At 44.2% G+C, this 144,179-nt stretch overlaps 1 pseudogene; it reads right to left on the bottom strand.

Annotated features, from left to right (window-relative positions):
* Window positions 1-23,229: 23,229 nt before the first annotated feature.
* Window positions 23,230-23,347, bottom strand: LOC134896934 (5S ribosomal RNA; annotated as a pseudogene).
* Between the last annotated feature and the right edge of the window lie 120,832 nt (window positions 23,348-144,179).

Raw genomic sequence — 144,179 nt, 5'->3', positions numbered from 1 at the left:
GGGGCAGTGCGCGCCGCAGGCGCGCTTAAAATATATAGGGGCGTGGCTTCCTGGGGAAGGGGTGTGGCCACAAAATAATACCAATCCATACTACTGTGCACAGTAGTCTCCATTATTCAAATTACGCTGCACAGTACCGCTACTACACCAGGTAGAGCCCCTTTTATACATTACAGCAGACAGTCCCCCTTTTACACATTACAGCAGACAGTCCCCCTTTTTACACATTACGGCAGACAGTGTGCCCTCTTTACACATAACGGCAGACAGCGTGCCCTTTTTACACATTATGGCAGACAGCGTCCCCTTTTTACACATTACGGCAGACAGCGTCCCCTTTTTACACATTACGGCAGACAGCGTCCCCCTTTTAAACATTACGGCAGACAGCGTCACCCTTTTTACACATTACGGCAGACAGCGTACCCCTTTTTACACATTACGGTAGACAGCGTCCCCTTTTTACACATTACGGCAGGCACACTCCTCCTTTTTACACATAACGGCAGCCTGTCCCCCTTTTTACACATTGCAGCAGGCACAGTCCCCCTTTTTACACATAACGGCAGCCAGTCCCTCTTTTTACACATTGCGGCAGGCACAGTCCCCCTTTTTACACATAGCGGCAGCCAGTCCCCCTTTTTACACATTGCGGCAGACAGCGCCCCCCTTTTTACACATAACGGTAGCCAGTCCCCCTTTTTACACATTGCGGCAGGCACAGTCCCCCTTTTTACACATTGCGGCAGGCACAGTCCCCCTTTTTACACATAACGGCAGCCAGTCCCCCTTTTTACACTTTGCGGCAGGCACAGTCCCCCTTTTTATACATAACGGCAGACAAGATAGAGAGAGAGAGAGAGAGAGGGAGGGAGAGATACTTACCATCTCTCCCGCTGGCAGTCAGGCTCCTCGTGCTGGCAGCTCCGGAGGCAGGGGAGGAGGAGGAGGGAGGGGGACTGGAGCCGCAGCAGCGCTATTTCATTGGTAGTAAGCGCCGCTGCAGCTGTCCCCTCTCCTTCCGTATTGGCTGCCCAGTGCTGCTGTGGATGCTGGGATGAAGGAACCGCATCCCAGCATCCACAGCGGCGCCGGGCAGCTTATACGGAAGGAGAGGGGACAGCTGCAGCGGCGCTTACTACCAATGAAATAGTGCTGCTGCGGCTCCAGTCCCCCTCTCTCCTCCTCCTTCTCCGTAGCCCGGCGCTGCTCTCTCCTCCACAGCGCGGTGGCGGCGCACGGCACACACAACAGAGGCGGCATGTAATGAGTCAATTTGACTCATTACATGCTGCTGGCCATTGCGCCCTCAGGGCAACTGTGCTGTGTGCCAGGCACACCTGGCACACAGGTAGTTACGGCCCTGATACACAGGGTAACAGAGGGACATATACACAGGGTGACAGCAGCACGTATATACAGGGAGACAGAGGGACATACACAGGGGGACAGAGGGACATACACAGGGGGACAGAGGGACATAGACGGGTGACAGTGGCACGTATTCACTGGGTGACAGCAGCACATATACACAGGGACACAGAGGGACATACACATGGTGACAGAGGGGACATACACATGGTGACAAACACAGGGTGACAGCGGCACGTATACAGAGGGACATACACGGGGACAGAAGGACATATACACACGGTGACAAATACAGGGTGACGGCAGCACGTATATACAGGGAGATAGAGGGACATACACGGGGACAGAAGGACATATACACAGGTTGAGAAACACAGGGTGACGGCAGCACGTATATACAGGGAGACAGAGGGACATACACGGAAACAGAGGGACATATACACAGGGTGACGGCAGCAAGCATATACAGGGAGACAGAGGGACATTCACGGGGACAGAGGGACATATGCACAGGGTGACAGTGACCCCTCATACAGAAACTCCCTGCCCTCTCCTTCCACAGCACATCTCACCTAGCAGAATAGATTACAGTAAAGGTGCATACACACGGAGCGATATAACTGAGCGATTTTGACTATATAGTCAAAATCGCTCAGAAAGTTAGTGCAGATCGCTCCGTGTGTATACAGGCAGCGATAGCGATGCGCGTCCCCGCTAGGTCGCTATCGCTGGGAAAAATAGTCAGTGCAGGCAAGTCAATTTTGGCTATGTCGCTGCTAAAGTTAGTCAAAATCGCTATACTTTAAGAGGCCAGCGATTTTTCCCAGCGATAGCGATTTTGCAGGCGGCGGTGGTGCGGGCGGCGGCGGGTTGTGGCGGCGGTGCGGGCGGCGGCGGGTTGCGGTGGCGGTGTGGGCGACGGCGGGTTGCGGCGGCGGTGCGGGCGGCGTCGGGTTGCGGTGTGGGCGGCAGTGGGTTGCGGTGGTGGTGTGGGCGGCGGCGGTGCGGGCGGCGGCGGGTTGCGGCAGCGGTGCGGGCGGGGGAAATTTACCTTTATCTTTATCTTGCAGAGTTTGGCAGCGGAGCGGTACCAGTTTCAAAAATGGCGCCACAGCGTAATTTTTGAAATTCAAGATGGCCGCCGCGAGCCAATCACGGCTCGCCGCGTCATCGCCCCGCCCCCTCCCGCTGACTTATAAAAGTCAGCGCGAGGCATCGGCTTTCAGTCCGACGGCGGAGGAGGAGCGGAGAAGAGCTCCTGAATCCTGAAGACGCCGTGGAAGTCCTGGATGGGCGGCGGCTATGCAAAAGAGCTTAGCAGCCGCCGCCCACCAGGTGAAGACGCCGGAAGCCCTGGGAAGGCGGCGGCCATGCAAAAGAGCTTAAATTAAACACCCAACAGCAATCACCCCTCACCCGGCCAGCACACAGCACCTGTATATCCACCACAGCAGGCAGCTCAGCAAGCTTAAGTTGATTTTAAGTTTCAACAAAACATTTTTCACAAAAGTAAAGCTTACTGGCTAGCTGTGCATCCGCTCCTCAGGCTCTGCTCCCTGTGGTGTTGGCAGGGTTAAAGCGGCTCCGTGGTTGGCAGGCTGTAGTGAAGGGACCAGAGCCGGCCCTAACCAATATGATGCCCTATGCAAGATTTTGGCTGGTGCCTCCTAGCACCACCGCTGGTACCGCCTCTGACCTTGTACCTCTTTCCCAGCACCATCATCCCTCACCCATAGCAGTCCTTATTTTGGTATTTGTACCCCCTATATTTTAAATAGGAACAGTTTGCACATTTGGTGCACAGCCCAAAAAGGGGGGTGTTTTTGCTGGCAAGGGGCATGGCCACACAGTAGTAACCCCAATTCCAATTATGCCACATACTACTGCAACTTTATTCACATTTGATCATGCGATAGTGTCCATAATTCATATTACATCCCACAGTAGTATCACTTTACCTTATAAACATTACTCCTCACAGTAGAGCCCCTTATTCACATTACACCACACCCTATTGCTCTTTATTCACATTAGACGACACAGTAGTGCCCTTTCTATATGCAATGCCACATAGTAGAGCACCTTATACACATAATGCCACAAATTAGTAATGCATTTATACACAATTCCACACAGTAATGCCCCTTACACATATGAGACACATTATTAATGTCCTTATAAACATAATGCGCCTTACACATTATGACAACCTTTATTAATGCCCTTTTACACATAATGTCCCTTACACGTATGCCACACATTATTAATGCCCTTATACACATAATGACACACATAGTGCCCCTTAACACATATGTTGCAGATTATTAATGCCTTTTTATATTACACACACAATGCTCCTTACACATATTCCGAACACTACTGCACAACCAACCCACTCACATGCACACAGCACTCACACTGCCACGAACACTGTGACCTCTGCCTCTGCTTGGATACAGATGTGTCCTCATAAATCTTGCCTCAATGCTAACGTCGGGCACCTTTTTTTAATGAAAATTCATCTTATTTACATTGCAATGTGGCTAGGATACACAAACAGCTTCTGCTGATTAAATTGATATGCAGCGTGCCTATCTTCTGTGTGTGACTGCGGCTGTATCTGCATATGAAATGCTACACACAGAATATAGGCATGCCACATATCATTTTAATCAGCAGAAGCTGCTGATGCCCCTAGGCATATCAAATGCCCTAGGCAACTGCCTAGTTTGCCTATGCCTATGGCCGGCTTTGGTAGGGACTGTTTGGTAGGAGGAGGAGTTGCTGCGGCTGGGCAAGCGCAGCAGCCCTCCTCCAGTGGCCATTTTTATTGCTGCCCGCTGCCCTCACTGCCCTGCTTCCCGCTCCAGCTGCTGCTGTATAAGCACAACACATCCCGGCCACACAGCGGGCGCCTGCGGCCACTGCTGTGTAACATGTCCCTGACTCCCTGCTGTATGAGCTGCCCGATCGGAGCTGAGCTCTGATCGCTGTGGCGATAAGCAGCAGATACAGAGGGAGGGGTGGACGTTACCTGGTGTGCGCCGACCTCCTGGATGCACCGTGTGCCGCATTGTCATGCTGCGGATTCGTGGACAGTGTCACACAGCAGTGGCCGGCGCCCGCTGTGTGGTCAGAACGTGTTGTGCTTATACAGTAGCTACTGTATACAAACACGTTTAGAGTAGAAAGTAGCAGAGCCACCGTTCAAGTTATTTGCCCCGGCCGCATCCCTTTGCTCAGTGGGATGCGCCGGCACTGACCGCTGCTATCACTTTACACAGCGGGGAATGCTGCCGCTAGTGGTGGCAGCTGCAGGCTCAGCGGGCAATCGCGCTCCCGGGTGGATGGCGCCTCTCTCATGTTTGGGGGGAGCGAACTGCCCCCTTGCCCCCCCCCCCCCCCATTCCGACGCCCCTGTCCATAAGGACTCCCTTACCACTTCTCAATCAGTCAGGGAGCCCACATAACTGCCAATGGGGACACTGACCCAATTTTATTATTTAAGTCAGATGAATCAAATAAAAGCAAGAGGCTTTAACCACTTGAGTTGAAATATAATAAAAAAGGTTAAACCTTGAACTGGGGGAATTCACGTTTCAATTAATGTACTTGGTTAGCCCATGACAATGCCTGCTGGAAATGAAATCACACAGACGGGTTGAGTACACAGTACATACAAACAGTGGCACCCTGGAGACACCTCTATTTCTAAATAAATAATCAGGACTCTGTCAACAGTATGTGCACAGGTCACTGGCTTCATAAATAACTGAGGAGAGTTTTATTTACTCACATTCTCAGGTGTGTTATAACAAAGCAAAGTCTTTTCTGTATATCATCATTAGCTGATTAATTTGTTGTCATAGACACATGGCAAGTGCAGACTCCCAGATTAACCCTTTCCACAGATTGCATGCTGTATGAACAGACATTTTGTTTTTACAGTATTCATTTCTTTACTGAATCTGTCATCAGACTCTACAATGGTTTATTTCTTTGCCTGTTATATAGTGGCTTGCCTGCATAATATATTATTTACTCACACTAATAGCCTTGCTGGTAAGATAAGAGTGGCTGTGAGCATGCTATGGGGCTGATTCTGTCACATGCTGCTGCAACCGAGTGTTAGTGTCTTTTGCCACAGACATATCTGCGACTTTATGCTAATGCTAGTAATAGCCCTCCCCCTGGATACAGGCTTGTGTGAGTGCACAAAGGCTGTGATGCCCACTTTGCGCATGTCATGGAGCATCAAGACTTGCACCAGCCCTGTGCTATTTGCAGAATCTCTTTTAAGGATTGGCCTCCAGTACATGAGATTAAGGGGGGTATTCAATTGTAGTCAGAACTCGGCAGTTTACGACTTCTTTAGGTCGGAAACTGTTCCGACCTATTCAGTCCCCTTGCCGTTTTTCCGACAAGTCAGCAATTCCGACTTGTCGCAAAACACGTGGATCGGAGGAATAGCCACGGAATCCGACAGGTTTTAGCCCCATTTCCGACAGGGTCAATCCAACTTTTGAAAAAAGGATTTGGCCGCTCATTGAATACTGAGATGTCGGATCCTTTCCATTGGAAAGGATCCAACATAAATTGAATATACCCCTAAGTGTCAGAGTTCACAACCTCTCCTGTGACACACCCATGACACTCCCATAATACACCCATCAGACGGAATATCTATTTGCGTCTGTTTAGTCTCCACCTAATACTGTACATACATACCAGACTCAGAGCAGCTCAATTGGTCCTGTGACTCTGTACGCAGACACCATGGTATGCATGCGCCATGTGACTTTTTAGCGATTTAGACACATGAGCAATGCTAATTTAAGTGACCATCTGCATTGCTTGTGACCATACTTGCCTACCTGACCCTCTCCATGAGGGAGAAAATGCTCTGTTCCTGGACTTTCCTGGTAATGTATGATTGCCATCACCTGTGGTGAGCTAGTTAATTGATAAGAAAGGTGTTTCACCACTAGTGATGGCAATCATACATTACCAGGAAAGTCCAGGAACAGAGCATTTTCTCCCTCATGGAGAGGGTCAGGTAGGCAAGTATGCTTGTGACCCTGTATACTCTCTTGTGGACTTGCTTCCTCTACACTTATACAGAGCACAATCCCCTCTAAGGGCTCCATTTACCAATGGTATTAATTGCCTCTGCTGAGTTGTCGACAGTCTGTATATATATATATATATATATATATATATATATTTTGTGGCAGTCCAGTCCGGATGCCACCCCACGTGTTTGCAGGACAGGGCACAACCTGGGTTTAGGACTGGACCAAGTGGAAGCCCCAGGGAGGTGTTGGGACACAGCAGGTTGTCTCTTTAATGTTGTGTCAAAGATTATCTAGCAGTTGGAAATTATAGTATTGCATACCTCCCAACGGTATCCGTTCACATGGTCGACCATGTTATGGTCGACAGTCATTAGGTCGACCACTATTGGTCGACATTGACATGGTCGACATGAACACATGGTCGACACATGAAAATGGTCGACACATGAAAGGTCGACACATGAAAAGGTAGACATGAGTTTTTTAACTTTTTTTTCTTTTGGGGAACTTTTCCATACTTTACGGTCCATGTGGACTACGATTGGAACGGTAATCTGTGCCGAGCGAAGTGGTAGCGGAGCGAAGGCACCATGCCCGAAGCATGGCGAGTGAAGCGAGCCATGCGAGGGGACGCGGTGCACTAATTGGGGTTCCCTGTCACTCTACGAAGAAAACGACACAAAAAACCCCATAAAAAACACATGTCGACCTTTTCATGTGTCGACCTTTCATGTGTCGACCATTTTCACGTGTCGACCATGTGTCCATGTCGACCATGTCAATGTCGACCAATAGTGGTCGACCTTTCATACCGGAACCCCTCCCAACATGACCTTCTCCAGAAGGGACAGAATTCTCTGCTCCTGGACTTCCCACTTAATTTATGATTGCCAGCACCTGTGGTGAAACACCTTTCTTATCCATTAACCTGTTCAAAACAGGTGCCAGTAATCAGAAATCAGTAATCAGAAATGAAGAGAAAGTCCCTGAGAAGAGCATTCAGTCCCTCCTGGAGAGGGTCATGTTGGGAGGTATGGTATTGTACTGCTGTTGATACACAGAAATACCCTGCAGTTTCATACATAAGATCCCATCCATGTAGGTCCTGTGCCACACTTTTATAAAGCTTGTTAGGGCAAGGACTCAGAGCTCCTGATGCCAACAAGTGGCTAGGCCAGTGGTTCCCAAACTTTTTTGAATCACGGGCCCTAGAATATCAGAATTTTTTTCACGGCACCCCTAGGCCAAAAATTTCTTATTGAGAAATTTAGAAAGAAATATTACATTAAGTAGATCGCGTTTATATGTCATCCTTAGGGTCAGTTGTGTGGTGAGGGACAAGATTTGCTTCTGTTTGACCAGATATTTTATGACTGCCAGCCACCAGCACTGGTTTTGCCTATTATATTGACCATGAATAATTTGAATTGGTCCTGGACCACCAATCCAGGGCACCCCTGCAAGTGTCCCGAGGAACCCCAGGGAGCCACGGCACACAGTTTGGGAACCACTGGGCTAGGCGATAGTGGGACAGAGGGCGTTAGAGACAGAGAGCCTGAGATTGTGTACATGCTGTTTGTGAACTGGTGCCTAATTAAGGTACCCATTGGAAAAGTCTGTTTACTATGCTGTGGAAGTAAACAGTATGCATTTCTTTCATACAACTGTGTCAGCGTCTTGTAGGTGGAAGGTCGCTTGTTACAAATTGGCACCCGAACAGGGACCCTCTGCTGGATGCACCAAGCGCAGCAGAAACCCAGTGGCTGCAGGAGCCGCCGGAGCCCTGATCAGGTTAGTAACCAGCCAGGGTGTGTGTGTCAATTAGTTATAAGAAAAAAAAAGTTGTTTGTTTTTTGTGTGTGTGTTTTTTTTGTTGTTGTTGTTGTTGAATTGTGGTTTGGTGGCATATGTTAAGGGACGCGAGATTCATATATCGTGCATCCGTCCCGTCTACCATGGAGGAGTTGTTAAGGGCCCTAACTAATGTGGCTGCGGGGCAACAATCCCAGATGCAGCTTCTCCAAACACAAGTACAGGCTCAGCAGGAAACCCTGCGCCTGATTCGTGATAAAGTGGGTCTCCTGCGACAGCATCACCAGGAGCCTAGGCCGTTACAAAAGATGTGTCCCTCAGACGATGTGGAAGCCTATCTGGGGACCTTTGAGCATGCAGCCGCATGCCTGGGATGGCTAGAGGATTGGTGAATAAGCTGGCCCCATATTTGATGGGGGATCCCCTGAAAGCGTACCATGACCTCCCAGCGGACCAGGCATCCACTTATTCCCAGCTTAAAGCTGCCATACTGGGTCGCATTGGCGTAACCAAGGCCTGCAAAGCCCAGCGGTTCCAGGACTGGCGTTGGACCTCGACAGCGAATTCTGTTTCTTTTCTTCACATAATCATTTGGAAAACACAAATATATATGATTGATCAGTTCAGTGGTTTCTAATAGTGCGGTTTCATTCATTTTTTTAATGATTAGCAATATTGCATTTTAAGTGTTATATTTAACAATAAATTATCATTGTATTATTTATGCGCTCTCTTTTATTGTTGATAAATTTCAGACAATATTCGTTTTGAATTCTCGAATACAGCTGGCTGAACTTCTAAAAATGGCGAGGTCTTGGCTTCAGCCGGAAAGGAATACGGCTACCCAAGTGGTGGAGACCGTAGCCATAGACCACTGTGTGCAGGTCTTAGACAGAGGCATGCAGAGGTGGGTTCTCCAGGCTTACCCTCAAAATATGGAGGACCTAGCTGCCACAATGGAGAGATATGCCGTGCTGGGGAAAATGGATAAGCCCTTAGACCGAGAGACTCGACCAGTCCCAAGACCCCGAACCCATCAACCTCCGGAAATGTTGGCCCAGACCAATCCAGTCATCTGCTATGAGTGTGAGGAACAGGGCCACATCTAAAAGGACTGTACCAAACAACCTGAACCTATGGAGTGCGGAGTGGAGAAATCAGGGCAAGCAGCCTACAGCTGTGTCGGAAGCAAGGGTTTGTCTGTGCCCTCCCAGTTCCAGGTGACCTTCCAGATCGCAGCACGGCCAATCCAGGCGCTTGTCGATACCGGGAGTGAGTTGTCAATTATCTCTGCGGGGTCGGTCCCTGAGGGCGCTGACCAGGTCTTACCTGTGATTGAAGTGCTCTGCATCCATGGCGCCACTCGCAAGTACCCTAGCGTGCAGTTTCCAGTGCAACATCGGGGGCGGACAATCCAGCTGGTAGCAGCCGTCGCCCCGTGCTCGCCCTATCCTTTGATCCTGGGGCGAGATTTCCCTGGCCTATCGGAACTGCTGGCATTTCAACTCGAGGAGCTGCCTTCCTCTCCCAGCTCCGTGGCTCGAAGGTCGAGTAAGTCTTCAGGAACCAAGTGTCTGTGTGGAGTCAGTACGTCTATGCCAGAAGAGCTGACCGATCTGGAGGAGGCGAGTGAAGAAAGGACATTAAGAACTGTTATGTCACTTCAGGATTTTGGACAAGACCAGCAGGAAGACCCGAACATCACAGAATGCTTTCCAGAACATTTGTACTTATAATGGGAAAATGCATTCGCCCTTACCCAGGGCGGGCAGCCCTTATTTCATAGTAGAGAAGGATTTGCTATATCGGGTTGTTGAGGAACGGGGTAAGAAAGTTGAGCAGCTTATAGTACCACAGGTCCATCAGCCTCTGGTCCTGGAAGCTGCCCATTCACAGTTGTGGGGAGGACATTTGGGGGAGGAGAAAACTCTGCAGAGGATACAGCAGCGTTTTTTCTGGCCGGTAATCTGAGCGTCGGTAACAAAGTACTGCCAGGAGTGTCCCATCTGCCAGCGTACCGCACCAAAGCCCCAGTACAGAGCTCCCCTCATCCCTCTTCCGGTAATTTCCATTCCCTTTAAAAGGATTGGAATGGGTATTGTGGGGCCAGTAGAAAAGTGCGCAAGGGGACATCAGTATATCTTAGTCCTCCTTGATTATGCCACATGATACCCTGAAGCCATCCCTCTAAGAACTATGAAGACAGCAACCATTGCTAAAGAACTATTGCTGATCTTCTCCCGCCTGGGCATACCCAAGGAGGTCCTCACTGACCAGGGGACCCCTTTTATTTCCCGGCTGATGAGCGACTTATATCAGCTGCTGGGGGTTTAGAAGATTTGAACCTCAGTGTATCATACCTAGACGGATGGCTAGGTGGAGCGTTTTAACTGCACACTCAAGCAGATGTTCAGGAGGGCAGTCGCCCAGGACAAAAGGGATTGGGACCAGCTCTTACCTTTTCTGATGTTCGCCATCCGAGAGGTTCCCCAGTCCTCTACAGGCTTCAGCCCCTTTGAGCTGTTGTACAGCAGACAGCCCCGGGGAATCCTGGACCTCCTAAAGGAGGGATGGGAGCAACAGACGTCCCCGGAGCCAAATGTAGTACAGTTCATCCACCAGCTCTACGGGCGGTTCCAGCAGATAGCTCTTTTGGTCAGGGACCATATGACTCCAGCCCAGTCTAGACAGAAACGTCGTTATGATGTCCCAGCTGAGAAACAAAGTTTTAACCATGGAGACAAGGTCTTGGTCCTGGTACCCACAGTGGAGGGCAAGCTTTATGCCCATTGGCAAGGGCCATATACAGTGCTCGAGGCTGTGGGACCAGTGACTTATCGTGTGAGACAACCAGGTAAGTGAAAGCTTACACAGTTTTACCATATAAATCTGCTTAAGCCTTGGAAGGAAAGCTCCAAGACAGCAACTGCAAGAGTGGCCAAGATCTCAGCATGTGCAGTCCCAATTGACAGATTTCTCAACGAGGTCAAGACGCGTCAAGCTCAAGACATGGTCAGGAGAAATTTAGATGCCATTTCTGGGATTTAAGGGAGGTCTAAGATCATTGAGCACGATATTGTTACTCCTCCGGGGGTAATGGTCAATCTGCGGCCATACCAGATACCTGAGGCAAAGAGGGATGCAGTATGCTAAGAAGTGGAGGACATGTTACACCTGGGGGTAATTGAAGAGTCCAGCAGCAGGTGGAATAACCCCATAGTGCTAGTTCCCAAGCCATCCGGAGCACTGCGGTTCTGCAACGACTTCCGCAGGTTAAACCAAGTATCTAAATTTGATGCCTATCCCATGCCTCGCGTTGATGAGATGATCGAGCAACTGGCCCAAAGCCAATACTTGACCACTCTTGACCTTACTAAAGGCTATTGTCAGATTCCCCTCACCAAGGCTGCCAAGGCGAAAACGGCTTTTTCCACCCCAGATGGCCTGTTTCAGTATCGAGTCTTGCCATTTGGTCTTCACGGGCCCCGGTCATGTTCCAGCAGGCTATGAATAAGCTCCTCCAGCCCCACCGAAAGTACGCAGCCGCATACCTAGATGACATTGTTATCTTCAGCGATGACTGGGAGTCTCATCTGGCCAAAGTGGAAGCCCTATTAAAGACTTTCACGGCTTCACGGCCAACCCAGAGAAGTGTGCAATAGGTATGTCAGAGGCTAAGTACTTGGGGTACGTGGTGGGCCAGGGCCAAATCAAACCTCATGTCAACAAAGTGGAGGTGGTTGCTTTCCTGCCCAAGGCCTGAGAGGAAAACCCAACTCATGGCCTTTTTAGGCCTGGTGGGATATTACCGCAAGTTTAAACCAAACTTTGCCAGCAGAGCAGCCCCGCTCACTAATTGCTTGAAAAAGCAAAGTCCAGACAAGCTTGTGTGGACGTTCTAGGTACATGAGGCCTGGAAGGACTTAAAAAGTGCCCTGTGTAAAGTACCAGTGTTGATAGCCCCGGACTTCGGTAAAAGGTTCATCCTGCAGATGGATTCTTCAGGAACAGGCCTTGGTGCAGTGTTGTCTCAGGAGGTAGGTGGGGAAGAGAAACCAGTCCTCCTACCTCAGCAAGAAATTATTGCCTAGAGAACAGCGATATGCCACGGTAGAGGAGGAATGTTTGGCAGTAGAGACTCTGAGGTACTATCTTCTGGGACGGGAGTTCACCTTAATCACGATCATACTCCGCTCCAATGGATGTGCCTAAATAAGGAGACTAAAGCCTGGGTAACACAATGGTTCCTTACCCTCCAGCCGTACCACTTCAAGGTCCAGCACAGAGCAGGAGGATTACAGGGCAACCGGATGCCCTTTCAAGGAAGTTCCTCTCCTCAAAAGATGCAGAGCTCTGTGGGGTGAAGCTAAAGGGGGGGAGGAGGACTCGGAGAGAGACCGACCTGAAAAGAAGTTCACCTGTTCAGATTGGCGAGCAGGTATGTGTGCCAAAGAAGGACTTGGCTTCACCCATAGGCTCGAATCTTAGGGGGAGTATATGTGGCAGTACAGTCTGGATGCCACCCCGGGTGTTTGCAGGACAGGGCACAACAGTTCGGGTGCCCTGGGCTAAGGCAACCTGGGTTTAGGACTGGACCAATAGGAAGCCCCAGGGAGGTGTTGGGACACAGCAGGTTGTCTCCTTAATGTTGTGTCAAAGATTATCTGGCAGTTGGAAATTATAGTATTGTATTGCTGTTGATACACAGAAATACCCTGCAATTTTATACATGAGATCCCATCCATGCAGGTCTGGTCCAGGTATTGGAGCAAGCGCTCCCAGCAATCAGGCACACCTGTGCCACACTTTTATAAAGCTCATTAGGGCAAGGGCTCAGAGATCCTGATGCCAACAAGTGGCAAGGCGATAGAGGGCGGGCCAGTGGGTTAGAGACAGGGAGCCTGAGATAGTGTACATGATGTTTGTGAACTGGTGCCTAATTAAGGTACCCATTGAATTTGCCGTGGAAAAGTCTGTTTACTATGCTGTGGAAGTAAACGGTCTGTATTTCTTTCATACAACTGTGTCAGCGTCTTGTCTGGTAGAAGGTCACTTGTTACAATATATATATATATATATATATTACCAATCAACAATAACCTAATCTCGCGCTGTATTCAATTCGGCAGCACCTCGTGAGAAAATCTCCCTGCTAGTGGGAGATGGACAAAGGTTATAGATACAGTATTCAGAGGGCGCACTACAATATTAACTCCAGATATTGGAAACCAGCATGAACCGAATAACAATGTTTTTTTAATCAAGCATTAAAACATTCAATTAAAATCAAACAGATGTACAATATTTCATATGCACATTGTTCATTTGTACAAATACAGCACTTCATAAATATTTTCATAAAACCCAACGCATTTCGTCCAATAAGGACTTCATCAGGGGTATAGTTCGCAGCTGGTCGTGGAGGAAAAAGGAGAGGAAGAGCAAAAGAACAAAAGAAGGAGAATATCAATTGATATCGCATAACACATTTCAATTTAACATTCTTTTTTCTTCAATAATAAAAAATTACAAATGTTCATTCAGTTACTGATCCAGGGTAAATAACTTATACATTCATAAAATCATCAGACATTGAGAAAAAAGTGAAATATTCTCAACGATCGAAATAATATGGTAGTAACTACTTACTATGAATATGGTTTCAGGTAAGTCCCCTATAACCATATAATATTCTCACTGTCGATTATGGTATTTTCACTGTTAGTTATGGTATCGTGTGGAAGATGGTTCTAGAAAGGATAAAGTCTATCAGATTTATCCTAATTAAAGTTCAACCTGATGACTATAAGGAGACATTGCTCACTCTCATTAAATTAGAAGAATCTCACACATCAAAGGATCTTCAATATAGGATATAGTGGAAGTATCTATGGGGAAAAAAATTGTCTCAAATAGAGATCTATTAACTTTAAAACTACACCATCTCTAGTTCTTATACTCACATCTAGACTCTGGGAGTACCAGTAACAGATTATAAACTGTCTTCAAAGATTTAGGGAAGGCCAGATAAAATCTAAATAGATTGGATAGAATTGGATAAGTGTATGTTCTAACCTTTAGATTAAGGTTCTATCAGGGGATATATGGATAACTTACTTTTAAAACCAAAATCAATAATACCGGACAAGAATCCAGAAGAATCAGGAGTGTCCAACTATAAATTAAATAGGTTTACATTAATTAAAGGGATGGTAAATCAAACAGGGAAAAAATAGGATAATTCTAAGAAATTACTTACAGTGCAGAGTTCTGGACCTGTATGGCTACCTTCTCTCCTTAATGTCAAGTGAACTGGTATGTGAGGGCCTGATCTATTTATACCTCTAGAGGTATTACCTCACTTCCTTTAATTCACTGATTGGTCAATGTGATATACAGAATAAAAGGCTATTACCACCCGATAAATAAATAATCTACTAATGTAGATGCAAAAGTAAGATTCATGAATGAAAAGAATCCTATAGGGAATGAAACAAATACTTTATTTAGCAAAAAATGTACCACGAACTTGGTACTACAAGTCAAGGGCCACTTAATTGGAAACTTTTTCCAATTTCCAAGTTCGTGGTGTATGTAATCATGTGCCCGTGTTGTACTTACTATATTGGGAAGACCAAGTGCCAATTCAAAACTCGTATGGCACAACACAGACAGGCAATACGTAATGCCTTGAGTTCAGGGGTGGCGGAACAACCGGTTGCCAGACATTTCTTAGAGCAAAAGCATAACATGGCAATGCTGAGGCACAGGGTTATTGACCATGTCCCTGAGTCTATTAGAGGGGGCGATAGGGGGAGAAAACTGTTACAACTTGAGTCTCAGTAGATTTTTAAATTACAGACGCTTCGTCCTAAAGGACTCAATGATACTCTGGGTCTGATACATTTTTTATGAGTAGGCGATAGTTTTGGATTATATGGGCCACCAGCTCATGATAGGGATATGTTGTTGAGATGGAACCCCCATATGAAGTATGGTGACACGGGGGTCTTGTGCCTGGGTATCTGGAAGATGGCCATGTCATTATTATAGAGTGAAGTTGAATTAGGTTGTTTATTTTTAAACCATTTAGTATTTCAAAAAATCACTTTGACGAATTGTGTATATCCTCTTTGGATATAATCTACTCTTTAGATATAATCTATCTCACTGTACACGTGAGCTGTATTTAGCACATAAAGTTGGAATAGTGCACAATAGTGCAAAGTGTTGCCATGGTCCCCAGTCCGGGCCCCGTTGCGTCACTACCGCCCCGCTGCCGGAAGCCGGAAGTGCCAGACCGGAGCTGCAGGCAACGTGCCAAGGGAGGACGCCGGTGGTGGGAGGCCCTAGGGGTAAGTTGCGTGTATTTAAGTTTCACTTGTCACATTGTTTAAACTGTTCTGAGGAAGGGGAGCACGTCCCCGAAATGTCAACTTTTTTGCCAATACAAAGATCACCTATTTATCAGACTCTGAGTGCCGCCTCATTTGTTTCACATTGGTATTCTGGGGCAGCCCCCCCCACCCCCCGGGTGAAAGGCACCGGAGCAAGATACCTGTTGCTGTTATAGGAGTGCCGGAGTTTGTATGAAAAGTATATATACACTGCTCAAAACAATAAAGGGAACACTAAAATAACACATCCTAGATCTGAATGAATGAAATATTTTTTTAAATACTTTATCCTTTACATATTTGAATGTGCTGACAACAAAATCACACAAAAATGATCAATGGAAATCAAATTTATTAACCTATGGAGGTCTGGATTTGGAGTCACACTCAAAATGAAAGTGGAAAAACACACTACAGGCTGATCCAACTTTGATGTAATGTCCTTAAAACAAGTCAAAATGAGGCTCAGTAGTGTGTGTGGCCTCCACGTGCCTGTATGAGCTCTCTACAACGCCTGGGCAGGCTCCTGATGAGGTGGCGGATGGTGTCCTAAGGGATCTCCTCCCAGACCTGGACTAAAGCATCCGCCAACTCCTGGACAGTCTGTGGTGCAATGTGGCGTTGGTGGATGGAGCGAGACATGATGTCCCAGATGTGCTCAATTGGATTCAGGTCTGGGGAACGGGCGGGCCAGTCCATAGCATCAATGCCTTCGTCTTGCAGGAACTGCTGACACACTCCAGCCACATGAGGTCTAGCATTGTCTTGCTTTAGGAGGAACCCAGGGCCAACCGCAGCAGCATATGGTCTCACAAGGGGTCTGAGGATCTCATCTCGGTACCTAATGGCAGTCAGGCTACCTCTGGCGAGCACATGGAGGGCTGTGCGGCCCCTCCAAAGAAATGCCACCCCACACCATTACTGACCCACTGCCAAACCGGTCATGCTGGAGGATGCTGCAGGCAGCAGATCGTTCTCCTAGGCTCTGTCACGTCTGTCACATGTGCTCAGTAAGAACCTGCTTTCATCTGTGAAGAGCACAGGGCGCCAGTGGCGAATTTGCCAATCTTGGTGTTCTCTGGCAAATACGAAACGTCCTGCACAGTGTTGGGCTGTAAGCACAACCCCCACCTGTGGATGTCGGGCCCTCATATCACCCTCATGGAGTCTGTTTCTGATCGTTTGTGTAGACACATGCACATTTGTGGCTTGCTGGAGGTCATTTTGCAGGGCTCTGGCAGTGCTCCTCCTGTTCTTCCTTGCACAAAGGCGGAGGTAGCGGTCCTGCTGCTGGGTTGTTGCCCTCCTACGGCCTCCTCCACGTCTCCTGATGTACTGGCCTGTCTCCTGGTAGCACCTCCATGCTCTGGACACTACGCTGACAGACACAGCAAACCTTCTTGCCACAGCTCGCATTGATGTGCCATCCTGGATGAGCTGCACTACCTGAGCCACTTGTGTGGGTTGTAGACTCCGTCTCATGCTACCACTAGAGTGAAAGCACCGCCAGCTTTCAAAAGTGACCAAAACATCAGCCAGAAAGCATAGGAGCTGAGAAGTGGTCTGTGGTCACCACCTGCAGAACATCTCCTTTATTGGGGGTGTCTTGATAATTGCCTATAATTTCCACCTGTTGTCTATTCCATTTGCACAACAGCATTTGAAATTGATTGTCAATCAGTGTTGCTTCCTAAGTGAACAGTTTGATTTCACAGAAGTGTGATTGACTTGGAGTTACATTGTGTTGTTTAAGTGTTCCCTTTATTTTTTTGAGCAGTGTATATATATATATATAGATATATATAGATATATATTACTGAGAGAGAGAGAGAGAGAGAGAGAGAGAGAGAGAAAGAGAGAGCGCTCCGGTCATGTTGTTTTCTGAGGATTTTCCATTTCTCTGGCAACCCAGGGCTCAAAAATTAGGAGAGAGCTTAAAGCAAGAAGATCAGTTAAAGAATTGGGGCTTGTCACTTTCCTACCTCTCATACAGACCTCAGCTGCAATTTAAGAATGTTGTGATGCACAAGTCTCTTCCATTGCGCCATTCATATATTGTCCGTCTGTCATTATTAAAGGAAATGTATTATATGCAAGTGTGAACCCCTCAAAAGTCTGTAACCAGGCCTGGCACGATGCAGCCTAGGCTAGTTTTATTGAAATGGGGAAAATGAGCAGCCTGCAGATAAACAAGGTGTCTCACACCAAAAATAACCAGCACCCCTAGGCTGTAGCACCTCTCAGCCAATCACAAGCTGCTTCCCACATTAGGTTCCCACATTGTTTGCTAGTGAACCTACTGATAAATGCATGACCATTTGTTGGTATTGAATATTATTGTATTTATTTATTTCCATTGCACTAGGCAATGTATGAGGCAGCTCAAGTTGACTAACAATGGAAAAAACATGTACATTTTATTTGGTAGAAAACAGTTTTTGAAACAATACTTTGGTAAAGTACATTAAACGATGCATCGCCTCATAGCACCATGGCACATGACATGACACATCATGTCATAATGCACTCTCATGGCCCATAATACTAACAGCCTCATGATGCTGCTATATAGTGCCTTAATGCGGCCATGGTCTCATGAGTCATAATACTGTACATACAGTATGCCTTCTCCCTTGGTCCACAATGATGCTCCATCTGCTTTTTTATTCTCCAGTACCACTGTTGAAGCTAAGTACTGTCATTAATAGCATTTGGCTGGGGGTCACTATGAGGAGCATCCAATATTAACACAACCTATAACTGGATTTTATTTCTATTCCTGGGAAGCAGACTATGCTGATATACATAGTCCATGTTTTGTGAATTCATTCTGTGCATGCTTAGGAAATTAGCACATTCAAATGCCTACATATGAATATGCTGAATTGTAGGCAATTTGGACGTATAGACCGTTATGACCAAAAAGGTTGAACTGGTGTGGAAGGAGGCAAAGTTTAGTGAGGGCGTATTCATGCAAATGCGGGTCAACGAATGTCAGGAGGTATATCATGTTCCTTACAGAAATAAAATGGTAACTTAGGAACTTACTGTGGAATGGTATGTCGGATTGCCTCTGGCATCTGCAAACGAAAACCTCTTGTAAATTTAAGCTGGAAAAAAAATAATACATATACAGTATATATATATATATATATATATATATACATACATACATTTCCTTTTTCTGCAGTTTGTTTTGCATTGTACCTGGAATATGAGCACATTTTTTTCAGCTGGAGTCTAGTTGATTCCATTAGATACAGTACAATGTGTAGACCCAACGTGTCAGGAATCTGCACTGTCTTCAGCCTCAGAAAAAGGCACTGAACTGAACCCTAATAGAAGAAAAGAGTCTTTTTTACGTTAGATTTCTGTTACATTCGTCACAGTCACCTGTTTTCTTAAGAGGAGAAATCATGCAGACATTTCAGTATGGAGGGTCTCTGTTGCGTACTGGAATTTATAAGTCCAAGGTGCTCCAGAGGGCCAATGTATGTTTTGTTTCAAAACCACCATAGCACCACAAGCGTCTGTCCAGCTGTTATGTGGGAATATTTGTCATAATGTATCTTCAATTTTCTATTGCATCTAAGAGCTTAAAGCTACAAAATACATTTTTTATGTACATTTTTTCTATCGTTTTTGCTATCTTGAGTCATATAGTATTGTTTCAAAACATTTATTTAATGAAAAATATATTTTTAAATTCTTCTCAGTTCAGGTGACTTTTTACTAGAGATGATCGGGCTTAGTTCTTAGAGAACCGAGCTCACCCAAACTTTTGAGATCTGAATAGATACGAGTTGGGACTCGGATCTACCCACCTGTCTTGGATCCCAAAATGAGGCAAAATGTCATCTTCCCACTGTGGGATCTCGCAGGTTTTGGATTTGGGCGCCAGATTTCAAAGTTCCATTGAAATCAATGGGCAGACAGCTGATTGGCTGAGAGAGGCATTCTCACGGCTTTTAGGCAATAAGCTTCCTGCATTCTTGTCCTGTGGCAGCCACAGTCCACTCACAAGCCAGCATTGGAGGCACTGAGAGAGCACTGTGTACACTGCAGCGCTCGGATCATCATCCTAATAGACACCACTGGGGGCATTTTACACAGGGGGCTGTCTGCACTATTGGTATATTCAATCCACACTGTATCCAACCTGCACTGTATCAGACCCACACTGTAATCAACCCACATTGTATCCCACCTGCATAGTATCAGGCCCACACTGCATCCGAACTGCACAGTATCTGGCCAACATTGTATCCGACCTGCACTGTATCCAACCTGTACTGTATCCGACTCGCACTATAACCTGCACTGTATCGGACCCACACTGTATCTGACCCGCACTGTATCTGTCCTGCACTGTATCTTACCCGCACTGAATGCGACCTGCACTATATCTCACCCACGCTGTATCTGACCTACACTGTATCTGACCCACACTCTAACCTGCATTATATCCAACCTGCACTGTATCCACCCACACTGTATCCGACCTGCACTCTATCCAACTCACAATGTATCCAACCTGCACTGTAACTCGCACTATATCTGACCTGCACTGTATCCGACCTGCACTGTATGCGACTTGACCTGTATCCGACCCACACTGTAGCCAACCCACATTGTATCCGACCTGCATTGTAACCAGCACTATATCTGATATGTATTGTATCTGACCTGCACTGTATCTGATCTGAACCGTATCAGGCACGCGCTGTAACCCGCACTGTATCTGACCTGCACTGTATCCAACCCACACTGTATCCGACCAGCACTGTATACAACCTGCACTGTATTCACCCTGCAATATTGTGAACTGTGAGGTGATAAACAGATTGGGTGTGGCTCAGCACCAGTCCGTATGCTGAAAAATCTAAATATGATGACTAGATTTATAAGAAAGAAAACCAGCATTCGAGGGATAGTATGACTAGCTATCCATATTTACACTGCTGGTGGTGCACCAAAAAGTCAATATATAACTTGACGTGCAAACAAAGAAAAGAGAGAGGACTTTCTTGTTTGGCGCACTCTTCAAAACGATGTCGTAGTAAACTCGTATGAGTCTGTGATGTTGTAAGAATATAAAATTTACCTTTTATTCAGTTCATTAAAATATATTGTCCCCTAAGAAAAATGATTAAGATATACTGATAAATATCAGAATATATTTTAGCGCGGCAGGGGTAGCGGGAATATATGTACTATGATAAAAGTCCTGCATTGGACTTATTAAAGCGCACCTGTGTTCGTAGGATATCACCAAGGTCCAGTGCTCAAGCATGCAGTGATTGCAGTGGCAGATTTACCACTAGGCAACCAAAGCGGTTGCTTAAGGCCCAGCGGGTATCAGGGGGCCCACCAACAGGGCAGAATCATGCTTTACTGTGAGCTCCTCCAACAATGCCCTAGCGCTTGGTCGACTGAATACTCTTGGCAGTGATTAGACATCTGCCACAGCGGCGGAACTACTAGCGATGCATTGCACCAAGGCCCGCCGCAGTGAAGGGGCCTACAGCCACTGGCATTACAATTAGTCACTCTACTTCATCGTATGCCGCAGTCAGCGCTGCGTCCGCTGCCAGTCAGAGTCCTGGCCGGAGGGGGAGGAGGGGCCGCTCTTCCCTCTCCGCAGCTGCTACCTCTCTTCTTGCTGGTGCGCACTGACTGAATCCTGAGAGGAGAGGGAAGACGGATGGGAGCTGAGATGCACTGGAGCAGCCTGAGAAGAGCAGTATATCATTAGGGAGCCAGCCATTCCAACTGCCATGAAAAGTATTTGTTGGGGGATGTAGATCTATATATGTGTATATATGTGTATGCACTGTGTATGTGTATGTGTGTTTGCACTGTGTGTGTAGATTTATAGATGTGTATATGCACTGTGTATATATATATATATATATATATATATGGTGAGCAAGTATCTTAATAAATAAACCCAGGGCGCAACAGGATGAAACAATATTTAAATGTCTATCATGTAAGGGTAAGCATATACTGGGGAGGAGGATGTGTTAAAACAGTTTGTTATAGATAATTATCCTGACCATTTTTTTGTAGTAATATTCAATTGATTGTTTTTTTGCGGCCAGTGTTCAAGGAATAAAAAAGGTGTAATCCAATAACAATATAATGATATGAATGAAAAATGCCTCTGATGACGCACGGCCCTCTGTTAGCAGAGGGAAACACGTTGGACCGCCCCTTAACCCACCTTCTGTCTCCAACCTGGCAGCCCTGGATCTCCTGTCAAGAACGCCGGCTCTGAAGTACTGGGATACTGACCACACAGGCACCCATGTATAAACATCTCACAGCCGGGAGAGAGACACCACACCACCACAATTATATCAGGTCGAAGAAAAGGTACCTGTTCATCACCACATATCAGCAAGACTCCGAGGATCTTCGCCGGGCTGGGGAAAGCATAGGGCTGCGCGACGGCATACCCTGATCGGAAAGTGGGGTGGGGAGACAAAAAATGTAGTGCTATGGATTATTGAAGTTAAGGGGGCCCCAAATCGGTATCTTGCTTAGGGCCCCATGAGGTCTAAATCTGCCTCTGAGTGATTGTGCTAAACTAATTTGCCAAATGCGTGTCTGGGATAATTATGCCCAGTGATGCCCAGTGTTGTAGCGATACTCAGATACACATTATTCCTGATTGGGTAGACGCCGAGATCCTAGTAAGGAGAATATTTATTACTTCATGTTTAGTGACTCTGAAGCACCTACACACAGATTGAATAAAACAGTGCGTACCATGCTAGAGTATCACGCATCAGTAAGTCGTGGCTCTGATCATTGTCACTGTGGTAGAGGGAATACCTATTGCCTCTCAAAAACAAATCTGGATCACCTATACAAAGATTGTACAATGCATGCAATGCAAGAGTATCAAACATCAGTAGGGTATGGGTCATTAGGTCGACCGTTATTGGTCAACATGCATTAGGTCAACATGGTCATTAGGTTGACATTGAAAAAATGTCAACATGAGTTTTTTAAACTTTTTTGGTGTTGTTTTCTTCGGAAAGTGACGGGGAACCCCAATTAGTGCACCGTGTTTGCTCGCCATGCTTCGGGCAGGTTACTATACCCAATTGTAGTCCACGTGGAGCGTAAAGTATGAAAAAGTAAATTAAAAAAAAAAACACAAGAGAAAAACGTCGACTGTTTTTCATGTCGACATACTACATGTCGGCCTAGTGACCATGTCGACCGATTGCATGTCGACCAATAGTGGTCGAGCTAATGACTGTCGACCTAAGTGTGGTAGACCTAATGACTGTATACCCATCAGTAGGTCATGGTTCTGATCATTGTCACTGTGGTAAAAAGAATACCTGTTACCTCTCAACAACGGGTCTGGATCACCTGTACACTGATTGAACAGATAATGCGTATAATGCAGGAGTATCAAATATCAATGGGTCATAGTTCTAATCATAGTCAGTGGGTGGAAAAGAGGTGATTCAGATACTGTTTACCAAAAAAAAAGGTGCAGAGAGAATAAAGATGAATCTGCTGTGAATGTTAGACCAGAGTGTCCCCAATGCTCGGACCTACTACACCGGGTATTTCCAGGTGGTCTCCCGCCTAATACTGACATGGCCCAATACTGTATAGCTTCCAATATCGGATGAGATTGGGCATATGCAGTATGGTATGACAGTAGGTAATAGGAGTCCCTGTTTGAATTTCTCCAGAATCATTGATGAGAGATTAACATGGTCAGTTGACCCAGATGCAAAGAGTGAAAAGTGGGATCTGCCTGTTGGTGTTAAACAGTAAATCTGAACCTACCAGTTGGAAAAATGCCGTAGGTAAGAGGGTTCACTGGATCACCAATGAGAGTCCCAGAATAACAAGAAAAGAAGTTGTGGTAAACGACCCTCAAATACATAACATTGATAGCAGAAGAAATATTGAGTATATCGGCTGTACCAGAACTATGTTATACTAGGGTAACAAGGATATAGACCAAAAAGGCATATGTATTGGTTAACGCCCACAGGTATATATGTGATTTCAATATGACTGATCAACAAAATAGTGCATACCATTCCCAGATGTATACATATTTGATCAAATCAAAGTATCCAACATTGTTCCTATAGGGTGAGATTGCATTAAGACATACAACAATTATCCAACACAGATCCTACTGTATATGGGAAAATTGTCTGGGAGTATGTATGGCTTGGCAGGATATATTTGGCAATACCTACAGTATGCTAGCAAAGAAGGAATGCTACCATGCCAAAAGAACAATAGTTGCCATATGGGACAAATCACTTGTGTAGAAGCTGTTAGAGAATCTATGTTAGCCTGCAAACTGTTGCCATACAAGGAATGCACATTGTTTTCTATAAACAGAACAAAAATAAATCTATAAATGAATACCCTGTGATCAGGTGCCTAAGCTGACATATAGCAAGGTTTTGACAATGACAATGATCAGAACCATGACTTACTGATGCGTGATTCTCTAGCATGGTACGCACAGTTTTATTCAATCTGTGTACAGGTGCTTCAGAGTCACTAAACGTGAGGTAATAAATATTCTCCTTACTAGGAACTCGGCGTCTACCCAATCAGGAATAATGTGTATCTGAGTATCGCTATACGCCCAACACTGGGCATCACTGGGCATAATTATCCCAGACACACATTTGGCAAATTATTTTAGCACAATCACTGCATGCTTGAGCACTGGACCTTGGTGATATCCTACAAACACAGGTGCGCTTTAATAAGTCCAATTTAGAACTGTCAGGTGGTCAGTATTGACTGGAAATTACTGGCAACTAATGTTATTGAGGTAATAATACTCTAGGAACAAAAAAAAGGCTCACATTATGTGATTTTACTATTTTTTATCATTAAAATAAATAAATTAAATAAATAAATAAATACATAACCCTACAGAACCCCAAAATATATGAGGGCATTTTTGGCAAACTAAAACCATAACATGTAGTTAATATAGAACCAGAACCAAAAATAATGTTGGACTGGGGCATGAAGGGCCCACAGGGGGAATGTAGTGGCTAGGGCCCATGCTTAGGGGTGATGCCAGCCACCACAGAGGCTTGGCTAACAATTAGAGAGTGCATGGTCAGGGCCCTTGATAAGTATTTATAGTAAGTATTGCTAATGCTTGCATAATAATGTACCAGACTCAGTGCCGTAACTAGACATTTTAGCGCTGTGTGCATGAATCAGCATTGGCGTGCCCCTCCCCCCCATACACATTCCACAGTAGCGGATCTTACCACGGGCAAGCAGGACTTTTGCCCGGGGCGCCGCCTTCCGGAGGGCACCGCACCATGGCAAGATCCGCCACTGTGCAGTGTGCCCCCCCGCTGTGCCCCCCCCACCGCTGTGAGAAGGGAACCAGACGCTACGCGTCTAGTTTCCCTTCATGGAGAGGACCATGCTAGGGGTCATAATTGACCTCTAGTGCCTATGCTGTGCTATGGGAGAGACGTCATGACTGACGTCTCTCCCATAGATCCGAGAAGAAGAGCGGCGCTGGCGGAGGTCTGCAGGTCTGGAATCAGGAGCGGGGATAGTAAGTATACTTTGTTTGCTTTTTTATTTCCTTTCAGCGGCACTACAAATGGGGGCGTGACTGACCACGCCCCATATTAAGCCACGCCCCTATCTTTTGCCCAGGGCGCCACAAGGGCAAGAACCGGCCCTGACATTCCATATAAAAAATAGGGCCAATACGCGCCATAGGGGCACGGCTTCAGGGGAAGGGGCATGGCCACAGAGCTCCCTTTTACACATTTTGGCAGACAGTCCCCCTTTTTACACATTACGGCAGACAGCATCCCCTTTTTTACACATTACGGCAGACAGCGTCCCCCTTTTACACATTACGGCAGACAGTCCCCCTTTTTACACATTACGGCAGACAGCGTCCCCTTTTTACACATTACAGCAGCTAGTCCCCCTTTTTACACATTACGGCAGCTAGTCCCCCTTTTTACACATTACGGCAGACAGCGTCCCCTTTTTACACATTACGGCAGACTGAGTCCCCTTTTTACACCTTAGAGCAGACAGCGTCCCCTTTTTACACATTACGGCAGACAGTCCACCTTTTTACACATTACAGCAGACAGCGTCCCCTTTTTACACATTATGGCAGACAGCATCCCCTTTTTACACATTACGGCAGACAGCGTCCCCTTTTTACACATTATGGCAGACAGTCCCCCTTTTTACACATTACAGCAGATGGTCCTACTTTTTACACATTACGGCAGACATTGGGGACCTCTCCCCTGTACTCTCATCAATCCCCATCAAATCAAGGACATATGGAGGGTTGAAAGCAGATACAGCCCTTGGGGAATACTCATGTGCCATATTCAGTTCTTTCATTGCATAATCGATGCTAAATAGCAGATCGGCAAAAGCAGAAACTGGGCACACTCTGTTACCCCTCTTCCTTCTAAACTTTATACTATCTACATCAATAATTATAAGGAATCTATTGCAGGGCTATTTTTCTATATCAGAACTCCCTGTCAGGTGTTATTTATACAACTAGTGGAACCAGCAACAATTGTTGCGACTTAATAACAATACATCATATAGAGCAGTGTTTCCCAACCACGGTCCTCAAGGCACACTAACAGTCCTGGTTTTAAGGATAACCATACCTGATCACAGGTGATTTAATTAGTACCTCAGTTATTTTGATTGAACCATTTGTGCTCAAACATGGTTATCACTAAAACCTGCACTGTTGGTGTGCCTTGAGGACCGTGGTTGGGAAACACTGATATAGAGATTTCATTCAGGACTTTAGAAAGCTGCACCTTGTTACTTTGTTGAATAAATGAAGACATTTCACAAGATACAATGTAATTTATTGATACAGGGATACTTTACAATAGAAAATACAAACAGCTCTATCCTCCAATTATTTTGGATTTAAACACAACATGTTTAAAAGGACACTTTAATAAGGTAGAATTAAACCTTGAGCATTTATACAGGAGAGAATTCATAACATAAGGTCAAATTGTGGTGCCTTATTTATGTTATATGTTGTTATGTTTATGTGAGTCATTTGGAAGTCATAATTAAAAGTTAAGTTTTAAATTTATCAATGAGTGCCCCAACACAGAGAGTTGTCTTTCCTTCTTCTTTTTGTTTTCATGAGTCCCCTGTTACACATTATGGCAAACAGCGTCCCCTTTTTTACACAGTACGGCAGACAGAGGCCCCTTTTTTACACATTACAGCAGACAGCGTCCCCTTTTTTACACATTGCGGCAGCCAGCATCCTCTTTTTTACACATTACGGCAGCCAGTGTCCCTTTTTTACACAGTACGGCAGCCAGCGTCCCCTTTTTTACACATTATGGCAGCCAGTCCCCCTTTTTACACATTACGGCAGACAGCGTCCCCCTTTTACACATTACGGCAGCCAGCGTCCCCTTTTTACACATTACGGCAGCTAGTCCCCGTTTTTACACATTACGGCAGCTAGTCCCCCTTTTTTACACATTACGGCAGCCAGTCCCCCTTTTTACACATTACGGCAGACAGCGTCCCCCTTTTACACATTACAGCAACTAGTCCCCCTTTTTACACATTACGGCAGCTAGTCCCCCTTTTTACACATTATGGCAGACAGCATCCCCCTTTTTACACATTACAGCAGACAGCATCCCCCTTTTTACACATTACGACAGACAGCGTCCCCCTTTTACACATTACAGCAGACAGTCCCCCTTTTTACACATTACGGCAGACAGCGTCCCCTTTTTTACACAGTACGGCAGACAGAGTCCCCTTTTTTACACATTACAGAAGACAGCGTCCCCTTTTTTACACATTACAGCAGACAGCATCCCCTTTTTTACACATTACGGCAGCCAGTCCCCCTTTTTACACATTACGGCAGACAGCGTCCCCCTTTTACACATTACGGCAGACAGCATCCCCTTTTTACACATTACGGCAGCTAGTCCACCTTTTTACACATTACGGCAGCTAGTCCCCCTTTTTACACATTACGGCAGCTAGTCCCCCTTTTTACACATTACGGCAGACAGCGTCCCCTTTTTACACATTACGGCAGACTGCGTCCCCTTTTTACACATTAGACAGCAGTCCCCGTTTTTACATATTACAGCAACAGGGCCCCATTTTTTTACACATTAGGCACAGTGAGAGAGAGAGAGAGAGAGAGAGAGAGTGTGTGGTGTGGTATGTGTATGTGTGTGTGTGTGTGTGTGTGTGTGTGTGTGTGTGTAGTGTGGTTGGGTGTGTGTGTCACCTGTGCGACGATCCATCTTCCACAACTTCCAGGCAGTAAGTTTTCTTTACCGGACCTGCAGCAGCCTACATTAGCGCTCCCTCTCCAATACACAGGCGCCGGGACTCACAGGCCGCAGGCGGCATATGGGGGCGAAGTGCGATACGGGGGTGAGGTGCCGGGACTAACAGGCCGCAGGTGGGATACGGGGGTGAGCAGCGCCACTCCCCGTCCCTTACATGCTCACAGGTGCTGGGACTCACAGGCCGGATACGGGGGATGAATGAGGTGCGCTACCCAGGTGCCGCGACTCACAGGCCGGATACGGGGGATGACTGAGGTGCGCTACCCCTGTACCCCTGTGAGCCAGTACGACCCTGCATGCATGCACCCTCTAATGCAGGCCTGGCCAACCTGTGGCTCTCCAGCTGTTGTGAAACTACAAGTCCCAGCATGATCTGCCACAGTTTTGCTATTAGGGAATGCTAAACTGTGGCAGAGCATACTGGGTTGTGTAGTTTCATAATAGCTTCGAGAGACACAGGTTGGCCAGGCCTGCTTCAATGGTTAGCAAAACCTCTGTTTTGGCTGGCCACACCCCCTCTGGAGAGTGGCTACAAAAAAAAATAGGGGTGGGGCATTATTTTAAAAAAATACTTTCATTGTCATCTGTCGTAAAATACTTAAACTCAAAACAAATGTGTTAATGTGCTTTTTTACACTATGTATTTTATGCCTGAGCTTTTGACGCAATTGCATGGAGCCTTTTAATAGGCAGAGAAAACCATACCTGAGGGAAAAAATAAGAATTTACTTACCGATAATTCTATTTCTCGGAGTCCGTAGTGGATGCTGGGGTTCCTGAAAGGACCATGGGGGATAGCGGCTCCGCAGGAGACAGGGCACAAAAAGTAAAGCTTTAGGATCAGGTGGTGTGCACTGGCTCCTCCCCCTATGACCCTCCTCCAAGCCAGTTAGGTACTGTGCCCGGACGAGCGTACACAATAAGGGAGGAATTTTGAATCCCGGGTAAGACTCATACCAGCCACACCAATCACACCGTACAACTTGTGATCTAAACCCAGTTAACAGTATGATAACAGCGGAGCCTCTGAAAAGATGGCTCACAACAATAATAACCCGATTTTTGTAACTATGTACAAGTATTGCAGATAATCCGCACTTGGGATGGGCGCCCAGCATCCACTACGGACTCCGAGAAATAGAATTATCGGTAAGTAAATTCTTATTTTCTCTATCGTCCTAGTGGATGCTGGGGTTCCTGAAAGGACCATGGGGATTATACCAAAGCTCCCAAACGGGCGGGAGAGTGCGGATGACTCTGCAGCACCGAATGAGAGAACTCCAGGTCCTCTTTTGCCAGGATATCAAATTTGTAGAATTTTACAAACGTGTTCTCCCCTGACCACGTAGCTGCTCGGCAGAGTTGTAATGCCGAGACCTCTCGGGCAGCCGCCCAAGATGAGCCCACCTTCCTTGTGGAATGGGCCTTAACCGATTTAGACTGTGGCAGGCCTGCCTCAGAATGTGCAAGTTGAATTGTGTTACAAATCCAACGAGCAATCGCCTGCTTAGAAGCAGGCGCACCCAACTTGTTGGGTGCATACAGTATAAACAGCGAGTCAGATTTTCTGACTCCAGCTGTCCTGGAACATATTTTCAGGGCCCTGACAACTCCTAGCAACTTGGAGTCCTCCAAGTCCCTAGTAGGTGCAAGGCACCACAATAAGCTGGTTCAGGTGAAACACTGACACCACCTTAGGGAGAGAACTGGGGACGAGTCCGCAGCTCTGCCCTGTCCGAATGGACAAACAGATATGGGCTTTTTTGAGAAAAAACCACCAATTTGACACTCGCCTGGTCCAGGCCAGGGCCAAGAGCATGGTCACTTTTTATGTGAGATGCTTCAAATCCACATATTTGACTGGTTTTAAACCAATGTGATTTGAGGAATCCCAGAACTACGTTGAGATCCCACAGTGCCACTGGAGGCACAAAAAAGGGGTTTGTATATGCAATACTCCCTTGACAAACTTCTGGACTTCAGGAACTGAAGCCAATTTTTTCTGGAAGAAAATTTACAGGGCCGAATTTGAACCTTAATGGACCCCAATTTGAGGCCCATAGACACTCCTGTTTGCAGGAAATGCAGGAAACGACCGAGTTGAAATTTCTTTGTGGGGCCTTCCTGGCCTCACACCACGCAACATATTTTCGCCACACGTGGTGATAATGTTGTGCGGTCACCTCCTTTCTGGCTTTGACCAGGGTAGGAATGACCTCTTCCGGAATGCCTTTTTTCCTTTAGGATCCGGCTTTCCATCGCCATGCCGACAAACGCAGCTGCGGTAAGTCTTGGAACAGACATGGTACTTGCTGAAGCAAGTCCCTTCTTAGCGGCAGAGGCCATAAGACCTCTGTAAGCATCTCTTGAAGTTCCGGGTACCAAGTCCTTCTTGGCCAATCCGGAGCCATGAGTATAGTTCTTACTCCTCTACGTCTTATAATTCTCAGCACCTTAGGTATGAGAAGCAGAGGAGGGAACACATACACCGACTGGTACACCCACGGTGTTACCAGAACGTCCACATCTATTGCCTGAGGGTCTCTTGACCTGGCGCAATACCTGTCCCGTTTTTTGTTCAGACGGGACGCCATCATGTCCACCTTTGGTATTTCCCAACGGTTTACAATCATGTGGAAAAAACTTCTCAATGAAGTTTCCACTCTCCCGGGTGGAGGTCGTGCTGAGGAAGTCTGCTTCCCAGTTTCCATTCCCGGGATGAAAAACTGCTGACAGTGTTATCACATGATTTTCCGCCCAGCGAAAAGTCCTTGCAGTTTCTGCCATTGCCCTCCTGCTTCTTGTGTCGCCCTGTCTGTTTACGTGGGCGACTGCCGTGATGTTTTTCCCACTGGATCAATACCGGCTGACCTTGAAGCAGAGGTCTTGCTAAGCTTAGAGCATTATAAATTTACCCTTAGCTCCAGTATATTTATGTGGAGAAAAGTCTCCATACTTGATCACACTCCCTGGAAATTTTTTCCTTGTGTGACTGCTCCCCAGCCTCTCAGGCTGGGCTCCGTGGTTACCAGCATCCAATCCTGAATGCCGAATCTGCTGCCCTCTAGAAGATGAGCACTCTATAACCACCACAGGAGAGACACCCTTGTCCTTGGATATTGGGTTATCCGCTGATGCATCTGAAGATGCGATCCGGACCATTTGTCCAGCAGATCCCACTGAAAAGTTCTTACGTGAAATCTGCCGAATGGAATTGCTTCGTAGGAAGCCACCATTTTTACCAGGACCCTTGTGCAATGATGCACTGTTTTTAGGAGGTTCCTGACTTGCTCGGATAACTCCCTGGCTTTCTCTTCCGGGAGAAACACCTTTTTCTGGACTGTGTCCAGAATCATCCCTAGGCACAGCAGACGTGTCGTCGGGATCAGCTGCGATTTTGGAATATTTAGAATCCACCCGTGCTGATTGTAGCAGTATCCGAGATAGTGCTACTCCGACCTCCAACTGTTCCCTGGACTATGCCCCTATCAGGAGATCGTCCAAGTAAGGGATAATTAAGACGCCTTTTCTTCGAAGAAGAATCATCAATTCGGCCATTACCTTGGTAAAGACCCCAGGGTGCCGTGGACAATCCAAACGGCAGCGTCTGAAACTGATAGTGACAGTTCTGCACCACGAACCTGAGGTACCCTTAGTGAGAAGGGCAAATTTGGGACATAGAGGTAAGCATCCCTGATGTCCCGGGACACTATATAGTCCCCTTATTCCTGGTTCGTTATCACTGCTCTGAGTGACTTCATCTTAATTTGAACCTTTGTAAGTGTTCAAAAAAATTTTTTAGAATAAGTCTCACCTAGCCTTCTGGCTTCAGTACCACAATATAATGTGGAATAATACCCCTTTTCTGTAGTAGGAGGGGTAATTTAATTATCACCTGCTGGGAATACAGCTTGTGAATTTTTTCCCATACTACCTCCTTGTCGGAGGGAGACTTGGTAAAGCAGACTTCAGGAGCCTGCGAAGGGGAAACGTCTCGACATTCCCATCTGTACCCCCGGGATACTACTTGTAGGATCCAGGGGTCCTGTACGGTCTCAGCGCCATGCTGAGAACTTGTCAGGCGCGGTGGAACGCTTCTGTTCCTGGGAATGGGCTGCCTGCTGCAGTCTTCTTCCCTTTCCTCTATCCCTGGGCAGATATGATCTTATAGGGACGAGAGGACTGAGGCTGAAAAGACGGTGTCTTTTTCTGCAGAGATGTGACTTAGGGTAAAAAACGGTGGATTTTCCAGCAGTTGCCGTGACCACCAGGTCCGATGGACCGACCCCAAACAAGTCCTCTTCCTGTATACGGCCATACTGTGCCGTTTGGAATCTGCATCACCTGACCACTGTCGTGTCCATAACATCTTCTGGCAGTTATGGACATCGCGTTTATTCATGATGCCAGAGTGCAAATATCCCTCTGTGCATCTCGCATATATAGACATGCTCTATAGTCAATAAAATACTGTCCCTGTCAAGGGTATCAATATTTTTAGTCAGGGAATCCGACCAAGCCACCCTAGCTCTGCACATCCAGGCTGAGGCGATCGCTGGCCGCAGTATAACACCAGTATGTGTGTATATACTTTTTATTATATTTTCCAGCCTTGTCAGCTGGTCCTTGAGGACGGCCCTATCTATAGACGGTACCGCCACTTGTTTTGATAAGCGTGTGAGCGCCTTATCCACCTTAAAGGGTGTTTCCCAACGCGCCCTAACTTCTGGCGGGAAAGGGTATACCGCCCATAATTTTCTATCGGGGGGAACCCACGCATCATCACACACTTTATTTAATTTATCTGATTCAGGAAAAACTATGGTAGTTTTTTCACATCCCACATAATACCCTCTTTTGTGGTACTTGTAGTATCAGAAATACGTAACACCTCCTTCATTGCCTTTAACGTGTGGCCCTAATAAGGAATACGTTTGTTTATTCACCGTCGACACTGGATTCAGTGTCCCTGTCTGTGTCTGTGTCGACCGACTAAAGTAAACGGGCGTTTTAAAACCCTTGACGGTGTTTTTGAGACGTCTGGACCGTACTAATTGTTTGTCGGCCGTCTCATGTCGTCAACCGACCTTGCAGCGTGTTGACATTATCACGTAATTTCCTAAATAAGCCATCCATTCCGGTGTCGACTCCCTAGAGAGTGACATCACCATTACAGGCAATTGCTCCGCCTCCTCACCAACATCGTCCTCCTACCTGTCGACACACACGTACCGACACACAGCACACACACAGGGAATGCTCTGATAGAGGACAGGACCCACTAGCCCTTTGGAGAGACAGAGGGAGAGTTTGCCAGCACACACCAAAAACGCTATAATTATATAGGGACAACCTTATATAAGTGTTTTCCCTTATAGCATCTTAATATATATATAAGCATATCGCCAAATTAGTGCCCCCCCTCTCTGTTTTAACCCTGTTTCTGTAGTGCAGTGCAGGGGAGAGCCTGGGAGCCTTCCCTCCAGCCTTTCTGTGAGGGAAAATGGCGCTGTGTGCTGAGGAGATAGGCCCCGCCCCTTTTTCGGCGGCCTCGTCTCCCGCTCTTAACGGATTCTGGCAGGGGTTAAATATCTCCATATAGCCTCCGGAGGCTATATGTGAGGTATTTTTAGCCAAAATAGGTATTCATTTGCCTCCCAGGGCGCCCCCCTCCCAGCGCCCTGCACCCTCAGTGACTGCCGTGTGAAGTGTGCTGAGAGGAAAATGGCGCACAGCTGCAGTGCTGTGCGCTACCTTTAGAAGACTGAGGAGTCTTCTGCCGCCGATTCTGGACCTCTTCTTACTTCAGCATCTGCAAGGGGGCCGGCGGCAAGGCTCCGGTGACCATCCAGGCTGTACCTGTGATCGTCCCTCTGGAGCTGATGTCCAGTAGCCAAGAAGCCAATCCATCCTGCACGCAGGTGAGTTCACTTCTTCTCCCCTAAGTCCCTCGTTGCAGTGATCCTGTTGCCAGCAGGACTCACTGTAAAATAAAAAACCTAAGCTAAACTTTCCTAAGCAGCTCTTTAGGAGAGCCACCTAGATTGCACCCTTCTCGGCCGGGCACAAAAATCTAACTGGCTTGGAGGAGGGTCATAGGGGGAGGAGCCAGTGCACACCACCTGATCCTAAAGCTTTACTTTTTGTGCCCTGTCTCCTGCGGAGCCGCTATCCCCCATGGTCCTTTCAGGAACCCCAGCATCCACTAGGACGATAGAGAAAAATGTGTAAACTTTAATAAGTTATGCAAAATAAAAGCTAGCTTCACTGGCTACCTAAGTATGACAATTTATAATTTAGGTACTCAAAAATATATGGATACCACAGAGAGAAACAGAGGATTCTACCTACCAGGTTGTATAACAGTCATCTTCATCTTTCCTTTACCCCGTGCCGCTGATTTAATAAAGCTATAACTGTCAGCACGCATTATACACAATCTATATAACCTCTGTGTTTACTAATATGATTGTAAGATCCCAGAGAACATTACAGTATAATAGCATTTCATATCACTTCTTCAGCAGTAATATCAAGGGACAGGATAATGAGCAAGCCATTTAGTCCCAAGAACACAACGCTTGTGAATAAGAAATGTGCATTTTGTCGGCGTTAAAATGTGCCTGTACGCATCAGAGGTTGTTAGTGAAATTGCAAAGAGGAAATATGTGCTGAAATATTTATTCAATGACGGGCAATTGAGGCAAATGGGACACAGAGATGAAGCGTTAAAAATAAACGGTAAATGCTGGGCGCAGTTCATTCACCCGCCCTTTCTGTAACGGAAAGAAGAAAAAGGTGGATTGAAATTGGTTTGTTGATGAGACTATGTCATTGTGAGAAAGTGGCTTGGAATTTCCATCCTAGCAACACATTATGTGTGATCAACTTGGTTCTGGGACCATTAAGTCCATTTCTTTAGCTTCATATTTCCTAAGAGGAATGCGGTAGGCTCTAAAGGGGTGTTTCTATAAAAATAGAAGCACAAAATAGGGTTAAATTGTCTTTTATTTTTGAAAATTAATTATATATTCCATTATAAAAACATGGACTTACTAAAAACCTGGAAGCTGCAGTGAGGCAGGGACTGAAGGGAGTAAGTACTTAGAATATTAAGATGGCTGCCCCACCCATAGGCAAATGCAATTGTGTGTGTGTGTGTGTGTGTGTGTGTGTGTGTGTGTGTGTGTGTGTGTGTGTGTGTGTGTGTGTGTGTGTAACTATTGCCTGGAAATCTCCCTTCTCCACAATCTACATCAGGGGTGGGGAACCTTCGGTCCTCCAGCTGTTGTTGAACTACACATACCAGCATGCCTTGCTACAATTTTGCTATTTGGCCATGCTAATACTGTTGCAGGGCATGCTGGGATGTGTAGTTTAACAACAGCTGGAGGGCCGAAGGTTCCCCATCCCTGGTCTACATGCAGTATAAAGGGAGGAGTGGAGCTCCTGCACATGCCCAGTAGCAGCAGATTATCCTATTAAATGTGCTGTGTTTCTGTGGATCTGAGTGCTCAATCATTGCACTAGATAAAGAATCTGGTAAGTGGCTTACCATGATCATTGGGCCTGCATATATAGGAAGTATGGTACTACATAAAATACACTTTGTTTGGGGAAGACTATGGGGTATATTCAATTGAAGTCGAAAGCTGCCGTCTGTCGAAAAGACGTCAGTTTTCGACTTTTTAAGGTCGAATCGTGATTCGACCTATTCAATCAAACCCCAATTTTTTTGACAAAACGGACTGGGGCAAATCTACAGGTGGCACAGCTACTGGGGGTACAACTACAGGGGGCACAACTGCTGGGGCAAATCTACTGGGGGCATAGCTACAGGGGGTAAATCTACAGGGGGTACAACTACTGGGGACACAGGTACAGGGGGCACAACTACTGGGGGCATAACTACAGGTGGCATAACTGTGACCACGCCCCCTATGAAGTCACGCCCCTCTTTTTGCCACGTGACTTCGCCGCGCACTGTTTTTCCAATGGATCAATGGAAACTTTCGCTCTGGTGTAGAACTGGCCCTGATGGGTTGCCTCCTAATGCAGGAAACTATGGCCCATATTATCAAACTTTGGAGAGTGATAAATTTTGATAAAGTACCAGCCAATCAGCTCATAACTGTCATTTTTTTCTTTTTAAACACAGCCTGTAACATGGCAGTTATGAGCCTATTAGCTGGTACTTTATCAATGTGCAATTTCTCCAAGCCTTGATAAATCTGGGCCTAGGTGTCTTCACTTGCAACACATTCTATTAATGGAACTTTTACATAATTATAAGCTATATTTCATCTGGAATATTTCTTTGTTTATATTTTTAAGGCAAAATTCCAAAACAAGGCAAAACAAGGTTTTGGATTCTATATAAGAGTGGTGACTCTGCAAAATTTCTCACTGCTCCCACTCCTGTGCTGGCTGCTGGGTTGTGCTGTCTTCATTGCATTGTGTACATACACTCCAGTCAATGGCTGCTGCTGTGTTGTGCTGTGTCCACTGTCCATCTACTACAATCAGTGGCTGCTGGGCTGTGCTGTCTCCATTCTGCTGTGTCCACTGTCCATCCACTCCAGTCAGTGGCTACTGCTGTGTTGTGTCCATCCACTCCAAATATAAGTGGGGTGTGTCATCTGCAAAAAAGGTTTAAAAAGTTATTAAAAGTTTAAAAAAAAATAAAAATATTGGGGTGGGGGAGGGGGGGGGGGGGCTGCTGTACAAATTGTTGTGTGTGCTGTACCCCAATGCGTTTCTTTGCATACATATAAGAGCGGTGATATCTGTCATTTGTGAAAAAAAGTGGTAAAAAAATATATATTGCTCTATTGTTTGTACTACTTTTTCTGTGTGTTGTACCCCACTGTGTTTGTTCCCATACATTTTAAGCGCTGTGATACCGTCATTTGCAAAAAAAAGTAGTAAAAAAAAATATATATATATATATATATATATATATATATATATATATATTGTTCTGTTATGTGTACTACTACCCAGAGCTGGCCCTAACTAATATGATGCCCTAGGCAAGATTTTGGCTGGTGCCCCCTAGAACCACCGCTGGTTCTGCTTCTGACCTTGCACCTCTTTCCCAGCACAATCACCCCTCACCCATAGCAGTCCTTATTTTGGTGTTTGTACCCCCTATATTTTAAATAGGAACAGTTCACACATTTGGCGCACAACCCAAAAAGGGGTGTGTTTTTGCTGGCAAGGGGCATGGCCACACAATAGTAACCCCAAATCCAATTATGCCATACAGTACTGCAACTTTATTCACATTTGATCATGCGATAGTGACCATAATTCATATTACATCCCACAGTAGTATCACTTTACCTTATAAACGTTACTCCTCACAGTAGAGCCCCTTATTCACATTACATCACACTGAATTGCTCCTTATTCACATTACACCACACCCTTTTGCTCTTTATTCACATTAGATGACACAGTAGTTCCCTTTCTATATGCAACACCACATAGTAGAGCACCTTATACACAATGCCACACATTAGTAATGCATTTATACACCTAATTACACACAGTGATGCCCCTTACACATATGAGACACATTATTAATGTCCTTATAAACATAATGCGCCTTACACATTATGACAACCTTTATTAATGCCCTTTTACACATAATGTCCCTTACACATATACCGCATATTATTAATGCCCTTATACACATAATGACACACATAGTGCCGCCTACACATTTGCTGCACATTATTAGTGCCCCTATACACATAATGACACACATACAGTAGTACCCTGTTACACATATGCCGCACATTATTAATGCCCTTATACACATAATGACACACATAGTGCCCCTTACACATATGTTGCACATTATTAATGCATTTTTACATGACACACATAATGCTCCTTATACATATTCCGAACACTACTGCACAACCAACCCACTCACATGCACACAGCACTCACACTGCCACTAACACTGTGACCTCTGCCTCTGCCTGGATACAGATGTGTCCTCATAAATCTGGCCTCAATGCTAACGCCGGGCATACCTTTTTTTTTATGAAAATGCATCTTATTTGCATTGCTATGTGGCTAGGATGCACAAGCAGCTTCTGCTGATTAAAATGATATGCAGCATGCCTATATACTGTGTGAGACTGTGGCTGTATCCGCATATGAAATGCTACACACAGAATATAGGCATGCCACATATCATTTTATTCAGCAGAAGCTGCTGATGCCCCATGGCATATAAAATGCCCTAGGCAATTGCCTAGTTTGCCTATGCCTATGGCCGGCTCTGCTACTACCTCTGTTTATTTTACCCACTAAGTTTTTTCGTATACATATAAGCATTGTGATACCATGCAGTGTGAGCTCTTTTCTATGAAAAAAGTAGTAAAACAAAAATATATTCTATTTGACTATGGGGTCATTCCGACCTGATCGCACGCTAGCTATTTTTTGCAGCGCTGCCATCAGGTCAAAACTCAGCACAACTGCGCATGCATATGCACCTCAATGCTCAGGCGCATCGTACGGATACAAAGCGGATCGGTGCTGGGCTATAGATTTAACAAAGAATCCATTCACACAGCCGATCGCAAGAAGATTGACAGGAAGAAGGCATTTATAGGTGTCAACTGATCATTTTCAGGGAGTGGTTGACCTACTCAGAAACTGCACAAACTGTTTTTGTACCGCTTGGCTGCACAAGTGTTCACACACTTGCAAAGTGAAAATACACTCCCCCATAGACTATCTGATAGCAGCGCTGCAAAATATAGCTAGCGAGCGATCAACTCAGAATGACCCCCCATGTCTGTGTGCTGTACAACACCGTGTTTGTTAATGTACATATAAAATCACTGTTACTCCATGCAATGTGAGCAGAGCTGTGAATTAAAAAAAGGCATAAAAATATATTTTGTTCTATTATTTGTACTACTACTGTGTGTTCGTCGAAATGGATACCGATCAGTTGAGAGGAGAGCAGGAGTAGCTGCAAATTACTAGTGCCTATGCTGCTGCCAGTCATGATAGTACAACATCTACTAATGGTGGTCCATGGGGCAAAGTGTTCAGAAAAGGGCACATGAAATCGAAATCATTCACAATGTAAAAAAAGGGGTGGATGTGTCACATTTAAAAGCACAAATACGTGTTAAAAAAAAGAACACTAAGGCAAAAACTGTGTGGAAAGTCAAGGGGTGTCCATGTTAGCTATGGATGAGTCTGACATTTCTTACACTGTCCTTGTAGAGAAGCCTCTGGCCCTCATTCCGAGTTGTTCACTCGCTGCTATTTTTAGCAGAATTGCTAATAGGCTAAAATCCGGCAGTTCTGCGCATGCGTATGCACAGCAGGGCGCACGCGCTAAGTATTTTTACACAAAACTATGCTATTTTACTCACGGGCGAACAAAGCTTTTCAATCGCTCTGCTGATCGTAGTGTGATTGACAGGAAGTGGGTGTTTCTGGGCGGAAACTGGCCGTTTTCAGGGAGTGTGCTAAAAAAATGCAGGCGTGCCAGGTAAAAACGCAGGAGTGGCTGGAGAAACGGAGGAGTGGCTGGCCGGACGCTGGGCGTGTTTGTGATGTCAAACCAGGAACTAAACGGACTGAGGTGATCACAATCTAGGAGTAGGTCTGGAGCTACTCAGAAACTGCAAGGAAATACTTAATAGCAGAATTGCTAATCTTTCGTTAGCAATTCTGCTATGCTAAGATACACTCCCAGAGGGCGGCGGCTTTGCATTTGTATTTCTGCTAAAAGTAGCTAGCGAGCGAACAACTCGGAATGAGGACCCCTATCATTTCTGCACCATCTGCACATGTGGGGAGCCATACAAGTAAAGATGGTGATGAGGACATAATAGAAATTGAGGATGTTTGTGTGAAAGTGGAACAGGATGAGGGGAATAACTGTGTACTACTACTATCTGACACTAATGAGGAGGATGAGGATGTTGATAATGCTGCTTGTGTGAATCAGCCACCAGTGACTGCAGTTCTTGCCGAGATAAAAAGAAAGTGATTATGATGCCTGGACATAAGACCAAAAAGACACTTCTTGAGTGTGGGATTCTTATTACCCAAATCCTGACATTGTTTGTGAAGGCATCTGCTCCATTTGTGAGGCCAAAGCTAGTAGAGGTAGGGACATTAGCCCAATGTCGTAACTAGACATTTTAGCGTAGTGTGCGAGAAACAGCATCTGCACCCCCCCCCCATATATAAAATAGGGCCAGTGCGCGCCAAACATATAGTGGCGTGGCTTCATGGGGAAGGGGTGTGGCCACAGGGCTCCCTTGTACACATTACAGCAGGCAGAGATCCCTTTTACACATTATGGCAAGTAGAGTCTCCCTTTTTACACATTAGGCAAGTAGAGTCTCCCTTTTTACACATTAGGCAGGCACAGTCTCCCTTTTTACACATTAGGCAGACAGAGTCCCATTTTTTACACATTAGACAGAGTCCCCCTTTTACACATTAGACACAGTCCCCCTTTTTACACATGAGGCAGGCACAGTCTCCCTATTTACACATGAGGTAGGCACAGACCCCCTTTTTAGACATTAGGCACAGTCCCCATTTTTACACATTAGGCAGGCACAGTCCCCTTTTTACACATTAGACAGAGTCCGCCTTTTTACACATTAGACAGGCACACACAGTCCCCCTTTTTACACATTAGGCACAGTCCCCCTTTTTACACATGATGCAGGCACAGTCCCCCTATTTACACATGATGCAGGCACATTCCCTCTTTTTAGACATTAGGCACAGTCCCCATTTTTACACATTAGGCAGGCACAGTCCCCCTTTTTACACATTAGGCAGAGTCCCCTTTTTACACATTAGACAGAGTCTCCCTTTTTACACATTAGGCAGAGAGAGTCCCCTTTTTTACACATTAGACAGTGTCCCCCTTTTTACACATTAGACAGGCACACAGTCACCCTTTTTACACATTAGGCACAGTCCCCCTTTTTACACATGAGACAGGCACAGTCCTCCATTTTACACATGAGGCAGGCACAGTCCCCCATTTTACACATTAGGCACAGTCCCCCTTTTTACACATTAGGCAGGCACAGTCTCCCTTTTTACATATTAGGCAGGCACAGTCCCACTTTTTACACATTAGGCAGAGTTCCCCTTTTTACACATTAGGAAGACACAGTCCCTTTTTTACACATTAGACAGACAGAGTCCCCCTTTTTACACATTAGACAGGTACACAGTCCCCATATTTACACATTAGGCAAAGTCCCCCTTTTTACATGTTAGGCACAGTCCCCCTTTTTACACATTAGGCGGACAGAGTCCCTTTTTTATACATTAGACAGAGTCCCCCTTTTTACACATTATGCACAGTCCCCCTTTTTACACATGAGGCAGGCACAGTCCCCCTTTTTACACATGAGGCAGGCACAGTCCCCCTTTTTACACATTAGGCACAGTCCCCCTTTTTACACATGAGGCAGGCAAAGTCTCTCTTTTTACACATCAGACAGGCAGAGTCTGAAAGAGACAGAGAGAGAGAGAGAAAAAGTATTGTACTTACAAAGCCCCTCTCCAGGCACTGTAAGACTGGAGGCGCCGGGCAGGAGGGGGAAGAGTGCATGGAAAGCACACATTTCCTTTCCGCCTGCTGCTGTGAGTGGGTGGGGCTATGGAAAGGAAACCACCTGACTGTGATGCGGCTGAAGAGGGAGAGCAGGGAGGGGGCGGGGAGCTGTAGCGCTGCCTGGTTAGTTGTTCTGACTTCCGAGGCTCACAGAGGGCAGCGCTGCAGATGCAGCTAGCGGCGTTGGTCATTGTCCTGTGGGTTTTGCTGGCGGTCCTGCACCCACAGTGCTTTTGCGCTGTGTGCCAGGCACCGCTGGCCCAAAGGTAATTCCGGCCCTGCGTTAGCCATCTAGGCATCTTCTCCATGTTACATTATTTGCAGTGAGTTCATGACATTTATTGTACAAGATTATAGTGTAATTAACACTCTCGTCATCAACCTCCTCATTAGTGGTCAGAGGTAGTCCTTCCAAAAAATTGGTTTGTGGGGGCCCAAACAAACCAAACACTTCAGCCACAAAAGTAGCAGTCCCTGTCGCTGAAGAGTTTGGTTTGTTAAACTGTGCTTGTCCTTCATAAAAGTGTGTGGGAGGGCCCAAGGACAATTCCATTTTGCACCCCTTTTCTCTTCATAATTAGCTGTATTTGGTGGCATTGGGGATGATCTTTGCAATACTAGTTTGGAACACATTTTGAAACAATATACATGCCTTATGTTTGTGCCGCTGCTTTGTTGCTTAGTTTAGCCAGCCAGCCTTTAGCCAATATTGGTGAAGAAAATTGTAAGCTGTGAGGTTGTCAAAATGGAGTGGAAATGACTGGAAAGTAATGTTATTGAGGATAATAATTAGTGATGAGCGGGTTCGGTTCCTCGGAAATCGAACCCCCCCGAACTTCACCCATTTTACACGGGTCCAAGGCATACTCGGATTCTCCCTTATGGCTCGGTTAACCCGAGCGCGCCCGAACGTCATCATCCCGCTGTCGGATTCTCGCGAGATTCGGATTCTATATAAGCAGCCGCGCGTCGCCGCCATTTTCACTTGTGCATTGGAAATGTTAGGCAGAGGACGTGGCTGGCGTCCTCTCCGTTTATTAATGTTGATGCAAATATTTGTGCTTATTGCTTAATTGTGGGGACTGGGGAGCAGCTGTATTATATAGGAGGAGTACAGTGCAGAGTTTTGCTGATCAGTGACCACCAGTTTTATCCGTTCTCTGTCTGAAAAACGCTCCATATCTGTGCTCAGTGTGCTGCATATATCTGTGCTCACACTGCTTTATTGTGGGGACTGGGGACCAGCAGTATTATATAGGAGGAGTACAGTGCAGAGTTTTGCTGACCAGTGACCACCAGTATTATACGTTGTCTGCCTGAAAAACGCTCCATATCTGTGCTCAGTGTGCTGCATATATTTGTGCTCACACTACTTTATTATGGGGACTGGGGACCAGCAGTATTATATAGGAGGAGTACAGTGCAGAGTTTTGCTGACCAGTGACCACCAGTATTATACGTTGTCTGCCTGAAAAACGCTCCATATCTGTGCTCAGTGTGCTGCATATATCTGTGCTCACACTGCTTTATTGTGGGGACTGGGGACCAGCAGTATTATATAGGAGGAGTACAGTGCAGAGTTTTGCTGACCAGTGACCACCAGTATATATAGCAGTACGGTACGGAAGGCCACTGCTCTACCTACCTCTGTGTCGTCAAGTATACTATTTATCTAGATTCTATACCTGTGGTGCATTTTAGTTTTGCAGTTTGCTGACAGTGACCACCAGTATATATAGCAGTACGGTACGGAAGGCCACTGCTCTACCTATCTCTGTGTCGTCAAGTATACTATCCATCTAGATTCTATACCTGTGGTGCATTTTAGTTTTGCAGTTTGCTGACAGTGACCACCAGTATATATAGCAGTACGGTACGGAAGGCCACTGCTCTACCTACCTCTGTGTCGTCAAGTATACTATCCATCTAGATTCTATACCTGTGGTGCATTTTAGTTTTGCAGTTTGCTGACAGTGACCACCAGTATATATAGCAGTACGGTACGGAAGGCCACTGCTCTACCTACCTCTGTGTCGTCAAGTATACTATCCATCTAGATTCTATACCTGTGGTGCATTTTAGTTTTGCAGTTTGCTGACAGTGACCACCAGTATATATAGCAGTACGGTACGGAAGGCCACTGCTCTACCTACCTCTGTGTCGTCAAGTATACTATCCATCTAGATTCTATACCTGTGGTGCATTTTAGTTTTGCAGTTTGCTGACAGTGACCACCAGTATATATAGCAGTACGGTACGGAAGGCCACTGCTCTACCTACCTCTGTGTCGTCAAGTATACTAACCATCTAGATTCTACACCTGTGGTGCATTTTAGTTTTGCAGTTTGCTGACAGTGACCACCAGTATATATAGCAGTACGGTACGGAAGGCCACTGCTCTACCTACCTCTGTGTTGTCAAGTATACTATCCATCCATACCTGTGGTGCATTTCAGTTGTGCGCAGTATATATAGTAGTAGGCCATTGCTATTGATACTGGCATATAATTCCACACATTAAAAAATGGAGAACAAAAATGTGGAGGTTAAAATAGGGAAAGATCAAGATCCACTTCCACCTCGTGCTGAAGCTGCTGCCACTAGTCATGGCAGAGACGATGAAATGCCATCAACGTCGTCTGCCAAGGCCGATGCCCAATGTCATAGTAGAGAGCATGTAAAATCCAAAAAACAAAAGTTCAGTAAAATGACCCAAAAATCAAAATTGAAAGCGTCTGATGAGAAGCGTAAACTTGCCAATATGCCATTTACGGCACGGAGTGGCAAGGAACGGCTGAGGCCCTGGCCTATTTTCATGGCTAGTGATTCAGATTCACATGAGGATGGAAGCACTCATCCTCTCGCTAGAAAACTGCAGTGCCACTCCTAGATGGGCCAGGTGTTTGTGTCGGCCACTTGTGTCGCTTAGCTTAGTCACACAGCGACCTTGGTGCGCCTCTTTTTTTCTTTGCATCATGTGCTGTTTGGGGACTATTTTTTTGAAGTGCCATCCTGCCTGACACTGCAGTGCCACTCCTAGATGGGCCAGGTGTTTGTGTCGGCCACTTGGGTCGCTTAGCTTAGTCACACAGCTACCTCATTGCGCCTCTTTTTTTCTTTGCATCATGTGCTGTTTGGGGACTATTTTTTTGAAGTGCCATCCTGTCTGACACTGCAGTGCCACTCCTAGATGGGCCAGGTGTTTGTGTCGGCCACTTGTGTCGCTTAGCTTAGTCACACAGCGACCTTGGTGCGCCTCTTTTTTTCTTTGCATCATGTGCTGTTTGGGGACTATTATTTTGAAGTGCCATCCTGCCTGACACTGCAGTGCCACTCCTAGATGGGCCAGATGTTTGTGTCGGCCACTTGTGTCGCTTAGCTTAGCCATCCAGCGACCTCGGTGCAAATTTTAGGACTAAAAATAATATTGTGAGGTGTGAGGTGTTCAGAATAGACTGAAAATGAGTGTAAATTATGGTTATTGAGGTTAATAATACTATGGGATCAAAATGACCCCCAAATTCTATGATTTAAGCTGTTTTTGAGGGTTTTTTGTAAAAAAAAAACACCCGAATCCAAAACACACCCGAATCCGACAAAAAAATTTCAGGGAGGTTTTGCCAAAACGCGTACGAATCCAAAACACAGCCGCGGAACCGAATCCAAAACCAAAACACAAAACCCGAAAAATTTCCGGTGCACATCACTAATAATAATACTGTAGGAACCAAAAAAGGGCCAAATTACTGTATGTGATTTTAGCAGTTTTATCAATTTTTGAAAAAAATACAGATCCAAAAACCAAAACACGCAAGGGCGGTTTTGGAAAACCCAAAACCAAAAGACAAATTTAATACAGAGCCAAAACCACAACATGGGGGTCGGTGCACATACTGTATCTACTTTGGACACATTTAAGATGTAATGAATTCGTTTTTACAATGATTTCCCTTCTGGAAGATCCCAGAGTGGATGTAAAAATGCAGTGGCATCACAAGGAGGATGTGGACCACATTGGGTGACACTGTCCAAGGTGGTGACACCAAAATACTCTCATAGAGGTCACCACTGTGGTAAACCTTGAAGACAAACTGAAACATTTGCCCAGCCACCAACAGTTTGCATAAACCACCATAAGTAAAGGGTTAGGACTCAACAGAGTGTAGTTGCCCCCATAGCCGTTGTGGGACATAATGGAGAAGTTCTACCAGTTGTCCACCATGTGCCTCACAATTTGCTCACACACCTACCTAACCATTAGCTGAGTGAGACAGGAGAGGGTCCGGAAAAAGCAGGAACCATCTCCTGTGATGGGACAGTGGTGTGAGGCATCTCCCCTTTAACATACAATAACTCAATTGCTATGTTCAAAAAATTTAAAATCCAAATCAAGTGAAGTATCCAAAAAGAAAAAACCTAAGTATTAAGTCCCTAACAGTGGTGGCTAGAGAGGTGGGTGGGGCTGCACCACAGTCCAATATTCAAATAAGGGAGTCACATCAACTGCCACCGCAAATACTGTCAAACATCTGTTTGGCAGTTGGTGTGGCTTCCCTATTTGAATATTGGACTGCGCTGTAGCCCCACCACGCAAGCCACCATAGGAAACATTTTACCCCTATTAGCCCTCGTAGGAGTTGAATTTCAAAAACACCCAGCTTAGTGGTTACTTGCGTCATGGAAGAAATATACTCCCCAAATTTCATGTTTATAGGTCCAGGTGTTTGGGCTGGGCATTGATCAATCAGCCAGGACACTTGTTTATATGTGTGTGTGTGTGTGTGTGTGTGTGTGTGTGTGTGTGTGTGTGTGAATGTCTGATGTCTAAGGAATATGAAACGCATGACTGTACTGTGGTGGGCATCATTACATGTGCTTGCTCTGGGTGCCAGAGCTCTGTGCTGTAAGTTTTTGTTACTAAAATGCACTTTTAAGCTATATATTTGAAATTGCATAACTAATAACATTGTATAATTCTCTGAATACGTGGCATACAGTATACAGGGCAGGTGGAGGAGCCTAAGGGCATGTAAGGTGCATTTGGAGGGGTCAGAAATTTACTATATTTTATCCGGTACACTGAAAGCAAACAGTTTCCTACCTGTGCACTAGGATGTTAGGCAATCAGTAACTGTGAGGAATACCACTTGGGTGTGCTACCCACCCCAGGCTTTGGAGGGAAGGTAGTGTGGTTGCTTGTGCCACCCGAATTCTTAAAATATCTACGGAGCCACGAAAAAGCAGGGGACATGAATGTACAGGGGTTTGTTTACATATAGTAGAGGACAGAATAAAAGAGGGACAAGGTGGCCATACACCTAAAGATTTATTGTTCAATCTGGCTGGTTGAAACGAAAATCTGGTATAGTATGAGCGCAAATGACAAATGAGCATTTGCTCCGAAATGTCGCAAAACTAACAGAACCAGTCGTTCAGACAAATTGGTTAAATCAAATGGATTTAACTAATTTGTCTGATTGATAATTTTTGCCTGTTTTCCAGTGTTTTGGAGCAAATGATCAATTGTCAGATTTTCATTCCAACCACTCAGATTGGAAAATAAGGGGTCTATTCATGAAACAGTGAGAAGAGAGGAGAAGTGAGCCAATGGAGAAGTATCCCATGGCAACCAATCAGCACTGAAGTAACATTTATAATTTGTATACTATAAAATTATACAGAGCAGCTGATTGGTTGCCATGGGCAACATCTCTACTGGCTCACTTCTCGACTCTTTTCACTGCTTCATGAATAGACCCCTAAATCTTTGGGTGTATGGCCAGTCTTACTCTATCCAGTAATCAATAAAAAAAAGTACTGCCGGCCCCTTCAAAATTTTGAAATGGGGCCCACAAAGTTCTAGCTATGCCCCTGCCCCTCATATTATCAGGCTCATAGATAGCACATACTCTCTGCATACTAAAGCATGGGTCCAAGTACAATGGTAGTGCTGTGACAGGCCACTTAACTTATTCCCTGGATAACTAGGTCCATCCATGGACCTTACAATGCCTTTTGTGAATCAGAGGTGGCTCTCCACTGCATGGTCTCCTCTCACATTATTACTTCAAAGCCCACCTTGTCTCTCTGGTTTGGGACTCTGTGGCTATTATATATGGGCAGGGAATGGGGAGCTGAGATATGTATATTTTTCAGAGACGTGCGGTGAGGTGAGGCAGGTGAGGTAAAGCCTTTCCTGTCATAAAATGTCTATCATAGACTGTTCTTCATTCATGCGCATACACCAACATCCATAAAGAAATAACTGACACCGACACCAGGATATGTTTGCCAATAAAATTGTCAGCTTTATTAACCAAATGGTATGGTGGCAAGGAGGGACGGCCTATTTAAATGTCCCTATTTATTCTACCCTTTTAACTGTGGCTGATAACAACACAAGAGGAGGCAAGGGCCCAACTTCAGCCCGGCCTCCATCGCATAACAAATGGGGGTTATTAAGGGCCCAATTTCAGCCCAGCCCCCATACATCCCAAGGGGAGGCTCTTAAGGGGCCCAATTTCAGCCCAGCCCCCCACTCATCACAAGGGGCCACCATGGGCCATTTGCCACCCCTTGTGTTCTTTCTCCTTATCGGGAATACCGTGGCCAACTCTCCACTCAAGGTATTCCCCAACTTCCACCCAAAGGTGCTCAGGTGTGTACAAACTCCACCGGAGACCGAAGCCCACCTGGTCCGATGGAACTCCGGCCCCGTAATGTATCAAACTCCACCACCTTCACATCTCCTGAGCACCTATAAAACTCTTTAAATTACAGCCACAATTTAAGGCCGTCCCAACCCGCCACAGTTTCAACGAAACCCCGCCACCATACCTCTACCTTACAAACTAACCTTAACTACTCCTAAAACCCTTCAAACTATCAATAAAACTCCTGAGAAAAAATTGCTAACCACAAATCACCCATAAAAATTTCAATACCCCTCAAATTCAGATGGACACCATCGGCCATATAAAGATGAGGAGCAGAAACTGAAATTGAGGGATGTGGGACCACAAACCCCCAATTTTCGCTAACAGCTCTGCCAACCACAGAATTGATCCGGCGCCGGATCAACTCAATGGCAGCGGGTCTGTCTGCACCCCTCCACACTAAACGAGGGATTATCTCCGACCAACCTACACTCAAAAAGCACAACCTGTTCTGTAGACTAACTACATCCCTAACTATGGTTTTCCGAAGATCTAAACCAGACCTCCTGGTCAGATCATTTCCAGCAACATGGAACACCACCCTCAGGGGGTATCCCGACCTCTCCACTTGCTGCCAAAAAAGCGGGATGACTTGTTCCCACCGAAGTCCCCTCACTCCAATCCATCTGACCAGATTAGCTTCCGGGGACTGAAGGCACTCAACACCAGACCTTTCACCATAATAAATGTATGAGTGCCCCATGATCCAAATCGGACACTCGTCCAATCGCAAATCTGAAAAATACAAAAGCATTCACAGAACTTTATGAACAAAAAACCCCTAACACCAAAATCTTGCAACAACATTACCCCGAAAAAACATCCCTTTAAAATCTTGCTAAAATGGTTTCTTATTTATTTATTAAATATTTTAATTTGGCCTCTAATGTGAGAATTTTGAAGAGAATTACTCTTTTTTAACAAAGGGAGTTAAATAAGGGGGGGGAATCAGACTTGACGAGAGGCGAAAAACACACCTGACAGGCGGGTGTGAACCCCTAGGCTTAAGGCACCTGACAGGATAAAAAATTCCTCAAGACCCCCAAATATGGCGAGTGGCTGAAACCCCAAGTCTGATTTTTTTTTTTTTTTTTTAAAACAGGTCAAAACCTGATATATTTCTGAAATACATCAGACTTCCACCTTCCCAAGGCTCTAATTTGCCCGCTCGAACAGCCTTCCGCAGCTGCTGCTGTCGCCGCACCTATCCGAAACGAATGGGTACCATATCTCGATACCGGCAAACCCATCGTGCAAATACAACGTTCCATCACCCATCTAAATTGAAATTGAGTCACCGGCGTACCATCCAAATGCTGCAACCATGGACCTGGCATATCAGAACTTGTTTTCACATAACTCCTTGCCAAGGACACAGGACAAATCTCTTTGTCATCCACACATCTCAAAACGACCCAACATCCTTTGCCCAATTGGTCCGTTTTGGAACGTTGTACTTTGCACCATAAGCCTCCCTCTTCCAATGACACGTGTTCACGAAGCATAGGTGACATTGCTGATTTCGAAGCCGCCACCAGTTCACTGACTCTAAAGGCCCCAAAAAAGGCCATCACGAAACACAAAGTAAATAAAAGTGCTTCGTAATCAGATGCACAGACATCCTGCAACACGACCGCCATGCGCCGCAATATTGAAATGGTTATTGGTCTACGTGCATCTTGTACAGGGGGCATAACTCGAGCCCAACCTTTCAGAATCTTTGCTAGAAAGAAAGATTTAGTAAAATCATGCCGGCCATCAAGTCTCAAGAAATAAGAAAGAGCAGACAGTAAACGTGTTACGCACCCTCTTGATCTGCCTGCCCTAAAACATTCCCACACATAATCCAATAACATTGCGTAATCGGACTTACCTTGCTCCTGATGCAGACGCACATATCTTTCCCACTCTCCCATGGCATTTCTGTACCCTCGAAGAGTGGAGGGAGCCAGGGCTCGCAGAGCTAAGCCCTCCAATCCGGGCGTATAACCTGCCAGGCATAAGACGGGCAAGGGTCACCAGATACATTCGCATCCGGAGCTAGCACCCTAAACCTGCGCCACTCGAAACGCGATAGCGCATCTGCCACCCCGTTTTCGATGCCCGGGACATGCTTAGCGCGAAAACTTATATTTGATTGGAGGCAGCGTAATACTATCTGACCCAACAATCGCAGTGCTGGAAGGCCGGAGGCTCTCTGACTGTTGACCGACTGAACCACCCCCAAGTTATCACACCAAAAAACTACTGACAAGTTGGCTAACAACTCATGCCATAACTCCAGAGCCACCATTATAGGGAATAATTCTAATAATAACAAGTTACTAGTGAGACCCTCTTCCACCCAAGATTTTGGCCATGGGGAAGAACACCACCTACCCTCCAAAAATGCTCCAAACCCCATGGAACCTGCTGCATCTGTGAATAATTGCAACTCAACATTGGAAATAGGTATGGACTGCCAGATGAGAACACCATTAAAGGCGGCCAGGAACTCTTCCCAGATGTGTAGATCCCTGCGAATTTCATTGGATAATCTTATGAAATGTCTGGGTTTTTTAACACCCGCTGTGGCTCTCTCCAACTTCCTGCTAAAAACTTTACCCATGGGTATAATTCGACAAGCAAAATTGAGAGACCCCAATAATGATTGGGCCTGTTTGAGCGTCAACTTGCCGTTTGCCAAAACCACCATTATCTCTCCCCTTAATTTTTCTATTTTTTCCTTGGGTAAACGACAGCATCCTTCTATGGTATCAATCTCTATTCCCAAGAATGTCAACACCGCTGTGGGACCTACCGTCTTCTCCTCAGCCACTGGAACCCCAAATTCTTTCAATAATGTCAACGCCTTTGATAAAATATTCCCACAACTGTCGGATCCAGCAGGACCCATGAACAAAAAATCATCTAAGTAATGAACAATTCCAAACTGACCTGTACTTTTTGAAATGCACCAATGCAGAAAACTGCTGAATTTTTCAAAATATGAACAAGATATAGAGCAACCCATTGGAAGACACCTATCCACATAAAAACCGTCATCAAGACGAAAACCTAAATAACGAAAAAATTCCGGATCAATGGGCAACAGCCGAAAGGCCGACTCTATATCAATTTTACTCATAAGAGCCCCTCTACCGAATGATCTCACCTTGACTAAAGCGTCCTCAAAGGACTGATACACTACCATGGACAAACTTTCAGGAATCGCATCATTCACCGAAGACCCTTTTGGAAATGATAAATGCTGAATTAACCTGAATTTTCCTGGAGTCTTTTTTGGAACAACCCCAACTGGGGACAAAATTAAATCAGGCAATGGAGGGCAACTAAAAGGACCTACCATCCTGCCCAAAGCAACTTCCTTATCAACTTTTTCCTTTAACATAACTGGGAACTCCTGAGCCGAACGTAAATTGCAAACCCGACCACATTTAACTTGGCCTTTAATAGGCAACGGAAAACCTTTTGAGAAACCTAACCTTATAAACTCAGCATCGTCTTTATTTGGATAGTGATCCAACCAAAACAATAATTTGTTCAACTTAACTGGAGTAGGTGCCCTACTTAGACACCGCCGCAGCTGGGATTCGTTGCTGCTGTTTGTGCCAACTACCTCTCCCACTGGCTGTTTGCTGGCAGTTTTTAATGGGATGGGTTCCTTCACAGCGGATACAAACATGCCGAAAACGACACTTGAACCCTAGGGTACATTGACTATTATTGAAGGCATAGCATTTGCCTGCCCGATTCTTACCCACCAACCATCTATTACTGGAGTTACCTCGTTTATCCCCTAGACCCTCTATACCACTCTTAAGAGGCTGGGTAACATCTACAAAGATCTCCACATCTTTTTTACCAAAATCCATAATATCCTTCCCATTTTGTTTTCTACGAAACTCCTCATCATAGGCCCTCCATGCTGTTACGCGCCCGGATCTGGCCAACTCATGTAGCAAATACATATATTTAAATAAGAATTTACTTACCGATAATTCTATTTCTCGCAGTCCGTAGTGGATGCTGGGGACTCCGTCAGGACCATGGGGAATTGCGGGCTCCGCAGGAGACAGGGCACATCTAAAAAGCTTTTTAGGTCACATGGTGTGTACTGGCTCCTCCCCCTATGACCCTCCTCCAAGCCTCAGTTAGGTACTGTGCCCGGACGAGCGTACACAATAAGGAAGGATCTTGAATCCCGGGTAAGACTCATACCAGCCACACCAATCACACCGTACAACTTGTGATCTGAACCCAGTTAACAGTATGATAACAAAACGAAGTAGCCTCTGAAAAAATGGCTCACAACAATAGTAATAACCCGATTTTTGTAACAATAACTATGTACAAGCATTGCAGACAATCCGCACTTGGGATGGGCGCCCAGCATCCACTACGGACTACGAGAAATAGAATTATCGGTAAGTAAATTCTTATTTTCTCTAACGTCCTAGTGGATGCTGGGGACTCCGTCAGGACCATGGGGATTATACCAAAGCTCCCAAACGGGCGGGAGAGTGCGGATGACTCTGCAGCACCGAATGAGAGAATTCCAGGTCCTCTTTAGCCAGAGTATCAAATTTGTAAAATTTTACAAACGTGTTCTCCCCTGACCACGTAGCTGCTCGGCAAAGTTATAATGCCGAGACTCCTCGGGCAGCCGCCCAGGATGAGGCCACCTTCCTTGTGGAATGGGCATCTACATATTTCGGCTGTGGCAGGCCTGCCACAGAATGTGCAAGCTGAATTGTACTACAAATCTAGCGTGCAATAGACTGCTTAGAAGCAGGAGCACCCAGCTTGTTGGGTGCATACAATATAAACAGCAAGTCAGACTTTCTGACTCCAGCCGTCCTAACTATATATATATATATATATATATATATATATTTTTAGGGCCCTGACAACGTCTAGTAACTTGGAGTCCTCCAAGTCCCCAGTAGCCGCAGGCACCACAATAGGTTGTTTCAGGTGACAACGCTGACACCCCTTTAGGAAGAAACTGGAGACGAGTCCCAGTTCTGCCCTGTTCAAATGGAAAATTCTAATATGGGCTTTTGTAAAACAAAACCGCCCATTCTTTTTGACAATCGCCTGGCCGAGGCCAGGACTAACAACATGGTCACTTTCCATGTGAGATATTGGTCAACAGCATGGTCACTTTCCATGTGAGATATTTCAAATCCACAGATTTGAGCGGTTCAAACCAATATGATTTTAAGGAATCCCAACACTATGTTGAGATCTCACGGTGCCCCTGGAGGCACAAAAGAACTGTATATGGAATACACCCTTTACAATCTGGACTTCAGGAACTGAAGTCAATTTTTTCTGGAAGAAAATCTACAGGGCCGAAATTTAAATCTTAATGAACCCCAATTTGAGGCTCAAAACACTCCTGTTTTCAGGAAGTGCAGAATCGACCTAGTTGAATTTCCTTCGTGGAGCCTTCCTGGCCTTACCCACGCAACATATTTTCACCACATGTGGTGATGACGTTGTGCGGTCACCTCCTTCCTGGCTTTGACCAAGGTAGGTACGACCTCTTATGGAATGCCTTTTTCCCTTCAGAATCCGGTATTCAACCGCCATGCCGTCAAACGCAGCCGCGGTAATTCTTGGAAAAGACATGGTACTTGCTGAAGCAAGTCCCTTCTTAGCTCCCCAGGCCCTTAGTCCTCTGTGAGCATCTCTTGAAGCTCCGGGTACCAAGTCCCTCTTGGCCCATCCGGAGCCACTAGTATAGTTCATACTCCTCTATGTCTTATAATTCTCAATACCTTGGTTATGAGAAACAGAGGAGGGAACCCATACACTGACTGGTACACCCACGGTGTTACCAGAACATCCACAGCTATCGCCTGAAGGTCTCATGACCTGGCGGAATACCTGTCCCGTTTTTCGGGCGGGACGCTATCATGTCCACCTTTGGTCTTTGCCAACGGTCCACAATCATGCTGAAAAACTTCCCTATGAAGTTTCCACTCTCCCGGGTGGAGGTCATGCCTGCTGAGGAAGTCTGCTTCCCAGTCGTCCACTCCCGGAAAGAACACTGCTGACAGTGCTATCACATGATTTTCCGCCTAGCGAAAAATCCTTGCAGTTTTGTCACTGCCCTCCTGCTTCTTGTGCCGCCCTTTCTGTTTACGTGGGCGACTGCCGTGATGTTATCCCACTGGATCAATACCGGCTGACCTTGAAGCAGAGGTCTTGCTAAGTTTAGAGCCTTATAAATTTGCTCTAAGCTTATTTATGCAGAGAGAATTCTCCAGACTTAATCACACTTCCCTGGAAATTTTTTCCCTGTGTGACTGTTCTCCAGCCTCTCAGGCTGGCCTCCGTGGTCACCGGCATCCAATCCTGAATGCCAAATCTGCGGCCCTCTAGAAGATGAGCACTCTGTAATCACCACAGGAGAGACACCCTTGTCCTTGGATATAGGGTTATCCGCTGATGCATCTGAGGATGCGATCCGGACCATTTGTCCAGCAGATCCCACCGAAGAGTTCTTGCGGGAAATCTGCCGAATGGAATTGCTTCGTAATAAGCCACCATTTTTACCAGGACTCTTGTGCAATGATGCACTGACACTTTTCATGGTTTTAGGAGGATCCCGATTAGCTCGGATAACTCCCTGGCTTTCTCCACTGGGAGAAACACGTTTTTCTGGACTGTGTCCAGAATCATCCCTATGAACAGTAGACGTGTCATCGGAAAAAGCTGCGATTTTGGAATATTTAGAATCCACTCGTGCTGACGTAGAACTACTTAAGATAGTGCTACTCCGACCTCCAACTGTTCTCTGGACCTTGCCCTTATCAGGAAAGCGTCCATGTTTCCTTTTAAGAAAAATCATCATTCCGGCCATTACCTTGGTAAAGACCCGGGGCGCCGTGGACAACCCAAACGGCAGCGTCTGAACTGATAGTGACAGTTCTGTACCAGGAACCTGAAGTACCCTTGGTGAGAAGGGCAAATTTGGACCTGTAGGTAAGCGTCCCTGATATCCAGTGACACCATATCGTCCCCTTCTTCCTGGTTCGCTATCACTGCTCTGAGTGACTCCATCTTGATTTGAACGCTTGTATGTAAGTGTTCAAATATTTCAGATCTCACCGAGCCGGTTGGCTTCAGTACCACAATATAGTGTGGAATACTACCCCCTTCCATGTTGTAAGAGGGGTACTTTGATTATCACCTGCTGGGAATACAGCCTGTGAATTGTGTGAGGGGGAGATGTCTCGAATTTCCAATGTACACCTGGGATACTACATGTAGGATCCCGGAGTTCCCTTGCGAGTGAGCCCCCTGCGTACTGAAACTCTTGAGATGACCCCCTACCGCACCTGAGTCCGCTTGTACGGCCCCAGCGTTATGCTGCGGACTTGGCAGAAGCTGTGAGGGGCTTCTGTTCCTGGGAATGGGCTGCTTGCTGCAGTCTTCTTCCCTTTCCTCTACCCCTGGGCAGATATGACTGGCCTTTGCCCGCCTGCCCCTATGGGGACGAAAGGACTGAGACTGAAAAGACTGTGTCCTTTTTTGCCGATATGTGATTCGGGGTAACAAAAGTGGATTTTTCAGCTGTTGCCATGGCCACCAGGTCCGATGGACCGCCCCTTTATACGGCAATACTTCCACATGCCGTCTGGAATCTGCCTCACCTGACCACTGTCGTGTCTTCGTCTGGCAGATATGTAAATCACATTTACTCTTGATGCCAGAATGCAAATATCCCTCTGCGCATCACGCATATATAGAAATGCATCCTTAAAATGCTCTATAGTCAATAAAATCTTGTCCCTGTCAAGGGTATCAAAATTTTCAGTCAGGAAATCCGACCAAGCCCCCTCAGCGCTGCACATCCAGGCTGAGGCGATTGCTGGTCGTAGTATAACACCAGTATGTGTGTATATACTGTCATGATATTTTTCAGCTTCCTATCAGCTGGCTTCTTGAGGGCGGCCGTATCTAGAGACGGTAACGCCATGTTTTTATAAGCGTGTGAGCGCCTTATCCACCCTAAGGTGTGTTTCCCAACTCGCCCTTACTTCTGGCGGGAAAGGGTATACCGCCCATAACTTTCTATCGGAGGAACCCCACGTATCATCACACACTTCATTTAATTTATCTGATTCAGGCAAAACTACAAGTAGTTTATTCACACCCTACAAAATACCCTTATTTGTGGTACTTGTAGTATCAGAAATATGTAACAGCTCCTTCATTGCCCTTAATATGTAACTCGTGGCCCTAAAGGAAAATTACGTATGTTTCTTCACCGTCGACACTGGGGTCAGTGTCCATGTCTGTGTCTGTCGACCGACTGAGGTAAATGGGCGTTTTTACAAGCCCCTGACGGTGTCTGAGACGCCTGGACCGGTACTAATTTGTCCGCCGGCCATCTCATGTCGTCAACCGTCTTGCAGCGTGTTGACATTATCACGTAATTCCATAAGGAGACCATCCATTCCGGTGTCGACTCCCTAGAGAGTGACATCAACATTACAGGCAATTTGCTCCGCCTCCTCACCAACATTTTCCTCATACATGTCGACACACACGTACCGACATACAGCACACACACAGGGAATGCTCTGATAGAGGACAGGACCCACTAGCCCTTTGGGGAGACAGAGGGAGAGTTTGCCAGCACACACCAAAAGCGCTATAATGTATATAACAACCCTAGAAGGTGTTGTTTCTATATATGCGCTCTTAATATATCATTATATCGCCAATTTATGCCCCCCTTCTCTTTTAACCCTGTTTCTGTAGTGCAGTGCAGGGGAGAGTGGGAGCCTTCCTCACCAGCGGAGCTGATCAGGAAAATGGCGCTGAGTGCTGAGGAGAATAAGCTCCGCCCCCTTTTCGGCGGGCTTTTCCTCACGGTTTTTTAATAACTGGCCTGGGTTAAAATACATACATATAGCCTTAATGGCTATATGTGATGTATTTATTTGCCAAATAGGTATTTATATTGCTGCCCAGGGCGCCCCCAGCAGCGCCCTGCACCCTCCGTGACCGTGTCAGTGAGCCGTGTGACAACAATGGCGCACAGCTGCAGTGCTGTGCGCTACCTCTCTGAAGACTGTGAAGTCTTCTGCCGCCTGTTTCCGGACCTCCGTTCCGCCGTCTTTCTTCAGCGTCTGTAAGGGGGATCGGCGGCGCGGCTCCGGGACGAACCCCAGGCTGACCTGTGTTCCGACTCCCTCTGGAGCTCAGTGTCCAGTAGCCTAAGACTTCAATCCTCCTGCACGCAGGTGAGTTGCCAGTCTCTCCCCTAAGTCCCTCGTTGCAGTGATCCTGTCGCCAGCAGGAATCACTGATTAGAAACCTAAAAAAAAACTTTACTAAATAGCTCCTTAAGAGAGCCATCCAGTTTGCACCCTTCTCGGACGGGCACAAAAACCTAACTGAGGCTTGGAGGAGGGTCATAGGGGGAGGAGCCAGTACACACCATGTGACCTAAAAAGCTTTTTAGATGTGCCCTGTCTCCTGCGGAGCCCGCTATTCCCCATGGTCCTGACGGAGTCCCCAGCATCCACTAGGACGTTAGAGAAATAATGTTCATGTGCTCCTGAGGCCTGGATTCCAAATAACAGGCTGCAAAAATCAACATGCCCTTCTGCCAGTTAGAGTAAGACTTATAAGCCTCCTCACCCATACCTGATTTCTTTTTAGCCGCTTCTAATGCTTTTCTGCCCTTGCTAGTTAAAGCAAATATATTAACAAATTTCCCTTGTCTAATACGCTCCCTAATTCTAGGTCGTACACCTCTCAACACTGCAGTATTAGCGCATTGCAAAGAATCCTCAGGACCCTCCTCCGAGGACATGCTGGAGCTACTATGTCTGCGCCTTCTTTTATGTTTTGCACTGCAACCCCTGCATCTGCTATCACATGAACCTGCGGACTCAGAGGAAGAAGTAGATGAGTCCCTGTGATCTCTGCGCCTATGCTTACGCTTTTTTGACGCTTTTTTACCACATACTTTATCAGTAACTACGCCCCTGTTATCTGTCTCCACCACTGTATCATTCTGGCGCGCTGCCGTATGCACAACCGACTCACCGTAAGGACCCCTCTCGTCCAGGGTAGACTCCACCACCGCCGCTGATTCCCCAGAATCATCCTGCACTTCAGGGACTGCCAAGGACTCCTCTGTAGAAATGCAAGGAGAAACATCTACCAAAAACTCATTAACCCTCCTGTTGCCCCTCTTACTTCCACCCGATCTATCCTGTAAAACAGCCGCCCCTGATTCACTAACACAATCCCTCTGCAAACCAGCAGTATTCTCCTCCCTCAAAAAATTCCTTCCAATGTTATTGGCATTCAGCACCGGGACCAGCGCTGATATAACCGAGGTGCATATAGACGCTACCTCAGACGAGTTGAATCCAGCGCCATTACTTCCAAAACGTACCGCATCAGCATAAGACCTCCCCGGTACTGTGCCCCTCATAACACTTATCTCCGGTGCTCCTTTTTTACCCCTAATATTACACGTGGCGGGCCTACCTTGCTGTCTTCCAGCATTTCTAATACCCGATGTGCTCTCGCCCTGGCCCGCTACAACCGTGTCACCGCTATTATATAACGTACTAACCGGACCCGTTGAGATATCATTGTTAGGTGCCCCCTCTCCTTGCACCAATTCTTGTAACCGTGTACCTCTCCCATTGCGCTCACCTCTAGTAAGAACCAAACTGCGTCGACCACCTCTGGCAGCCACGGCCCCCCGCGGGCCCACGGGGCGACCGCGGCGTACCTCAGGCACATGCACTCCTGAGGTAACTCCCCGAGATGTTACCATTCTCCTCAACCTCCCGTTCGGCGACTCCGCCATAGCCCCAACACTTCGCGACATGTTGTTCACTGAAACTGGTTCTTTAGAACAATTTCTGAAATAATTATTCACCACAGCAGCTCGTGTCACAGACGCGCTACTGACCCGGCCTCTGCGTGACGCCACTTCACCCGCCAAAAGCCTCTCAGGCGGTCGAGCCCGACCCCTGGTGGCGGCATTACCAACATTATTCCTGGCCTGAGTACTTGTCTGTAAAGACCGCTGTCGCCCCCTCCCTGTCACTAATACAGCAGCATCCCTTTCCCCGCTGTCAATAAAACGAACAGGGGGACGCACAGCACGACTGGGCCTAGGCATGTTAATAGATAGAAAAGATAGATAAGAGAAAGTCCAAGAATAAAAGGAGGATGAAAAGCTTAAAGATTAGTAAAGATAGAAAGGAAATGAGAAGAAAAACACCACAAAATCACAAATAATACACAATTCAGTACAAAACAAATGCAGAGCACTTCACTGTTCAATTTTCACTGAGGAAAAAGGAGGGAGAACCTAATCAGTCCTCTCCTTATAAGGCCTAAGCCCCTCCCATCACCAGACTCCTCAGTCACCTCATAGGCCCATCGTTACCATGGATACTACCTCTTCTCCAGCTGCTTCATTCAGCCTGCTATTCAGAATTTTATGTCACTACAGCCATATAAAATGTCCTCCGTTCTCTTACTAATGTTTGCACCAGTGTTTTCACTATATAAAGTATCTAAAACATACTGTACAAAGAATATGTTAGAAATATCTTCTTTGCATTATTCTAATCATTTTTATAGTCAAAACTCTGAAGTAAAAAGTCTATGGCTGGTGAGGCAGTGCCTCCCCTTCCTATATTTTCTGCACATCTCTGAACAAAACTCACCAAATTTCAAGGAGTTTATACTGCTGCACCTGTGTATAATGCCCACATTTGGCTTATATATTGGGCTAGATGCGTCATCGCTTGGAAAGTGATAAAATGGAGAGAGAAAAAGCAGCAGCCAATCAGTTCCTAATTACCATGTCACAGGCTGTGTTTGAAAAATGTCAGTTAGGACCTGATTGGCTGGTACTTTTTCACTCTCCATTTTATCACTTTCCAAGTGATGATGCATCTAGCCCATTGTGTTTGAATCTGGCTCTGGTACTAGTCAGTGCCTCCTGAGCCACTTACCTCACCGCATGTCCCTTCATTTAATGGATAAAGGGAAACTTATGAACTTTAGTGTCACTATAGTATTTAGGCAATAAAAACAAATATGTCACTTTAGTAATAATTTCAGAAACCAGACTTCTGTCCACTCCTTACACACCTTTTAAACATCTTGTTGCTGTCCACAGCACTCAGTGGCAAACGCAGGATTTGCATGGGGGGGTTTCCAGAACTGGGTGGAGCCAATCACGGGGGTGGGGACTGAGGTGACCCAGTATATGCTGGGTCCGTAAAACTAGTGTGTCTGTGTGTGTGTGTGTGTGTGTGTGTGTGTGTGTATATATATATATATATATATATATATACATATCTACACATATATAGGGTTCACTATGGTATGCCGGCAGACAGGCTCCCAGCGACCAGCATACCGGCGCCGGGAGCCCGACCGCCGGCTTACCGACAGTGTGGCGAGCGCAAATGAGCCCCTTGCGGCCTCGCTGCGCTCGCCACGCTACGGGCACGGTGGCGCGCTATGCGCACCACGCTATTTTATTCTCCCTCCAGGGGGGTCGTGGCCCCCCATGAGGGAGAACAATTGTCGGTATGCCGGCTGTCGGGATCCCTGCGCCGGTATACTGTGCGCCGGGATCCCGTCAGTTGGCATACTGAAGACCACTCCATATATATACCGTGTGTGTATGTATATATATATATATATACACACACACACATATATATACACATATACATAGCATATTAAACATGCATATATATATATATATATATACACACATACAGTACACGTATATATACACATGTATATATATCATATGTGTGTGTGTGTGTTTATATGTATGTATGTATGTATAGACATGTGTATATATGTATGCACATGGATATATATGTACTATAATTAAAATAAAGTAAACTTTTATTGCACTTACAAGTGCCACCAGGAAGACAGCAGGCTGCAGAGGACGCTAGACAGCCATTAGTAATACTCATGCAGCTAAAAAAAAAAAAAAAAAATATTTTTAGTGGAGGGGGTTTCTGGGTGCTCGGAAACCCCCCTGGGTGCGCCACTGGCACTCATAGCTTCCTGGTTCCCACATCTAGAATATGCTACAGTCCTATAAACAATCCATTTTAGCATTCCTTAAAATGGGAATCAGACCTTGGTCTCCAATGTCAAACAACTTAAAAACTCTGGAAACCAACTACAAACTACTAACTCATTAAAAATCAAAGGTGTAGACCAGTGTTCCCCAACCATGGTCCTCATGGCACCTTAACAGTCCAAGGGGGTAATTCCAAGATGATCGCAGCAGGAAATTTTTTAGCAGTTGGGCAAAACCATGTGCACTGCAGGGGGGGCAGATATAACATGTGCAGAGAGAGTTAGATTTGGGTGTGGTGTGTTCAATCTGCAATCTAATTTGCAGTGTAAAAATAAAGCAGCCAGTATTTACCCTGCACAGAAACAAAATAACCCACCCAAATCTAACTCTCTATGCACATGTTATATCTGCCTCCCCTGCAGTGCACATGGTTTTGTCCAACTACTAAAAAATGTCCTGCTGCAATCAACTTGGAATTACCCCCAAGTTTTAAAGATAACCAAACTTGAACAGAAGTGACTAATAGGCCCTACACACTGGCCGATTTTTGGAAAGATATGAACGATCTCGTTCATAAATGAACGAGAACTCGTTCATATCTTTCAGTGTGGAGGCTCCAGCGATGAACGATGCGCATCTGCTGGAGACCCAGCACACCGACCTTTATTACTCACATATGCTATCTCTTTACCTTGAATCATTTGTTTATGTTCATTTTCATTTATTTTTTTCATATATATTATGTATTGCTTTTATCTTGTGCAACATTAAGCTTCAAAGTTCATTTAACTACCTATCCGCATGCAATCTGTATTTGAATGTTTTATGATATTCGTCTAATCTTGTTCTCATATTTATTCTTCTCTTGAAAGAAATGCCCAACACAACTGCAACACATACACGCTGGCTCTTCTTCCCGCTATTTTGGTTGGAATTCCCCAAACGTCCACATTCTGGTTCTTCTCTGTACTGTATATATTTGTATAGCATCTCGGTCCTTTAATAAAAAAACTCAATGACATGTTTGCTACGTTGGATAATATTTAAATGACTATTTCCACATATACTGTATATTCTATTGTAGAACAAACAATTTTTACTGATTAGTTTCATATCTGTATCAGTCTTTTGTGGACTCTAAACACAATGATAGATGACCAGATGAAAAACGATTGTGCAGACTGATAGTATCTATGAGTCTGCCCTTAGCTTTAGACATTGGGTCCGATTCAGACCTGATCGCTGCTGTGCGTTTTCTCACAGCAGGAGATCAGCAATAGACTGCGCATGCGTGTGCACCGCAATGCGCACGCGTGTCGGTAAACAACAACAGGCATCACGGTCAGTGACAGGCTGGTGTGAAAAATGCAATTGCACAGCCATTCGCATGCTTATTGACAGGAAGAGGCCATTTGTGGGTGGTAACTGACCGTTTTCTGGGAGTGTCAGGGCAAACGCAGGCGTTCCCAAGCATTTTCAGGGAGGGTATCTGACGTCAGCTCCGGCCCCGATCAGCCTGTTCTCATCGCACTGTAGAAGTAAGTCCTGGGCTGCGCACACACTGCACACAGTAGAAAAATCATTCAATGGTGACCGAGGTGCTTACAGATTTGCAGCTGACCGTTGACTGAGGGATTTTTAGCAGCTCGGTGTAAACATGCGATCGCACACTTGCACGGGCAAATATACACTCCCCTTGGGCGGCGACTATCTGATCGCAGGATAACAATTTTAGCAGCCAAGCGATCAGGTCTGAATTACCCCCATAGTCCACTGTGCTGAAATTGGTGACATACTGTAGCAGAAATCTGTTAACAAATTTTCTCAAAATGATCCATTAAAAAGGACAATATTAAAAGTTCATAAAACCTACATTTATGCAGTTAACTTTTAGCTGAGTCCTTGTCCAAATATATCTGGAGCAGGAAGGCAGCTTTAAAATAAAAAACAAAAACCACTAAACCGTATAAACCAAATAGATGTCCCAAAAAAAAAAAAGATTTATTAGAGGTAATTAGGAGTTGCGTCTTTCCTGTACTGGCAGACGCAGCATCATATAAGTGCAGGTTTGGCCCCTGGGCCAACTGAAAGGCTGAATATGACTGGCTGATTCCAGACAAGGATGACATAAATTAAACTCTATTTCATGGTCTTCTGCAAGAAGATCTTATGTCACATGCAACACGGCTGCCAAAAGAAACACAGTACATAGGTTTAGCAGACTTCAAGGGTCCGTCACTGACTGGTTTCTGCATCCAAGTGCTTGTTTAATTTGCAGTAAAGCTTGCATGGATAAGGGTACTACTTGCTCACAAATGTTTTCCTGTCTAGTAATAGCCCAAGTGCATAATGATACCACCATAAAAGGCTGAAAGAACAGGGTGATGAAAATGTAAGAATTCCCAGGCTAGTGAGCTCGTTGCCAAACTTGCTGTAACTTGCATGATCAAATTGCAAACAGGAAGACTTTTAAACAGCCCATAGACCTCAGTGTCTCCTCCAGTTATGCAGCTTTCACTAATTCTTCCTGGCATATCTTGGCAAGATTGGTTGCCGCAACCAGGAAATGGTGTGATAATTACTGAGATCCGTAGATGTAAAGTGCACTGTGTTTTACTGTGTCAGTAGAGTATGGCATAATTCAGAAATAAAATAATTGCTGAAATAAAATGAAGCAACACAATTATGTAGAGCTAATACTTCAGGAAGCATGAGTAAGTACTGCAATTCTCTGCTCATTAGGTACTGTGTCGCAATAGTCATCCTTGAGCTGCTCCTCAGTTGTGTAAAGAGAGGTTTGAGGCTTTTAGTCAGAGACGGGCACAGCTAGGCATGGGGCCTCGAGTCCAGCACTGATTGCTATGTTTATTTTTCCAGCTATGAAGCATCAAAGTAGAACTGATAATTGCGTGGATGTTCTTGCACTGAAATGTACAGTATTTGCACTAATAAAGTCTACAGTATTTGAAAAAGCACAGTAGCACATTGTTGACTCTGCCCTGGAGTACAGTTTGGGAGTGGCATGACCACTATGGGGCCCCGCCCTAGCCATGTCTTCCGTTGATACATTTGCAATGGAGTATCAACAGGAGACGTGTCTTTCATGTAAAGCCTGTACCTGGATATCTTCCATATGGATAACTTTTAAATGGCTTGTTAGATCTATCGAAGGTCATAAAATCATAAAACTTAATCTAACAATACGAATATGCTCCAACCATCTAGTAAAGTGTATCTTAGCATAGATGCAGGAACACCTACAGTATGCTGCCGCTGCATTAGTTTACAGACCTGTTAATCTGATATGATCCCAAATTGTGGGATCAGACTTTGGGTTTGTGTTACGCAGTCACCTACTGTACTGTAGATTTAACTTTAGGAATGTTGCACTTGCTAAGTTTAATATTAGCAATCTCCAACCATCATTTTGATATTGATCTTTACTGCAGAACCTTTGTTAAAAGCTATATGCAGCACAAGTCATGTTCTCTGTTTAAAGACTAGGAAGGAATCAATCCAAGTTGTACTGTGCTGTGATAGTCACTGTGCACTGAGTACATACAGATTATTGTGTCAGAATTAGTTATAGCACAATGCTGTCATTATTAATATCCATTTTAAACATTGCATGACCTGGTAATGTAACTTTTTCTTGTAACATCATCCACTGTCTAGAGCTAGCTACAATACACAGAATGTCAGTGTGTGTGTGTGTGTGTGTGTGTGTGTGTGTGTGTGTGTGTGTGTGTGTGTGTGTGTGTGTGTGTGTGTGTGTGATGGGTACATGAGTTGACTAAATGAGAATATTAAAAATACTGCACCTCATTAGTCTTAACCCCCATTTATTTGAATATAAATCTATTAAATATGGAATGGAGAATGGTTTTTCAATGATGGTTACATACCATCGTTAATCAGGCATAATGGTGAAAAACAGAAACAATTCAGTCCAATCCTAAAATGTCCATCCCTATAAGAGTGTTATATATGTTTACTTGACCAGAGTGCTGAGAGGGAGTGGAGCAGGCCTGACTAGTGGCCTTGGAGTTCAAGGGAGATTTAACCATCCTAACCAGCCAAAGCTGCCAACATTTGCGTGGATCTCTACATGGCACCATAATTAAATGCTGCATGACGTGTCTAAGCTATGGTGGCAGCACCCCTACCCGAGGCCACTCAATGTCTGAGCAACTCTGATAGTCAACTCTGTAATTCGACTGTAGTCGCCCAAATAATGCTTTGGAGTTTTACTGTATTCACCAGAATATAGTCTCTGAATTGTAATTGTAATGCAGTCACCAGATGTGAGCTCTGCATTTGTACTGCGGCCTGCAGAACAGTGTGCTGCACTGTTATGCAATCAGAACAATTGGCCGGCTTTTTAGTCTGCTGTCAGTGGCTGATTTTACCTAGCCACTCTTCTACCTTCCTGACTGCCCTACCTGGCACAAAGGACCACAGTACATGCCTAAGTTCATATTATATAACATTACAATGCCCTCATGTTCTGTCATGCCACGTTAGTGCCACAGTTCATATTATGCAAATTTACAGTGGCCTATTACATTATAACATGCACTCCAGCCCCCCCACTGCATGGAACCAGTCCAATTCAGCATTCCATGGTCTGGCCTGTTCCAGTTTTTACCCAATACACTAATACAGTGGTAGCCAACCCTGGTCCTCGAGAGCTACCAACAGTTAATGTTTTCCAGGTCTCCTCACAGAAGTAATTAGCTCCATCTGTGGATCTTTTAAAATGTGTCAGTGAGTAATGACTGCACCTGTGCACCTGCTTGGTGAGCTGGAAAACTTGAACTGTTGGTAGCTCTCAAGGACCAGGGTTGGCTACCACTGCCCTAGTAGGATGTCTCTACTGCAGGGGTTGCCAACCCTGTCCTTGAGAGCTACTAACAGTTCACTTTTTCCAGATCATTTAGCTGGGGCACAGGTGTAGTCATTACTAACTGTCACATTTCAAACATGTGGTGCATTCATTCCTAACTGAAACATTCTACAGATCCACAGGTGGCCTGTAAAACATGAACTGTTTTTACTGTAGCTCTCGAGGACCAGGGATGACCACTCCTGCTCTACTGCATAGAATAATTTTGCTGTTCAAAATGATCAGAATCATCATATTATCAGAATCATCGTTATCACATACAGTGGTGCTTGAAAGTTTGTGTACCCTTCAGAATTTTCTATATTTCTGCTGAAATTTGACCTAAAACTACCTCAGATTTTCACACAAGTCCTAAACGTAGATAAAGAGAACCAAATCAAACAAATGAGACAATAAAATTAGGCGTGCTCATTTTTTATTGAGGAAAATGATCCAAAATCACATATCTGTTGGCAAGTGTGTGTGAACTTTTGATTTCAGTATCTGGTATAACCCCCTTGTGTAGCAATAACTGCATGTAAACATTTCCGGTAATTGTTGACTAGTCTTGAACATCGGCTTGGAGGAATTTTATCCCATCCCACCGTACAAAACAGCTTCAACTCTGTTATGTTGGTGGGTTTCCTCCCATGAACTGCTCGTATCAGCTCCTTCCACAACATATCAATTGGATTAATATCAGGACATTGACTTGACCATTCCAAAACTTTACATTTATTCTTCTTTAACCATTTTTTGGTCGAATGACTTGTGTGCTTTGGGTTGTTGTCTTGCTGCAAAACCCACGTTCTCCTGAGATGCAGCTCATAGACAGATGTCCTGATATTTTCCTTTAGAATATTCTGGTATAATTCAGAATTCATTGTCCCATCAATGATAGCAAGTCGTCCCGGGCAAGATGCAGCAAAACAGGCCCAAACCATGATACCACCACCATGGTGTTTCACAGATGAGGAGGGATGTAACGATGTCCGAGTTTGGCCAGCATCCTGCATGGCCACCGAACTTGGGCGGCATAACATCCCACCACTGGTATGATGTTTTTAAGCTCAAAGCAGTGTTCTTCTTTCTCCAAACAAAATGATTCTCATGTAAACCAAAAAGCTCTATTTTGGTCTCACCTGTCCACAAAACATTGTTCCAATAGTCTTCTGGCTTGTCCAGGTAATATTTAGCAAACTGTAGATGGGCAGCAATGTTCTTTTTGGAGAGCAGTGGCTTTCTCCTTGCAATCCTGCAATGCACACCATTGAAGTTCAGTGTCCTCCTAATGGTGGACTCATAAGCATTAGAATTAGCTAATGTGAGGAAGGCCTTCAGTTGCTTAGAGTTTACCTTGGGGTTCTTTGTGACCTTGCAAACTATTAGACACCTTGCTCTTGGCTTGATCTTTGTTGGTTGATCATGCCTGGGGAGGGTAATAATGGTTTGGAATTTCCTCCATTTGTACACAATCTGTCTGACTGTTGTTTGGTGGAGTTCAAACTCTTTAGAGATGGTTTTGTAACCTTTGCCACTTTAGAAAGCATTAGTTGTCAGAAAACTGTGGCAAATATACATCTGCCAATGCCTTAATACATTTCCTCCTTTCTCATCAGAAACTTTATTTCAGTATCTATAGGATGGAATTAGAGCAATGACACATTTGGATACGCATATGAGCACACTGTATCACACAGTATAACAGCACAAAAGTGTGAAATGAAAACCTGATACCTAATGTACACAATAAAATATATTTTAAAGTATTCCTATTATGAATATATGATATATATGTTCTACATAGCAACAAGCATTGGAAAGCATACAGCTTGCTAAAATGAAGAATCTTGCTGGTTACTTTCATCTGTCTGTTTAATATTGCAATGTAAACATATACATTTATAATGACATATACATTCATTATTGAACTGCAATCCGTTGAAATTTCATGCTCCACTTAACAGCATGCAATGTGTAATGACTTCAGAGTTGAACATATTTGTTATACATGCGCTCAGACCCATATTAAAGGATTGGAGAATTTCATACATACATACACAGTGCACAAATGTACGAGACTTGCAAAGAAACTGATTCTCAAACATAGGGGCAGATGTATTAACTTGGAGACGGCATAAGGAAGTGATAAACCAGTGATATGTGCAAGGTGATACAGGCACCAGCCAATCAGCTCCAATATGTAAATTAACAGTTAGGATCTGATTGGCTGCTGTCTTTATCACCTTACACATATCACTGGTTTATCACTTCCTTATGCCTTCTCCAGGTTAATACATCTGCCCCATAACTTGAAATGGACAGAGAAAATAGACTGTGGCATTTGGGGGGTCTATGTACTAACAACTTTATTCAGTATGTGTCGCATCTGAAATGCAATCACATACTGCCAGTCTGCATGCCAGGGCCCGCACCGTGCGTGTACAGTGTACAGGCAGTGAGATCCGATCGCACCTCACTAATGCGAATGCCTCTGCAGTAGGGGGTGGCAATGCGGCGTTGCGCGCACGCTGAAGGGGGGTGTGTGTTTTGAGAACAGGGTCAGGTCCGGGCCGCAAAACATTGCCGCGCTGCTCCTGCCTTTGCTGCAAGGGGGCTACCCTTGTTTTGCGGCAACAGCAATACGACCGCAATTGAATTGTGATCGCATCGCTGGCGTCCATTAGCATGCTGGACAGCATGACCTGGGTGGCCCTCAGCATACGATTGCAAGCAGATGCAGTTTTGCTATTTAGCAAAACTGCAACTGAAGCTGAATAGGGTCCTAAGCCTTGGAGAGAGAGAAAGTACCAACCAACCATCTCCTGTAATTTTTCAAACACATAGACAGACCCAGTGCCCGCCAAGTGATGTCATCCATTTATTTCCCGCTGGACGCAGCGGAGACTAAACAATCTGAAGCCGCAGACAGCCTTTAAGGCTGAGGAATCCCGCGACACACAAGGTAGGGACAGACAGGGTGAGAGCTCGTACTGGCATTCAGCGGAAACCATACACAAAAACGCTCATAAAAAGAGCTGTAAACATATTTATTGTTTTATACATATTTAAGAAAAAAACTTTTTTTTACAGGTGCCACAATAATAAATAGCGCTCATTTTTTCCTCACAGTTATTTTGCACATTTGAGCTGCTACTGACAGAAGCACAGAATACATTTTATTTGTAAGATTGTCTAATTTATTGTTTCTGCCGCTAACATTGATACCATTTTTTTTAAAAACACAACAGTAATAGAAACCCCGACTGAAGATGAGAGATTTTGCAGTCAGTTTTTAAAATTTTAAATTTAGAGAAACTATACACTCAAGAAGTTAAACAATGGTGGGAGATCACCACCATGAAAAAATATCTAGAAAATGGAATGATCCCAAAGGGATTAAGGATTTATAAGACTGCAACATTTCTTCCAACTCAAACAAATTTTTACGAGAAATGGAATAACATCCTAGATAAATGTTCAAATGAATTGATGATGTTAATAATCGAAGACAGGCAAATTACTCCTGAACAAACTAACGAGAATATTCATGTATATGAAAAAAGATTTGAGTCTCTGTTCTCAATGGAGGATTTTAGAAATGTAATGAGAATGACGAATGAGAAGATAGGGAAACTAGAGGAAGACATCATCTTTTAAAAACAAAGAAAATTCAGAAGAGATAAAGAGGAACTAAATATATATCAACAAAATAGAAACATGAAGAGAACTACACAGAACATCAGACCATCTCAGTCATACGAGCCAAGATAGAAGAAATCACAGAGACATCAAGAAACAGTACAAGTAAAACACACACCTATCAAAAACCGAAAGAAAAAAGACAACCATTAATTTATAAAATACTTTTACATGCAAGGCTATTAACCAAACTGCACCAACATACATCTCTTCACTCATCTCAAAATATCTCCCTACCCGACCTCTCCGCTCTGCACAAGATCTGAGTCTCTCATCCACACGCATTACTTGTTCACACTTAAAATTACAGGACTTTATCAGGGCTTCATTAACTCTGTGGAATGCCCTCCCACGCACAATAAGACTCGCTTCTAGTCTCCAAACCTTTAAATGTTCCCTGAAAACTCACCTCTTCAGACAGGCATACCAAATTCCAGACCCACCCACATAACCTTCAATGCTTCCCTATCCAATTACATCCTCTCTGTATAGTACACATAACATCACATATCTTGTCTTTCTCTACTGTCACACCCTCCTGACACTTGGCCAACATTGCGGGGTGATCATATCATACAACCCATTAAGAACCTAGCAATCTGGTGGACCATTATGCAATAGGTAGCATCTATCCTTGTGTATCAATGCCTATTTCCCTATAGATTGTAAGCGTGCGAGCAGGGCCTTCCTACCTCTATGTCTGTCTGTTTTTACCCAGTTTTGTTCTATTACTGTTGTTCTAATTGTAAAGCGCAACAGAATATGCTGCGCTATATAAGAAACTGTTAATAAATAAATAAATCAAGATGAACCCATCCAAAACAATTTAAGAAGACAATAAATATAAACTTATTTTACAAACTATACAAGAAAAAAAACTCTGAAAAAACGGCACATTATAGAAAACATTCCACAAAAAGACATTATTGTGAAGAAACAGAAGATTCATCAGAAGATGAGGATGATTTTTTTAGAGGCAAGCCATGGAGTCAGAAAATCCCCAGATGCTCCAACATCATTAAAAAAGAAATCAGAAATAGAAAGAAGTTCAGAAGAAGAGGTACTGTACACGAGGAGTAGCCAGGAACAAGGAGAAAGATGTACAAATAATTACGAAAAAACCAACAGTATTCAATTTAAGCAAAGAAACAATAACAGAACAGCAATTAAAGCTACTATAGAAAGGTCTCAAATTTGCTCCTCAATCAAAGATAAATAAGTTTGACCTTTACGTTGATGTTCAAAAATGTATACGCAAATTATGCATTAAGAAACACTTTGCAAAACAAAAAGACAACATCAATACGAACGCTCAACAAAATCACTTTACCCATGCCAACTTTAAACCGACATCCACTTTCAATCCAATATACTGCAAAGGCCCACATATTGACACATTCAAGATATGAATGGGAAAAGAAATTGAGGAAATACCAGATAAACAGAAAGTCAAACAGAATTTGTAAAAAATAGAAAGAGATGCACTAAAAGAACTGAAAGACAAAAAAAAAAATTGTTATAAAGCCGGAGGATAAAGGAAGAGGCGTTGTCATGATGGGACGTCAACAATATGAGAATGAAGCAAATCGCTTACTATCAGACTCAGTTACATACGAGTCCTGTCTCAAGATCCAAGATCCAGTGGATAAGACCCTTATCCACTCACTGGTCATCTCCAGACTGGACTACTGTAATCTCCTCCTGACTGGCATCCCTAACAGATACACCTCTCCACTCCAATCTATCCTCAATGTTGCTGCCCGGATCATCTTCCTCACCAAACGCACTACATCCACCTCACCTCTCTTACTAGCCCTTCGCTGGCTCCCCTTCCCCTTCAGAATCCATTTCAAGCTTCTCACACTCACTTACAATGCCCTCACTCACTTCTCTCCTAGTTACATCTCTGAACTTATCTCCCTTTACACTCCCGCCAGTCCTCTTCGCTCTGCTAATGCACACTGCCTCGCCTTCCTTCTGATTACCTCCTCCCACTCCTACCGCCAAGATTTTGCACGTGCTGCTCCCTTTTTCTGGAATTCTCTACCTCTCCCCATCAGACTCTCCACCTCTCTACAAAACTTCAAGCGGGCTCTCAAGACACACTTCTTCACCAAACCCAGCCGTCTCTCATCCTAATCCTTCTGTGGCCCACCCTCACTTTCTACCCCATCTGTGTCACCCCTGTCTGTGTGCCCCTCCCCTTTAGAATGTAAGCTCTCATGAGCAGGGTCCTCTTCCCATATGTGCTTTTATGTTTCTTACTTAACTTGTCTTCTTTTCAATACTCCCTCTGATGGCACCAAATCCTTTGGTTTTCTGCCAACCTGATACTTATTTCAGTGCTGTCTACTGACGCAGCTATGTTTATATACCATGTAATTGTCCTATATTGTATTGAACTGCAAGTCACTGTCTTCATGTTTTGCTTGTTTACTCTGTAATTGGGTGCTGCGGATCCCATCTGGCGCCATATAAATAAAGGATAATAATAATAATAATAATAATAATAATAATAATAATACACTTTAAAAAATCAACTTGAGGAACATCTAGAATAGGGCTATGAAATGGGAATATTAAATAAAAAAGAATTTGACTTCCTTCTTGAGAAAAACCCAAAAATACCAACGTTTTACTTTTTTCTGAAGATCCATATGTTAGGGTCTCCTGCCCTGTGCTGCCACGTCGTCATGGCAACCGGGAGACAAGTGCTAGCGGAGTAACCTGAGCGCAGCTGATACTCCGGTTCGGGTCTTTTGCTGTGCAGTGGTTACAGGCATGGGATCCGGTGCTGGTTTTTGTGCTCACAGTCTGTGAGGTCTGAGGGGGGCGTGGACAGCACCTGCTTTATAAGGCCTCTTTTCAGGTTAAGCAGATGCTGCTGAATCTTTGTTGGTTAGTCAGTTCCTGAAAGTTAGCCAGTACTGTGTAGCTTTGTATTTTGTTGTTGCTTACTGCAAATAGGCCTGGGCATTTGGTACTACACTCTGCCAATCCAGACCTAGCAGTAAGACTGGAGTCAGTCGTTTAGCCTGCTGAGGTTCTTTTGCTATTCTGTGAACCCAGCAGGTTTGTGGCTGTACTTTCAGACCTGCCTGCATAATCCTCTCTCACTGTGCAGGGCGTCCATGTGTCAGTTTAGTGGCAGTAAGCTGAACCTGGGCCCTGCAAGTGAGAATTAGGATTGTGGAGACTCTCCTTGTGTCTATTATTCCATCTCTGACCAAGGAGTTTACTGCCACACCCGTTGGTAACCCTTTAGGGTTTTGCTGTTGCCCTTAGCAATAGCATTTCGGGTTCTCTACGTATTAAAACACAACATCTTGCTTTTTCCATCTGAGCATTTCTAATACTAGGGAGACACCCAGTTTCTTAGCCTCTGGGCTTCTCTGTTCACTCTGTGTTGGTTTTGTTACCCTATCACCTTCTGTGTACGTTATGTCATATTTCCCAGTCTGTCTGTGAGTTCATTTGTTTTGCATCCCTCTCTGTTCAGACACCAGTACATTCCTGCAGGCACTGGTGTGTATAACAGTTCAAACACCAGTACATTCCTGCAGGCACTGGTGTGCATAACATATTCAGCAGCCCAATACTCCTGTTGAAATTTTGTGGGAATATGGAGCATACCCCTCAAAATACGTTGCAACAGGTGGTCGATCAGGTGCAGGTCCTGACTCGTCAATTTAATGATTTGTCCATTAAAATGCACACCTCCCAGGCCGCTGGCGGAGCTCCCGCAGCAGCAGCACCTTCAGGGGTTAAGGAGCCGAAAGTAAATCTTCCGGATCGTTTTTCTGGAGATCGCTCGCAGTTCTTTTGTTTCAAGGAGAGCTGCAAGTTATATTTCCAGCTTAGGCCTCAGTCTTCTGGGTCAGAGATTCAGCGGGTGGGCATAGTGATTTCCTTGCTACAAGGAGACCCACAGGTCTGGGCATATGGGTTGCAGCCTGACTGTCCGTCGCTTAAAAGTGTTGATGCTTTTTTTACGGCACTGGGCATGTTGTATGATGACCCTGACAAGACGGCCTCAGCCGAGGCTCAGATTTCGATCCTTAAGCAAGGGCGAAGGCCAGTTGAGGTTTACTGTACGGAGTTTCGGAGGTTGGCCCATGATACCCAGTGGAATGACCCAGCCCTGAGACACCAGTACCGAAGAGGTCTTTCAAACCAGATAAAAGACCAACTGGTACAATATCCCTTGCCTAATAGCTTGGATCAGCTCATGCAGTTATCCATCCGGGTGGATAGACGGCTGAGAGAGCGTAGGCTTGAAAGGGAGACCGAGGTTTCCTTCTTTCCCAAGGGAACCTCAGACTCTGAGGAATTTTCCGAGGAGCCTATGCAGATTGGGGCTACCCGCCTCTCCTCGCGTGAGAAGACGCGGAGGAGACAGCAGGGGTTGTGTTTGTACTGTGGGAATAAGGGTCATGTGGTAGTATCATGCCCAGAAAAGCCGGAAAACTTCAGGGCCTGAGGGTGATGGGAAATATCCTGTCAGGCCAGAAGTCAGAATTTCCCAAGAAGACTTTTATCATTCCGGTGACCTTGAAGATCCTCGGTCAAACTGTCAAGACTGAGGCCTTTGTGGACAGTGGGGCCGACGGGGTTTTTATGGACCGCCAATTCGCCCTGAAACACTCTGTTTCCTTAGTACCCTTGGCGTCGGAAATTGAGATTTGTGGGTTAAACGGGGAACCATTATCCCAGGGTAAAATTACCTCTTGCACTAGCCAGATTTCTTTGTTTATTGGAGCCACACACTCTGAAAAATTGTCCTTTTATGTGACTGTCTGTACTTTTGCCCCATTGGTGTTGGGGTTACCCTGGTTAAGGGGCCACAATCCTCAATTTGACTGGGTCTCTGGGGAGATTCTTAGTTGGGCTACTGATTGTTTCAGGAGTTGCTTGAGCCTTCCAGTCAGGCTCTCGCAGCTAAGTTTGCCAGGATTGCCAGGGTGTTATGCAGATTTTGCGGACGTGTTCTCCAAAAAAGTTGCAGAGGTACTACCTCCCCATCGCCCCTATGACTGTGCCATTGATTTGTTGCCGAATGCTAAGCTTCCCAAGAGCAGGTTGTACTCCCTGTCACGTCCTGAGACTCAGGCTATGGCAGAGTACATTCAGGAGAACTTGGCTAAAGGATTTATCAGACCTTCACAGTCTCCAGTTGGGTCGGGGTTCTTCTTCGTGGGTAAAAAGGACGGTTCATTGCGACCCTGCATCGACTTCAGGGAATTGAACTGTATCACGATTAAAAACTCATACCCACTGCCTCTCATTTCGGTCTTGTTTGACCAGCTTCGTACTGCCACCATTTTTTCTAAGATTGACCTACGCGGTGCGTACAATCTAATCCGAATAAGAGAGGGGGATGAATGGAAGACTGCCTTTAATACCCACTCAGGGCATTATGAATATTTGGTGATGCCTTTTGGGCTCTGTAATGCCCCGGCAGTCTTCCAGGATTTCATGAACGATGTGCTCAGGGAATATTTGGATAGATTCTTAGTTGTATACTTAGATGACATCCTAATCTTCTCCCATTCCCTGGAGGAACATCGGAAGCATGTACGCTTAGTCCTCCAGAAACTCAGAGACCACCGGCTTGGGGCGAAGCTGGAGAAGTGCGAATTTGAAGTTCAGCAAATCGCATTTCTAGGATATATTATCTCCACAGAAGGTTTCCAAATGGAGGGTTCCAAGGTACAGGCAGTCCTGGATTGGGTGCAGCCCACTAGTTTGAAGGCGCTTCAGCGTTTCCTGGGCTTTGCAAATTTTTATAGACGATTTATCGCTGGATTTTCGTCTATAGTGGCGCCCTTGGTGGCACTCACTAAGAAAGGGGCGGATGTTGCTCACTGGTCTCGTGAGGCCAAAGCGGCTTTTGCCCGTCTCAAAAGGGCATTTGTCTCGGCCAAGGTGCTGCGACACCCAGATCCAGAGCGTCCTTTTGTGGTGGAGGTGGATGCCTCTGAGATGGGTATTGGGGCAGTGCTCTCTCAGATGGGAGTGTCTGATAATCGCCTTCATCCCTGTGCTTACTTTTCCCGTAAATTTTCGCCTGCCGAGATGAATTATGACGTGGGTAACCGGGAATTGTTGGCTATTAAGGATGCACTCGAGGAGTGGAGACACTGGCTTGAGGGGGCTAAGTTTGTGGTCTCAATTCTCACCGACCATAAGAATTTGGCATATTTAGAGTCAGCGAAGCGTCTCAATGCCAGGCAGGCACGATGGGCTTTGTTTTTTGCTCGCTTTAATTTTTTGATAACATATCGCCCTGGGTCAAAAAACATCAAGGCTGATGCGCTCTCGCTGAGTTTTGCTCCAATCCAGGAGACCACCGAGGAGCCGTTGCCCATTGTGTCCCCATCATGTATTAAAGTGGGCATTACCCAGGACCTCTTGTCATTAGTCCTTAGAGCACAGGAGCAGGCTCCTCCAGACCTTCCGGTAGGTCTTTTGTTTGTGCCTCCTAGGTTAAGACAGCGAGTGTTCCTGGAATTCCATGCCAAGAAGTCGGCAGGTCACCCGGGTATTGCCAGAACTCGGGAGTTGCTATCTAGGGCGGTGTGGTGGCCCTCGGTGGCTAAGGATGTGGATCAGTGGGTTCGGGCATGTGACATCTGTGCCCGAAATAAGACTCCTAGAGGGGTTCCTGATGGCCCATTACATCCACTCTCTATTCCATCTAAGCCATGGACCCACATTTCAATGGATTTTGTTGTGGACTTGCCCAAATCCTCTGGGATGACAGCCATCTGGGTTGTCGTTGACAGGTTTTCGAAGATGGCGCACTTCGTTCCACTGGTTGGGCTGCCATCGGCCAGACGCCTGTCTGAATTATTTATGCTGCATGTTGTGCGCCTCCACGGGTTGCCACTTGATGTGGTCTCTGACCGCGGATCCCAGTTTGTGGCCAAATTCTGGAGGGCATTTTGTTCCGATCTCCAGATTTCTGTCAGCTTGTCGTCAGGCTACCATCCGCAGTCTAATGGGCAGACTGAAAGGGTGAACCAGACCTTGGAGCAGTTCCTCAGGTGTTATGTCTCCAAGTGTCAGACTGACTGGGTTGCTCATCTGTCAATGGCGGAGTTTGCCTATAACAACGCGGCTCACTCTGCTACAGGGATCTCTCCCTTCCTTTGTGTGTATGGGCATCATCCTAAGGCCAATTCTTTTGACCCCCTGGACTCCACGCCTGGTGGTTCCTCTGTCGTTTCGGTCCTTAGAGGTATTTGGAGGAAAGTGAAGAAAGCCCTTGTGTCTGTGTCATTAGTGACCAAAAGGGTTTTTGATAAGCGGAAAAGACCCTGCAGCTTCAAATTAGGAGACTTCGTCTGGTTGTCTACCAAGAATTTGAAGTTGAAACAGCCATCTCATAAGTTAGGCCCCCGGTTCATCGGCCCTTATAAGATCACCAGTTTTATCAATCCGGTGGCATTTCAGTTAGATCTGCCCCGTTCTTTGGGTATCAATAAAACATTTCATTGTTCCCTTTTAAAACGGGTGATTAGTAATCCTTCTTCCAGAGGAAGACCTTCCCCTCTTCTGATACGTGGCCAGAGGGAGTTTGTTGTTGAAAGGATTCTTGACTCCAAGATGGTTCGGGGTCGGCTGTCATTTTTGGTGCACTGGAAGGGGTATGGCCCGGAGGAGCGGTCGTGGGTGTGCAGTTGTGATCTTCATGCCCCCAGACTGATACGCTCTTTCTTCTCGCAGTTCCCCGATAAACCCGGTGGTAGGGGTTCTTTGACCCCTCGTCAGAGGGGGGGTACTGTTAGGGTCTCCTGCCCTGTGCTGCCACGTCGTCATGGCAACCGGGAGACAAGTGCTAGCGGAGTAACCTGAGCGCAGCTGATACTCCGGTTCGGGTCTTTTGCTGTGCAGTGGTTACAGGCATGGGATCCGGTGCTGGTTTTTGTGCTCACAGTCTGTGAGGTCTGAGGGGGGCGTGGACAGCACCTGCTTTATAAGGTCTCTTTTCAGGTTAAGCAGATGCTGCTGAATCTTTGTTGGTTAGTCAGTTCCTGAAAGTTAGCCAGTACTGTGTAGCTTTGTATTTTGTTGTTGCTTACTGCAAATAGGCCTGGGCATTTGGTACTACACTCTGCCAATCCAGACCTAGCAGTAAGACTGGAGTCAGTCGTTTAGCCTGCTGAGGTTCTTTTGCTATTCTGTGAACCCAGCAGGTTTGTGGCTGTACTTTCAGACCTGCCTGCATAATCCTCTCTCACTGTGCAGGGCGTCCATGTGTCAGTTTAGTGGCAGTAAGCTGAACCTGGGCCCTGCAAGTGAGAATTAGGATTGTGGAGACTCTCCTTGTGTCTATTATTCCATCTCTGACCAAGGAGTTTACTGCCACACCCGTTGGTAACCCTTTAGGGTTTTGCTGTTGCCCTTAGCAATAGCATTTCGGGTTCTCTACGTATTAAAACACAACATCTTGCTTTTTCCATCTGAGCATTTCTAATACTAGGGAGACACCCAGTTTCTTAGCCTCTGGGCTTCTCTGTTCACTCTGTGTTGGTTTTGTTACCCTATCACCTTCTGTGTACGTTATGTCATATTTCCCAGTCTGTCTGTGAGTTCATTTGTTTTGCATCCCTCTCTGTTCAGACACCAGTACATTCCTGCAGGCACTTGTGTGTATAACAGTTCAAACACCAGTACATTCCTGCAGGCACTGGTGTGCATAACACCATAAAAACCTCACAAACCTGCCAATTGGACGTCCAATTGTTTCAGGAATACAATCCACAACATAGAATCTGTCAAAATATACAGACTTCTTTCTTCAACCTCTGGTTACCCAACAAAAAAGTTATTTACAGGATACTACAAGTATATTACAGAAATTGGAATCAATACAGTGGAAAGAAAATGATATATTATGTACCACTGTCGTCAAGTCACTTTACATATGTATTGCACACGACAAAGGTTGTGCTCACGCCAGACATTTTCCGTCCAAAGACATTAAATTGTCAAATGAACAGATGAACTTTATCATGGCCAACATAGAATTTGTTTTAGCACATAATTACTTTTGGCACGAGGGCAAGTTCTGTTTACAGAAATGTGGAACCACGATGGGTACACCAATTTATTTATCGCAAAATGGGAAGATGATAACATTTGGAATAACAATGAACATCAAAAACATCGATATGTTGGCATTGCTGTATAGATGATGTATTCTTCATATGGGGAGGCACCAAAGAATAATTAGATCTATTTAAACAGTACATCAACAGCAATTTAATCAACTTAGAGTTTGATACAACTTCAAGCAAACAACAAGTTGTGTTTCTGGATTTAGAAATTTACATTAAACACAATAAAATATTAATAATATATATTATTGGATGACACTCTACGACCATTGATTCAACAAAACCCGCAAATAATTTATCGCAAAGCAAAGGATATGAGACAGGAACTAGTTTCAAGTTATTTACAAGAGAAAGAACGAACATCCACTAGTAAAAAGACAAAAGGATACCACCAATGTCTCAATTGCAAAGCATGTAAAATGGAAAAGAGAAATTGACAAAACCAATAACATCGTTTACATATACTACTGGAAAAACATATACAATTAAGGATCATCTCACATACGAGACAGAAGGCGTCATTTATCTAGTTACATGCCCATGTGGATGTCAATACGTGGGGCAAACAAAAGAAAAGCTAAAATAAGATTTTCAGAACACATATACAATGTGAAGAGAGGACTAAGAACACACACAGCTTATCAAATCATTTTCTAGAGCAACACAACAAAGAACCATCAGGTTTAAAATTTATCCCAATCCAGAAAATTAACAAAAATTGGAGAGGTGGAGATGTGACAGCTGAGTTGAAGAGAAATGAAAGCCGATGGATATTCAAATTAAAAACCCAACAACCTTCCGGACACAATATAGATATCGAACTCAATGTGTTTTTATAAAGTCAACACAATACAAAATGTGGCACCTTGAAAACAATTATTTTTAATGATTTTGAAATGATTAATTTAATCAAGTATTATAATTATAAAAAAAACTCTATAAGAACTCTACAAGAACTCTATTGGAATCCCTGTTAGTGAATCTACACGTGGTTCCCGCTTATTTTTAACACTTCCGGACCAGAAGTTCCATTTTCTCCTAATTGAAATAATACAGTTTTTAGCTATAAATAGGAAGCCTGGAGAACAGGAGAGTCAACCTTGAAAAAGTGCCTTTAATGCATGAAACGCGTTGGTGACTCGTGGTGACACGGAGGAGAAGCATACACTGCTGTCCGACAGACCCGGCGCCCGCCGAGTGATGTCATCCATCTATTTCTCGCTGGACGCAGTGGAGACTAAACCATCTAAAGCCTTTTAGGGTGAGGAATCCCATGGAACACAAGGTAGGGACAGACAGGGTAAGAGCTCGGACTGGCATCCATCAGAAAACACACACAAAATCGCTCATAAAAGGAGCTGTAAACATATTTATTGTTTTATACATATTTAACAAAAAAATTTTTTTTACAGGTGCCACAACTATAAATAGCGCTCATTTTTTCCCTCACAGTTATTTTGCATAATTAAGCTGCTACTGACATAAGCGCAAAATACATTTTATTTGTAAGACAGCCTGTAATATGACAGTTGGGAGCTGGTTGGCTGCTACTTTATCTCTCTCCAGTTTATCTCTCGCCAAGGTTAAGTACATTGGCCCCTTATGTGGTAGCCTGGAAAGTGGTGTGCATGCCCCTTTAAGAAATTACTTACAGATCCACAGCAGCACAAGGGGAGAGCCTGGCCGAGAAAGAGTTAAAGCAGGGACCCTGGTCTGATCACATGGTCTGGATGTGGACCGCTGATTGGGCAGGGCAGCCTGGGTAAAGAAGAGCCTTGTGGGAAGAAGGAGGAGATGCATGGGAGACAGGAGGTGTTGGGACGCATGCTGCACGCAGAGCAGAGCGGGAGCTGAAGACAACTGTCAGCTGTGAGGCGCTGCCAGAGAGCCAAGTGCCGGGTGAGCGGTTGTTGAGATGCCGCAGCTTTAGACCAGACATTCCATGAGCAAAACACTGCAAAGCCACATTCCACAAGCTGATCCCTGCAAAGAAGTTATTAAAGCAACCCTCTTCCCCTTCCACATTGTGTTACAAGTGCAATGCCCAGATTCATTCTGAAAGACTGAGTTTGTGGCAAGTTTCAGTAAAGCCCTGTAAACAGGAAAGAGACAAGAGTTTGTTCCACTGAAAACACCTTTACTGGTAAGTGAGTTGAATCTGTCAAGACACTATGATCCCTTCGCTAGCTACATCATTTTTGGATAGAACTGTGAACATTTGTCATCGTTTCCACCCAGGATTTCCCCATACAACCCCCCATTGACACATTGTGGCACTGCAGAAGTATACTAGGGCTCCAACGCTTATTGCCGGTGAAGATTGTCATATAGAAGAAAACACCAGAAAACAATTGCGCATTAAAAACTCAATAGTGCAGCCCAGATCTCTCAGATTGTTCACCAAACCATTAACTAGACCGTATTTAGAAAAACAGGGAAACCTCATGGCGCACACAGAGTACCATGTAAACAAAATAATAAAAAAAAAGTCCAGAAATCTTTCCTTATGAAACTGCCACGTTACATGCTGTGTTTAAAAATGACAGTAACTGGTTGGCTGGCACTTTATTTCCTGCCCCACTTTATCTCTCTCCAAGATTTAGTGCATAGACCCCTTAGTTTCTTCAGTGACAACTGCCAAATTATACACAAGCAGGAATGAAAAAATAGTGTTTTATTGTTCCTTACACTAGTTTTACAACCGGTGCTCCTTGTCTTATGTCTCCTTCTCACCCTTAGCGGTGGAGGGAAGTTTATCAAAGTTTGGAAAAGGATAAAGGTGGAGAGAGATAAAATGCCAACTAATCAGCTTTTTTAAATATGGCCTGTTAAGTGGCTGATGTAAAGCTGATTGGTTAGTACTTTATCTCTCTAAGCTTTATTACTCTTTAAGCTTTGATAAATATATCCCTCTGACACTGTCTGCTCACCCATGCAATAACGCAGGATCCTTGAGAGCTGTTGTGCCTTTCCTCTGCAACTCACCACTGTCTGCTGACTCTATCTACAGCAAGCTGCCTTCCCTTGTACTTTTCACTCCCTGTCTGTGGTATTTTTGCAATACTTGTAGTTAAGCTATGTTCACCGTTAGGCATTATATTTATGCTGTGCTCTTTATGTAGTGAACTCCTTCTGGAGGTACTGGTATACTCACAGGCTCAGTTTACCTGAATGTGGTAGCATAGCCTCCAACATTTTACACATAAAAATCGGTACAAATTCCAAAAGGGGGCGTGGTCATGGCTTTTCCTATACTTTCAATGGAAGTTTGGAGAGCCAAAAATCGGTACAGACCATAAAAAAAAGGTACTTTGCCTGCCAAAAAGGTACAGCTGGAGGGTGTGCGGTAGGTGCAGAAATATGCTTTCTGTTGACTTCACTTTCATCCCTCGGCTTGATACAATGGAGCAGATGTATTAAGCATGAAGAAGTGATAAAGCAGTGATAAGTGGAAGGTGATAATGCTCCAGCCAATCAGCTCCTGTCATTTTTCAAACCAGTAATGATTGGCTGGTGCGTTATTACCTTTGACTTATCACTGCTTTATCACTTCCCAGGCTTAATACATCTGCCCCCCTATTCCTTTTACTGTCTATCTGCGAAAGATGTTACACAGTGTATAGCTGTACTCACTGCTATACACACTCTGGTCATGGAGATGAGCTTGAGCAGAGCAGGGGGTGTCATACAGCTGACCAGGTGGTGAGTGTATGCAGCTTGTGGGTAGTGGTGCAGGATGCGGGAACAGTGTTGATAACAGCAAGTAATCTTAGGTCTCAACGGCAGTGGCATAAAAAGGGCGGGGCAAGTGATACGTGTGCCCTGGATGCCATTGCAAACCATCACAGAGAGGGTGTCATCGTCCAAGGCAGTATACTACCCGGCGGAGGGCAATACGCAAAGGCCGGCCGCTGACTGTCTCTCTCCCTGACTCCTCCCCTCTCCAAGTGGCAGGCTGGGCCTGTACAATTTTGTTACTAGAAGGGCCACAGGTGTGCATTGCATGGCCGCTGCCACCTCAGTCTACAATGCTCTACTCAATGCTGCTCCGAGCACAGACCTTGGCAAAGTGCCGGGCGACTGCCAATGACTCCTCTGAGTCCTCTCCTCCTGCTGAGACTATGCCGTCTCATGCTGCCTGCAAGAGAGGAGCAACACGCTTCCCTTTCCAGCTTGAGCCTAGCCACAGCAGAAATCAAAAGGAGACAAGGAGAAAAGGAAGAAACGGAGTTAGATCATGTAAGTTAAGTGTATAAAGTGATAGGGTGGAGGATGTCTTGAGGAACAAAAGCGTAACATACATATATAGGGGGCTGGGGCCTTATGCGATGCCTGATTTTATTATAATAAGTACTGTACTTGTTTATTCTGACAGGATGGCTTTTCTCATGATTCAATAGTCAATACATGCATTAATTTTGTTGCTTCTACTGGTCTACTGGTCCTTGGGGCTAATTAAGACCTGATCGTAGATGTGCTAAATTTAGCACATCTACAATCAGTCCCACTGACATGTGGGGAGACACCCAGCACAGGGCAAACCCTCCCCGCATGTCAGTCCCTGCCCTGTCGCACAAGTACAAAAGCATCGCACTGCGGCGATGCTTTTGAACTTCAGGAGTAGCTCCCAGCCAACACAGCTCCTGCGCGCTAGCAGGGAGCTACTCGTTGCTGCCCGAGTTGCAGCGGCTGTGTGTGATGTCACACAGCCGCCACGGCCCGCCCCACCAAAGGTCCGGGAGCATATGCGTTGCCTGGACCACGCCCCCTAAACAGCGGCCAAACGCTGCCGGCCTGCCCCCTCCCACCCAGCGACCGCTTCTGCCTGTCAATCAGGCAGAGGTGATCGCAGGGCTGCTACAGCCGTCGGCTGTCTGGCATGCGCCGGCGCATGTGCAGTTCAGACCTGATCGCTGCTGTGCGAAAACGCACAGCACCAATCAGGTCTAAAATCAGCCCCCTAGGTGGAGTTGAAAAGGTAATTCTATTTTGCATTATACTGCAGGCAAGAACCCTATTCTGGTATATTTGGAAGTGTGTGCAATTTTAATGGTTTGTTTTATATTATAAGTGTCTCTCTCTCTCTCTCTCTCTCTCTCTCTCTCTCTGTACCTGGTCTCTCTTTCTCTCTCTCTGCTTCTGGTCTCCTTCGGTCTGCCCCTTATTTCTCACTCTCTCTGACCCATGTCTCTCTCACAGTTACCCACCCAAAAAGTGAATCCACAACCTATATCAAGAGTGTCCAGGTATACTTTTTTTTTTGCCCACCTTTGTTCGTCTTGCACTGGGTGCCAAAGACCCTAGTTACGCCTCTGCTCACTGGAGCTAAGTGGAAAACTACTATCTCCCACTGTGGCACTCTAACATCAAAACTAGATGACACTGCGCATGAGCAGCACTTAGGTTAATGGCCATCTTGGCACAGGGAATGAAGCCTTCGTGGAGGAACATGGGGGGTAATTCCAAGTTGATCGCAGCAAGAATTTTGTTAGCAGTTGGGCAAAACCATGTGCACTGCAGGGGAGGCAGATTTAACATGTGCAGAGAGAGTTAGATTTGGGTGTGGTGTGTTCAATCTGCAATCTAATTTGCAGTGTAAAAATAAAGCAGCCAGTATTTACCCTGCACAGAAATAAAATAACCCACCCAAATCTAACTTTTTCTGCACATGTTATATCTGCCACACCTGCAGTGCACATGGGGGGTAATTCCAAGTTGATCGCAGCAGGACATTTTTTAGCAGTTGGGCAAAACCATGTGCACTGCAGGGGAGGCAGATACAACATGTGCAGAGAGAGTTAGATTTGGGTGTGGTGTGTTCAATCTGCAATCTAAATTGCAGTGTAAAAATAAAGCAGCCAGTATTTACCCTGCACAGAAACAAAATAACCCACCCAAATCTAACTCTCTCTGCAAATGTTATATCTGCCTCCCCTGCAGTGCACATGGTTTTGCCCAACTGCTAAAAAATTTCCTGCTGCGATCAACTTGGAATTACCCCCATGGTTTTGCCCAACTGCTAACAAAATTCCTGCTGCGTATGTGTTTGTGTACTGGATATATAGGCGCTAACTCTAAAAGATAATTATATGATGGGAACTTCCCTTAATCTGGTAGTTATCAAGGCGATGTATAGTTCCTCCAAGATCCTGTCTCCAGACTATCTTCTACCGAATCCAGCTCAAATGATCCCCGAGTTCATATGGAGAGGAAAGAAAAAACCATATGGCACAGTACGTCCAGATAATCAGTACTATGCTATATATAGTCTCTTCCCCAAATAACACTTATTAATGGTAAGTGGGACAGAGACACTGATCCAATTACCAGATCTGAAAATTCAATCAGATGTATGATAGTATCCCTCTCAATCCAAATATTGGCTCCACAGATCCTGACCACAGTGTTTTTCAAAATTTCAAACTTTTTCACCAGATAACTCCATATATAGTAGCTTACTGATATTAAATTGATCAATTACCAGACTCAGATGTCGATTCAGCATATATCTACGTCCTATGCGATGTTCATGGACACACAATTCAACCCGGATCCAGCATCAATTCACATAAAAAAATGCATAAAAGAAACGCATGGCATAATACGTTTTTTTATTTTTAAAAGAATTAAAAACCACTACTGGACTGATTCCCTACTGGAATCCAAATATGTAGTCTACACAATTACCATATGAATAATGTAGATTGAATAATTAAAAACTGTATCCTCTGTTCTTTATCCCAAGCTCATTAGGTGACATAGGTGACAATAGGATTGAATCAATTACCAGAAGTCCCCAGTGTATAGGTATGTATACTCTCGGTGGTGTGGAGAAAGATGTCCTCCCAGTTCGCGTTCCGGATCGCTCCCTGGACTCCTCACCTGTCCTGGTTATTAGAAACAAACACCGTGCCACTTTAGCCTCCCTCTACCAACGCGTTTCAACCCGCACTCGGGTCTTTCTCAAGGTAATGAGCCTGTCTCTTCCATAACCATGTATTTATACTACCTCCATCCAATGAGGAGCTTTCATTATCCCCAATCATTACATTCAGCTGCGTATCCTCCTTACTCCCCGGTCTGTTGTCATGACTACTGATTTTCAACTTCCTGTTTGTCCAATCTGTTGTCATGGATACCATATCATACTTCCGATGACCCTGATCCTCACGGCGGCTTCCGGTAGTTGTTTCCGTAATCCCGGATCTGCCGTGTACTGAATGTGCCACCGTATAGTCCTCCCCCTCTTGGTTACGGGCGATCGTGATCTATCGATGTTGAAAGCTTCCTTCTTTTCCCCGTCCGTTCACCGTGGTCTCGATCTCCTCCACTTCCGGTTTGGCGTGATGATCGTCTACGTCACTTCCGGTTTGGGGGTAACCTTGGCAACCGCTCCGTGTATCGTGGGAAATCTTTCTCCTTTAGGAGAAAGATTTCCCACGATACACGGAGCGGTTGCCAAGGTTACCCCCAAACCGGAAGTGACGTAGACGATCATCACGCCAAACCGGAAGTGGAGGAGATCGAGACCACGGTGAACGGACGGGGAAAAGAAGGAAGCTTTCAACATCGATAGATCACGATCGCCCGTAACCAAGAGGGGGAGGACTATACGGTGGCACATTCAGTACACGGCAGATCCGGGATTACGGAAACAACTACCGGAAGCCGCCGTGAGGATCAGGGTCATCGGAAGTATAATATGGTATCCATGACAACAGATTGGACAAACAGGAAGTTGAAAATCAGTAGTCATGACAACAGACCGGGGAGTAAGGAGGATACGCAGCTGAATGTAATGATTGGGGATAATGAAAGCTCCTCATTGGATGGAGGTAGTATAAATACATGGTTATGGAAGAGACAGGCTCATTACCTTGAGAAAGACCCGAGTGCGGGTTGAAACGCGTTGGTAGAGGGAGGCTAAAGTGGCACGGTGTTTGTTTCTAATAACCAGGACAGGTGAGGAGTCCAGGGAGCGATCCGGAACGCGAACTGGGAGGACATCTTTCTCCACACCACCGAGAGTATACATACCTATACACTGGGGACTTCTGGTAATTGATTCAATCCTATTGTCACCTATGTCACCTAATGAGCTTGGGATAAAGAACAGAGGATACAGTTTTTAATTATTCAATCTACATTATTCATATGGTAATTGTGTAGACTACATATTTGGATTCCAGTAGGGAATCAGTCCAGTAGTGGTTTTTAATTCTTTTAAAAATAAAAAAACGTATTATGCCATGCGTTTCTTTTATGCATTTTTTTATGTGAATTGATGCTGGATCCGGGTTGAATTGTGTGTCCATGAACATCGCATAGGACGTAGATATATGCTGAATCGACATCTGAGTCTGGTAATTGATCAATTTAATATCAGTAAGCTACTATATATGGAGTTATCTGGTGAAAAAGTTTGAAATTTTGAAAAACACTGTGGTCAGGATCTGTGGAGCCAATATTTGGATTGAGAGGGATACTATCATACATCTGATTGAATTTTCAGATCTGGTAATTGGATCAGTGTCTCTGTCCCACTTACCATTAATAAGTGTTATTTGGGGAAGAGACTATATATAGCATAGTACTGATTATCTGGACGTACTGTGCCATATGGTTTTTTCTTTCCTCTCCATATGAACTCGGGGATCATTTGAGCTGGATTCGGTAGAAGATAGTCTGGAGACAGGATCTTGGAGGAACTATACATCGCCTTGATAACTACCAGATTAAGGGAAGTTCCCATCATATAATTATCTTTTAGAGTTAGCGCCTATATATCCAGTACACAAACACATACACAAATCTAGAACCAGGGGTTTTGGAAGGATTCCCCTACTTGTATATAGATACGGGCTGCTAACATCAAGCGCACATTAGGACAACCCAATATTTTTCAACCTATACTAAAATTCCTGCTGCGATCAACTTGGAATTACCCCCATGGAGTCTGCGCAGTAGCGCACTCCACTTTCAACAAAGATGACTGAAATTAAATAGTTTGATAGCTGCCCCTTATAATCCCCAACTTTAAGGTTATCAGTTTATTAATTAGACCTTTCTTTTCTATAGTTGTAAGGGTTTGGAGAATATCACTGAGGGGAACTGTAGCCTGTGTGCAGACCACCGGAATGCAGCCGGTGCATACAGACACGCTGCTGCGTTCAAGTCTGAATGACCCCCTGTGTCTGACACTGCGATACACAGCGTCAGACATAATACCTCATACTACCATCATAGCAGGGTATTACATTTTATTTTGCCTCTTGTATGGTGCTGGATACATCTTTTGCACCTAACAAATAATAGACAATAAAAATGCTGATATTGACTATAAGATGGCTCTAGCTGTGTGAATATTCTAATGTTATGACTGGCTCCACGTTGGCTCTAGCTATGTGAAAGAGCTATGAGAATGATGCTCTCCAACTATCTTTTTCTGAAGTCAACACACATGCAAGTCCTCCATATTTTGTAGAGTCACTCTTTCCCTTGCTATATCACACATGTACACAATAAACAACTCTGTAGAAGTCATTACACGGTATTGAGACTTCAATAAATAAAGCCTGTGAGTCAGTGTCCCTATGCGGATGTCTGCAGAACATACAGCCTCTGGCAGACATCTCAGAACATTTGATAGACAACAGAGTTGTTCTCTTGGTCAATCTTACCTGCATATCATTTTTGACTTGGGATCAATGCACCATGTGTTCACATTTCCCAGATGGCATCTTCAAACTATGAATGTACAATAGTGTCTTTCTAGAAAAGAGGAGAGAAATACATGAGGAGAGAAATACCGTATTTTTCGGACCATAAGACGCACCTGACCATAAGACGCACCTAGTTTTTAGAGGAGGAAAACAGGAAAAAAAAATATTCTGAACCAAATAGATTCTGTTACATTGTCTTATATAGCGCAGCAAATTCCTTTGCGCTTTACAATTGTAAACAGAGATAAAACAAATTGGGTAACAACAGACAGACTTGGAGGTAAGAGGGCCCTGCTGCAAGCTTACAATCTATACTGTAGACACAGACTTCAGCTTTACAGGCTCTGAGAAAGGAAGAGGTGAGGGGGGGAGAGCGGGGGGACTCACTTTATTGCCTGTCACAGCCTGTCAGTTTACGCTGCCCAAAGCACTCTACTCTGAGGAAGGAATTGGAGGAGGTGAGGGGAGGGAGCGGAGGAGTCACGTGATGCCGGCGCTCTCAGATGACGGGCTCTGAGATGACGGCAAAGCAGCAGCAGCAGACAGGACCCGCCGCTACCCGCACCCGATAACTGCTGCCTCTCCCACCCAGTGCGCTCCCACCCAGCGCATTGAGAGCGCTCCATAAGGTCTTTATTGCTCTATTCGGACCATAAGACGCATGTACTTTTCCCCCCACATTTTTGGGGAGAAAAAGTGCGTCTTATGGTCCGAAAAATACGGGTACATAGTATCTTACTTTTATTTTTATCTTGTCTATTTAATATACTGAAATTCATTGCTGCTGCCAGTGACCAGCACAATTGGTTTCTGAGTTTTTAGCAGACGCCTTCAGACAGGTATCTTATTTTAACTATAGTTAATTTATTGATGTTTAATTAGTCAAAATATTTTAACACTTAAATGGACTTTAACTGGTCAGCTAATGGTACTAACATATAAGTTCTATTGTGTGCAGTTGTACCTATGAATGAATTGTACTGTGGCTTCCAATTCCAAATGATTTTGACAGGGAATGGTTAAGATGCTGCTCCTTCCCGTCTTTGCTTTTTGATTGGATTTTGTGTTCTGCCTCTTTGGTTACATCATTGATACTGCGACAAACCTTTGCACTACTAGAACACAAAGAAAAATGGTCAGGTAGCTGGATAGGAACTTCCCTATTAGATGTCAGACAAGCACCTTAGTGAGCCAAGGAATGCGGAGGAGTTTGTCCAAAACACAGAAAAAGAAAAAAAGACACAAAAACTACCAACTACTAAGGCTTGCTTTTTAAATACAAAATGCAGTATTGTGTGTACAGTATTTAACTATTTTATGCCTAGAAATGTCTCACCCATTAATAGTAAGGTCATTGCTCACATGTTTACAGCTGAGACTATACAGAAGTATAAAGAGTAGTTAAAACGTCAAATACAACATCTCAGAAACAGCAAACACGTTCGTACTGCTAACCGTATTCCACATGACTTTGGGCCTGATGAAGAGTTGGACAGAAGTCACGCGCTTGATGCTCCTACAGTACATGCTCAGAAACAATGTGGCAATGTGGCTAGGAATGTAACTAGGGGTATGCATGTGGTGCTGCCACACAGTGCACTGGGCTGTGGAGGTGGCACTCCCGCTGCCCCACTGCCCTTTTTTCTGGCTAGCAGGGTGTCTGGAAAGGCATCCTGCAGCCAGTATCACTGCTGCAGTGCCACCCAGAGCATCAGTTGAACACTCCAGGCTGGCACCCAGCAGTATATGTAGCCGCTCAAAGCATCCTCAGAACGCTCCAGGCAGCACTGCACTTCCCAATGCCTGTGGCTATGCCCCAATGCACAACGTAATGCTTAGGGAGCAGGGCCAGCACAGGGCGCTCCAGATGTGTCTACTCTATGTGCGTATGACTGGGTCTTCTTTACTAGTCACCATTATCAGAGTGCACATGCACCTACTGTACTTTATATTAGGTACAAAACATACACCACCAAACAGGTGTATTTACATTAATATTTACCAGCTCATAGCCTGCAGTTGTGCTGACATTCGCTCACTGAACGTTGCCTGTTTAACAAAACCACTGTATAGCCCAGTTACGTCTCTGGTATTGTATATTGTTCCACTCTGCATCCTCCCATTTCCAAAAGTAAATCTCTATTACTTCATCTATCCCCTAAAGTCCAATAGCCTTAAATTGAATCGTGGCCAGACCTGTACTATGTAAACATAAAACACAGACACTCCTGGAAATAAACCAAAAACAACATAACAACATTACCCACAAACAAAATGCAGTCATAGATGCACAGGCCAGATATAGAGAAGAATAAAAAAAACTCTGTAGAGGAGAAACAAGAACTGTAGAAAAGAGTACAATAGTCACAAATCATACAATAGTAAAGTAAAGAAAAAATATCATGCTAAGAATAATCTATATAATAAAATCAAGTGATGATAATATAAAAAGACAGATGAGGAAGGATAAAGCGAAGTGTAAAAAGAGTAGCAATAAGGAGAAAGAGGAAGAAAGATAAAGAAAAAAACTAGCCATACTGTATGTGCCATGAAGAATATCCAGATTTCAAAATGCTTCAGCCAGTGACAGATTGCTTATGCTGGAAATCATCTTAGATAGGCAGGGCTGATTGAATTGGGTGTCAAACTGACATCACAGGCCAGCTGATCCAAGATTTTAAAAAGGCTGCAGTTCCACACGTTGACCACCACCGGGTGTTCCAAACACAGTACTAGCAACCCAGCACACCAGTTGCCAAGAGGATGTAAGATCCAGTCACTGCTGACCATAAGTAGTAACTTGCCCAACGGAGTAACAGTACCATCCTCCCATGGTGTGGTCTCCAAACACCAAACACCCCAAAAATGGTTTGTCAGGGTTCTTTTTATGACATTATTTCAAGAGATGAGGAGCATGAACATCTGCTGACCTTACCCAAGAACATTTCTTTAGGACCGAAGCCCTTAGAGTCCAACAGAAAATATAGAGTGGAAATTTTGGAGTCCATAATCTTGCTGACCTCCAATTCTTCTAGATCTTAAACTCTGATGGAATGAGGATGGGACTGTAAAGAAGAGAAAACAAATGAGTTGGGAATCCTTAAGGACTTGAGTAGCTACAAGCAGCATACCACCGGACTGATTTTCTGATTTTGAATGGATAAATAATTGTTGTGAAAATTTAATAGAAATGCCTTCTATTAAATTTTCAGAACTATTAAATGAAGATAACGTGTTGCTAACCAGATTTTATATCCAGGACTGAGTTCTGTAACAAGGACTGAGTTCTGCAAGGCTCTGAGGAAATTACTTTTACTTGTGACCTGGTACTGGAAATTCAACAAAGAAACAGGTCAACAGCTGGAACAGGAAAAAAGGATGGCACAGGAAATTGTGAATGCATCCCATAAATGGTATAAAATTAAGACAAGTTAGGTGAAGAGTGATAGTGATTGTTATGGCAAATATGCCTATGGCCACAAATGAAACCAGTTGTTTTGGGTTTCGTATATATGAATTCTGAATCATTTTTCAACATACTGATTAACCCTCTTAGGGGTATATTCAATTAAAGTTGGATCCATTCCGACATGCATTTGTCGGAATGGATCCGACAAGCCCTATTCAATGAGCAGCCAAATCCGACTGTCGGATTTGGCCGTTCCCGGTGTCCCTTCCTGCAGCTGCTGTCAGCGCCGGCCGGGGGGTGCGCTGTCAGTGGCGGCTGGGGTGCACTGTCAATGGCGGCTAGTGTGCGCTGTCAGTGGAGGCCGGGGAGAGCTGTCAGTGGTAGCCGAGGAGTGCTGCTGGGAGTGAGGAGCCTGGCTGGGGGGGCGCCCTGCTATAGAGGTATCTGTGCCCTGCTGCCCCTATGGCCCACCGCCTGCTCCCCAGGTACCTGTGCCCTGCTGCCCCTATAGCCTGCCGCCAGCTCCCCTGTCTCATCTCCTCAATCCGACTTTTTTGAAAGTAAGATTGAGATTGTTGGAAACGGGAACAAAAATTGTCGAATTTGGTCCCGTTTCCGTCAGAAGCACGCGGATCAGCGGATATTCCGTCGGAAACCTGCCGTCTTTCCGACAAGACGGCAGGTTTTGACTTTAATTGAATATACCCCTTAGTCTGGCTATTTGGCTGAGGATGGTATGCTGTTAAAAACTGAGTTTTACACTAAGACTCTTGCACAATGCTCTCCAAAATCTTGAAGCGAACTGTGTTCTAGAGATGAGCGGGTTCGGTTTCTTTGAATCCGAACCCGCACGAACTTCACTTTTTTTTTCACGGGTCCGAGCGACTCGGATCTTCCCGCCTTGCTCGGTTAACCCGAGCGCGCCCGAACGTCATCATGACGCTGTCGGATTCTCGCGAGACTCGGATTCTATATAAGGAGCCGCGCGTCGCCGCCATTTTCACACGTGCATTGAGATTGATAGGGAGAGGACGTGGCTGGCGTCCTCTCCATTAGAATAGATTAGAAGAGAGAGAGAGAGAGATTGTGCAGACAGAGTTTACCACAGTGACCAGTGCAGTTGTTGTTAAGTTAACTTTTATTTAATATATCCGTTCTCTGCCTGAAAAAAACGATACACAGCAGTCACACAGTGTGACTCAGTCTGTGTGCACTCAGCTCAGCCCAGTGTGCTGCACATCAATGTATAAAAGCTTATAATAATTGTGGGGGAGACTGGGGAGCACTGCAGGTTGTTATAGCAGGAGCCAGGAGTACATAATATTATATTAATTTAAAATTAAACAGTGCACACTTTTGCTGCAGGAGTGCCACTGCCAGTGTGACTAGTGGTGACCAGTGCCTGACCACCAGTATAGTAGTATATTGTTGTATACTATCTCTTTATCAACCAGTCTATATTAGCAGCAGACACAGTACAGTGCGGTAGTTCACGGCTGTGGCTACCTCTGTGTCGGCAGTCGGCACTCGGCAGGCAGTCCGTCCATCCATAATTGTATAATTATATACCACCTAACCGTGGTATTTTTTTTTCTTTCTTTATACCGTCGTCATAGTCATACTAGTTGTTACGAGTATACTACTATCTCTTTATCAACCAGTGTACAGTGCGGTAGTTCACGGCTGTGGCTACCTCTGTGTCGGCAGTCGGCAGGCAGTCCGTCCATCCATAATTGTATTATTATAATATATACCACCTAACCGTGGTTTTTTTTTCATTCTTTATACCGTCATAGTGTCATACTAGTTGTTACGAGTATACTACTATCTCTTTATCAACCAGTGTACAGTGCGGTAGTTCACGGCTGTGGCTACCTCTGTGTCGGCAGTCGGCAGGCAGTCCGTCCATCCATAATTGTATTATAATATATACCACCTAACCGTGGTTTTTTTTTCATTCTTTATACCGTCATAGTGTCATACTAGTTGTTACGAGTATACTACTATCTCTTTATCAACCAGTGTACAGTGCGGTAGTTCACGGCTGTGGCTACCTCTGTGTCGGCAGTCGGCAGGCAGTCCGTCCATCCATAATTGTATTATAATATATACCACCTAACCGTGGTTTTTTTTTCATTCTTTATACCGTCATAGTCAGTCATACTAGTTGTTACGAGTATACTACTATCTCTTTATCAACCAGTGTACAGTGCGGTAGTTCACGGCTGTGGCTACCTCTGTGTCGGCACTCGGCAGGCAGTCCGTCCATCCATAATTGTATTATAATATATACCACCTAACCGTGGTTTTTTTTTCATTCTTTATACCGTCATAGTCAGTCATACTAGTTGTTACGAGTATACTACTATCTCTTTATCAACCAGTGTACAGTGCGGTAGTTCACGGCTGTGGCTACCTCTGTGTCGGCACTCGGCAGCCCGTCCATAATTGTATATACCAGTGACCTAACCGTGGTTTTTTTTTCTTTCTTTATACATACATACTAGTTACGAGTATACTATCTCTTTATCAACCAGTCTATATATTAGCAGCAGACACAGTACAGTGCGGTAGTTCACGGCTGTGGCTACCTCTGTGTCGGCACTCGGCAGCCCGTCCATAATTGTATATACCACCTAACCGTGTTTTTTTTTTCTTTCTTTATACATACATACTAGTTACGAGTATACTATCTCTTTATCAACCAGTCTATATATTAGCAGCAGACACAGTACAGTGCGGTAGTTCACGGCTGTGGCTACCTCTGTGTCGGCACTCGGCAGCCCGTCCATAATTGTATATACCAGTGACCTAACCGTGGTTTTTTTTTCTTTCTTTATACATACATACTAGTTACGAGTATACTATCTCTTTATCAACCAGTCTATATATTAGCAGCAGACACAGTACAGTGCGGTAGTTCACGGCTGTGGCTACCTCTGTGTCGGCACTCGGCAGCCCGTCCATAATTGTATATACCAGTGACCTAACCGTGGTTTTTTTTTCTTTCTTTATACATACATACTAGTTACGAGTATACTATCTCTTTATCAACCAGTCTATATATTAGCAGCAGACACAGTACAGTGCGGTAGTTCACGGCTGTGGCTACCTCTGTGTCGGCACTCGGCAGCCCGTCCATAATTGTATATACCACCTAACCGTGTTTTTTTTTTCTTTCTTTATACATACATACTAGTTACGAGTATACTATCTCTTTATCAACCAGTCTATATATTAGCAGCAGACACAGTACAGTGCGGTAGTTCACGGCTGTGGCTACCTCTGTGTCGGCACTCGGCAGCCCGTCCATAATTGTATACTAGTATCCAATCCATCCATCTCCATTGTTTACCTGAGGTGCCTTTTAGTTGTGCCTATTAAAATATGGAGAACAAAAATGCCACTCCTAGATGGGCCCGGTGTTTGTGTCGGCCACTAGGGTCGCTAATCTTACTCACACAGCTACCTCATTGCGCCTCTTTTTTTCTTTGCGTCATGTGCTGTTTGGGGAGGGTTTTTTGGAAGGGACATCCTGCGTGACACTGCAGTGCCACTCCTAGATGGGCCCGGTGTTTGTGTCGGCCACTAGGGTCGCTTATCTTACTCACACAGCGACCTCGGTGCAAATTTTAGGACTAAAAATAATATTGTGAGGTGTGAGGTATTCAGAATAGACTGAAAATGAGTGTAAATTATGGTTTTTGAGGTTAATAATACTTTGGGATCAAAATGACCCCCAAATTCTATGATTTAAGCTGTTTTTTAGTGTTTTTGGAAAAAAACACCCGAATCCAAAACACACCCGAATCCGACAAAAATAATTCGGTGAGGTTTTGCCAAAACGCGTTCGAACCCAAAACACGGCCGCGGAACCGAACCCAAAACCAAAACACAAAACCCGAAAAATTTCAGGCGCTCATCTCTACTGTGTTCCTCTGTTATATACAGTCTTATGGGTACAGGCATGAATTCTAAATATATTTTCCCCAAACAGAAAGGCCAAAATTGATGCTGATGAGAAACTTCATCAGTGGTACAAAGTGGCCATTGTTAGAAAAATTTTCCCATATGATGTTGATCCTATTTGACTGGGACAAACCACTGTGAAGTCCATTGATACATGCATCCAAGAATGATCTGGAGCTGGTATGGACAATAGTGAACTACAAAGTTTTTGGAGTAGCCGTCCCTGCACCGTAGTAATACTGAATTGCACCGGTAATTTAGTATTCACTGCCTCAAGCTGCAATGAGTTGGTTACTTTATTATCAGGAGCCCTCAATAATGAATAGGCCCCTTTATGAAGTGGTGGCAACTTCCCCTTTTCTTTATCATTTTGTGAGCTATACCCTGAAACACTGTTTTTGAGGGGTACCCATAAATATGAAGTATCTCCTAGATATCTGCTGCAATTCCCCATTTTCGATTGCTAAAGCTGCCCACATAGGGGGTAATTCCAAGTTGATAGCAGCAGGAAATTTTTTAGCAGTTGGGCAAAACAATGTGCACTGCAGGGGGGCAGATATAACATTTGCAGAGATAGTTAGATTTGGGTGGGTTATTTTGTTTCTGTGCAGGATAAATACTGGCTGCTTTACTTTTACACTGCAATTTAGATTGCAGAATTAACTCACCACACCCAAATCTATCTCTCTCTGCACATGTTATATCTGCCTCCCCTGCAGTACACATGGTTTTGCCCAACTGCTAAAAAATTTCCTGCTGCGATCAACTCAGAATTACCCCCATAGGTTTTTATGGGGGCTGCTTAATTGCAGAATTTACGAAGCTTGGCCACGGTAGCTAACGCCATCTATAGGCTATACTTCCATAGTGTTTACCAGAAGAGGGATGTGTAAGATCCCTCCCCAGCAACCTTCACTTGCACATGCAATGTCAGCAGACACCATCCCTCTCTGTCTCTGTCTCCCTCCACTCCCCTCTTTCTCTATTTTGCCTCTTATTTTCTGCTTTCACTTTTTACTTCTCTGTAGCATATATGTTCAATATACATATGTTTATGGTTGTTTCTGTCTACTTTATCCTCATGTTTTGGTTGCGAGGAATCACCTGCAATCTGCGTGTTGTACTGTAGTATATTGTCAGCATTTATTCTTTGAAACTAACAATTTTTTTAAATATATATATATATATATATATACTGTATATATATATATATACACATATATACATATATACACATATATACACATATATATATATACATACATAAACTGAACTGTGCTCCCAAAACATATTTTTCTGTAATCCATAGCCACCAGTTAAATATCGGCTTTCATAAGTGTCACTACAGTTGGCTGCTGAAAGCTGTTACCTGGTTGGCTGCTAAAGGTTACAGCACATTATTAAGCACCTTGTGATTTTGATGTAAGGCTATGCTGTTTTACCTCCTAAGACTAGTAAAAATAAACTAGCAAAATCACAGATATTTTTTTTTAGCTGATCGATTATCTTTATGTTCATGATCCTTATAATGTTTCTATTACTATGACAAAAGTAAGCAATATATAATAAGTATCTTTCAGAACCTACAGTATACTGTATGTCCTACACAATAAAAGTAAAACAGCCAGCAAGGCACTGCAGTGCTGGAACAGTGTTCATGGCATGTGTGCTCCCAGTGTAGTGACGGTGAAGTCATACAGTTTGGGAGTTGGGACTAATGACATTTCAGTGGAAAGTGTATTTATTGCCAGCCCATTAAGCCAGGCCGTTCCCTGTGGGTCCCAAAATACTTTCGGAAAAGATGAACCTTAACAGCGTGTTTATGCTTTACATCTGCATGGTAAAATAAAATCTCACTCCAGGACATTTTCATCATCACATTTAAAAATAAATGTATTATTAGAGAATTTTCTAAAGATGGAAAACAGAATGTCTGCCAACGACCCCTGAAGGGTGGACGATCCTAGACGACTTGAGGCATCCAGACATCAGTGGTGTCAGTGGCATGAGACAGCCCTTTCTGATGATGTGTGAGCTGTTTAAAACTGAAGAACCATGACATGGACCGTGGAATTTACCCACTGATTTATTTTACACACTTGATATATCAAGGCTGCTCATACCTCACTGCTGCTCTCCGGGGTGCTCTGTAATACAAGCCACAGACAGGAAATTATTACATTTTGATGTGTCCTCTCACTTGGTCTGTAACTGTTTTTGGAAGTTATTAAACCACATTACAAATTCGATCTATATTTGTGGAAGCCTAAATTTCTTACTATCTGTCATCTTGGTAATGTATCTGTTTTTTTCTCACATGAGGTAATGATGGTGACATAGGCCGGAGTTGTTCATTTACTGGAATGGGTGAGGTCAGGAAAAGTATCCTCACATAAGGATATTTATTTCTGTGCTCTGAAGAAATAACTTGTTTTACAATTTTCTACAGATACTGAGGATATTTTATCGAGTGGGAGAAAATGGTGCAGTGCTAAACATTTATACAAATGCAATTATTTGACTCAATACGTCCTGCATACAGAGCTACAGTACATGTCCCTTTTATGCTGTTTGGGAGTGTTTCCAGATAGATGAACAGAGAGGCCATTTGCAGGAGAGCATCCCAAGGTGTGTGTGTACATTCTGGGAAAAGTAAAAACATTGCTTTAAAGTCCAGAGATTTAAGGTATATACATACGTAGCGATATAGGGGGTAATTCCAAGTTGATCGCAGCAGGACATTTTTTAGCAGTTGGGCAAAACCATGTGCACTGCAGGGGAGGCAGGTATAACATGTGCAGAGAGAGATAGATTTGGGTGTGGTGAGTTCAATCTGCAATCTAAATTGCAGTGTAAAAATAAAGCAGCCAGTATTTACCCTGCACAGAAACAAAATAACCCACCCAAATCTAACTCTCTCTGCAGATGTTATATCTGCCCCCCCCCCCCCCCCTGCAGTGCACATGGTTTTGCCCAACTGCTAAAAAATGTCCTGCTGCGATCAACTTGGAATTACCCCCATAGTCAAGGATATAACTAATTTTTCCCCTCCTGAGTGATATTGTTTACTATATTGCCCAGTGTGTATGCAGCTGATGATGGCCAATGCATGGCCCCGTGTGTCATTAACGACCATCGGTGTCGGCCGTATATGCAGTTCAATTTGGATTCATAGTCCAAAGCTGTATGTTCAGCCTGGCCGCGGCATGACATCACTGTGCGTTATCGCTCAGTCTGTACTGTATGTGTCACATTCAAATATTTTATGGCTGTCATGATATTGGTAAATGTTTTAAGGCTTTTATAATAACCTAAAAGGCACACTAATGGGCAAAACCCTGCACTGCAGGTGGGGCATATGTAACATGTGCAGATAGATTTAGATTTGGGTGGGGTGTGTTCAAACTGAAATCTAATTTGCAGTGTAAAAGTAAAGCAGCCAGTATTTCCCCTGCATAGACACAATGGCCCTCATTCCGAGTTGATCGCTAGCTGCTTTCGTTCGCAGCGCAGCGATTAGGTAAAAAAGCGACACTTCTGCGCATGCGTATGGGGCGCAGTGCGCACGCTCGACGTACTTTCACAAAAGCCGATGCAGCTTCACACAAGGTCTAGCGACGCTTTTCAGTCGCACTGCTGGCCGCAAAGTGATTGACAGGAAGTGGGTTTTTCTGGGTGGTAACTGACCGTTTTCGGGGAGTGTGTGTAAAAATGCAGGCGTGTCGGAAAAAAACACAGGAGTGGCTGAGGAAACGTAGGCGTGGCTGGCCGAACGCAGGGCGTATGTTTGTGACGTCAAAACAGGAACTAAACAGTCTGAAGTGATCGCTAGCTAGGAGTTTAATGCTAAAAAATGCAAAATCATGGACTTGGGTCTCAAAAACCCAAAGGCTAAATATAGTATCAAGGGTACTATAATGGAAACTACTGAGGAGGAAAGGGATTTAGGAGTCACTATTTCAAGTGACTTGAAGTCAGGAAAGCAATGCAACAAAGCAATGAGAAAGGCAAGTCAGATGCTTGGTTGCATAGGGAGAGGAATTAGTAGCAGGAAAAAAGAAGTGATAATGCCACTGTATAGGTCATTGGTACGGCCGCATCTGGAATACTGTGTCCAGTTCTGGAGACCCTATCTCCAGAAGGATATAAATACATTAGAGAGTGTACAAAGAAGGGCAACTAAAATGGTGCATGGCCTACATCACAAAACTTACCCAGAAAGGCTAAAAGATCTTAACATGTATAGTTTGGAGGAGAGAAGGGAAAGGGGAGACATGATAGAAACTTTCAGATATATCAAGGGTCTTAACAAAGTTCAGGAGGGAAACATTCTTCAAAGGAAGAGCAGTGACAATGCTAAATTCCTTTGTCGTATAAACAACCCTTTATGAAGCTAAGAACACTGTACGCTGTTTACTTAAGAAGTACCGTAATGGTACGCTATCTGCGTAGCGATCGCTCAGCCGTAGGCGAGACGCTCAAGCGTCACGTTCGCTCACGGCCCAGTGATCACAGGACACGTTATTGGTTATGTCTAGGGGAATGATTCGCTGTAGCGTAGCATACGCTCGAGACCACGAGGAGGTCACCAGCGATGCAGACGCTTACAACACTATACCTTTATGTTAAAACCTTATACCAATGAAATACACTGAATACCTTAATGTGAGTACAGGGTGTAAGTGCAACCTTGTGTAACCTGACTATCTACAAAGCTGCTTGAGCGTCACCGACGCTCAAGTGAACACTTATCACTATAGAAAATACACAGATACTGGTTTAGGTTCCAAGGCCTATTAACTGTATTATGTCTAATATACTTGTAAAAGGGGATAACAGTACATATGATACACTACAATATAACAGAGACTTCCTAACCACAGATCTAAACAATAAATACAAAAAGACAATACTATACTAACCTGAATGCTATACAATACAATGCTATAATACTATGAGAGATATAAGAGTAAAGAAGAGAGAGAGAGATGGAGAGAGAGAGAGAGGAATTGGCTCACAGAAAGACAATGATTACGGAGAGAAACTTACGCACAAAGGGTAACGATCGCAAGCGCCTCTGGACAGCCAGCTTCCCGATTATCAGCAATGATAACAGTTTGAAGAGAAGTAAAGGCTGGATGTCACAGGCCCGTCTTTTATGCTACTCACACAATGCAATCTATTGGTCCCTACAGTCTCACTGTCCATTGGACGCAGGAACTCGGCTTCGCATTATAACAAAGGTCACAAGTTGATTCATATCAGTGGCCCTGGTTATGCAAAACAATGGGTGATAACTAACACATTCCTGTCTTCTGGAGGGGGTATTGTTTGGCGAATACAAAACAGAATCCTGTCTGGGTTCTGTTCTATATTCATGATGTCCACTTTCAGTTGAGACAATGACATCTCAGCCCTCATTCTCCTGTATACAAATCCAGCCCCATTTGTAAACACAGGTGTTGACCCTCCTCATTGAGTCTCAAAAGCTCAGTGTAATTAAAGACTATTGTACTCCGTCTGCGGGAAAGATACTGATTTGGAGTACAATTGATCTTCAATTACTATTCCTGTGTTTACCTTATGCATGTGTAGATATGAGGCCCTCTTAACATGCAAACTATTGTTTGGGGGATCTCTGAGGTCAAAGAGACATTTGAGACCTACTGATGCCTGTCTCCAACTGTTCAGATGCATGACTAAGTAAGGACAAATAATAATAAATAAATGGACATAACTTCTTATGTCCATAACTATTCGCACGAGCAATTAATCTGCTCCAAACCAACACCGGAATATTGCTATTTAAATACTCTTCCGATAGGTACCAAACACCACTGTCTGACTCCTGTTAGACCCTTCGCACAATACAAAGAGGGATTCCTCCGTTCAGGGACATTCTATATTAACCAAACTTTCAGAATCTATCAAAGGGACCATAATCTATAAACTACATTAATTGTGAAAATATGTAACGAATGAGTCGCACGCTACGACTACGTAAACTCTACCGTAAATACGCATACCGCGCCTGTGAGTGCACGCTATTGCGGGTATGCGCCTCCACGGGAGAGCGCACGCACGCGCAGCGCGGACCAGTGTGCGGTGCAAATATGGCAACGTGCATAGAGACATTTTTCTGACTTCGACAGTCCACCCTTTGGCAGTCAATAATAACTGCCACAAAACATTTAAGGAGAAAAATGTAAGTCAGGGGTTAATTGATTTCCATGGTGGGGTAAGGAAGAAGAGAGGAGTAGGTGTGAAAAGGGTATGACCTAGTGAGAAAGTAGAAGCATGTGTGTATGAGTCCATGTTTGGGGGGTCATGTATCATCGTGCCGTACGTGTGGTAAATCAAGCTTCGAGGTATTGCGAAGTATACATTTGAATTCCTTCTTATCCCGTACTAAGGGTCTGTGGATGGGCTGTCAAACTCTACCGAGCTCATTTCGGCTGTGGTTGTAACAAAATGGGGATGCACATTTTAATTGATGATACATGAATGGGGGAGGTATGTGGTTGCTGATATCTGTGCCTGTATTCCCTATCGTCTATGTGTGTTATTACCTGAGGGTTGTAGAGATGAAGATAAAGAACACTTATGGAGAATGCAATGATATTCTATGTCAGGGAAATGTACATCTGTCGTTGAGGTTGTGTTCGGTATCTGTTGAGAGTCGTCTTCTTTGCGCTGTATTGCTCCTTAGGCATGAGCAAATAGCTTTGTCTGAGCCATCAGATTTACAAAAAAATGTTGGGCTAGCGTGAGTTTAAAAGTACTAGGGAAACTGGGGATCCATGGCAAAGTTCATCAAGTGTCCATTTCTCAAGTGGTCAAAAGCTGCATCTTTGGTCTTGTCTGTTGTCTTGTCTGTATACCGTCTCGTCAACTTCCTCGTCCAAGGGGTCTTTGTATCTTGGAGAAAAGCAGAAAAACAGGTGAAAGAAACGGACCGCATAATCGCATTTTTCATCACATTCTGGTTTCTATCATTGGGTCATAAATCAAATCCAGGTTAATTACAGTTTCCTCACTCCTCAAGCTCATCACTTTTGTACTTTGTTTGCACCTCATTAAAGCCTGCCCGCATCTAAATATCAATCCAATCGATATAATGACACCCAAGATACATAGTAGAAACTTTCCAACATCCATTATGACTCCTTGAGCCCAGTCTCCCAAACCGGAGAACCAATTTCGCGGGTTCAACCATGACACCCAACCAGTCAGCTCATTACCTACAGCAGCAAGGGTGAGATTGTGTTTTCGACGAAATTCCCACTTTAATTGCAGAATATCATCCATCTTTTGGTCTATGACCTCTACCGGATCCTCGGTGCTATTTGTGATATACGTGCAACACTTTATGCCGTACTGTGTTGCCAATGTAACACAATATCCGCCTGTTACTGCTGTAAGGTAATTAAGAACCATCCTATGCTGAACTAGTTCTGTTTTGTAAGCTTGAAGTTCTCTTCCAGTGTATCTAAACGTGTCATCATACATTTCAGTGATATTATCTAACAAATTGGCGAGTGCGGAAATGTATTTATAATTCATCACTCCTCGAGCGGTACGAGTGAAATCTAACGCTACCAGAACCTGAATCCCGGTGGATTCATGGATAAGATCAGAGGCCGGATGCTCTAACCTTTCTGACAGTTGTCTTTTAACCCGGTGCTCGTAGTGAGTGTGAGTATAAGGAGCTTGGGCACCACGGTGTATGTCCTTCATTTTGTCATGTGTAACAGTCATCACTTCAGGCAATACTTTTCCAATATAACACAATCCTTCAGAGTTTGGGGCTAGCCACTTGTACGCCTTTCTCCCGCATATGAAATATGCGTCATCGGGGAGAACATAAGGGACGGAGAAGGACATGACCATGTTACAAACCTTCCAGGTGAAATCTCCTGACCCTAATTCTTCCATCTGCCTAATGCACGTATCAGTTTGTATGACATGTGCACAGTATCCTGGTGATACCTCTCCAACTCTAGTAATCCTATTTCCTAAGGTATATCGATACCGAAAAGATTTTCCTCTACTGGCTATGTGGCGTACCAGCTCTGTATCTGTAGGCATTCTATCTGCTCTGTGTGAAAAGGTCATGGTAAGGTTGCTCCATGACACTTCCCAATTTCCCGGTTTTCTGGGATTGGAGATGTTAAAACATATGAGGGACCTATCCACATGGTATTGGTGGAGCTTCAAACTAGGAGGGCTGGAGATATTAAACCTCCGGTCCACCGGTCTCCCACCACTTAGCTCAAGTACCTCCCCTAACGTTAAAGGAAATGGTACTAGCCCTGATTTGCTGTGTCCCTGAGGTACTTGAGAGCATACCCAACAATTGGTCTTATTTAACACATTACCCACTAAGGAGTGATAGTCACTCAATGGATGCCGGTCCATATGGATATTAAAACTGGATTGGCATTTCTTTGTTACAGAGCCTACAGATACAACTTTCTTTTTGAACTAACATTCCTTCACAGTTGTTTACAAATAACATGGTTGTTAGATCGTGCCCGGTACTCGCCTTTGCTTGGTGATTGGGTTGCTATTGGAAATTTACACCTCCGTCTCAGTCATCAGGACCTTTCTGGATCCTTTCCCGACCTCACTGGTACTCTCACCGAAACAGACTGCTCTGGTCAACATCATGGTTAACGGGAAAATCCATGTCACAGTCTCTTGGGGCAAGTCCATCTTACAGGAGGAGAAAAGAAGAAATTTGTAAAGGGGGTATAAGAAAATCAGTTTGAGGGGGAGAGAACTCGTTACGATAATAAGTTCTCTCGTTTTGTTGTTCTTTTTGTTCTGCTGTCCTCTCAAAAGGTGCTGTCTCTTCAGTCTTCCGAATGAACCTTCTGGTGATGTAATCTTTCTTCCTAACTAGCGATCTTTCTGTGTGGAGCAAAAATCTGGCATTACCATTGGTTAACACTTAGGGGTGACATACCATCTTTAAATCATGGAAACATGAGTGAGGAGAGAGAGAAAATAAAAAACAAAAGAGATAGAGAACAATTCATGTGCATATATACATTACATAACCCGACAATAACCACCAATAAGAGAAGAGAAACAAAGCATTTTTAAACGTTGTCAACATTAAGAAAACATTGTCAGACTATTAGGCTGTCGTATCTACGTGTCTAATGGTTTCCTTGAGCAGTCCCTCCCCACCAGCACTTGCATTATTCCACTGTCTGTATCTGGCCAGAATACATTGTGGTGGATAGGTCATGCTGGGGTTTGGTAGACTTCTGCAAGGACCAAGCGAATATGCAATGTTTGAATTCTTACCAATAATCGTCAGAGATGGGGATAGAGAGAGAAAGAAAAAACATTTTTCACAAATACATTTACAACGTTTAACCTGGTCATTCCTGTGTCTTCAGGGAATGACCTCCCAATTTATTAACCGTTACCTCAGGCTTACCATCAGTCCTAATGATCACCTTTCCTAACTATATATTATGGGTGTGGCCCAAAATTCTTCCTATATGATCCCTGCTTGTAATTTGGTGTGTCATAACTTTTGCTCATTTTCATGTCTAGGGGGTCTGATTTTATGTGGGCTGTTGCAGTTACTGGCATAATGCCCTTCTCTTTTGCACAGATCACAAACCCTTAAGTTCCTCCATGTGCCAATGGCCTGGGGTTTTGGTTGATTTGATGCCTCCTCAAACGCTCGGATGTTCATCATCATCATCAATCGTTTCCCCTGTACTTCCCTGATTCTTTGGTTTTTATGATTATGGTGTTGTTTTTCTCTTGACCTACAATCTCTTGCAATGTGTCCCTTTTTATGACAACTGTAACAGACTTTCATATCTGGATTTCTCGCAGGGGTGTGTGGCTTTTGTTGGGGTGGTCTTGTGGTTTGGGCCTGAATATTTGCTGCCATTAACTTATCTTTTAGTGACTCTCTGTACCTGGTGCTATTCTGATCATGATTAATGACGGCCTCTCTTAGTGCGGCCACCGAGATCTCTCTCCAGTTTGGGTTGGTGGTCTGTACCCTTGTTTTTAATTCATCCTTTAAACCATCCATTAATACCTTAACCGCTATTCCTTTATGTTGTGCATTTGTCTTGATGTCTGCGATCCCAGTGTTCCTAGCCATTATTTGCAGTGCTCGATTGAAATAATTAGAAACATTTTCCTTTTCGTTTTGCCTTATGGAGAAAATTTCACTCCACTTGACAGTGGTTGGGAAATATATTCCTAACTGTCGGTTAATCTGCCTAATACATTCCTGATTGTGTTCCTCCATACAGGGTACCTCCATGTTTAATTTACAATCAGCAATGAATTTTTCAGGGTCAACCCTGGAGGGCAAACATGCCCTCAGCACTGTCCGCCACTCTTTGTTGGTGGGTTCTGTGGCGTTTCCTAGTTCTTTAATAAACCTTTGGCATTTGGCTAGATTTTTCCCAGGATCAGGAAATTCGGACATAATTGATCTCAATTCGGTCCGGGACAAGAGACAGCGCATTGCACTGTCCTTGACGGGAATGATTCCCTGATCGTCAGTCTTCCCATTGGGGACTGAGATCACCCTGGCCAGATCGAGCTCAGTTACATCATCTTGTGTTGGTCTTACAATATGGGGTACCTCTGTTTGTGCGTGATATGAAACATTGTACGTACCTGTGGACACGACCTCACCTGACCCTCCGTTAGGGGGTTCGATTATTGCCTTTACCAATTTGGTCGTGTCCACCTGGATGGCTTTTGTGATGGTTGCTGGAAGAGGTGCTGACATCGTTCTGGGCTCACTGTCTTGTTTGTATTCCTGAGGGAGGTTTGACATGGGGGGCAACTTGCACAGGTTAATAGTTGTACATTCAACAGTATTACAATAATCATAGTTACATTTATTACACTTATTCTTATAATCTATATTACAGTTGCTAAGAGCGTTTTTATTGTTCCACTTTTGTGCTTTTCTCTCCGCAATCAACTCCTCTCCTGCTGCCATGTCTCTCCCCTCAAGATAAGAGTCAGAAAAGTCAATAGACTCTTTTTGTAATTCACTTTCCTGTTGCCATAACTGTAAATATTCATAATGTTTATTTTGTCTCTTCGTTGGTTCAACGAGACTTATCCTCCTCCTTAAATTTTGTAACACTACTGGACTGAAGCTACCTATTCTTGGGAATTTGTCCCTGTCTTGTACAGTCATTCTCTCCCATTCATCACATAAAACTTCAGCGTGATTTCCATATTTCTTACACATCACATATCGTGCCGACCCGATGGATCGGTTCTCTGAATCAACCCGAACCGAGGTTGATCGCCCCCTACCTGAACAAATGGCCCCCATAATCTGCAGGCGTTGCCTATTCCTCCTTGAATATCAAGGCTTTCAGCGAACCCTTACAAACAAACCAAGATGTCCTTGGGCAGGCCGGCGGTGGTGGTTTATCAAGTACCCCACTTACTTCTCGCCCACGTTGGCCTGTGCTGCAATCACTGTAGCCAGAGCTGCTGTACCCAACCTAGGGCCCCTGTGAACCTTTATTTACTGGGGCGCTTTCCCCAGCAAGTATCGGTTGTTGGATAGTTCCTGAGTGACCAGCGAACTTCCCTTCCCAAAAAATAAAAAATTACACAAATCACGTCAGAATGTACAAATAGCGTTTGTGACCACTTTACTCTGATGGTATTAGGTCAGATTACTAACTACTGCACACAATTACGTGCGGTCCAATCGTTCAGTACACGAGCACTACTTGTCATGTACTGAAAGATCAATGGAATCGATGTTTCCGGCCGCGATTCCTTCAGCGAGAGCTTGTATGGCCTATATGGGTTCTGCACCAACACCCCAGGCGTTGTGCCACTGTACTTTTATAGCGGACCTCTTTGTCTATTTTACCTGTTACCTTATGACCTCCTGGTCTGTTACCTTATGACCTCCTGGTCTTGTTACCTTATGACCTCCTGGTCTTGTTACCTTATGACCTCCTGGTCTTGTTACCTTATGGTCCGCTATACTCTAATGCTCAAATATTATTTAACCAGAGATGCCTCCCTAGCCACCGTATATGTCACTTACACGTATGTCCCTCGACGAGTACTCGGCTTTTCCTTTTGGTTCCACCTTTTAAATTGTATAAACACACTCACTCAACACATGTACACTTTGTTTCTATGTCTATTTCTGCGCAGAAATTGTCTTCAGGCCAAGAGTGTTACCAATTAGGAGCAGGATCTGTTAAACTAAATTTCAGATTTTCTAAAAATAGATTTGCGTTATTTACCGCGTCGCGTTATCTACCGCTGTGCGTTAATTATCGCCTTTGCGTTACTTCACTTTATCACAACTTGAGCTACGTGGGCGTAACCGGACGCTACGTTGCGTAATGAACGCTGCGTGCGTCTGCCTTTTGGATTGCGTACGCTAGTCTTTGTTAGCGACACGTGTACGCAATGCAAAGGATCCACCATAACACAATATATTTATTTATCAATGTAGGTGATCCCTGATCATCTACCGCAATCCACACTGACTGCCTTGTATCTTCAGACAAACCGTGTGTTGTTCTATACTTTAACTATTACCTCTACTATTAAATAACAGCAAATCTCCTTTTAGCACTTTCTATCAACTATAAAATTTGGCAAACAGGAATAGTGATATACGAAAAATGAAATACACAAGTGAAAAGAAATGCAGGTATGTATGCGTACGCAAGACAAAAGAAAAATAAACAGTTTTAAAAAGACACAAGCGTTTTGTTCTTACTTCCGGTTACCGGGTTCCTTCAGCACTCTTTATCTAAGCGAAGCAGACGCTTATCCCGCCAGCACTATGAGACAATCTCCCACCCTTTGCTGGGGGATAATGTCTGCTGATCTACCTAGTGCAGATGTGAGAAGTATAGGACGAGTCCCCAATTGACAATGCTAAATTCCTTTGTCGTATAAACAACCCTTTATGAAGCTAAGAACACTGTACGCTGTTTACTTAAGAAGTACCGTAATGGTACGCTATCTGCGTAGCGATCGCTCAGCCGTAGGCGAGACGCTCAAGCGTCACGTTCGCTCACGGCCCAGTGATCACAGGACACGTTATTGGTTATGTCTAGGGGAATGATTCGCTGTAGCGTAGCATACGCTCGAGACCACGAGGAGGTCACCAGCGATGCAGACGCTTACAACACTATACCTTTATGTTAAAACCTTATACCAATGAAATACACTGAATACCTTAATGTGAGTACAGGGTGTAAGTGCAACCTTGTGTAACCTGACTATCTACAAAGCTGCTTGAGCGTCACCGACGCTCAAGTGAACACTTATCACTATAGAAAATACACAGATACTGGTTTAGGTTCCAAGGCCTATTAACTGTATTATGTCTAATATACTTGTAAAAGGGGATAACAGTACATATGATACACTACAATATAACAGAGACTTCCTAACCACAGATCTAAACAATAAATACAAAAAGACAATACTATACTAACCTGAATGCTATACAATACAATGCTATAATACTATGAGAGATATAAGAGTAAAGAAGAGAGAGAGAGATGGAGAGAGAGAGAGAGGAATTGGCTCACAGAAAGACAATGATTACGGAGAGAAACTTACGCACAAAGGGTAACGATCGCAAGCGCCTCTGGACAGCCAGCTTCCCGATTATCAGCAATGATAACAGTTTGAAGAGAAGTAAAGGCTGGATGTCACAGGCCCGTCTTTTATGCTACTCACACAATGCAATCTATTGGTCCCTACAGTCTCACTGTCCATTGGACGCAGGAACTCGGCTTCGCATTATAACAAAGGTCACAAGTTGATTCATATCAGTGGCCCTGGTTATGCAAAACAATGGGTGATAACTAACACATTCCTGTCTTCTGGAGGGGGTATTGTTTGGCGAATACAAAACAGAATCCTGTCTGGGTTCTGTTCTATATTCATGATGTCCACTTTCAGTTGAGACAATGACATCTCAGCCCTCATTCTCCTGTATACAAATCCAGCCCCATTTGTAAACACAGGTGTTGACCCTCCTCATTGAGTCTCAAAAGCTCAGTGTAATTAAAGACTATTGTACTCCGTCTGCGGGAAAGATACTGATTTGGAGTACAATTGATCTTCAATTACTATTCCTGTGTTTACCTTATGCATGTGTAGATATGAGGCCCTCTTAACATGCAAACTATTGTTTGGGGGATCTCTGAGGTCAAAGAGACATTTGAGACCTACTGATGCCTGTCTCCAACTGTTCAGATGCATGACTAAGTAAGGACAAATAATAATAAATAAATGGACATAACTTCTTATGTCCATAACTATTCGCACGAGCAATTAATCTGCTCCAAACCAACACCGGAATATTGCTATTTAAATACTCTTCCGATAGGTACCAAACACCACTGTCTGACTCCTGTTAGACCCTTCGCACAATACAAAGAGGGATTCCTCCGTTCAGGGACATTCTATATTAACCAAACTTTCAGAATCTATCAAAGGGACCATAATCTATAAACTACATTAATTGTGAAAATATGTAACGAATGAGTCGCACGCTACGACTACGTAAACTCTACCGTAAATACGCATACCGCGCCTGTGAGTGCACGCTATTGCGGGTATGCGCCTCCACGGGAGAGCGCACGCACGCGCAGCGCGGACCAGTGTGCGGTGCAAATATGGCAACGTGCATAGAGACATTTTTCTGACTTCGACAGCAGTATTAGAACTCGAGGACATACACTGAGACTGGAGTGGGGGAGGTTTAAGGGAAATTTAAGGAAAAATTACTTCACAGAAAGGGTAGTGGATAAGTGGAATAGCCTCCCACCAGAGGTGGTAGAGGCTAAGACTGTAGAGCAATTTAAACATGCTTGGGATAGGCATATGAATATCCTTACAAAGAATTAAGGTTTAAAAGGGTTGAGATTGCCTAAAGGATTAAAAAAAAAGGGTCAGACTAGATGGGCCAAGTGGTTCTTATCTGCCGTCAAATTCTATGTTTCTATGTAAGTCTTGAGCTACTCAGAAACTGCACAATCTTTTTTTTGTAGCAATGCTGCGAATCTTTCGGTCGCACTTCTGCTAAGCTAAGATACACTCCCAGAGGGCGGCGGCTTAGCGTTTGCACAGCTGCTAAAAGCAGCTAGCGAGTGAACAATTTGGAATGAGGGCCCATATAACCCACCAAAAATCTAAGGGGGTAATTCAGACCTGATCATAGCAGCAAAGTTGTTAGCAGTTGGGCAAAACCATGGGGGTCATTCCGAGTTTTTCGCTCGGTAAATTGTCGCATTGCAGCGATTTTCCGCTTAGTGCGCATGCGCAATGTCCGCACTGCGACTGCGCCAAGTAATTTTGCTATGCAGTTAGGAATTTTACTCACGTTTTTTTCTTCGTTCTGGTGATCGTAATGTGATTGACAGGAAGTGGGTGTTTCTGGGCGGAAACAGGCCGTTTTATGGGTGTGTGTGAAAAAACGCTACCGTTTCTGGGAAAAACGCGGGAGTGGCTGGAGAAACGGAGGAGTGTCTGGGCGAACGCTGGGTGTGTTTGTGACGTCAAACCAGGAACGACAAGCACTGAACTGATCGCAGATGCCGAGTAAGTCTCGAGCTACTCAGAAACTGCACAGAGATGTATTTTCGCAATAATGCGAATCTTTCGTTCGCAATTTTAAGAAGCTAAGATTCACTCCCAGTAGGCGGCGGCTTAGCGTGTGCAATGCTGCTAAAAGCAGCTTGCGAGCGAACAACTCGGAATGACCCCCCATGTGCACTGCAGGGGATGGGCAGATATAACATGTGCAAAGAGAGTTAGATTTGGGAGTGGTGTGTTCAAACTGAAATCTAAATTACAGTGTAAAAATAAAGCAGCCAGTACAGGTTGAGTATCCTTTATCCAAAATGCTTGGGACCAGAAGTATTTTGGATATCGGATTTTTCCGTAGTTTGGAATAATTGCATACCATAATGAGATATCATGGTGATGGGACCTAAGTCTAAGCACAGAATGCATTTATGTTTCATATACACCTTATACATACAGCCTGAAAGTCATTTTAGCCAATATTTTTAATAATTTTTTGTATTAAACAAAGTGTGTCTACCTTCACACAATTCATTTGTTTCATATACACCTTATACACACAGCCTGAAGGTCATTTAATACAATATTTTTAATAACTCTGTGAATTAAACAACGTTTGTGTACATTGAGCCATCAGAAAACAAAGGTTTCACTATCTCACTCTCACTCAGAAAAGTCTGTATTTCGGAATATTCCGTATTTTGGAATATTTGGATATGGTATACTCAACCTGTATTTACCCTGCACAGAAACAAAATAACCCACCCAAATCTAACTCCCTTTGCAAATGTTATATCTGCCACACCTTCAGTGCACATGGTTTTGCCCAACTGCTAACAAATTTGTTGCTACGTTCAGGTCTGAATTACCCCCTAAGTCTTTCTGCCCCACCTGCAGCGCGACATGGTTTTTCCGAGTATTGTGCTTTATTGGTTAACTAACAAACCTGAATAACCCCCAAAATGCGCTAAAAGGCATCTCCTACTAAGTAATGCAGTACCACCACAAAATATGTATAATAATCATGTCATTTTGTACAGGATTAAAAACCTCTGCGCACAAACAGGTAACGGCACGTTCTCCATTACTTTAAGTATATTTAAATACTGTATTTCATTCTGCACTAAAATAACAAAATAAAAAAAATAAAAAACAATGGGGGTAATTCAGATCTGATCGCTGGGCTGCCTTTTTTGCTGTCCTGCGATCAGATAGTCGCCGTCTACAGGGGGAGTGTATTTTCGCTGTGCAAGTGTACGTTCCTAATGTGTAGCAGAGCTGCTAAAAATCAGTTTATGCAGTCTCTGCGCAGCCCAGGACTTACTCTTCCAGTGCGATTGAATCCTGCTGATCGGGGCCGGAGCTGACGTCAGACACCCTCCCTCAAAACGCTTCGACATGCCAGTGTTTTGCCAGACACTCCCTGTAAACGGTCAGTTGACACTCACAAACGGCCTCTTCCTGTCAATCACCTTGCGTACGCCCGTGCGAATGGATCCTCCGCACCATTCCGTCGCTGACCGGCAATGCCTGTTGGAGCTGTCCGATGCACCTGCGCATTGCGGCTCATACGCATGCGCAGTTTAGACTTGATCGCCCGCTGTGCGAAAACACACAGCAGCAATCAGATCTGAATTACCCCCAATGACTACAATTGTTCTACACATTAGTTAGCCTGCATTTAGCAGCAGATATTCTGATCCATCCAGCTCCTCTCATCTGACGTTCTGACTTCTGACCAGCAGTTACCTTTATTTTGACCTGTAATCAAAGCACTTACCAGTTGAAATGAACAAAATATTGCCAAAATAGTTGCATAGCAGTACATAACATAATGGGATGACATGGATTTGCAATGCTTGTTCACATTTATCTTGGTTTGTGAATAATTGTTTTTCTTGGTGCAAAGTAATTAAAAAGCAACCAATCATTGTTTAATTCTGGGTGAAATTAGGTGGTTTAAAAATAAAACACATAATTTCACAACTTGGTTTTTCCCCAACATGAGCATAAAAAGGAGCTCCATAACATCATATTGGCCCCGCCCCTTCCCTACAGACCTGCAATTCCCAGTAGTATCTCCCCATCATGCCCACTTCATTAGGAAGTGGGCAGGATGCTGATGATCGACCCACCCTTCGGGGGAATACCCAAAACATCGACAGTCTCCTGCACCTTCCAGGAAAGTGGGAAAGTATGGGGCAAGGACTGATGTTAATATCTGAAAGTTTCTCTATAAAGCGTTGTGTAATATGTGTGATCTATATAAATAACTGTTTACTTTGATCTAAATTTATATCTTATTTTTTTCTAAATATAAATAAATGAAAACAGTGCTGTATTTAAATATGATTTATACCAGGTGATGGAATTTAAAGAGCTTTGAGAGTTCAGCAAGGGGAAGCTTTGAGCATGTAGATGTTGTGTGTTCAGAAATCTCTGCTCTGCATAGCACACACAAGATTGCAGGGCTAAAGTAAGAGGTATGCGAACGAGGCACTGTCGCTGCCCCAACAGCACCCTGTGGCCGGCAGTGCTGCGTCAGTGCTGCTTAGAGCTCTGGGCACACACCCTTCAGTGTGTACAGCTGCCCCTAGAGCATCCAGGCCACACTCTGCTTACTCCTGTCAGCAACTCCGCCTCTTTCATGACATCACGTGTTTGGGCGGGGTCAGCACAGGGTGGCAGTGACTCCTGCTCTTGCACTGCGTGATTGATTGAGATCTGGTGAATGTCTAGGCTACCGCATGGGAGCTGAATTCACCATCGCTGCCTGTACACTTACATTGCTGCATCTGACTCCCACTCTCATGCTACATTTAATGTCTCTGCTTGTCTTTCTTTTGAATGACACACACATACACAATCCATTGCTATGACAGGGGACCATTTTCACATAATTTTAGTATCACTTCAATGTATTAAAGGGCATTTGGAGCAAAACCCAAAACCCTTTAATTTACTTTTATTTAGTAATCCACATCGCATTCCCCATACTTATAATGGGAAATGCGATGTGGCCGAATTTACTAAAACAAAAATGTGAAAAAACACTGCAGGCTGGCGAGATCACAGGGCAGCATTGTGATAGGCAGGCATTTGCCCAGCTTGAGCGGGGACTCGGCTCCAGTGATCAGTTATGTGCATGTCCGATGGACACACAAACTGTACAACAGTGTACAAAAAAAACATACTTACCAGTCCATGGAGCCGTTGTCTGCTGCTCTGTTGAGCGCTGCCAGGCGCAGGGACCTCCATATGCTGCGCTGTGACCGTAGCACACAGGATTCGGCGCCTGGCAGCCCAGCAGGAGCTGCGTGGACCAGCTCCCTGGATTGGTAAGTATATTATCCTGTGGGAAGGATCAATGGCGCACAGGAAGGGGTTAGCCGAGGGGGGGGGGGGAGGGGTCGACCGGGCGGTGGCGGTAGTGGTGATGTCGGCAGGGATGGCAAATGCGCAGCGGGACATCGGGGTATATTTTATGAAAAATATCCCCCAAGCTGTGTCCCTGCATGCAATAATTGATACATTCGTGCAATGTAATCAATTATCGCAGTGCAAGTTTGGCCAATTTTATCACATGCCATGTACTAAGGGAAAAATGCGGTAAAACCCCCGAGGTTTTACCGCATTTTCAAATGTACTAAGACCCGGCCGCCGAGTTTTCGCCGCCCAGCGTATCGACATCTTTGGCTGGCGATACCCTATAGAAGCCTATTGACTTCTTATCGCCAACCGCCGCAACCTGCCGCCTCCGCCGTCCCTGCCGCAGATGCCGACCCCCTTCTCCCCTGGCATACCTACCTCCAGGCAGCCTGGACCCGGAAGGTAAACTCCTCCTCCCCCCTAGCAATGCAGCCAGAGGTCCTTCCAGCTTCAGGTGGGAGGAGGAGGCGTGTGGGCAGCCTGATGCTGCTTCCCGGCATGCAGGGAATGTGGAGATCCCTGGGAGGTGATACCTCAAAGATATCGCGGGGGGCCTCCGACACCGCATTGCGATGTTGATCGCATATGTTAGTAAATATGTGAACAACATCGCTGCGATGGGCGTCGAGGGGCGGCGATATATGTTAATACATCCCGCCCACAGTGAGCAGACAAATAAATAGAAGAAGCAAGTGTACTTAAAAAACTGCCCACTTGGTGTATATTATAGAAATCTGCAGACCGCTTTGTCATGTCAAAAGGATTAATGTGCCCAGTGAAGTTTGAAAATGTCTACTTTTCATTCCAATACTTTCCTGCCCTTCATGAGGAAAACCAGAAACTTTACAAAGAAAAAAATTGGATTAAAATACAGCTCAGCTGTCAATGCCTATTAGCATCCAAGGCCAATTAGGATGAAAAATACAACCTAAGACAATATTTGCATAATATGATTTGTAAATCTGTCTGAAGATTGTGAGGAAATGGTAAAAGGACTTAGCAAAGCGGGAAGAGAAAAATATCTTTGACCTTGTTTTAAAGCTGGAATCCGCAAGAGCTAAATTTTATTATTCTATATGACCATCTAGTATTGTGCTTTCTCAGAAATGGCTTTTTCTAGCTGACTTTTTATACTTTATAGTTTCATATGGTAATGTTATTACATAGTACATGAGTATGTGGCATTTATACATCAAAGGTGCAACACAAGTGTCACCAACACTTGTGTATACTTACGCTCCCGGAATGTATGTAAGAATCAAACATTTCATGGAGCTCTCCTGTTATCCTGTGAGAATAGACCAGCCTCCCAGATACCCAACAGACGTGAGCACTTCAGGGGCGCAGTGAATCATGGTGAGTTGCATGACCCATCTGGGCTTTCCCCTCCGGGATATATCCTGGATGGCCTGGGTAAAAAGTAGTGATGAGCGGGTTCGGTTCCTCGGGATCCGAACCCCTCCGAACTTCACCCTTTTTTACACGGTTCCGAGGCAGCCTCGGATCTTCCCGCCTTGCTCGGTTAACCCGAGCGCGCCCGAACGTCATCATCCCGCTGTCGGATTCTCTCGAGATTCGTATTCTATATAAGGAGCCGCACGTCGCCGCCATTTTCACTCGTGCATTGGAGATGATGGCTAGAGGACGTGCAGCATTCTCGCAGTTTCTGTGTTCAGTGTGCTGCAAATATCTGCTCAGTGTGCTGCAAATATCTGTGCTCAGTGTGCTTGCAAATATCTGTGCTCAGTGTGCTGAAAATATCTACGTTCTCTGCCTGAAAAACGCTCCATATCTGTGCTGCATTGTAGTATATAGTAGGAGGACAGTGCAGAATGTTGCTGACCACCAGTATTATATAGCAGTACGGTACAGTAGTCCACTGCTCTACCTACCTCTGTGTCGTCAAGTATACTATGCATCCATACCTGTGCTGCATTTTAGTTGTGCGCAGTATATAGTAGGAGGGGACAGTGCAGAATGTTGCTGTGACCACCAGTATATATATAGCAGTACGGTACTGTAGTCCACTGCTCTACCTACCTCTGTGTGGTCAAGTATACTAGGCATCCATACCTGTGCTGCATTTTAGTTGTGCACAGTATATAGTAGGAAGGGACAGTGCAGAATGTTGCTGTGACCACCAGTATATATATAGTAGTACGGTACAGTAGTCCACTGCTCTACCTACCTCTGTGTCGTCAAGTATACTATGCATTCATACCTGTGCTGCATTTTAGTTGTGCGCAGTATATAGTAGGAGGGGACAGTGCAGAATGTTACTGTGACCACCAGTATATATATAGCAGTACGGTACAGTAGTCCACTGCTCTACCTCTGTGTCATCAAGTATACTACAAAAGTTCAGTAAAATGACCCAAAAATCAAAATTAAAAGCATCTGATGAGAAGCGTAAACTTGCCAATATGCCATTTACGACACGGAGTGGCAAGGAACGGCTGAGGCCTTGGCCTATGTTTATGGCTAGTGGTTCAGATTCACATGAGGATAGAAGCACTCATCCTCTCGCTAGAAAACTGCAGTGCCACTCCTAGATGGGCCAGGTGTTTGTGTCGGCCACTTGGGTCACTTAGCTTAGCCATCCAGCGACCTCGATGCAAATTTTAGGACTAAAAATAATATTGTGAGGTGTGAGGTGTAAGGTGTTCAGAATAGACTGGAAATGAGTGGAAATTATGGTTATTGAGGTTAATAATACTATGGGATCAAAATGACCCCCAAATTCTATGATTTATGGTGTCTTTGAGGGGTTTTTGTAAAAAAACACACCAATCCAAAACACACCCGAATCCTACAAAAAATTTTCAGGGAGGTTTTGCCAAAACGCGTCCGAATCCAAAACATGGCCGCGGAACCGAATCCAAGACCAAAACACAAAACCCGAAAAATTTCCGGTGCACATCACTAGTAAAAAGTTATAAAGTATGGTCTTGTGATTTCCCAAAAGTGTATGTGTGGGTCATGAGCCTACTGTACATATGGATGAGTGAATAAAGTTGGTGGAATTGTGACATGTGATGATGTGCAGATCATACGAATTACATATGTTCTTCAAGGACCTAACTATTGCACAAAATAAGTGTAAATGAGTGTGATTGCTCATTCTTATGTATACTGCTTACATACTGTAATTGTGAGATATGTGTAAAGTAAGCACATAACACATACGTATGTGCACAATAAAGGGAACTCTTCATGCATGCAAAAATATTTGTGCCCAAAATTCCAATTGCTGCACCAAGTATTACACACAATTTAATGGAATTGTATGGTACATAGTGGTGGACCTACATTATTGGGACCATGAAGCTTGAACTGTTATAGTGGCCCCTTCGCAACCAGCAAAATAGTGCTACATCCAACAAGGTCATACAGTGAGCCCCTTCCCTGGCTACAGTATAAACACCCCCCCCCCCCCCCGGTCCCTTTAATATCTAGCACTCCCTCAATGATCCCCTAACAGCACCTCTCTTCAGTAATCACCTCACAGCACTCTCTCCACCACCCTCCTTCAATAGGCGCCTGACAACACGCATCGCTCAGCATCAGCAAAATTACCTTATTATCCTGGGCTCCTTCTCAACTTTCATTGCTTCCTAGGACTGGGGCCTTTCATGCTCCACCATCCCTGGGAATGTCACAAACAGAAGTTCTGCAGGCTGTCGGGAATTGTAATTTAACACAACTCCCAGAAGCTTCCGTGGCACTAAGCGTCGCGCAATCAAGCTGTGATAGCAGCTATGCTGTTCCAGAAGCCTGGCTGTCATGGTGTTATTGGTGATGAGCTATAATCATACAGTACATAAAAACTAGAGGTGAAAATCTGATTTTTGGTGTTAAAATGCACAAGCGAGAGGAGTGCTGATTCTATCACTAAAATAAATAACCTTATTTTGCTTCAGGGCGTCTCCGGGATTAGGGGCCCTGAAGCTTAAACATCATAAATTTCAGTGTAGGTCAGCCACTGATGCTAGTGGGGTGTAGTATGGTATGCCGGCGGCCCGGATCCCGATGGCCAGTATACCGGCACGGGATCCCGACCGCCGGCATACCGGTAGCTGGGTGAGTGCAAATGAGCCCCTTGCTTGCTCACTGCGCTTGCCAAGCTGCGGGCACGGTGGCACGCTACGCTATTTATTCTCCCTTCAGGGGGGTCGTGGACCCCCAAGAGGGAGAATAGTTGTTGGTATGTCGGGTGTTGGGATTCCGGCGCCGGTATACTGAGCACAGGGATCCCAACAGCCGGCATACTGAATACCACAGTGAATACCACCCCTAGTAAGTCCATGGGATGCTAGTCAGTCCATGGGATCTGTTCATCTAGAACTGCAATGGTCCTGTGCAAATGAAAGAGCTCATTTATCAATGAGTGATAAAACTCATTGTAAATTATAAAACTCATTGCGCATGATAAAGCTATCAACTCCTAACTGTTCTGTGTTCAGTTCCTAACTGTCATGGAGCACTATTTATCATATACAGTAGGCAAGATTCAATTATCACGCCGGCAGCCAAAGATGATGCCCAAACGGAGTAATTCAATTGTAGCTCCATTCGGGGGTTATGGCTGCCGGTGCCTGCATTTCAGCTCTCATTCCCTGGGGTTGGCGAGCTGAAATGCGTGAAAGTGACCCGTTTGGGTGCACAAACACCACTTTTCGTAATTGCGCCCAGCACTTTGGTCGGGCATAACTGCTTTATGCAGTTAAACCCTGTATACAGAAACAATTGAATATCGCCCCTGTTAAAGTGTATACCTGTTGTCTGAGGTTGTTTGTACTCCTCCCCCTCCCTCTGGGGGGTCTGATAGTCACACAAATACAAAATAACCTTTATACCAGTATTAATTGTTATATGTAATTATTGGGAAATGATACAATACTTTCTTCCATTCCATATTCCTTACATGTGATACTACTTCATCTATGACCTTCTGACTAATATTCACTAGCCTTACCATGCAGTCTTATAATATATATTTGTCTTATACCACAACAGCCCACAGACAGAAGGTCCCAGCTGAAATGCATTATGCGTCTCAGCTAGAGTCCCATGTGAGCTACACACGCAAACTCCCTACTATTGCCTAGGCCAAAACCGCCCAAATATTACTCCTTGACAAAATCCGTCAAGTAACCTCGTTATATCGCTATATTGCATTATACATATGATTTAAACATTTAAATCCTTCTTACCCTCAGTTGTAATGAACCAAAGACCATATAAAGTATACAATCGTTTACTCCATAAACAGTAACTGCAATGTTATAGATGACTTACATGTGGACAGTTACAAGTAATGCAATATAGATTACCAGGTCAGATACACAATACAGTTTAACAACTCAGAAGTGAATTCCTAACTTGATCCCAGTAATGTATTACACCATTCTGTTGCTAAATAAACTTCAATGCAGGTTCTAGTTATGCCTTACTCGTATATGTTCTTGGTGTACGTGTAGATATATATATATATTTATATATATATATATATATATATGTATGTGTGTGAATGTATGAATGCAAGAAAGCTGTGCTAGTGTTATCAGATTGTGCTCTTCCCTGTGTACGTGTGTATAAGGATGTGAGTAGATGGCTGTTCCAGAAAGCATGGTGAGAAACATGTGTGTGTGTTTGTAGGGGATGATATTGTTAGGGGATAAATGTTTAACACGCACTCGGCTAATCAATGGACTAACTGGTAAATGCTGGATAATCATCTACCTGAAAAACATCTAGTGTATGTATGTATGTATATATATTTGCGGGTATGTTAAAAAGTTATCAGTATGTGTTTAGAGATGGAGAGATGAAAGCAGAAAGCAGTGTCCATTGTATAGGCCAGCCCAAGTGCAGGCATAACACATACAGACATAGTAAAGATATCAAAGTCAAAAGGAGAGGTGATTTAAAGTGAAGGTATAAATAAAGGTAGAGTGTGTGTACTAGTATAGTCAGAAGTATGGTTACCTTCCAAAGAAAGTGTTTTGTTGAGTGGATTTCCAGAAGCCAGGTCAGTGTTGTGTCCTGTATTGTAGTGTCAGGAAAAGAGAGTTTGTTTTTGGGTGAGGGGACTTTATATAACCTTTCCCAGCATGCATTTCACCAACCTACCCCCACAGCTGCACATGGCTTGGGAGTGGGACATAAGGTCCATGGCTGGCTAGGTGTCATTTCCTGTTCTTTGTAATACTGTAGCTCATGTTACGATCAATACAGTATATTTCTTTTGTTCTATATACAGCTGATTTAATCCCAGTGTATTTCTTAATGTGCGCAAGCAGTCTTGCGCATGCGCACATTATCAGTGGCGCTGAGCAGACGCGAATATCGATGCTCCTTCACAGTCCCCCTGTTGTCGGAAATCCGACACTATAAGTTGGAAATGTATTTCTGGTTACTTCTCCCTATCTTAGTATAAAACCTATTCACTTCTGTAGTTATACATACAAAAAAAATAATAATTTTGGAGTTAGTGCAGTTACTATAAACAAATACAGTTTTTCAAACAAGTTTCCATAAGTAAAATAAACAAAATCAAATTCATGAACAATTTTGCATGTACATAAAAAATAATTGAACCCGAGCGCAAAGTCCTTGAACCCGCCGCAAAGTCCTTGAACCCGAAACGTAAAGTCTTTGAACCCGAAACGCAAAGTCCTTTCAGGCAGGGGAATCAAACAATCTTGTGAGGGCTTGAAAGTTACGGGGAGATAAAAAAAACCTCTGTTTCTTTTTGTTTTCAGTAGGAACCCCCCCCCCCCAAAGAGAAAAACATCTCTTTATATGCCCCCCTCCCTTAATAGTTCCTCATTTGACGAGTCTTTGTCTTTAAAAGTTCTACTTTGTATAGTTCTAGTGTGTCTTGTAGTTGTGTATTCAGTCTTTTTATCTTCCGGTAGACAATTATTAACACAATGTACATAATCAATACCAAAAAGATGAGAACTATTACGGGATGTATGAGAAGGTTGAATAATGATGTTGCCTTTGGGCTGTATCCGAAGATGCTTTCCCACCAAGATACTTTAGAGTCTTCTTCTAAGGCATGTATAATACTTGTTATCTTGACGGTATCATGATCCAATTTGATGGTCGCTTGATTTTCATTCTCCTTCAGTTTCTTCAGGATGTCGTCCTCTTTCCCGAAGTCGAGCAGCCAGTTCTTAAGTTCTGTACCAAATCCAAGTGGAATCTTTTGAAGTCTCACTGGAGTGTCTGGGAGGATATCTAGTCGCTTCTCTGGGGTTACTGGTGTTCTTCCTCTCTCGTCTGCTACATCGATACCTAGAATGGGATTAAGGGTACAACACACTCCTCGGAGGAGAGTTCCTCTTTGCGTGCAGTTAGTAGCATATACAGTATATGAGGCATTTTGTAGTTGATACCAGCACCAGTATCCATGTCCCAGATACTTTAAGTTAGATGATGGTTTTGGACTAGCATCCATCAAACAAGATCCTTCAGAGTCCCAGCACTGTCGTCTAAGAACCCTGTCGTGATCTCCTTGGCACAATATGGCATTTTCTCGTTTCCAACAACCATCTGTATCAATTAGATACGGATTCAATCCTTCATATGTTACAATGTCAGATTGTAGGTGTGGATGGAGAATTGTCTCTCCAGACATGAGAATACCTAAGTTCACTGCAGTGTAACCCTGCCTTTCCGTACCTGAAACGGGAGCTAGAGAAGAGGCAGTACAGGTCAGGTTCTGACAACCATGCCACTGAGTGAGCCACCACTTTGTGTGGTTCAACGCAAAGGAAGGGACAAATGGTCTTATCCGCTGCCTAAGGTTGAATGGATAGTGACCATTGTGAAGGGAGGATACAATATGTTTTAGATTTTCTGACAGTTCACTCTGAACCTGGGTGAATGCCAGTGCTAGCTGAGTTTCATCTTGGTCTGAAATCAGGCCTGCAACCAATACTCTAAATTTTTCACGAAGAGCAAAGGATAGGGATGTTGTGGCATCTATTTGAGAATGTTGCAAGTGTTCAAGGATGTGATTTACATCTAATTGGGTCTGTATTCCTTCTCCTGTATGTTGTGCCAGACTCCCAAGTTTACTCCTTAGAACTTCCAAGTCCATGGTATTAAGAGTGCCTAATCCTAATGCTCCAACTCCCAAAAATGTGGAAAGGATATCTCTTTTACTCCTACTTTTCCTAACACCCAAACCATATTTTCTTGTTTCCTGACCAGATTCTATCCAACCCTTTAGCATGTCTATATGGTTTCTCACAAACTTTTCACATCTATAGTCCCAGTGATCTACTCTGAAGTCAACTACTGAAATTCTTCAAGTATACAATACGAATTTAACATCTGTTATAATATTCCATGGAGAAGACAGTTGGGGCGCTATTACATCTGCTATTTTATGTGTAGTGAAATTACACGCATCTAGGTGTGGTTTGACTGGTTGTAGGTCTTCTGTTTCATAAGTGGTTCTGACTATGGTCACACATATCTGTCCTCTCCCTTCAAACGGGTACCACTGGTCACTATCCCCTGGTTGCAAGGAAAGGAATTTGACAGGTTTTATTTTGGAGAGATAGACCCACTGTGAAAATGTCCAACACCCTTCATCTACTGCTTCACAGAATGGCCAATTAAAAGGTCCATCTTTATTTATATCAAAATTGATATCTCTTCCACTGGGATCCTTCCAATCAAAGGACACATATCTATTCCTATACTCCTCAGTCATAGGGGTCCCATCCATCCATACCTCAATTATGGGAGTATCTATTCCATTGCAAATTATATCCCATCTCCATGGATTCACATCAGACATTACCATTTGTTTATCTGATTCCCAATGTGCATAGGTGATAAAATAGTACCCAGTAACATCTGGTATACATTTATCTCTCATTATGGATATCATAAAAGATCGTATGGATGGTGATCCCTCTATCTGAATGTATTTAAGGCTTTTGGCATCAGTTCGGATTTTCAAAACGACTGCTCTGTACAATCCTTCCATGTCTACTGAGCCAATCTGATCGTTCCATATTGCTTGGCCTGTGCTGCTACAGTTTAATTTCAGCATCATGACACTAGTTTGCAAATAATCTGTGGGAATGTGGCCTTGTGCATATTTGGACTCCCTTGTGATTAACATTTTGGAATCTCTTAACATACAATATGCTTTCATAGTGCCTATGATGGGTATAGGTCTATCGAAATATGTTCTGACACGTAGGGTATCCTGAACATTAGATCCTATAAATGTGGCTTTGAGAATATACCATCCATCATATTCTCCCCCTGTGGTGTCTTCAGGGTTCAAGACACCATCTTTTGTGCACACTACTTCAGTGGTATTATCAATTGGTTTTTTATATGGATGTAAATGTGGGTCTTTTGAAATCCACCTCATGGATTTAATGGGTCCTGAATCGGTATCTCTAAAGTGGGTATATTCTTTCAAGCATAATGCATGCAATTCATATTGAATAGCAGACGCATTAACTACCGGTGTATAGTGTTGGACCATACCATCAGCAAAACCATCTCTCCAAAATCCATACAAATACCATTGGCCCGGTACAAAAGTGTAATTGTAGTAGGGCGCCTGGATTTTACCTTCCTTACATTCTATTGCTAAGAGACCCGACTGGTTAGTAGGTTCGGATCTCATGTAATTTACTTGTGATGTTGTATTTGACCCCCCCTTTTCTCTCTTGCTGTTAAGAGGGGTAACAGATCCTACCAGTACCACACCTACCAGTAGTACCAGTGTCTGTAAGCTTAGTTTTCTCAGAGGGCGGTTTACTCTGCACCTCTTGGTTCCTAGGGAGGAATGGGATTTGTAATGGTGTCCTTTGGGAACTGGGGTAACAGCTTTTCTCCCTGGTTCCATGATCTGTGTAATGACCCGGTTATATTTTCTATCTGTTGTGTGGAAATTAAGTCCTCAATCCTGTATGGGATTGGTGAATTTATCTTGCAGACCTGGAGCCACCCATCCGAAATCGCTAATATCGGCCTTAGAACAGGTACCCAGTGCGCGCCGCCTGCTCAAAATTCTTAATGTGGTCGCCGAAGCAAGTACCCACTAGACAGCTTTCAAAGACGTGTTTCTGCAAGAAATACGGGTTGGTTTTCTGCTTTCGCTATCCTGGAAAAGAGAATGCAATAACCCGAATATTGTGTTCTATAGTAGATGGTCATTAGTAAATATTGTAACAATATTAAAAAATAATAATAATAATAATAATAATAATATGAAAAATTACAGAAAAATTATAACATTTTCCAAATAAAAGATTTCAAGTTAGTATTCAGTCAAACCTACTAATATGCAAGTCTCAGTTCTCTAGTCCAGCTAGAGAAAGAAATGTTAGCACATTTAAACATAAGCAGATTGTTAATTGCTTTGAGGAATGTATTACTCAGATATAAAAGATTGTTTTGTGTAACCATTTAAAGAAAAAGGAAATAATAATACAAACAAAATAATGGTTCTCTGCTGGTAATTGTAGTTCTCTGTGGCCTTTAGATATTACAATTGTAGCAGGCGCCAATGTTAAAGCGTATACCTTTTGTCTGAGGTTGTTTGTACTCCTCCCCCTCCCTCTGGGGGGTCTGATAGTCACACAAATACAAAATAACCTTTATACCAGTATTAATTGTTATATGTAATTATTGGGAAATGATACAATACTTTCTTCCATTCCATATTCCTTACATGTGATACTACTTCATCTATGACCTTCTGACTAATATTCACTAGCCTTACCATGCAGTCTTATAATATATATTTGTCTTATACCACAACAGCCCACAGACAGAAGGTCCCAGCTGAAATGCATTATGCGTCTCAGCTAGAGTCCCATGTGAGCTACACACGCAAACTCCCTACTATTGCCTAGGCCAAAACCGCCCAAATATTACTCCTTGACAAAATCCGTCAAGTAACCTCGTTATATCGCTATATTGCATTATACATATGATTTAAACATTTAAATCCTTCTTACCCTCAGTTGTAATGAACCAAAGACCATATAAAGTATACAATCGTTTACTCCATAAACAGTAACTGCAATGTTATAGATGACTTACATGTGGACAGTTACAAGTAATGCAATATAGATTACCAGGTCAGATACACAATACAGTTTAACAACTCAGAAGTGAATTCCTAACTTGATCCCAGTAATGTATTACACCATTCTGTTGCTAAATAAACTTCAATGCAGGTTCTAGTTATTCCTTACTCGTATATGTTCTTGGTGTACGTGGAGATATATATATTTATATATATATATGTATGTGTGTGAATGTATGAATGCAAGAAAGCTGTGCTAGTGTTATCAGATTGTGCTCTTCCCTGTGTACGTATGTATAAAGATGTGAGTAGATGGCTGTTCCAGAAAGCATGGTGAGAAACATGTGTGTGTGTTTGTAGGGGATGATATTGTTAGGGGATAAATGTTTAACACGCACTCGGCTAATCAATGGACTAACTGGTAAATGCTGGATAATCATCTACCTGAAAAACATCTAGTGTATGTATGTATGTATGTATGTATATATATTTGCGGGTATGTTAAAAAGTTATCAGTATGTGTATAGAGATGGAGAGATGAAAGCAGAAAGCAGTGTCCATTGTATAGGCCAGCCCAAGTGCAGGCATAACACATACAGACACATACCTCCCAACTTTAGCCGCTTGCAAAGAGGGACACGCGCGCGGCGAAGCCGCGCGCGCTCCAGAAAAAGGGGCGTGACCTATGGGAAAGGGGGCGTGGCCGCGCGGGAGGACCCGCGATCGCGAGACACGCCCCCGAATTCGTCATTGAGGGGGCATGCCCAGCGCTCCGTGAGCTGCTGGCATGCCCTCTCTCCCTCTGTCTGGACTGAATAGACGCTGTGCGCATGCGCACAACGTCTATTCATCGCTGCTCTGCTAAGCAGAGCAGTGCGTGCAGGAGCCTCCCAACTGCCCCCCCCCCCACCGCGGGACACTGCGGCCCGCGGGTGGGACAGCGGGACAGTCCCCAAAAAACGGGACTGTCCCGCAAAAATCGGGACAGTTGGGAGGTATGCAGACATAGTAAAGATATCAAAGTCAAAAGGAGAGGTGATTTAAAGTAAAGGTATAAATAAAGGTAGAGTGTGTACTAGTATAGTCAGAAGTATTGTTACCTTCCAAAGAAAGTGTTTTGTTGAGTGGATTTCCAGAAGCCAGGTCAGTGTTGTGTCCTGTATTGTAGTGTCAGGAAAAGAGAGTTTGTTTTTGGGTGAGGGGACTTTATATAACCTTTCCCAGCATGCACTTCACCAACCTACCCCCACAGCTGCACATGGCTTGGAAGTGGGACATAAGGTCCATGGCTGGCTAGGTGTCATTTCCTGTTCTTTGTAATACTGTAGCTCATGTTACGATCAATACAGTATATTTCTTTTGTTCTATATACAGCTGATTTAATCCCAGTGTATTTCTTAATGTGCGCAAGCAGTCTTGCGCATGCGCACATTATCAGTGGCGCTGAGCAGACGCGAATATCGATGCTCCTTCACAGCCCCCGTGATCTCCCGTCACTTTAGACAGGAGTTTGGGTGCGATAATCAATTGAATACCACCCAATGAGTTTAAAATAGCTAAAACTCTTTGATGAATAGGCCCCTATAACTTTATTTTCCTTACATTTTATTCTTCTCATTTTCACGCTATTGTGACCTAAAAGGACTTTCTTTTCCTGCAATTTTTTTTCTTGTCTGAGACAATTATTGTTGCCTGTATTTTCTCACACACTAGTGATGGTGAAAAGATTCAGGGACAGTGGGATTCTTTCACATATGTTATCATGTCCCTGTTAACCATAAGAAATTAATAGTCTGCTTGAAAAAAAAAACATTTTTAATAATTACTAGAAAAACCTCAAAAGTTTGCTACAAATGCACGCCTTATTGTTTCTCTGCTGTACCTCTCTGCTAATCCATAAGAGGGCCTTCCCAAAAGGGGTCTGGGACTCCAGGTCGACAACAAAAAGGTTATTTGAACTGCTAAAACACACCTAGGTCGACGCCAATAGGTCGACACACCTTATGTCGACATGGACAAAAGGTCGACATGGACAAAAGGTTGACATGGACAAGATCGACATGGAAAAAGGTCGACATGAGTTTTTAATGTTTTTTTGGTGTCGTTTTCTTCGTAGAGTGACCGGGAACCCCAATTAGTGCACCATGTCCCCTCGCATGGCTCGCTTCGCTCGTCATTTTTCAGGCACGGTGCCTCGCTCCACTACGGCTTCGCTAGGCACAGATTACCGTTCCAATCGTAGTCCACGTGGATCGTTAAGTATGAAAAAGTTCCAAAAAAGAAAAAATCGTGAAAAAACCATGTCGACCTTTTTCCATGTCGACCTTGTTCATGTCGACCTTTTGTACATGTCGACCTTTTGGCCATGTCGACCTAAGGTGTGTCGACCTATTGGCGTCGACCTAAGGCATGTCGACCTTTTTGTTGTCGACCTGGAGTCCGGATACCCCAAAAAGTCCCTCCTTTCTATAAAATAGGAAAAGAAGCACATTCACTTCATTCTGATCTTTACGTTTGGGAAATGCAGGCTATTAGGGGTTAAAATGGTCTTATCTGTTTTAAGTTGTCTACTTCTAGACAGTCATCTTGTACATGCACCTTTAAAATGAGTAATGTGTACAGGGACCATTACAAACCACATGCAGTAAACTGATGCCTTTAGTTTCCTTGCTAAGAGCAGCCCCCCTTCTGTCTCAGCAATTTCATCATTGCAGTAATTCCTCCTGGCAGGTGTTGTCTTGCTTCTTTCTGGTACGCACAGCTCTGTATCAGTACTTGTTGTGGAAATGGATGCAGGGCTAGGAGTTAAAGCATATTCCCTGACACCTTATGGTAACATTAGTTTCCCCATACATAGCTGTTACCTCCTACATATGTCCCTTCCCACCTCTGCGTGTCTCTGTGACTCAGGTCTCTGGGCCCATCACCATGGAAATCAAGGATAAATGCTTTGTAAAGCCTTAAACAAGAACCATATGCCGAAGTTGCAAGCGTGCCTTTTCTAAATACTTCAATACTTCCAGGAATATTTAACTAGGCAGAGATCTACTTCACGTGTACTAGAAATTTCACACTTAAATAGTACCTTGTTCATAATAATGTGTCTGTGGATTTACAGAGTTTCATGGAAAAACACAAGTTGTACTAATATACAGTGATATCTGCATAAATGGCGAGTTCTAATGTCATTCATTATAACCAATGAGTTGGCATGTCATCACGTCTGTGATCCTTAGGAAAACGTGTGTTTCATAATGTATGACAGATCCCTACTGTAACGTATTACTGATATTAGACACCACATTTTATTTAACTGTACAATATTTTATTTATATGTATGAATGTAAAAACCCTCAGTACCTGCTAATATCCCTGTTTTTCCCCATATGTATTTGAATGGTATTCCATCATATATATTGGGTAATATACCCGTACTGCAAATTCCAGGGATATTATAAGTCACTGAGGAGTTCTGTGACAGTACTCTATAAAGGCACAAGACAGAAGGTGAATGCTCACCCTCCAAATGTACCGTATTTTATGGTCTCTACCAGCAGGGGCGGATTGGCCATAGGGCTCACCAGGAAGATTCCTGGTAGGCTGGCATGTCTGTGGGGCCTGTTTTGTGTGTTGTCATGTGGCCCCATTTTTCAGATGACAGGCAGCCCACCACACTCAGGGGCAGATCTATTAAGCCTGGAGAAGTGATAAAGAAGTGATAAGTGGAAGGTGATAATACCCCAGCAAATCATTACAGGTTTGAGAAATAACATTTAGGAGCCGATTGGCCGGTGTGTTATCACCTTCCACCTATCACTTCTTTATCACTGCTTTATCACTTCTTCAGGCTTAATAGATCTGCCCCTCACTACAGTGTTTTTTTTCCCCCTTTTCATCCTGTTATTCCATCTCTGCAGTACAGGAACTCTGCCATGCAGTGATGCTACCTTGGCTACATGGTATGTTATACCTCTTGTGCTGCCCATGTCTGGCCGCTTCTACAACATTTTACAGGACCACTTTTAGTTCCCAATCCGCCCCTGGTCTCAGACACAAATGCAGAAAAAAATGCTCAGTGATTGCTATCTTGATATCTTGAACGTATACCGCTATGTAAACATTGTTTCTTATTTAGTCACAGTAGCGCTGCCTGCAAGGTCTAATGCCAAAGTGAGCAGTGGAGGAACACATGAGGGAAGAAGGCCCTGCTCATGAGATCTTCTAGTCTACAGTAGAGGGACAGACAGACAGAGGTGACACAGAGTGGAGAGAGAAGTGGTAAGTTACAATGAGAAATTAAATGTTTTAACACAAAGGGAATTTTGAGAGCTTATTTGAAACGTTGGAGAAAAGTGGCTAGTCTAATTGGGGGAGGGAGAGAATTCCAGTGGTGGTTAGCAGCACTGGTAAAATCTTGGGAGGCAGGAGTGAGAGCAGGTAATCAGCTGAAAGAAGAGACAGCAGTCATTAGCTGAGCGAAGTGGGTGACATGGAGTGTGGAGGGTGATGAGGTCAGAAATGTAGGGATGTAGGGTGGCTTATGTGAGGGCTTTAGGTGAGTGTGAAGAAATTAAACTTAATTCTGAAGGTAAAGCGGAGCCAGTGAAGGGCCTGGTGGAAAGCGGAAGCAGAAACATTTCATTTCAGGAGGTGGATGAGCATTGAGGACAGACAGAGTGGACTGAGGTGGGAGTCATTGGAGGTCAGATAAGAGGTGGTTGTATTATCATATTACTATGTAGCCTGACTGTTGATGAATTTTTTGAGGACAGATAATAAAATTTGACTCAAGATTTTGTACAAGCGATATCCAATACCCTTAGATACGAGTGCTTGATAATAAATATCACCATCAAGTTTTAAAATTGACTTCAAACAGGTGTAAAACTGCAACCAGCCTACTGGCTGCAATATTGTAAACTGGCCAGGAAAAGGATCCTTCAGATGGCTGAGCATTTAAATTACAAACTGCAGGGTAGTGTCAGCCATGCCCTTATGATGACACGCTGAGGGGTGGGGTCGCAGGCACCAAGAAGTATAGCACTGCCCGTAGTGTCTGTAGAATGCTCCTGGTGGCTATACCGGCATCGGTATCCTGATCTCTGAAATACCAACAGGGGTGAGGTAAGTATATTACCCCCTCTTCCCTACCGCCTAACCCTAACCCTCCCTTCCTTCCCACAGCCTATCCTTAAATCCCCCCCCCCCCAGTTCCTAAACCTAACCTCCCCAAATGGTGCCTAATCCTAAATCCCCTTCACGCAGATTAACTCTAACCCCCTGGGTGGCTCCTAAACCTAATCCCCCCACCCCCTCTGCCCTAACCCACCCGATACTCAATACTTATGGTTGGGATGCCGGCTGTCGGAATTCCGGCATTGTCATTCTGGTGGCTGATAGGATGCCGACAGCAGGCATCTTTACCACAACTTGACTGTACAAGGCAGCAAGGTGTAAGCCTGAAGAGTCTAAAGGTGTCAGGCTTCTTTAGTTACATTCCTGCTGCCAGGTAATAACCCCAGAAGAGAATACATGCCCACGACACCTGTATACAGTATATCGCAGAGCTGTCTCAGCAAGGATTTTTTTTTTATTCCAACAGACACAAATGCCAGATGTACATTAATGATCACATAATAAATGTGGTCATTAATACAACTCACTCCTAGTGAGAAATGATAATGAGGTAGCAATTGATTAAGCCTTCCTGCAGGTACTGTACATGTCTGTAGAAAACTCCCACACTTTAAATGCACTCAATATTAACGATCGGTCCATTAAACAATAGTTGGACCACCTACTCCCTCTCTCTTGTGTATTATTAGCAGACACTTAATGTATTTTGGTATTTTAATGCATTGTCATCTATTATATAGCAATGTAAATAAACTCAGAAGATCATTGCTGTATCACACAACTGTAAGTAAACATGCAGTGACCACATCATAGCTCCAATTCTTTCATTTTAAACCCTTTTATAGATGAGCAAAAGTAGAATTCATACAGAATTGAACGGGTGTGATCATTAGGTCGACTCTAACTAGGTCGACAGTCATTAGATTGACCACTATTGATTGATAGTGATTAGGTTGACACCTGGAATAGGTCGACACCGTCATGAGGTCGACACGGATAAGGTCGGCATGAGGGTTTTTTTTGGATGGGTGTCACTTTCTTCGTGAAATGACCGGGAACCCCAATTAGTGCACTTTCGAGCAAGGTGTCTCACTCTGCTGCTGCTGCGCTTGGCACAGGTTACTATTCCCAATCATAGTCCACATCGATCGTAAAGTAAGAAAAAGTATAAAAATGGATTTTTAAAAAACTCATGTCGACCTGTTCATGTGTCGATCTTTGCAATGTCGGCCCAATGACCATGTCGACATTACCACCATGTCGACCTAAAGCATGCCGACCAATAGTAGTCGACCTGATGACTGTTGACCTAACTGTGGTCGACCTAAAGACCGGATACCGAATTGAACTTAGGTCCATTTTGTGGTGTATATTGTGTGTTTTCATTCAGTGCATGTCCCGAGACGAGATGCATGCAACTACTGGTGATGTAATGTCCAATGCATCTTAGGGGTATCTCCTCCACCACTAACGGGGTGTTGTCATAAAATCAAAGTTCAGAGAGGACATGTAATGGTGGAATTGTGGGGTATCCATAAAATATAAGTTTCTTGCCAGTGACCATATGAAGCACAAACTCACAGAGCACTACAGGGTAGTGTTAAAGCTCTCTGGACAGTTATCTTCACCAATAAGCTCACCCAGGTCCTTCTCCTAATCTCTTTTAAACTTTGATAGGGTGAGAAACTGGTTCACAGTTTACTTGCTGAACTATGTTGACGATAGATTTGACATACTTATATGGTTTCAAAGGGAGATAGAGACTACACTCTTTGAATGATAACTCTGGAGAGAAAATATATAAGTTGGAAGTAATGCCAAATTTCTGTTAGGCAGGGCCCATGTAGCCTGTAAGGTAATGAATAGCAGAACGCGACACTGTTGCGCATAATTCAGAAAAGCCCACTAGATCGTTCAGTATTATGCATTTTACATTAAATAACATGGAAAATCAAGGATGTCTTGGTTTAAAATTACTTCTGATCACCTTTTACCCTCGACTACAAGCATTTCCTGTGCCATTCCCCAATAATGGAATTCCCCATCATACTTGGTCAGACCTTGCCATAGGCTTCAAATCCCTGAACACTTTATGAAAACCTGCTTTTATTGGAGCTTACTCTGCCACCACATAAGGGGCCTAATTCAGACCTGATCGTAGGAGCAAATTTGTTAGCAGATGGACTAAACCATGTGCAGTGCAGGGGGGGCAGCTATAACATGTGCAGAGAGAGTTAGATTTGGGTGGGGTGTGTTCAAACTGAAATCTAAATTGCAGTGTAAAAATAAAGCAGCCAGTATTTACCCTGCACAGAAACAATATAACCCACCCAAATCTAACTCTCTGCACGTTATATTCCCTCCCCCCACCCCCCACCCCCCGCTGTGCACATGGTTTTGCCCATCTGCTAACAAATTTGCTGCTACGATCAGGTCTGAATTAGGCCTGTAGTACCCACATTAATGAACATTCCCAAATGTCCCAATCTCTACTCGGAGCCACAATCACTCCTCTTGTGTTAGTTGTGCCCTCTTCCAAATAGAATTTGAGTTCTCCAATGAGCAGGAACCCTTTGTTTTCATGTCTGCATTTATTGATATGTCCTTGTTTTATGTATGTCCTATTTCCCCACTGTCTGACTTTGCTGAGCACTGTGACGATGATAAGAATAAGCTAATAATAATTTGGGGAAACACAGTGTGCAATAACATTTATCTGTAAAGAATAAAAAGCCAGCAGTACATGATGCACAAAGCATAAGATCACAAATTCTGAGAAATAGCAGCAGACCATGGAAAAGTTACCAGCATAATTTGATTAAATATATTTTCAATGAAGGTAAACCTGTCGGCTACACCAGTGACGTACGGTGGAGTGAGGCAGAGCCTTTCCTGTCATACTAACAATTGTGCTAGAGTTTTTATTGTATAAAGTATATGAAAAATACAAAGAACATGTTAGAAATATCTTCTTTGCATTATATTTTATAGCCAAAACTCTGGAGTAAAAAGTCTATGGCAGGTAAGGCAGTGCCTCCCCTGCCTATCTCCCCCCCCCCCCCCCCCCCCTCTTTGATCAAACCTCACCAAATATCTAGGGGTTTATACTGCTGTTCCTGTGTATAATGCCCAGATGTACCTTTTGACTCATATATTGCGTGTAAATCTAGCTCTGGTGCTAGCCAGTGGCTCCTGAGCCATTTAGCTCACCGCACGTCCCTGGGCTACACCATCCACTTTGTAAGGTGAACTAATGAGCAGGCTAATGGTTTGTTTGGAGGATTGTTGAGAGGGGGTGTGGGGGTGCTAAGTACCCTTGCCTGTGTCTACCAAAGAAGCACAACTTTGTGCCCAATATGGCATAACCATGCCCCTTTCAAAATCATGCCATTCTGCAAGGGGCATGATATTCACAAAAGGGCGCCACCAAACACCTTCATGCTTGGACATACCCCCTAATGTATCAGAGCCCAAACTTTTTTTTATGGTGGCCTTTGGAACCAGTGTTGCTGGCAGATTTATCATAATGAAGTAGTGGTTTCCAAAGAATTGTTAGGCTCTCATACATAAATATTAGTTCTGCCCACATGGTTACCACTTTATGAGGGCAACATGCCCACTTGAAAAAGCTTTTAGTGCTCTAAATAGTAGTAACCCTGCAGTTAGAAGTAGGTACTGTCCCCACATCATTGCACCACTTCCAGGGGTATCATGGAACACAGTTAAGAACCTAAGTGGGGACTTGCCACAGGGACACAAATTGTAATTTCCTATCCATCCAGACAAATGTATCCACTATTGAAAACTGGATCAAGATCATTCTGCCTAAACTGGGTTATATATACATTACCAATCAAAACATTTAGAACACCTCCCTTTTTCCAGGTTTTATTGAAATTCATGCAGTTTAATGTCTCAATGTACTCTGACATTATAACAAAGAACAAATAAACAATTGGATATAAAAATAGAGCACTTTTGCAATCGGCCATCTTGGATAGCTTTGTTTAACAAAATTAAATCTAACATTTTAACTACTTAAAGTAGCCACCTTAGGCATATGTAACCGCCAATCACACTTGTGTCATTCTTTCTACAATGAAAATAACATTTTATTTGGGAAGTTCTTTCCAATACTGGGGCAAATTTACTAAGATTCATGTTGCAGCCGATTTCATCCGAGATCAATCTCGGCTGACACCGTGCGTTTGAGATTGCAACTTTAAAAAAAAAAAAACACGGTAATTTACTAAACTGTGTTTTTTAATTAGAGTTCACTGATGTCAATGTAATTCGTATTGTTGGGCAGTGTTTTACGTAGGAGTTTAGTAAATCACTTGTGAACATGATACAATGAAGCTCAGCAGGATCAATTAGATCCGTGCAGGGCTTCATTGTGTACAGTATTTTAGTAGTTAAAGAATTTATTTTTGCATGGGGTCTCCCCTCTTAAGCATAATCAGTCCCGGGCTCTTTGAGCCGATCCTAATCGTTAAAATACCAGGGGGGGGGGGGGGGAATGTGTAGGGGTTCCCAGTGTTTTGAAAACCAGCACCGGGCTCTTGGACCGGTCCTAGTTCCAAAAATACGGGGGGGGGGGGACGTAAAGGTCTCCCGTATTATTTAAACCAGAACCGGGCTCCCCCTCCTCCAGGCACCCGAGGGCCGAGGATGAAGCCCGGGTCTATGGCCACCTCCCCTGGAATGTGGGGGCGACTTCATAGCTTTTGCCTACAAAAAGAAAGAAATATTGCCTCCCCCGCATGCTGGTACTTGGAGAACCCCAAGTACCAGCATGAGGGGCATAAAAGGACCCGCTAATACCTGTAGTGCCACAACAAATTATATATTCAAATAAAGACAATACACACACACTGTGAAAGTAAAACTTTAATAAATCAACACTCACACTCATACATACGCACTTACAGCTACTTACCTACATCCCACGCCACCATTCATGTCCCCTTGTCCTGTAGAATCTATAGGGTACCTTTAAAAAAAAACTCCCCTATTTCCAGTGTAGATTGGTTCTCTTCAGTCCAAGTAGGCACCCACAGGGTTAAAACTTCTGTCACTTGGGGACCCACCAGCCAATCAGGGAGAACCGCATCATAGCGCTCTCCTGATTGGCTATGCACTCCCAGTCTGCCAATCAAGTGGAGTGCATAGGCAATAAAGGGGGAAAGAAATCCCCTTTGGTGTCTGTGGTGGGAACCTGCGGTCTGCGGTAGACCGCACGGTTAAGTGAGGTTACCTGTGTGGGTGCTGGTTTTTTTAAATACTGGGAACCCCTCCGCATTATTTCCCCGGTATTTTAATAACCAGGACCGGCTCATAGAGCACGGGGCTGATTATGTTCAGGAGGGTGGACCCCACACATTTAATTTTTTTATTTTTAACTCTTTACTACACTTTTAAATAGAGAACCATGCATGGATCTCACTGATCCGTGCATGAGTCTCCAAACATGCCAGCCTGAAGCAGGTCTACTGTATTTGAAAGTTCTGTTTATGTACAAATTCAATCCATTTCCGGCAGTGTATGGCTATTGTAGGCAGTGATTAAGAATACGAATTCTTAGAAAATTCCAGTGTTGTATATGGTGTATGTGAAAATCCAACCGTGTTTGGCCGATGGTCTATTTATTCATATTTGTGTGGACGGCAGTGTATCTCTTTACAAATTCTTTAAGGAGGTTGGGAATAGAAATAAATGGCTTAGTAATTACAGCCAAAAGGTCGTCAGCAAAAAGGGCAAGTTCATATTCTCTTTCTCCAACAACTAATCCAGTAATATTATCTTTTTGTCTAATAGCTCTCACCAGGGCTCTCCATGCATAAGACAAATACAAGAGAAGATAGGGAGCAGCCCTGTCGAGTGCCATTGGCGATTACTATAGGTTCAGATAGGATCCCTATTAACCCTCACACGTGCAGAAGGCTTCGAGTAAAGGGCTTGAATTCTATGGATGCCCGACGGAACCAAACCCAAGTGTTCCAACACCTGTGAAATGCCTTTTCTGCGTCTGTTGACAAAAGTATACTTGGAATCTTCTGGGAAGATGCCACATGAATCAAGTCAAGAACTTTGTGGTATTATCCTTGGCCTCACAACCTGGAACAAATACTACCTGGTCTGAGTGAATCAGGTTAGGGAGAAACATTTTGAGGCGATTAACCATTAGCTTAGAAAACCGTTTCAAGTCAACTTTTAACAGGTAGATGGGTCTATAACCAATTTGATCTTGACTTTGGTTCCTGCATTTCTTGAGGTTCACTGAATACAATATTTGTGAATTCCTCATCATATCTTTAAGGTGGCTTCCCAATATTTTATCTTGCAGAAGTTATTTTCTGTGGTTGAATGTTCAAGCTTGTAGACTCTGGTTAAGATACAGTAATGTCTTCAGCTCCTGGAATATCCAGTGAAAGATACTTGTTCTGTGTTCCAGTCTAGCTTTTCTGTAATTTGTGCTGCTTCTTTAAATATGACATATCGTGATTTGATGTAATTATGTAGGCTCTGTGCTCTAGTTAGCTTCTTTGCTGACACACTGCACTGGAAATACTCTGTGCTGTCTTCATTTTGCCGGTGTCTAAAATGGCAAATGGGGCATTCTAGTCGCCTGGGGCCCGTATAACTACAGCTTCTGTGTCTAGGAACATAGAGGGTAATTCAGATCTGATCACTGGGCTGCGTTTTTTGCTGCCCTGCGATCAGATAGTCGCCGCCTACAGTGAGAGGGTGAATTCGCTGTGCAAGTGTGTGTTCGGATGTGTAGCAGAGCTGCACAAACTGATTTTGTGCAGGTTCTGCTCAGCCCAGGACTTACTCAGCCTCTGCGATTGCTTCCTGCTGATTGGGGCCGGAGGTGACGTCAGACACCTTCCTTGAAAAAGCGAAAACGCACAGCAGCGATCATATCTGAATTACCCCTATAACCTGTCGCAATATGTGTGTACAGGTGGCAGTGGTATAGCAGACTGAGAGTACATACCAGTGGATGCCCTGAGAAAGCAAAAAGCCCAGTACTTAAACAGTGTCTCACTTAAACAGGAAAACTGAGGATGGTGACAGTCGAGGTGATACACAGGAAAAAATAGTTTCTTTTTCTATGTTGACCCAATGTGTTGTGCCTGATGTCACAACTGGGTGGGAATCTACATCTGCCTGCCAGAGCCGTAACTACGTGTGAGCCAGGTGTGCCTGGCACACAGCGCAGTCACCCTGAGAGCGCACGGCCAGCAACTATGTCATCGGCTTGTAATGAGTCAAATTGACTCATTACAAGCCGCCTGTGCTGTGTGCGCCGCCAGAGGAGAAGAGGAGCAGCGTCAGGGGAGGACCTGGAGGAGGGAGAGGGACTGGAGCAGCAGCAGCGCTATGTAATTGGTAGCGGCGCCGCTGCAGCAGTCCCTCTCCTTCTGCATTGGCTGGCCGGCGCTGCTGTGAATGCTGGGATGCGCTTCCCTCATCCCAGCATTCACAGCGGCGGCGGGCAGCCAATGCGGAAGCAGAGGGACAGCTGCAGCGGCGCCTCTACAAAGTACATAGCGCTGTTGCGGCTCCAGTCCTCCTCCCTCCTCCTCCTCCTCCTTCTCCCCTGCCTGGGATCTGCCAGCACAGAGGAGCCTGACTGCCTGAGCCAGCGGGTAGAGATGGTAAGTATCTATCTATCTATCTATCTATCTATCTATCTATCTATCTATCTATCTATCTATCTATCTATCTATCTATCTGTCTGTCTGTCTGTCTGTCTGTCTGTCTGTCTCTATCTATCTATGGGCGGGATGTACTATCCTTCGCCCACGCTTTAAGTGCCGTTTTCTCTCCGTTCACAATCACCGCTCCGCTGCCCGCCACTTCCCCTTAGCTCCCCCGTCTGCTTTCTTATTTCCCTCTACCTCCTCTTCACCGCCACGGCCACTGAGTTCTACTATCGCAGCGCTCCCACTGGCTGTTGGCGCATGCATACCACTCACATTTTTTTTATTTTCCGGGCATGCGCACAAAGCCTTCCTTGATGGATCCTGGAGGCTTCCTGTGCCGCAGTTGCAGCTTCCGGCCTTGCGCATGCGCCAACCGCCATGGGGAGTGCTGCGAGAGGAGAACTCCGTGGTCGCGGCGGTGAAGAGGAGGGAGAGGGAAATAAGAAAGCAGACGAGGGAGTTAAGAAAACGGCACTTAACGCGGGGCGAAGAATAGTACATCCCGCCCTATCTATCTATCTAGCTCTGTCTATCTATCTATCTATCTATCTATTCTGTCTGCCGTAATGTGTAAAAGGGGGACGCTGTCTGCCGTAATGTGTAAAAAGGGGGACGCTGTCTGCCGTAATGTGTAAAAAATGGACGTGGCTATTGTACTCGAACTCCATCTGCTACCTTGAAGGGTTTCCCTACGGTGACGTGGTTTTGGGCATCCGGAGCTCACATTTCCACTTTTCTTTACCTTCTGGCACTACGGAATTCCCTGATTAAGGACTGCAACTGCTGGTGATATGCCTAAGGAGTTGATTGTTATATGCTGTTTTAAATCTGTGTTCTTGTAAGTGCATTCTGTAAAAAATAAATGTCTTGTTTTAAGAGGTACTGCACCATGATCAGTTTTGTTTAAAGTGTCCCTTGAGCCATTCCCCTATACAAATAGGGAGAGGTGACACGTTTTTTGCAGACTCAAGATTACATACAGCTGCCTCCTGGTGTGTTCATAGAGGGAGAAAAACTGACTGCATATTAGTGATGAGCGGGTTCGGTTCCTCGGAATCCGAACCCCCCCGAACTTCACCCTTTTTACACGGGTCCGAGGCATACTCGGATTCTCCCGTATGGCTCATTTAACCCGAGCGCGCCCGAACGTCATCATCCCGCTGTCGGATTCTCGCGAGATTCGTATTCTATATAAGGAGCCGCGCGTCGCCGCCATTTTTCACTCGTGCATTGGAAATGATAGTGAGAGGACGTGGCTGGCGTCCTCTCACTTTGTTTCAGGGGGCTGCAGTGCAAATATCTCTATTCTGGGGACCAGCAGTATTATAGGAGGAGTACAGTGCAGAGTTTTGCTGACCAATGACCACCAGTATTATACGTTGTCTGTCTGAAAAACGCTCCATATCTGTGCTCAGTGTGCTGCATATATCTGTGCTCATACTGCTTTATTGTGGGGACTGGGGACCAGCAGTATTATATAGGAGGAGTACAGTGCAGAGTTTTGCTGATCAGTGACCACCAGTATACGTTGTCTGCCTGAAAAACGCTCCATATCTGTGCTCAGTGTGCTGCATATATCTGTGCTCACACTGCTTTATTGTGGGGACTGGGGACCAGCAGTATTATATAGGAGGAGTACAGTGCAGAGTTTTGCTGACCAGTGACCACCAGTATACGTTGTCTGCCTGAAAAATGCTCCATATCTGTGCTCAGTGTGCTGCATATATCTGTGCTCACACTGCTTTATTGTGGGGACTGGGGACCAGCAGTATTATATAGGAGGAGTACAGTGCAGAGTTTTGCTGACAAAGTGACCACCAGTATTATACGTTCTCTGCCTGCAAAACACTCCATATCTGTGCTCAGTGTGCTGCATATATCTGTGCTCACACTGCTTTATTGTGGGGACTGGGGACCAGCAGTATTATATAGGAGGAGTACAGTGCAGAGTTTTGCTGACCAGTGACCACCAGTATTATACGTTCTCTGCCTGAAAAACGCTCCATATCTGTGCTCAGTGTTCTGCATATATCTGTGCTCACACTGCTTTATTGTGGGGACTGGGGACCAGCAGTATTATATAGGAGGAGTACAGTGCAGAGTTTTGCTGATCAGTGACCACCAGTATACGTTGTCTGCCTGAAAAACGCTCCATATCTGTGCTCAGTGTGCTGCATATATCTGTGCTCACACTGCTTTATTGTGGGGACTGGGGACCAGCAGTATTATATAGGAGGAGTACAGTGCAGAGTTTTGCTGACCAGTGACCACCAGTATTATACGTTCTCTGCCTGAAAAACGCTCCATATCTGTGCTCAGTGTTCTGCATATATCTGTGCTCACACTGCTTTATTGTGGGGACTGGGGACCAGCAGTATTATATAGGAGGAGTACAGTGCAGAGTTTTGCTGACCAGTGACCACCAGTATTATACGTTCTCTGCCTGAAAAACGCTCCATATCTGTGCTGCATTGTAATATATAGTAGGAGTACAGTGCATAATTTTGCTGACCACCAGTGTATAATATATAGGAGTACGGTACAGGAGGCCACTGCTCTACCTACCTCTGTGTCATCAAGTATACTATCCATTCAATATGAAATTTACATATACTAGCAGCAAATCTTCCATTCCATTCCTTGATCTCAGGATATATCGAGATGAGACCAACACAGTAGCCACTGAAATCTTCAGGAAAGAGACCTCAACCAACAGCTTACTTCATTCAACTAGTAGCCACTTTCCATCAACCATCAAAAATATTCCCAAAGGAGAATTCCTTAGATTAAAAAGGAATTGCACTGAAGACTCCACCTTTCAAACTAAAAGTATTGAGTTGGCTGCAAGATTGAAGGAACGAGGATACAGCAACAGACTTATTAAAAGGGCCAAATCCGAAGTACAGAAAGTAGAACGGGATTCTCTGGTTTTTCCTACTACAAAAATCAAGGAAGATAAAAACACCCTACGCTTTATCGGTGACTTCTGTAAGAATTGGAAAGATGCAAGAAAAATCCTGCAAACCCATTGGCACGTTTTAAAAATGGATGAGGACATATCGGACCAAATTGGCCAGAACATCAACATGAGCTGGAGAAGGGCACCTAATTTAAAAGATAAACTGGTAAGAAGCTACTTTTCACAGCCCTCAAAGCCAAGACCTCTCAAGGGTAGCTATCCTTGCGGTAAATGTAAATTGTGCCCACAAATCTCTAACCTTACGACAATCATGGACAGATTCAACCAGCAGATCACAGCGCATGACTTTTTCAACTGCAGGACAGAGAATGTGATCTATTGCATCTCTTGTACCTGTAACTTAAGGTACGTGGGCATGACTTCTCGCATGTTCAAAGTTAGGGCACTTGAACATATTAGTACAGTGAGAAATGCCAAATCAGACTTAGCCCAATTCAAGAAGCTCACCACAGTCGCCAGACATTTCTTACGTTTCCATGATAGTCGAACAGAAGATCTTCATTTCTCAGGTCTGGAACATGTAAAAATGGGATTAAGAGGCGGAGATTATAGCATGGCACTCCAGAAAAAGGAATCCGAATGGATCTTCAAGCTGGACACTCTTATGCCCAAAGGTCTAAATGAATACATCAACTACAGCATCTTTCTGCCCACATAACTCCAATATCCATTCATCCTGCTCCCTTCCCACCCCATTCCTGTCCATCCCCCCCTTGTCCCATACCATCACCCCAACCCTCACTTTCTTCTTCTTCTTTTTTCCTCTTTCCACCTCCCTTCTCCCTCTTCCTTTCCTTCTCCTCCTTATTCTTCTCTTCCCCTTCCCTCTTTTTCTTTTCACCACTCATCCTCTCTTTTCCCTCTCTCCCTCTGTCCTCTTTTCCTATTTCACTACTCCCCATCGCATTCCAAATCACCCATCCACTTTCTTCCCCTCTCTCCCTTTTCATTTTTCTTTCTTTTTTCCATTCATTCCCTCTTTTCCCTTTCTCTCCCCCCCCTCTCTCCCGACCCCCCCCTTTCATCCCAGTTTTCACCACATTTGATGCACTTTCTTTTTTCACTTTCTCACAGCCCATAACCCTAACCTCTTCCCATACCCGCCACAATTCCTCCATGGCCCTCCAGACCCTGACATTTCCACTCCTTTTCCTTTTTTCCCCCTCACACTCAATATTCTCTTTGCAGACCACACCCAACACAATACTCTCAGACTCTCCCATCCACACACTCACATCCATCATGTCATCCCCCACTCCTTCCATAATTTATAACCCCCCCCTTTTTTTTTTTTTTTCGCACTTTAATCCTCACATTCAAGTCACAATTCCTTCCCCCACCAGCTCAATTCCCTTCCATTTCTGTTCAGCATTCCGTCACTCACTCCATTTCATTTCAACATTTGTCACCATATTTACCTTCATTTATATTCAGCATCTTTTTAAAAAATATTTTATTTTTAATTTTGATTCCATTTTATTTTCATATCAATTTTTTCAAAATTTACATAATCCTATAAAAAAAATAATTATTTTTTTATTTTTATTTTTATTTTATTTTTATATTTATTTTTATTATTTATTTTCATTATATTTATTTTTATTTATATTTTTTTATATTTATTTTTATTTTTATATTTATTTTTATTTTTATTTATTTTTATTTTTATATTTATTTTTACATTTATTTTTATTTTTATTATTTTTATATCTATCATTATTATTATTATTATTATTATTTTTATTTTCATTTATATTTTTTCATATATTCATTTATCCTATTCTTATTTCATATCCTAATTTCATATTCACCTCTCATCTTTCCCAATTCCATTCCTGCATTCACTCATTTTTCTCCCACTTTCATTCACAGTTTCATTACACTCACTTTCCTCCATTCCATTCCTCATCCTTTCCCCTTTCCCTTCCTGTTTCC

The sequence above is a fragment of the Pseudophryne corroboree genome, chromosome 3 (assembly GCF_028390025.1).
Source record: "Pseudophryne corroboree isolate aPseCor3 chromosome 3, aPseCor3.hap2, whole genome shotgun sequence".
NCBI classification, from domain to species: domain Eukaryota; kingdom Metazoa; phylum Chordata; class Amphibia; order Anura; family Myobatrachidae; genus Pseudophryne; species Pseudophryne corroboree.
This window is presented reverse-complemented; position numbering and strand designations above follow the sequence as displayed.